At 44.8% G+C, this 144,179-nt stretch overlaps 2 protein-coding genes and 1 long non-coding RNA gene across 3 annotated transcripts; all 3 read right to left on the bottom strand.

Moving 5' to 3' along the window:
* Positions 1-70,774: 70,774 nt before the first annotated feature.
* Positions 70,775-94,345, bottom strand: LOC120752372 (uncharacterized). The gene is made up of 3 exons (XR_005700689.2): positions 93,640-94,345; positions 73,939-74,063; positions 70,775-71,433 (listed from the first exon to the last, which is right to left on the bottom strand). It is a non-coding gene; the product is annotated as an uncharacterized LOC120752372 (long non-coding RNA).
* Positions 94,346-94,869: 524 nt separating this feature from the next.
* KCNA5 (potassium voltage-gated channel subfamily A member 5) lies at positions 94,870-97,101 on the bottom strand. The gene has a single exon (XM_040063324.1). The coding sequence runs from the start codon at positions 97,099-97,101 to the stop codon at positions 95,221-95,223; it is 1,881 nt and encodes a 626-aa protein (XP_039919258.1). The 3' UTR covers positions 94,870-95,220.
* Positions 97,102-98,086: 985 nt separating this feature from the next.
* Positions 98,087-113,392, bottom strand: LOC120752118 (elongation of very long chain fatty acids protein 4-like). Its single transcript, XM_040062790.2, has 9 exons — positions 113,071-113,392; positions 112,499-112,571; positions 111,833-111,898; positions 110,211-110,398; positions 108,961-109,041; positions 108,115-108,171; positions 106,915-107,029; positions 105,858-105,985; positions 98,087-104,560 (listed from the first exon to the last, which is right to left on the bottom strand). Exons 3-9 carry the CDS (start codon positions 111,888-111,890, stop codon positions 104,390-104,392), a joined length of 798 nt encoding a protein of 265 aa, XP_039918724.1. The 5' UTR covers positions 111,891-111,898; positions 112,499-112,571; positions 113,071-113,392; the 3' UTR covers positions 98,087-104,389.
* Between the last annotated feature and the right edge of the window lie 30,787 nt (positions 113,393-144,179).

Below are 144,179 nucleotides of genomic sequence, written 5' to 3'. Positions count from 1 at the left end.
GGTTTATCTGCTCATCACATTCTCCAGCAAGATGGATGCACTAGGAGATCCCAGACTTCTCTTTTCTTTTAAAACAACTTTTAACACCATAGCCAACGCTTACAAGCTTGAACTGAACCTGTGATGAATGAACTCAAGTATGAAACAAACCAAGACTCATTTTTTAGTTTCTGTAAGGAGGGACATGTTAAAGAATCCCTTGGTGAGTTGCTGCTCTCTACTGGGGAAAGGATGTATGAAAGACTACCCACATGGCACATTCCCTGTATTTCATGTTATTCCAGTCCTATCCATGAGCTGATGTACTAATTTAAAGTGATCCTCACAGCAAACTCCTGAGTTAATCTTAAATAATTTCCTGCACGATGTCGCATGCATGTGCACCCCTATCTTAGAATTTCAATAGATTAATAGATACCAACATGCCTCTTCTACTTCCCTCTCCCAAACACATTCATTGTTCTCATTTGCTGCTCCTTCCACCAACGTTCATCAGGCATCAAGTTCAGTTCAAAGTTCCTTGTCCAGCTCTCAGGGATGCGCCTGTCACCAGCTGCCAGCCTCATTTCTTCCATGGTGAAAAGATCTCACACAGCTGTGACACTAATTTGGGTAAATAGAAGATTTGTGGTCACAGAAGATGGACTTTTCCTGGAATAACATGAAGTTACAACCTTGCCAGGAGATAAAAAGAAGGAAGAGTGTTCATAAAAATTTATTCACTGCCAGCTACAAAATTCTTCCCTTTGTATTATTTTTCCTGGTTTTTTTGGCTTGTTTTCTTTTGCTGTCTTCTTCTTCTTCCCTCCAGCCTCCATTTTCTCTCAATAGCTTTCTCAAACATGCCAGTACCCCACAAGAGTATAAATGCTCAAAAATACACTTTTAAAAATTCTTATATTTTTAAAATTCCAGTTTCAAATTTGCTTTCAACAACTGGACTGAAACACTTTTTGCTGTGGGAGATTTTACACCAGGACACGCAAATAAACTTGAGGTGACTCCAACTCCTCTATGACCAGAAATGGAAGCTGAGGCAGACCTGAGCAGAAATGCCTAAGGTAGCTCAGGCATCCAAATAACCTTGGAACTGTTGATAAAACAATCAAGAATTTGTGAGGAATTATCAGAATAAATTTGGGGCAGGAATCTGCTGTAGACCACCTGCTTGGGAAGAGGAAGCAGATGAAAACCTCTTTGAGCAGGTAGGACAAGTCTTGAGGTCACGGGCTCTGAGACTTGCTGTGGACCATCAGAATAGTCCATGTCCATCCAACTCCAAGCCCCTCAGAGGACACCCCAGGAGTCACACTGGTATTATTTCCTCATTGTTGCAGGAAGAAGACAGAGTTAGGAAGCACTTCCGCCAATTGTTCATGGGAATAGTTGGAATGACTGTGACGGTGCCAAGGGAACCCTACAGTGTCACTGTGAGACTCATCTTCAACAGCTCATGGCAACCAGGAAGTGTTCCTTTTGACTGAAAAGGAGCCAATGTCACACACATTTCTGCCTGTCAAGAGAGGGGCAGAGGGAGAACTGCTCCTTGGGCCTGCTTATTTCTCCTTGCTCAGAAAACACCTTGCTTTCACTAAATGCAGGCTTCAGACTCCAGGAAGGGCATGTTTGAGGACTCTTACAGGTATGACTTGAACAATTAGTCCTTGTAAAGCCTCACCTGGAGAGCTGTGTCCAGCTCTGGGCTCCTCAGCACAGGAGGGACAGGGAGCTCCTGGAGCGGGGCCAGCAGAGGCTGCAGAGATGATTCAGGGCCTGGAGCAGCTGTGACAGGGAAAGGCTGAGGGAGCTGGGGCTGTCCATCCTGGAGAGGAGCCCCAGCTGAGAGGGGCCCTCATCCCTGTGTGTCCCTGTGAGCAGGGAGGGCTCAGAGCAGGGCCCAGGCTCTGCTCCGGGGGGCCCAGCAATGGCACCAGAGGAACGGGCAGGAGCTGAGCCCAGGAGGTTCCACCTGGACAGAAGGCAGAACTTCTTCCCTGAACCAGAGAGGGTGTGGAGTCTCCTCACTGGGGATATTGCAGAACCATCTGGACACAATCCTGTGCCCTGTGCTCTGGGATGGCCCTGCTAGAGCAGGGAGGTGGGACCCACTCCTGACTGTGGTCCCTTCCCTCAACCAGTCTTTGCTTCTGTAATCAGACATTTCTCAGAAACCCTGAACAGGTTTCTGTTTTTCTTCTGGACTTGTTGAAAGGAAACATTGATTTCTTATCCTGCTTCTCCCATATGTGGAATGCAGGATGATGGAGAGCTCCAGCCTGAATGCAGCACATATTTGTGAATCTCTGTACATACACAACAGCCTGCTATTGGTATCCTGACACATAAATCAACTGGGCACCAGATGCAGTTTGGCTACAAGAAAGAAGCAAAATCTGGGGGCAATTCTTTTAGGACACTGGAAAAAATCTCTGTGCAGATTGGTTATTAACATAGACTGGAAGTTGGTCTAACTAAAGAAACAATCTTTACATAACCCATTCTCTCCAGAGGTTTATAAAGATCAGACACCACAAATAAAATCTAACACATCCCTAAGTGAGGAATATCAGTTATAAGAGTGATGGTAACTAAGAAGTGCTTTCTAGAAATGCCTTTAAATTCAAATATATATCTAATGTGTATGTTAAGTAACTATAGTGCACACACTTGGCTGGTGAGTGGCTATGTGCATGAATTCCCACCCTTAGAAAGATTAAACCCTGTAAAATATCTCAGTTCAAGCACTTAACAGATAGAAAATGTCAGAAATTAAGTACATCCTAAAGAACTGTATCTCAGTGCTTTTGAGATTGAAATGTGATAAATTCTGGAATTGAGTGATCCTAGTCCTCTTTTATCTTCTCGTCTTAAAGCACTTCTCTCTGTGTGCTCCAAGTGCTCTGGCTGCTCTGTATTTATTCACTGCCATCTTCCCCACTCACTTATCATGCTGTGTGTGGCCTCAGGACACACTTATCAAAATCCTGCTCTGAAGACAGAAGGCTTCATTTCCCCATGGGATTTCCAAATATAAATCACCTCCCTGAGTCCTTCAGTGCCACAGTGAGGGAAGGGAAAGGTGTGCTTGACTGAGCATCTTGTACTCCTTGTACTTCAGCACCGTGTCTGACGGCTTCATGAACAGGAGCATCTATCCCCCAAAAACATTCTTGGGGACAAGAAGATGTTAAAACAAGAATTATTTCTCATGTGACAATTGAGTTTGAAGGCTCCAGCTATTCAGAATTCTCAGGAACATTAGCATGCTCTGTGTAGGGTACCCTTGCAGCCACAAGGACCCAGAGCTCCCACAAATCCAAAGCTGGAATACAAAGCAGCCCACAGCAGTGTCTAGTGCTGGATCAGATTCCAGGCTGTGCCCTGGAAGATATTGGTGTTGTAAAGCTCCTCAGACCCACCCATTGCACTGACAGCAGCCACTGGGAGTCCATCCCAAGTCTCATATTTGGCAGAAGGCAACCTAGCCCGTGTGTGTGTCCTGCCATGTATCGCACACGATGTCTCCTCTAGAATTACCAAGGCAATAAAAGGGACATTTCATCAGAGGGCATTTTCCTGACACTTGTGTGAGTCACCTCAGCCTAATCTCGGTTCCTGGAGCTCAGGGAATGGAGAACAGCTGCAATAGTTTAGCATTTCTAGTGTGCACCATTGTGTTTCGCCAGCAAACCGCAGAGCTCTCTGCTGGCGTGGCTCCTGGGTTCCCTTCCAGTTCCAGCAGGGAGTTTTTTGTTGGCTTTAATTCCTGCAGCTAAACCCAATCCACTTGTTGCCTTTAGGTCTTTTTCTTCTTTTCCATCTACTTACAACTTCATCATTTGCCTGCAGTCTTTTCCTTATTGTGTCTGCTCCATTTCTCCAGCTATATCCTCACTCTTTGTCACACATCTACTCAGTGCTCACCAAACTTACACTACCTCTCCCAATTTCTAATCCACAGATTCCTGAGGAAAGTGGTGAATTCATGTTCTGAACCATGTATTAGAAGTTGTTTCTGTGTTTTTTAGGAAAAGTTCTCCATTAAAAGCCAGCAACTCTCTTAGAAACCACCCAGAACACAGGTAACAGATGTGAGTAATTACTGCACAGGCATAGAGAGGGCAGATAATGCAATTTGTCTGTTCAATTTGCATTCATGGACAAGACTGGCCTTATGCAGTCCTGCATAAGAAGTAACATTTTGCTCCCTCTGGAATTTCTATCAGCTATAGTGAGACAGGGATTTTCCCTGTAGTCTCTACTTTTAAGTAACCAAATGCAGAAAGCTGTAAATTAGGAGCTTTTAAATGCCAGACTCTTAAGAATTTATCAAACTGTGCCTTTTGTCTTCTGGACTGGTTTCAATATTTGAGGTTCACACCTTGAGTTGAGTATATATTCACGTTGAGTATATATTCCTCTTCTATGCTGTGTACACATTCCCAGTAAATTTTATTCATTTGGGCAAAATTGCTTTGATGCAAAGGCACTGCTTGTTGCAACTTGGGATACATGGTGCCAATATCAGGTATTGAGACAGACCCAGTGATTAACAAGTTAAATAATGAAAGCCTTCAAATCATACCAGCTTCCAGGTTCAGGTTTATATGCCTATTCCAAGAGTTAGCTATAATAAAATTTTGACGCTGGAAAAATAAATTGCAGGTGTCTGATAGCTGAGACCTGATCCTGTACTAACACATATAGACTTAAAGCAAAGGAGTTCACTGAAACCAAAGGAGTGACACCAGAAGGAGACCAAGATCCAGTGATGATCCTGCCCTGGTTTTGTACTTCAGGATGGATTGAAATAAGGTGCCAGCCACTGCAGTTGTCCAATTTTTTTTTCTTTATTTCCCTGTTGTTCCCATGCTGAAGCCATTAAATGCCAGAACCACTGCTTGATGTCGGACCGCAGAATAGTTCCCAGAACAACCAGCACATTGACCAAAGACATCAGCAAATCAACACCTACCCAGAAAGGAAAAAATGGACCGCTGGAAATATTTTTCTTCTGTTTTGTGGTTTGACTCGGGTTTCAGATAAGTGCTCCTTCCAGACAAACCCCAAAATCCTTTTCCAAAAGGAAAGCAACTAACCCTGTTTCTCCCCAGGAGTACACATAAAACTTAAAACAAGGTTGTCCCAGGGAAAGGAGGGGTCCTTTTGACAGCATTGATGGCTGTTTACAGGGGCAGCTTGTTCCAAAAGCTATTTTACCACCCCTTGTGCTAAGCACAGTGATAGAATCTTGTTCAGGATTTAATTTCTACAATTTGAGCCCTGCCCTCCAGGCACCCTAGAGTGTCACTCTGCATTTACCTGCAGTCAGATGTGGAAGCCAGCTCCCCAAAATTGTCTTACTCAGATGTACACACAAACAAGCACATATTTCATTGCATTCCCAACACATACTTTGTCTAACCTTACAATGCCCCAAATCTCCACTGGGCTTCCAAAACTTGTTGTTTTCTCCAGTCTATCTCTGTATCTACTGACAATCTTTCATCACCCTCTTCATCTACTCAAAGCAGAACTTAAAGTGAAGTTTATCTGTTTCCAAGACACTTTTCCTTCTGCCTCCTCAGGGTTCTGACAACAAACAGCTCATTGTTTGTTGTTATTACCTTGGCAGAGACTCTGCAGAGAGAGCTGCTGCTTTCAAAAATCTACTCAGTAGCAGGGTCTCCCAGGGATGCACGTTGTCATATTTGCCAAGAAAGCATACAGAAATAATCCAACATTTATCACAAAGAGAGTTTGCTTTGGTTTTGTTGTTGTTGTTGGTTTTTGGGTTTTTTTTAGAAGTTCTCTCAGTTAATAGCCTGAAGTGGATTGGAAACCTGAGAAGCTGAAGTCCTGAAGACCTTTCTCCTGCTTCTGGGTAGAAAGAGGACACGTACATGTGTGCTGCAAAGAGCCTTATTTGCATAGCAAAGTCCACCGTGGTGAAGCCTGTAGAAGTGGTTGGGATAGTGCTATCCTTGCCACAAAAGACAGACAGACAAAATCTCTAGAATTCTATCTATGTAAACTGATCCAGGCTTGACCCTCCTTTACACAAACTCTCAATTTGGCGACTGAAAGAACTTAAAAATAAGCACGAGAGTTTCACTGCCAGGACGGTAAGACTGGGCAAAGAAGGTCTCAGCTTGAATGTGACCCAAGCCCTGAGTGGATGGAGGTGGTTTTTTCACAACTCTGCAAATATGTGTTTACACATCTCTCTTCAGGCAGCTGAGGGGTTTGCCAAAAGCTGGACAAGTCCCCACAGGGCTTTAGCAGGGATTTGGTCAGATTTCTCACCTTTGCTCCAGTCTGAGACTCAGCAGCTCTGCTGTGTTTGAGTTTTCATCACCCTTAACTAAAGAAAAAGGTCTTACTTTTAAAAGAACTTTCTGAAAACATTTTAGCCTTCCTGGAGTCTTCTTAGTTGTTGTTGTTGTTATTTTTTTTTTTTTTTTCCCCTAAGTGGTCATGACAAAGGGCAGGGTTCTCATGGTGATAGTCAGCCACCAGGTCCCAGTGGGAATCCCCACATTTAACTTACAACCACGCCCTGCTACCCATAAACTGCCCCATGCCAACCATACACGGCATTTCTGGGGGCTGCCACGCCCTGGTGTGCAAGGGTCACTCAACCCCCTGAAAAGCACAGGAATGGTCCATGCCTTCTGATTTGGAAAGTGTGAGTAACTCCCTCCCTCTTGCTTCCGCAGCTGGGCTCCCCTGAGCTGCTCCACAGGACAGCTCGGACACTCCAGCCCTCTCCCTGCTGCTAAATCAAACCATGATGCCGTATCAGCGAATGCATTCATTACCTTACTCTGCAGTGTGTGTGGGATGGCAGATTCCATACCGTGTGGTCACCACACCTCTGCTCAGCCCTGATTTAGAAAGTTGTCAAGCACAGCCTGCTCAGATGCCTTCTCGGTTGTCCTCTCCCACCGGCCAGCAGCAGAGCAGCAACTTTTTTTCTGGGTTGGCTCAGAGCACAATCCCAATGCCTGAGCGTGCCCTGGTGAGCTCACACTGCTGAATTCACCACCAAGGCACTGGGTGGTCCAAGTCTGGTGATTCTGGGGTTTTCCAAGGGCTTGCACAAGCCTTGTCAGAGCAGGATCTGCAGGGCCTCCAAGGAAAGGAGCAGGGCTGAGCTCTAAAAGGAACATGGCAACAAGATTTCAGGGATCAGGTTTCTTCCAGACTGACCTCAAAGGACTTTGTTCACTCTGGTTTGGCTTAAGTAGTATTAAGAATTGCCCAACAGCCTAATCAGATAATGACAAATAGCTCCTACATCACCTACACAGGCTCCCAAACAATACCGGGGGCCCATTGGCATCCACCATGTCCATAAATCACAGAATTATAGAATCACAGACACATTTGGGTTGGAAGGAACCTTAAAAACAATTTCATTTCAACCCCCCTGCCATAGGCAAGAACACCTTCCACTATCCCAGGTTGCTCAGAGCTCTATCCAACCTGGCCTGGAAAGCTTCCAGGTTTGGAGCAGCCACAGCTTCTCTGGGCTCACCAGGGCCTCACCACCCTCACAGGGAAGAATTTCTTCCCATATCCATTCTAACCCTCCTCTCTGTCAGTCTGAAGCCATTCCCCTTGTTCTGTCACTCCAGGCCCTTGTAAAAAAAATCCCTCTCTGTCTTCCTTGTAGGCTCCCTTCCTACAACCCTTCCCCAACATTTCTTAAATCAAAAAAGGAGAAGAGATATCCATGAGGAAGATTTGGGCATTTGTCTCTGGGTTGTGGTTATGATTTGTGTTCCATAACTCTCTGGAAAAGATTAAAAACAGTCCCATCTCCTGTTCTTTCCCCTAACACCTGGACTTTTGTAAATTGATGTTTCTGTGTGCAAGAAGTCCTGATTTGTATGAAGGCAAGAACAGTATCTTTTACAAAATGCCCATTAAAAAGAAAATCTTACTCAAAAACCTATATTAAAAGAAGTTCTTTTCAAAACAGTTCTGACTCATTTGGAAAACACACAGCACTTTGAAAATGTTTGATAAAATTGAGTCAAACACCTTTTATAATACGGATCTTTCTGCAGAAAATTCTGTATGTATCTGAAATGAAGTTACTTTTCATTTTTTGTTGATTCCAAATTAACTAAAGTATTTACTCTTTGACTTCAGGTGAACTAAATCTCTTCTACTGTGTCAGTTTAAAATAACTCCAAGTATCATGCTCACAAATGTGGGAACACTTTAAAGTGTTCCCTTGCTCTGCATACCCTTTTACAGGTATCTCTTGGGTCAAAACCCCTTTAATTTTCAGTTCATTTTCTAAGCAGGCTGAAAAATTGCATAGTTCTTGAATTGATGAAGAACAAAATCTCCTTTAGAAAATTCCACAGCACCAAGAAACTGCCTTTTTTTTTTTTTTTCTTCTGTATTCACAGGCATCTATATATACAGAGAGAGTGATACACTCTACATTTTACTTATAGCTAATTTCAGGCAGTGAAAATATTATTGTTTTCTAAAACCTCTCCACATTTTCAGGCCAAGGTCATTCCTGAAGATGATCCACCAAAACACAACGAGGAAATCAATTTTATATGAGAGATATGAGTGTCCCATTGCGCAACACTGATGATATGGCTGTGCTAACTCTTCAGACCTAATATTCAGGGTCACGGGCATGGAAACAAAAGCCAGTTATAGCACAAGTTTCTTTGGCTGGTGTTAAAAGCAACCAGTAAAAAACTACAACTTGAAAAGCTTTTAAACCTTGCTCAAATAAAGTGGCTATAAACTGACTCATTTTTGTAAGTGCACCCCAGTTCATGCCAGATGCAACAAGGCGAACAGCTGGTCCTGCAGTTCTGAAGTCTGGGCTGGAAACACTTCTTTATTCCTAGTCAAAATCATGAAGTTAAAAGAGAAAATGGAAATAACCCATTAACAAAAGCAACCAGCAAGATAAAAGCCAGAATGGACTAAAGGGTTCTGAATATGAGTGAGTTTAGATTAAAGGCCGGTGAAATATGGAACCCAGCCCCATATAGATTTACCTGGCTCAGCTTGTGAAATGTCAGTGTAATAGCCTGCTGCTGGAAAGATAAGCAAGGCTATGGTCTGAAGAGGAGCTCTTAACAATGGGAACCTTGTTAGAAAAGTTTTTTATTGTACATGTATATTATCTGCTATTGTCTTCCTTTATTAAGAAAACCTTGTCTTGGATTTTGAGATCGCAAAAACCCTATCAGTAAATTCTGTTCTACATTTTGAACAAAAAGAAATATATCTTGTGTTTTAACTGGAAAATTCTTCATAAAAGGTCCCAACTAATTCTTGCTGCTAGATATAATGAGGCATAGAAAATGAATGCAGCAGGCATTTCCAGATGGTGAACCAGTTTTTTAGTGATAGGCATCAGTGAAATCCCCATCGTACTTCAAAGGTTGCGTGGAAAGCACTGGGTGTTTGTGTCAGGGAGAAGAGATATTAGATCTGCTTACTCCTAACCAAGCCACTGGAGAAACACAAAAGTGCACTTGGAGGCAGCCCTGAACAAAGGCAGAAAATCTCTTCTTACAACAACAAATTTGTATTCAGTCTATGCAGTAGGGTATCAAGTGAGCTGGGCAAACCAGTGTGTCTGTTCCCCAAAAACAAGGTTTTCTGTTCCACTTTTGTTAAGGAATTGCCTGCAGGAGGCCCATGTATTCCCATTTACTGTGGCTCTGAGAACAAAGCATCATTCTGCACGATGATGAATCCAGACTAGGAGTTGCTTGGCTTTCCATTTAAAGCAAATAAAAATAGGGAAGATATTTACTATGACATCCACTGTAAAGTGTTACAATAAAGAAGCTTTAGGTGACAGAGCCTTTATCAGGTACTGATAAAATGTTTAGTTACATCACCATTCATAGCTGGAAGCAGATGAATATTACTCAGGCATATAACTTTGATCAGCATGGAACTTAGTGTTCATTTTAACAAGCCAAACCACTTGAGATAGTATAATGAACATTTCCAGCTGTGTTGCCTCTTCAGTAATGATCTCTCTATATAATATATGGATAATATATGTATTAACATACATAAAATGTATGATTCATACAAAATCTCAACACAGTAGCAATGTATGGGCTGTCACTGCATGCTGCTGCACAATATTTTTTAATTACAAAACTGGAGTCGGGTTTATTTATATCAAGATACTTTAAACCAGTGACTTCATTCGATAAACTAAATCATATTTATGTAAATTACTGGTTAGATTTTATTTTATTTTTTAACACGGCCTTTATGAAGCGTGCCAGTCTTGGTAAAAAAATCCGTTCACATTTCAATGTTCATATTTTCCAAGTGTGAAGACTTTAAATGTGAAATCTTCAGAGTCTTGAAAGCTGGTTAACAACACTAAAAAGCATTTAAAGGTAATGAGTACTCCACTGCTTTTGAAATTAGAATACTTTGAAATGTCAAGAAAACAACAAGAGCCTTGCAAAAAGCTAGCAACTAATTAGCATTTTTGGCCTCTCTTAGTTAGGTATGGAATTTTTTTTATTTAATTATTTAATTGTCTATTTATTATTTGACAATGCAGTACTCCCTGAACATCACCATGCAACATCTGCCTTTCCTTTGACACTTCTGTATTTATCCAGTCCCATGATTTATCATGTTCTTTGAAGTACCAGGGGTCAGAAAACTTGTGCCCAACTCCAATCTCTACTTCCAGAGCAAATGTGCCAAATCTCCTTTCTTGGCCAGAAAAAAGTACTTGAAAGTACTTAGTAGGAGAAAAAGAGCTTTTCAGGAGCAGCCCTTTTGTCACTCTGGCTGTTCTTACCAGCAAGTGGTTGTCTGGTCAGGGATAACATGACAGGAATAATCTGCAAAGAGGACACATCTTATTAAAGTTGTGGCCACCCACTTTGCTCCCTTATTTCATCTGTCTTCCCACACATCCTGCCTGCCAATCCTTTATTGTGCTAACAGGAATAAATAAGAAGCAAACATGAAATGGCAGGCATAGAATTTCCCTCTTGTCATAGGAGCCATAAAAATTGAATTTTCTGAAGTGGAACAAAGAGAAGGTCCCTATTATTAAGTTTGCAATTGGTTTTTACAGGGACTGCAATGGGAAGCTGAAATTCACCTTCCCCTTAAAAGACTCAGATTTGTACTGAGCACTGATCATCATTTGTGTTTTTTCCTCATGAGCTGGAAAAACACATTTTTCCACTGCTTTTGGTTTCCCTGGTTACTGGAGCAAGTTACTTCTTGAAGTTTTTATGGTTTGTGGCATCACATTACACAAACATGAGTTATTATTGATGCACCACAGCTTTGAGCCTCTGAGGAAGATAAGTATAAAGAAAATCCCCTTTTGATGTAGCAGTTGCTGAAAATTCCTTCTGAGGTCACTCCTCTGAAGAACAGCTCTCTGTTCACAGCAAGGACAGACTTGTCAAGGGGCGTTTTTAATGCCTTGGATAGTTTCTATATAGATATTAATTGGTGGATCCTACACAAGTGAATGCACCACTAAGTTTCCACTATGCTAATAGTGAGCAATCCAATGAGTCAGCACCAGTTGCAGAGACTTCTAGAGACTGGAAACACTGGATTTCAGCACCATTTCCCCCCACCTCACAGCAATATTGCAAACTTCCAACAATTTTCACAACAAAGCTGTGAAAAGTAGACCTTGTATCAGGTATCCACACCTGGATTTTCTCAAAGTAATTGCACGTAGATGGACCAGGGCAGAGGATTTAACTACAAAGCAACACCCCAAGTTTCGGAGGTGAGAGCGAACACTCAGCTTTTGTCCTTGAAACAATAATCATCAGCAGTCTCTGTACCTCCAGCTGGAGATTGAAAAGTAGGGATTTAAGGGGTATGCCCAGTTTCCTGTACAACAGCATGATGCGTATGTGTGCATAAATATCCACATAAAAAGGCTGTGAGAATTGGGATTGTTCAGGCTTTGGGGTGACCTCAGTGTGGCCTTGAAGGGCCTGAAGGGAGCCCACAGGAAAGATGGAGAGAGACCCTTGAGCAATCTGGGCTAGCGGAAGGTGTCTCTGACTGTGACAGGGGATTGGAAGTAGATGGTTTTTAAGGTTCCTTCTAACCCAAACCATTCTGTGATTCTATGATTTTTACAAAAACATCCTCACACATCTCAAAATCTGCATGAGCAGCCAGCCCAACAAAAGTGACATTCCACTCTTGAAGGAGTGCAGAAAAGAAATGCACTGTGCTAGCTGTGAAACTCCAAAAATATGAATTCCAGGGATATTGCAGATATTGGATAGACCCTGTCAGACTGACCTTGCCCATCGAGGTGGGAGGCAGGGGACAAATGACCTCCAGGATGAGGTGGAACCTCTCCTTTGTTTGTGCCCCTAAGGGCTGAGAGGTGTAGGACCGTGGGTGGCTTCAGAGCACACAGTCCCATGGCAACGGCAGCAAGAGGAGCTTTAATGAGAGAAGTATTAAGTGCCTTTGACACCTATTAGTGAAATGATGATAAAAATAGTGTTAGGTCATGTGGAACTGCACAGAACAATATTGTTTATACTCAGGCAGTTGAAGCAACCAATGAACTGTGTGGTTTCAGCTGCTCGGTTTGTTCCAAGTGTGATGACCCTTAAAATAGACAAAAATATATTTGTTGATACTGAGCATTAGACATCCTTCCAAGCCACAAATGCACCCCTCTATTTCTAACCTTCCCAAAGGGACAGAACTGAGGTTACAGATTTAGGTGCCTGCCATTTTAGATGGCCAGTTTTGGGAATGATAGAAAATGCACAGGGTCACACGAGTGATTTTTGGTGGAGCTCAGATTAGACTCAGGATGATTTTATATCTTATAGCACCTCAGTTCAGCGAGGGTTTCACTGGCAACGTGATGTAAAAACCCATTTGTTTTGGGGTTTGTTTTTTCTGTTTTTGCTTTATTTGTTGTGGGGATTTTTGTCTGTTGCAATAATGTGGAGCTACCTTGCTTTCTATCAGGAGAAATTGCTTCTACTTAAAAATTGCTCATGTGAAAGAAATCTATCTTTAAGAAGTCAAAAAGGATTTGCTCAAACAGATTTCACATTACACAAGATAAATTGGCTAATAGTTTTATTCTGAACCTGGATTATCCTTCTAACTTGTTTTCCTGAGTGTTCACCAGAATGCTAAATCATGGTATATAAATGTGCACATCAGATCTGAATAATATATTCATTTCAAAAGCAGAAATAAACTTTTTCTTTCTTGAACCACTTAATGCATTTTTCCTAAATAAAAAAAAAATCCTCTTAATATGCTGTTAGACTAACATGTTTGGGATTCATTTTTTGTTTTGTTTGTTTTTTCTAAATTTTATTTTGAAGGCTACTAATGCATGCCTGACCTCAAAAGGATGTTTTCTTTAATTAGAAAATGCTCCTAGCTAGACATGTCAAACCCTAGTTTCAAATAAGGAATGCCTAGTTAAACAAGCCAAAGAGGAAAATCTCTTAATCTGTAACTTTAATCATAACAGATATTTTACATAACCAAAATTTTACTTAAATCAAATTGCTGTCTAATTGAAGGAATAGGGAATAATTATTTACTTGAAGTGAGCCTGTAAAGGATAGTTTGACTGCTGTGTTTTAGTCCAAGGAGTCCTTACTCTGAAGAAAAGCAACACATACATACAGGAGAAAAAAAAAAAAAAAAAAAAAAAAAAAAAAAAAAAAAAAAAAAAAAAAAAAAAAAAAGAAGAAGAGGAAGAAGAAGTTTAAAAGGTTTTAGAGTCTTCCAGTAAATCCTTTTTTTTTTTTTTTAAATGGTGAACTGGGAATTAATGAGATAACAGACACACGCAATTCAATGTCCTGTTACAGCCAACACAAAGGGATCTAAATTTCTGACTAGCTTGGGCTGTCCAAGCTCGGTGTGGTTTATTTGCTGGTAAGAGATGCTACTCCCTGGCTGTAAAGAGAACAAGCAACTTCAGCTGAGAATCACTGGGTCAATAACAAAGAACATTCTGTGCTGCAAGGCTTTTACAGCCAAAGGAGGGCTCTGGTTTAGGGGCAGAAACATTGCACAGGCAGTCTTCTGCTACCCCATAAACCTCGAAATCTTTGGGCAAGATGAGACGATTCCTTCCCAGAATCCCACGAGAGAGTCTGAGACCTGGATGTGAGGGCAGGTCGTGGTAGGTGGCTTTGAAAAAACATTGCTATTATTAATATAGGATAATGAATAGTTTTGTTAGGAAAGGTGTAGGGTTACATGGAAACAGGGAACAGCTGAATAGTATTAAATCAACAAAGCCAGCCTTGTGACTACGCCGGCCCTAATATTTGTGAACTTGTGTATCCTGGAGAAAACCTGGCGTTCTCTCCCCTTGCCTCTCCTGGATTTGGAACCCAAGCACCACCCCCATGCCTACCCCTTCACTTCCACCCCCTCAGTACAAGGTTAGAGTGGCAAAAATGTGTTTGATGGGCAGGCAGGCCAAGGATCATGTTCCTTTTCACCCTCGGACTGCACCATGACCTCCAAGAGCTTATTTAGATCTGTCCTTGGCTGTTCTCAGCCCCAAGAGGAGTTTCCCTGGCCTTCTGTGGACCTTCAACCCTGCTTTTCACATAAAAATTATAGCATACAGCCTGCTCTAGAAATAGCTAAGAGACTACAGAAAAATAAATGGCAAATATCTGCTTGAGAAAAAACAAGAATGACCAAACCCAGTGTTTTTCCTTTAAGGTGCAAAATGGAATTTTAAGGAGTAGATACTTTCAATATCTCTGCAAGTGCAACAAGGCTTCAAATATGCTCTCCCTGACAAGTTAATTCCAATTTGTTAATTACATCTATATCTTAATTGGCACTCACAGAAGTGAGTATAATTGACTGTGTCTGCAGTTAGGCTTCTTAAAATTGTGTCATCACTGGGACTTCCATGGTCCTTGGGGCTACACAGACCTGAGCCCTCCTCAGAGCATTTCCTGAGGTCTCGTGGGAAGATCCTTCTACCCCCTCCAACTCCAGTGAGGAAGGGAGAGTGATTTACCCCTGTCCTTGCAAAGCACTGAGTTCTTTACATCCAGCAATAGCGTTTTTGGGCTTCTAACAGAGCCACAGTCCCATGAGGCATTTAAATGCATGATCAGCACCTGGGTTAAAGAAAAATCTGTGTCCTTTCCCTGCCTCTAGCATTTTGTTGGATATGGGCCCCCTTGGTTAAGGCTCAGTATGTTACAAGCCTTTAGTGATGCCTCTACAATAAAGCATTACACCTTGAATTAAAAGGATGGAAAACAAAAAATACAGACTATGAATAGTTAGCCACTTTGATGCCCCTTCAACCTGGAGCATTGGAAAAGTAATTCTTATTTCTCACAGGGGTACTAAAAGTCCTTTTAGAACACAGGGAAAACACAATCGGTTTTCCTACAGACTTTCCAAAGCACAAAGTGAATCTTGGCATCAGTGAAATGCCTCACCAGAGGAGTGAGCATGCCAGATGACATTATTTCACCTTAACCACCCAGAAAGGATTTCAGAGTTTACTTTCTTATATACATGGGAAAAAGGTTTCTTTGTTTGGAGTTTGGGGCAGGGGGAGATTGTGCTCTTTTTTTGCCCCTTTATATATCTAAAATTTCTTTGACTGTAATTCAAACACACAGCATCTGAAAAAAAGGCACAGAGTTTATCAGTGAGACGCTGTCACCCCCCTGCTTTCGCCATATTTATTTGGATTTACGAGTGAGGCATTGTCTAGCCAGGAAACTACAGATACCAATTCAATCAGTTTAAAAACTGATACAGCAAAATCCTGGACTCACATTTGAGTAGGAAGCAGCTGCTCTGTGTCAAGATGTCACTGACCTTTGTTATTTGTTAGCAGTGTCCTGGCCAAGTCCCTGTTTTCACAGCAGTGTCTGGGGAATGGCATGTGGGAGCATTTCTCACATGCTTCAGGGCAACTTCCAGTGCTTCCACTTGCCTACAAGATGCACACAAAGAGATAGAATTTCCCTGGAGTGCCTGAGAAGAGCAAGTGCATGCTGACCAATGCATGTAGTGGGGAAATCCTTCACAAAAAGGGCAACATCCTCATAAAACACTGCTACTGACTGAAATATCAATAGAGAAGCCTCAGAAAAATCAAAAAAAAAACCCAAACCAACAAAAAAACCCAACCAAACAAAGCTTTATTTCAGCCCTTTGAAGGTGTGACCTTAGATAAATCATTGTTAACTTGAGATAAAATAAAACAAATGCCATTAAACTGGGACAACGTGAGATTAGCATTCATTTAATCACATCAACGTTGAGCTTGTTTCACCCGTCCAGTTTAAATCAGCATCATACAGACTAAGTCTAAAGTGCTGTAAAATTTACATAGAGAAAAAGAAGTGCCCATTTGTCATAAAGAGCATATTGTTGGGCTTCATCTGCACATAATCCTGCACCAGGTGAACTGAAAGGGTATTTTTAGATTAATTTATTTAGCTATGGTATATTAATTTTGTTAGCTGTGGTATTGTATCCATAAATCTATGACCTGCATCTCATTTATTCTAATGTGGGTTGTGGGTTGTTTTTTTTTTTTTTTACACTACTTGGCAATAAAAAGCAGTCCTGAAACAGGAAACAAGCACAGTTGAGGTCAGTGGGATACCTCATGTGCTTACAGCACTTTCAGCACCTCTGAGAGCTGGATAAAAGTGCAAAGTGACACAGAGCAGAGCACCACTGTGCTACACCCCATGTCCACACATGTGGGCCTGGCCTGCCGGGACTCAAAGAAGAAACAGAGGATGGGTACAGCTGAAAGGGGGAGAACCAGGAAATTGTTCTCTCAGCTAAGTAACAACTCCAGGAAACGGAGGAAAAGAGAAAGGAGACAAAGCGTTAACATATGGCATGCAACTCCTACCTTTGAAAGGCAGGCCAGTGATAGGATGTGTTCATCTTTTGCACTGAATCCCACATCTCAAGCATCTTTATGTAGGCTTGAACAACTTTCTGTGGAGCTCAGAAACAAATGACCCATGAAGCTCCAGCTCAGCAGTCCTTGCACTCTCTGTAGGAAAACTTGATTTGTACAGTCCTAACTTTGCAGATGAGCTGTGAGCACCTGGGATTCAACTTGTGTCCATGCTGTTGTAAAATGTTAAGAGCAAAAATATGTTATTAGCAGGAACAGTTTGTGGTCATTCAATGGTAAAATGTTTTCAGCCAGGGCTACCAGTGTACCTGCACTCCCATGCTCATGATAATGGGCAGACTGTTAAAAGGTTAGATCTTTGAAATTAAAAAAAACCCAGGTTGTTACGAGACAGAGCTTGAAAAGATCGTGCTAAACTCTGTGATCAAGCAACACACCAGGATGTTTACATCTCCTTGGAGCAGACCGAAAAAGGAAACATAATTTTCACCAGCATTTCTGTCCGATCTATTTTTTCCCACCGCCCCCTGTGTACTGTAACAATGCATTTGGGAAAGTAGATGTTCATCCCATACCTCCTGATCAAATTTTGTTTACTGCCTTCTTTCCCAGACTTGAGATGAGTAATGGAGATGCCAAGTGGGGGTGGTGACGGGGGCACCAGGGAAAGGACACGCAGGGCTGGCAGCCGTGCCCTCCAGGCCAGCAGCACATCCCACCCAGGCCTTTACCTTTCATGGAGCTCAGAGCCCCATCTCCACCTTAGGAAGGAAATGGATCAGAGCAGGGATGGCCCAATCCCGCTGGGACACATCCAGGGCAGCAGCTGCTAAATCAGTTCTGAAGAGGAGCCAGTCAAAGGTGGGGGGGGAGGGAAAGAAGAACATCTTGGATCCTGGGGAAAAGGGAGTAGAGTGTGCCCTCTACGGCTCAGCCACCCCTGCCAGCCACAGGGGACAATTCAAGGTTTCAAATTCAGTGCAGAGCCCAGCCTGCCTTCACCATGAAGCTGCAGAATGGCAGAGGCCAATTCCATCTGCCTGCAGCATGCAGGGGTTTCATGGCCTTCATCAGTGCGTTAGACAGGATGGCTGAACCCTTTCCTTGAGCATCTCCCTCTTTGCAGTTCCCCTTTCACACCTCAATCCCATTTCTATCCAGGCTGCTGGATCTGGATCAGCAGGTGAAACGCCCTTTACTCTGGAAACATCAACATCATGTAAAATCTGCTGTTCTGACTGATAAGGTGATTTTAGTCACATGAAACCAGCTCAGTAATTTCAGAGAAAAAGTTCGAAACAACCACAACAGTGGGGCCTTGGCATGGTACTTTGTAGCATCAGAAGCCTCAGGGAAGGGTCTTTAGAGAGTGAAAAGTTATTGGAGATGTCTGAAAAGGAAATGCTTCTATCTTCCTGTGATTGATGATCCCAGCAGCACTGAACCATGACATTGCTAGAAATGGAAGGAATTATTTTGTACCAGATAAAGCAAATTGATGACTTATTTTTAATGTGAGAAAAGCTCAAGAACTTAAGAGGGTTTTGCATTCAGCTGTTAACAAAAGCAATGCTGGTAAAATAACTTACTGTAGGGAGAACTAATTTGCATTCTAAATAGGGATAAAATTGTGGGGACTGAAGTGATAAATATTACGGAACATCCTTCTGGATTGACTAGCAGTTCAGAAAAGAAAATTTCAGCCAGTCTAAAAAGCCATAACATTTCAAAGGTCAGTCCTGTATGTCCTGCATCAAAAAATCCACAGAAAACTTTTGGTTTCCTATACTGATTCATCCTTGAAGCATTTAATTTCACACACTGGTTTGTTACAGTCAGACTTTATTCTGAATACAGTAATGTTTTAAATAATGTTTTAGAATTTGTTCTCTGCTTATGCAAAAAAAAAATCAGTAACCGAGGTGCATTTACTTAACATTCCATCAAACTCACAATTTGCAGAAGAGTCAGACTATGTGTTCACATATGTTTTACTCTCCTTTACCTTGTGGGAACTTGATGTAGCTAGGAACCTAAATTAGCACTTTGTTTCTTGGCTAGCAAATTGATAGGAGAGACTCTATATTCCTGTACTGCTGAAAGCTGCAAGTGATTAATCCTCTGATTCATTGCCTGGTAAAACAGGGGTTGTGACAGTTCCCAAAGCACATCTGTGTCTATTTTAGGAATAAGAAGAGCATATATGAAAAATGTATGGAGATGTAGAAGCATGGATAAAGAGCAGAAACCACTGACTGGACCAGCAGCCACAACCCAGAACGTGTCAAGACCCTTAAATTTGAGAATGTGGGTGAAGGAAAATGTGCTGGTGTCGGGTGGTGCCCAGAGCTGGGGGCTGAGGCAGCTTCCGTAAATTCACCTCCTGTTTATCCCACTCCTTGCTTATTTTCAGAGCCTGCTTTGCTTGTGGTTGTGAGAGGGGATGGTAAAAGGAGCTGCCAGGCTCAGTGAGGTTTTCCCAGCTGGCCCATGAGGAGGACAAGCAGGAGAACAAGGGCATAGGGGAGAGCTGTAGGGATCTGCACCTCCTGGTTCGCTGGGCACTGCTTGGGCTGAGGAGCTGCAGAGCAGGAAAAGTCACAATCACTGCCTTGAAGGCTTAGCTGAAGGCAGAAGATTATACTCTTCTTTTCCAGGCCACTGTGCCACCAGCAAAGACGGATTCCTGCTTTTTGAGCTTGGAAAGAGAAGATGAAGCACTGACTCAACCAGCCTGGGCACTCCAAATAATGCCATCAGCACAAGGTGAGTCATGAAGAGGTCATGTCTGATGACAGCCTGCCCCCAAAACATATAAAGACTGCAAATCAAGGAATGAATCTTTCCTCTGATTTTAAGGAACCATTTGTACCTTTTTTCCTGTTTTCCTACAGGTTGGACTGTCCCCTGTTACCGTTCTCTCTGACATTTTTGAAGTTCTAAGCATGTGCCTGAGCACACACAGATGAGCTCTTATGAAAAAGACATCTGTCACCCTTTTCTAAACTTATAAGCTATGCAATTCCTGCTTGCAAAATTGCCAGGCATCTGGCAGGGAAAAGATCTGGCAAAGGCCATGCTGTACTCTGCAGGAGGAAGTGAAATCACCTAAATACTACAGGATCAAAAAGCAAGTAAATTGAGAGAGGTCACATCAACCGTATCATATTTGATGCATAGAGACCCAGGAGTCTAAATTTGCTTCAAGTACTCTTGGGTAAACAAGTTTGGGTTTGATGTTAGAAATGTTTAATTAATTCAATCAATCATTTTGCTGAAAACGTCCTGGTCAAAGGTTTACCATTAAATGGAAAAGTGTCTTCTCTAGAGATTAGTGTTTTACAGATCTGACTTCATGCTTTGTTGCTTTCATTACATGATTATTGACACGATTATATTAATTTGATGTCTTAGCTAAGGGAAAGATCTCCCCAATTTCCCACTTAATTCATGGATTTTCAGGAAATCGTAATTGTGACTGTTACTTGCTAAAATTAATGATTAGAATATCTGAACTTTGTGATACATTTGTATGATTTTCAATGATTTTATAGATTAAGATGTAATTGGGGAAAAAAAAAAAAAAAAGGGTTATTTTCAGAGATGTTTTTCACCATTTTGAATTGTCTTAGGCTTCTAGGGTGAGATCAGCAGAACAAGAGAGGCTGGGTCCAAAGCTTTTGCACCTCCCAGGAGCAGTCTCAAGTACCTGCGGAGCTGTTCTGAGCTCCCATCACCCATCAGCCTTGCTGAGCCTTGTCACCTATAGAGCTCAAAGCAGCTTTTCTGAGAATTTCCAGGGAACTTCAGCACAAGTTCTCTTCATTTTGCCAGAACAAGTGAAGTGTAGAAAATATTAAGTAGGCTTGTTTCACCCTCTTAATAAGATTACGAGAAGGAGAAAGTTCATTTGAGAAGTAAACAGGACTACAAGACACGAAAAGTTCATTATTTGCAAGGGGTGTTTCTTTTTTTAATGCAAATGTGGCTGTGTTTGAGACCTTTGGCTGAACTAACTATCCTTTAAAATCATTCCAGATCGCAAAGCTACAGACAAAGAACTCTTTTTGTACCAGATAAAGCTGTGCCACCTTTCTCAGTTCTGTGAGCCAATCCGCTAACAAACCTGGAGCCAAGTACCAAGGATGAATGTGTGTGATCGTGACACGCAAAGCAATCACACGAGATGAAAGATTTTCGCAGGACAGAGACTTCTCCGATCCAGCTCAAGCTGAGTCAGGGTGGAGAGAGAGCCTCCTTGTTTATTTCTTACTTTTTATACATTTGTGGGTCTGGCCGAAGATTGGCTTCTGGGGTTTTTCACCCCTCAGCCAAGTGGCTAAACTAACTGTCAGTTACAATTGTTTTCAAGTTAGAAATATGCAAACAAAGGACAGAGAATGCAAAACAAAGGATTTGTTTATGTTACATCTGTGAGAAAAAGGTAGAAACTGCTCCTAATACTGTGCAGTAGCTAAAAGGTCTGACTCCATTTTATGAAAATTCAAAAGGCTTTAAAAAACTCAGAAAAACCAGGGTAACAAATGTGAAACTGGGAAATACGCAGGAAGACCTGCAAGACTGTAGCCAAAGAATGGAAGAGCACCTGGGAAGGCATGAAGAAAAGCTGGGTATATCCTGAGGGTCTGAATTATTTTAATGGGTAGAGACAGGCACCTCTTGAAAGTGACAATTCTCCACATTGTCACATATGCTACCGAACAAAAGAGATCTCTGGGGAGGGAGATCAGTTCGAGGAGCTGGAAGTCTGATATATCAAATCACACTGAGAAAAACAAAAGGAAACCCCACAGCTACCAAACCAAGCACAGACAGCTCCTCTCAGGCCACAACACAGACACTTCACTTTAACAAAACACTCCATCCTGTGAGTAAGGGTTGGCACTGCACAGGGCTTGTACAGAGAAGTCGTTGCTACAGATTGTTCAAAATTAATTGTTTTCCTTCCATCAGTGCTCTATGAGAATGCGGTTTTTTTGCTCCATGCACCTAAATTTTGCTAGGAAAGGTTAGGTTGTACCAAGTAAACACAATAAAATTCTGATAATTTTGGGAAAGTTTTACACTGCATCTGTGATTTAAAGAACTTTGTTTCTTTGTTAAGAATGCAAAATGTTTTGGTTTAAAATACTGTTACTGACAACATACAGGACTTGTGAGGCCTTGATGGAAATCTTGGTTGTTCCATGTGCCTATATCCTCATAGGAGAATGGGGATACCTGGCTGAACTTTGTAGTCCATAAATTGTGCACATACCCCCACAACCTGTTCCTCTACACAGCCAAAGCCTGGGGACTGAAGTCCTTACTCTTCCCCTTAAAATGAAAAATGAGGGACAACAAACATTTCTAATCACAAAAATTATGGGGTTTGTTCAACTGTTCCAACAAACTTGTAATACAATGCAACCGTGTAAGTGAGGAAAAGTTGCTTCTTTTTTCCACCTAGACCAAAGCCTGATTTTTCTTTTTTCCACCTAGACCAAAGCCTGATTTCAGATGTGCTCTTGATGTGTCAAGGTCCCTTGTCCCTTTTCCTGTCCTGGTTTAACCCCACCCAGCAGCTGCTCACTCACCCCTTCACCAGAGGAATCGAGGAGAAATACCAAAATTCTGAGGTCTCCTCACAATCAGCTTGTTACCCAAGTGGGGGCAGCACTCAACATCTGCAAGACATCAATGTAAAACTGATTTGTAAAGAAGCTTTGAAATCTCCACATTCCCTACATTTCTCCAGGGGAAAAAAAAAAAAAAAAAAAAAAAAAAATACAGATAACTAATCTAAATGGAGGACAAAAAAAAATCACATCATACATGTGATCAGTGTGTCCTTCTCCCACTCCTGCTTTTTCCTCTTGTGTGTCCAAGCAATAATTTCTCTTAATTAGAGGTCTCTTAGTAGACCACAATATTTCTGAAGAACTCCAAGATGCCTAAATAATTACATCTCCTTTGGGTAAGATGAAACTCAAAAATGCAGCTTTTTCAAGTGTGTAGTCACCATCCTTTTCATTCAAGCAGAAGCTACTGATTGCAACCCCTTGTGTGTAACACCTGTGTTATACAGTACCTAGGAGCCCTGGGTGAAGCTTGTTAAAAAACACACAAACATTTAAAAGGGACACCAGAGGATTGGAAACCAAGCCCCAGTGCTTGTACAGAGAACTGAAACCCCTCAGCACACTGCTCTCTGGGTTTGCCATCCTTAAGTCACAACCAAGATGGCTCTTTGGATTCCTGAGATTGGAACCCGGCAAAAAGGCAGCTGAGGGGTTTGTTTTGTTTTGTTTTGTTTTGGGTTTTTTGCTGCAGGAGGTGTAACCTCTCCTGCCTGTCTCCCAAGCAAACCTCATAAATGAACCATGCCCAGCCACATGTAGAAAAAGGCAGCATTTTGAGGGTGACAATCTCTGAAGTGAGCTGGTAATTGTGTCCCATTGCCAGTGGCAGACATCACACGAGCATTCTGTGTGCTCCTGCATTCTTGGTTCTGAGCCAAACAACTGCTGGGAAAAGCCAGATTAACAACCACGGCCTCCTGGAGGCTGAGGTGGGGTCTGGTACAAGTGCCTGGCAGCCTGGACATGTTAAATGGGAAAAGAAGCCATCACTAAGCTCCAAAGTGAGAAAACAATTCCCATAAGGCCTAATAAAAGATGAAGAAATTAAAGGTCTACCAGAACAAATTAATTAGATAATGAAACTCTGGAACTAGATCAAAACTAGGAGGGGGAGGAGGGAGAAAAGAGCAGAACTGAGATCAAATAACAGCTGTGGGATGAAAATCAGACAGAATATCCTCAAGTCAGGCAAAGAATGAGGCAGCATCTGGCAGAAGGAGGGAGAAGGGCAGTGGGAAACCAGAAGGAAAGGAATGCAGAGTTTGGGAAAGCTGGCTCGATGACGTTGCATAGCAGAGTACATTGCACAGACAGAGTCAGGCTCCAATGCCCCCAGCACATTTGGGAAACAGAAATCCAAACTTCCACCAGAGGAGGAAGACAAGGAAGAGAAAGGCAAGGAACTAGTGAGATGTGAATCAACAAGACCACACCAGGAAACAAGGCTGGATATGCTGTTAATATTCTGTGGGATAATATTTACACCCAGAAGGATCAAAGTTTTATGGCGCATTACTGCAAAGATGGCACACTAAATAAATAGAGACTGATTTGCCTCAGAGTGTCACATTTGTTGTTGTAGTCTTTAAGCCTGATTTTTTTCCCATTGGCCAGTTTTGGGTCATTTCCTTTATCCAGTTTTCCATTACCATTTCCCAGTTTTGTGGGAAAGCATCCAGGATCTGTTGTGCCCAGAAGATATGTCCCTGATGATGGGAAGAGTCACAGGTCACATGTTTAGGAATTATTTATCAAACAGAGATGAGGTCCCAGTTTCTTAAAGATACTCAGACACCTCTTCAGGTGCATCACAGAACCTCTTTCACAGACTAGGCTTTCTAAATCCCATGGACATTTTAGGGAAATTGAGGGTGGGAGTGGTTAAGTATTTTTAACCAGGGTTAACAAGCTATCTAAACTCCATTTAAAATTCTAATACAAGAGTTTACTGAGATGTTCTGACTTTTTCACACTCATAGGATAGATTGAACCCTTACACTTCTGCAAGGAGTTACCTGTGTGTCCAGGATGAGCTAGAATAATCTTTAAACAGGATTTCTTGAGTCAATGAAGTTAACACAGTCACAGCATAACAGCTGGCATCATCCTTTCCTTTTCTCTCTAATTTCTCTCTGCTTATTTTTGTCCAAAGTCATCAGAAGAATAGAAGAAGCTACCAGGAGAAAGAGAGGCATTCTGTCCTATTGCAGAAGAAATGAGATGATTGGCTCGAGATAAGAAATGAGAAACTGTTGTAGTGAAACTTTTAAAAAAGTAAAATTCGGGGTTTGTAGCAAATACAAGTTTATTTTGTTCCATTGATCCCAGTAATATTTATCTGAAGTATCATATTGTTTCTATTCCTTGTTTCAAATATAGTTATTTATTTGAATCAAATAAGCACTACTCAGAAATTAAGGCGGAAATTGATTTTATGTTTAATGCTAGAATTTTGCTCTTCCATAGACTGAAAATTGAAAGTTCCAAGTAAGGTGATCAAGAGAGAAGAGAAAAATTAAGCAGCTGATGAAAGAGGACAAAGTCTCTGCCTCAAGGGGTAAAAGCTGTGGCCTTCAGGAGACAAAATGAGCATTTAAATGAGATTTTAAAGCCGCAGCACACTGAGCGCTAAAGCACTTTACTTTCAAAGGTATCATATCAAACAAACCATACACGTTACAGAATAAGATGTTTTGCAAAATTAACAGTTGGGCAATGGGCATAGGTGGCACTGGTTAATCAAGTGTATCTGAACTTTGCTTGCCGTTTGTGATCAGCCTGTATAAATGCTGAAGGTCAACAACCTGCATCACAGGCTGGGGAAACACAAAAAAAAAAAAAAAAAAATTAATATAAAAATGGATATAATGAAGGGCATGATGTGTATGCTGAGTAAATGGGATCTCAACAGTGAGGTCTGAGGCCCCACAATTTTCCCATGCATTCATTGTCATTTCATCAACAGACTGTTGCACTTTCCTCCTACATTTGACACATCACAGCCTGGATATATGAGTATATATGAGCTAGAATCCCATTTATATCTCTTACATATGGAAAGAGAATATCCAAATGTCAGGGGATATATATATATAAACCCTTAGTTGTTCTTTTTATGGTAGCAGCTCATGTCTCTCACCATCACCTTTTTTGTGGCATGAGACAGTGCATATTCTCATTGAATTTGTGCTGGAGAGAAGACTTGTGCAATCTTCACTTCTTCATCCGCCACTGTCTCCTTGCAGGATCTTAAGTCACATATTCCCATTGGAGCTTCAGCTTGTCCATCCAAAGAAATCAGTGGGACAAGAAAATGTGCAAGAAACACAACAGAGGAATTTCAGAGGTAAGGAGAGAAGGTTTACTCATGAGCTGGGGCAGTCCAGCATTAAATAGAAAGTTTTGCAACAGAATATCTTGCTCACAGAACAGGGGTGTAAAAGAGAGGTGCAGTAAATAAATATGTGAGGTGGAACACCTGATTAGGAAGGATACCTGGTAAATAAATATATGTGTGGTGGAAAACTTGATAAGGAAGGATGCTTGGTAATTTACTAAGGGACTTGGCTAATATGTCCTCCCTCATCAAGAAGAAATTCTACTACCACATCAAAGTCCTTAAGCACTGTCCTGAATGAAGAACTTTTCCTTCATGTGGAAATTTGCCTTCCTTCCACCCTTATAGCTTCCTGAGGGCTGTGAACTTGAGTCAGAGCAAAAACTGTCGCAAAGAGCACAGCCTTTCCAGCAGAATAACATCAGCACATTTTGTGCAATCACATATCCTAAAGGACATACTAAATTTGCTGTTAAAGCTCTGAAAAACATGTCTCTGTCTGAAAGAAGAGAACCACATTTTCCACGCTAAAATTGCAGAAGTACAGTGATAAATATTAACTCTCTCTCTCTCTCTCTCTTTTTTTTTTTTTTTTTTTTTTTTTTTTTTTTTTTTTTTTTTTTTAATCAAGTCCTAGTGAAGATTTAAAGTGTAACAGCATCACAAAAAACGAGAGAGAAAGTCGGGGGTAGGAGGAGGAGGAGAAAAGGCAGGTGTGGCTTGAGAAGTGATGAGGAAAGAGGCTTTCAGGACACAGAGACTCTGGACAGCAAGGCTGACACCGTATCCCTGAGAAACAGAGGGAAATCCCACGCCAGGCAGGGAACAGCATTGCTGAGCCACCGGAGCGCACAGGAGCGAGCAGCAGGCACGCTGGCATTTCAGAACAGGCAGGCTGAAGTCATGAGAATGTGAAACACCATCTGAGAGCAGGCATTCTACACCAAATGCAAGGAAATCTCCATGGAATCAGCTTGGAGGCATGTCAGGAGCATGACCAGCAGGGCTGGCCGGAGTTCAAAAGGCTCAGCCCAGCATCACAAAAAGCCTCCAAGTGTTGTCTCAGTGTCCATTAGGGTTCCCTGATTCCCACCCACCCCTTTAATCCTGAAGAGGTGGCCTTCCCTAGCACCCACCAAGGTCACAAGAGCCCTGCATCCATGACATCCTTGTGAAGGGCCAGCCTGACAGACAAAACCAAAGGCTGTTTGCTGAAGGTGGTGCCACAAATCAGGGCTGGACCCTGCAGGTTCACAGAGTGACCCTTTAACTGCTAACTCAGAGCTCTCTCTCTCTCTTGTACAGAAAGGAGCGTTCTTATTTCTTTCCTGTTACCTGAATGCTGTGACTGGAGAGCCTTCACAAAACAGTTGAAGTAAATTAACTGAACCAAAAAAATGAGCCCAGGCAGCATCAGGACCACAGCAAGTCACTAAGTACTTTACAGCCCCCATTTGAAAAGAAGGGTGATTAAAACATTATATAAATGAGAGGAAAGCAAGTCCTTGCAGACAGCTCAACAGCAAACAAGGCTTTCTGAGCAGATGGCATGGTATCTGATAAGACAAGGGAACAAGTAAGTCAATATGTAAGGCTAGATCTCCATAATCCATCCTAAGAGTGCTACAATATCCTTCCCAAGGGCTGGATCCCCATCCCTTCTTCATAGCAAATTCTTGCATTGCTAACACTTTTAGAATAAGCTTCATCGCATAGCATGTTTCTCCTAAAATGCTGGGCACTAATATAAAAATGCCACGTCCCAAATTCATGTTCTCCTGAATAAACAGTAACTTGACATAGGTGAGCCCCACAATTTCAAAGAAATGCTTCACACAAGAGCTGGCTGAAAATTCAAAGCAATTCCTTCTTAGGAGAAATAACTAAATAAACCTTCAAATACTCTTTTCATTCTCAGGCTGCAGGAAACTTTGAAAAGCAAGAAAGTAGAATTCACCTCCAGCAAAAGCAACCACTGGTGGATTCCAGGAATTTCTATTTAACTAACTTTTGCACCTGGAGCTGCAAAAAGCTTTCAGAGTATGAAGCCATAACCAGAGACTAAAAAATGACATCTTCCACTCAACACTAATGCCCAAGACTTTATCTAGACTAATACAATCTTTGATTTTCAAAAGTGCTTTTGGACAAATGAGTCCTGCTAACTCATTGGGAGAGTATGACACATACCACATTCATTTCCTTGGATGTCCAACCCTCATCACTCTGCCAAAGTTGCTCTGGTGCAAGAACCTGGGCTTTCACCCTTCCTAGTGATTCCTGTCTCAAAGAAGAATGTTTTTTTGGGTACAGTGCTCTTAATTTCTGCTAATCAAAGGGATTTTTTAAAATCACTTTGAAGAAATAAAAAAACAACACGAACAAACAAACAAAAAAAAGAAATAAAACTGGATTTGAATATGGAAAAGATAGGATAAATTACATACAGAGCCTGAAGTAGTTACCCTACAAATTGTTGCTTCATGAACTGGTACTGCTGCTGATGTTTTGCTTCTGACAGAAAGAGCATTGAAAAAATGGAGTGGTGTCAGTAGAACAGTTCAGCCAGGATTTTAAAGACAAATACAGCCCCATGGTCTGCTTCAGGCACAACTGGATATGTTTTTGATTTTTTGGAGATGGGCCAGGGTACCAGGACTCTGGTTAATATTTCCAGAGGGATAAAACTCAGTAATTGAATTGAAATATCAAGCAAACCACTATGTTTCTCAGATGTCTTATTGCTCATCCACAAGCTCCAGGCTCACTGCTGAGTAACAGTACAAGTTACAAAGAAAGTCAGAGCAGGTGTCTGAAGATTCATCCCTTTCCTGCTAAACGACACCAATTCTCTCACCCCCCACAATGACAGCACAGTTATAACAATTGCCCTTTTTTTCTATATAAAAATATTTTCCTTTTCTTTTCCTCAGCCATGCTGGAGGCTGCCTTTTGCATGATTCACCTGTTCTCAGCTCATCCTAGCTCCAGGAGTACTGTTTTTTTTCCTGAGATTGGGAGTGGAGAGGGATATGTCTGTGCATAACTATCAGCAGACACGGTCTGTCAGCTAGAAAAGAGCTATAGAACCCAAAATGTCTTGTTCTTCTCCAGCTGAAGGGAGAAAAAAAACAGAAAAACCATCTATTTATGGCTTCCAACTGAAAAGGTCAATGAAAATAATCCCATTTGCTTTCATGGATTTTGGAGGAGATCCACAGATCTTTATTTTTGGGTATGAAAGGATCTATTGGTAGCTGCTTAAAATACACCATGACTGACTCCTCATCCATGGGACAAAGCTCCTCCCTTGCCTTTGTTACTCTTTGACAATCAAAGATCCTTTTAAAGTTTTTTTCACAACACTCTTGTTTTCCCCACCACGCACTAAATACTTTGTTTAGAGAAGTTTTCTGGAACAACATTTCTTCCCCTGCTCTGAGGAAAAAGGCTTCAGTGTCCCTTCCAAGAGCCCTCCTTGTGTGGCTGAGCAATTGAGCCTTTATCCTGTCCTCTGGTCACATTTCTGAGCAACAGACTATCACAGAAACATAGAATCTTCAAGGCTGGAAAAGACCTCCAAGATCATCAAGTCCAATCTATCACAGCCGTGTACAGCAGCTGCAATGCACTCTGCAAACCACAATGTCTAAAAAAGTTTGCTCTCTTGCTCAGATTGCTGCCACTGGCAGGAATTGCCTTGGATTTCTGGGCTGGATCAAACCTCCAGGTCAATTGCACTCCTAACAAATGAGAGCTTGTTTTCTTTTCATTAACTATTCTGGGAATTTGTTTTGTGCTGCAATCAACACAGAGAACAAACTTTATCCAAAAGTGTCTTCCCATATAGAAGAATGTACTTTTCCATTCCAGTGTAAATAAGGTGCTGCTGTGGGAAGTCACTCGAGGCTTTAAATCTAATCCATATTCTGCCCACTGTGGCTATCTGGCCAAACGGAAATTAGACACCCTGGGACATGAGCCTCCAGGGCAACTCAGTAACAACTGCAAGGATTTAAAAATTTGTCATAATTGTGGTGGACAATAAATATTTGAGCAGAGTGGCAGATTTCTGTGGGATAGGGAGTGACCCCATTGGGATCTGCCCATGATTATGAGCCCTATTCTTCCCCTTTTCAGTCTGAGCTCTTGCACCAGGGTCTTATGACTGGAATAAAAATATCTTCAAGCATCCTTCCAACTGAATTGTGCTGTTTGTGCTGTTAGCAGAGACAAGGGTTTAGTTTCTATGCTACTCATGATCTGTGGATCAGCCTCATTTTCAACAGCGACTATCATTCTTAAGGAAATCTTTCTTTCTTTTACTGCCAAGCTGAAGTCAAACCAGCCTTCCAGCACTCCACTATGTAAAAAATGTGTATTTATTCTCCCATACACTTTCTGTTGGACTGCATTCCTACAGCCTGAGAAAACTGCACAATCTAAATCAAATATAACCCAAAGAATACTTTCATAATGAACTCTTAAAAATCTTTTACACTGGTGACTGGACTGAAGAATTCCCTTGCAATGAGAGTATCAACTCCTTTTCTTAGTAAAGAAGCTCTGAGCTCTAACCTGGAGTTTTGAGTCGTGTTTTACTCCTGATGGGAGGATCAGAGATGTAATTATGAGTGAGCAATTCTTGACAGCTTTCAGGGATCTCAGCTGTAAGTCAAGGGAGATAATTGAGTCTGCTCTGAAAGGTGATAGGACAGCTGGATGTTACACAGGAAAAAAAAAAAGGGATCTGTTCTGATTAAATGAGGACATCTGGTCAGCTTCCTGTTAGAAATTATTCTAATTTTAATACCAATGAAAGCAATCCAATATATCTAGAAGGCCAACACTGTAAAGAGCCAGACACTGAGTATTGAAGGCTGGGGGTCATCTCAAAAGGAGATCAGTAGCAAAAGTTGCTGTCAATGTCAGGGAGCAAGACAAGAGCCCAGCAGCCTCCTGCCCGCTGGTTTGACTTTTTAATGATGTCCAGATCTATCTAATTTTACATGTACTGCACTTACAAAATTGAGAGGCTGCCGAAGTCCCACTACTGGTGGACACTTGATGAAAAAACACCAATTCCTTATGGACTCGTACTGCAACATTTCCTTTCAAGAAGGTGGTATTGATGGTGTCGCTTCTTTATGACATGGATGGCCCTGTCTTCCTTCTTCCAGCTCCCACTGGGTAGTCCTCAGTTGGCCTTGGAACTTCATCCATAAATAGATTACACCGTAATTATATTATTTATGCCAGAGCCCCTTAGAATGAAGGGAGCATAAGAGAAGATTAGCTGTAACTGCCTACTATTTGCATTGTTAATTATTATTGAGTGGCTGAAGTCCACAAAAAGAAGAGTCATGTGAAAACAAGAAAAAAAAAATCAACAGGAAAGTTAGTCAAGAGGAAGAGATGTTCTTTCTAGCACACAGACACGACAACAAGGGACAATATGAACTGGGGCCATCTCAGACTGCCTGTGGGTGCCCTGCCAGCGCTCAGAGCAAAAATAACACCAACATCTGACTTGCAAGACTCAAGGCTGCAAAGACTCCTGCTGGCAGCTGCAAAAAAAGAATCAGAAATAAAAATAAATATTAGCTAAAACAGAGGGGAAAACAAAGGAGAGTCTCAAGGACATTGAAATACTCCTGATGTTTGGGGGAAAAACTACTTATCTTGAAGAGGAACTTTCTGGATTGTTGCAGAGCTGCAGAATTATCACCACTTACCACCACTCACCAGCACCAGAGGTACTCAGACAGAAGAGAGAGGTGATCCCTCCTTCAAAAACAGAAGCATGGGTACATGCAGATGAACAGATGGGAAAGGATTGTTGGGGCCTGCTTCATCTGCAGACATCCTGTGTCTGCCGCCAGGATCAATCCAGCTAAATATCTTTACAAAGCAAAATAAAATTAAACACTACCACCACCACCATATAAAACAAAACACTGCTACCACCATAAACAAACAAATAAAACCCAAACAAATAAGCTCCTTCCTGGAGCTACGCTTTTATCTCAGGTTGTAGGAAAACAAATGTCACACTGTGGTGGCCATCAGGGACACTGGATCTTCTCCACTCAGAAACATGAAAATTCTCAGAAGCATGGAGCCACTGATTGAAAAATCAAAACCATAAAGGGAATGGAAACAGGAAAATCTCCACAGAGCCCCTTACATAAATAAAGCAGCACAACAGGACTCTTGATTAATTTTATGCCCCAGGTATCCCATGCCCATTGCCCAACTCTTCAGCACCCTCCAAATCCCAAGTGTCCTGCTCAGGAACACAGGTCAGATCCTATCCCTGCTGGGCCAGTCCAAGGGACCCACAGAGGGCAGGACCTCCAGACAACAAGGAGAGGGCCTTTGAACATCTGTGGGGTAGAAAAATGAGGAAATAAATTTTCTAAAGGTAATAATTCCCTAGGGAATCTTTTGAATTTGTGTTCCTCCCAGAGAGCTTTGAAGGCAAATGATCCCAAACCATATCCTCTGTTCAGCTACCACCTTGTTAGGTAAATAATTTTCCCTCAAAATGCCTTAGCACAAATTTATCGCTGGTGATGGGAAGGATGAGACCTTGCATTCACTGAGCTGGAGTTGGAATCTTTGGTTTCTATCAGGTGGTGACATTCATCTGCATAAAACAAAATATCTTAACATTGTGCATTGGGATTAGAGGACTGCCATCACGATTTAAAGGCAGAGCTGGGTAATTTTATATTTCATGTCCTTCCCAGGGGCCCTCAGAGATTCTGGAGATGGAAAACCAATATAGCAGATACTTTGTGACTAACAAAGAGAAGAGACAAACCAAATTCCCCAGAGCACATTGAATTCCTGATAAGAGGCAATAAATGGAGAAGGAACTTGGGGGCCAGCAGGGACTTTGAAGAGAGAGGCTACAAAAGAAACGTCTCCAATAAAAAGGGTATCAAACTCAAAGTGATTGTGAGAAGCAGGAAAGGTTGAAAAATTTACTGAATCTCATTTGTAATGTGATCTTAAGGACGAGTTGCCAAGTCCTGTCAATGTGCTTAGGAAATATGGCCCTGCTTTTTATTCGCATTCCTCTCATCCTTTTACAGGTGAAAAGGGAACAGAAGGTATGACACCAACACCTGAGGAACATAAATAGGCTGAACAACAAACCTCTCCAACAACCCTGATCTGAAAGGACAGTGAAAAATTAGGGCTCATATTTGTAACCCATGTACTCAGAATATGTCACCACAGATGGACTTGAAAAGACAGCAAATACTCCTGATACCGACCCTTCTTCACCTACAGAGATTAAGATGCTTTCTGATGCCTTCACCTCCTTTTCCCTTCATGACACCTGTCAGGAAAAATTAATTCCTCTCATTTCATTGTCCCACAGACTTCTGCAAGCCTGTCAGATAGTGCTTCAGGTGATTCAGGCTGGAACAGGAATAAAAATCACCTGCTGGAAACCTCAGACATCTTTTTGGGAGGCTGCTGTCCTGGAACAACAGGCAACCAAGTCATATTTCTCCTCCAGATATGGCAAAATCCTGACTTGATCCAGAATTTTTAGTATAAAGACTTGCAGCCGTAATGCAAAATTCTGGACCAACAGACTCAGGTGCCCATGGCTCCAGCTGGGAGATGGTTTCCTTCTATACTCACTATTTGGCATGGTGGTTTTTACTGTTTTCTTTTCTGAACTAGGATAAAACCCCAAAGATTTCAAACTAAAGGTGTATTTTATAATTAATTAGGGTAAAGTGGTTTCAAGCAGGGAAAAAAAGAAAAAAACACAATGAAAAATGCTCAGAACCGTTAAATCATAGTACAGACCATCTTAAAACTTTTAACTGACAACATAGTTGAGTTTTTTCCAAGTTAAACTTTTCTGTAAATAATTGAGATTTTTAAATCAGCTTTTTCAGAAATAAAGACAGAGATCAGCAAATGTTTTCTGAAGTGTAGAGCTGCCATGCTAAACATAGAAGAAATATAAAATGCTTATATTTAAGGATCATCATGACAGGTGCAGATGAAATGTTTCAGAACAGAGTGAGAATGAGAAAGAATCAGAAATTTACGTATTTATTTGTCAAAGACTAGTAAAACATTGTTATTCCTATTGCATCCTATGCAACTGTGGTGCTTTGGGGTTTTTTTTGTTTTGTTTTGTTTTGTTTTTTGTTTTTTGGGGTGGTTTTTGTTGTTGTTGTTTGTTTGTTTGGTTTGGTTTTTTGGTTTGTTTTTTTTTTTCTGACTGGAAATTTACTTTGAAAGCTGCTTTTTAAAGGTCCCACCAAGAAGAAAGTCTACAAAGAGGATTTTTCTATATTGTTTTAGACTCAAAATCATTTTAATTTGAAGTCATTGCCCGCTCAACTTCACCATACTCATGTGTCTCCTTCCCTGGAGTCCTGGAAGCCATCTCCCATTTGAGAAAGTGTGGAGTGGGAAGGAAGAAAAATCACTACACACTGAACATCTTGAAGGACTCAGCAGCTCTAGTTACTTCTGTATAATATGTTCTACTTAAAAGTATGGTCTCACAAAGATTTCACCTTTTTATTATTATTATTATTATTAAAATCATATTAAATGAAAAGACAGACTTGACAAAGGTAGTGGAGAGTGCTGCTTTGCCTAACAGGCTGTGGCAAACATTCAAATTCTAGTCAGAACTGCAGCAATCCCTTATGCTGTCAAGAAGTACAACCCCACTCTGACAGAATGTACTGCAAATTTTATGAGAGAAAACCAAAGCCAACTCTTGTAACAACCATTAGAGTACCTCTAAGTCTGAGTGAGATGTGGAAGAGTGCAAGTTTTACAACTATTTCTCCATGCTGGTAAATATCAGTTTACTACTGTTTCCACCTTTAAAACCGGAGAAATCATATGTGCCACCTTTAAATCATTAACCTCTGCAAAACTTTTCTGCTCCAGCATTTAGCAGAGAGAACCACCAAAAATATATGTCTGACAGTGTAATGAGAACTCAGTTGATGCTACACCTAAAAACACACAGTGAAACGTTGATGCAGAGCTCTTTGTACCTTGCATAGAAAAGTGTGCAAGGAATACTGACCTTTACAATATTCTGCATTCATAAACGTCCCAGAATTAGGGTGTCTGCAAATCAAAGGCAGAGGTGGAGCTCAAAGTTGCAGTAGAGATGGTATGATGACCAGGAGCTGGAATGATCTGAGAAGTGAAACGCTTCCGTGAAAAGAAAGGGATTCTCTTATGCTCTCCTAAGCAGATTATGGGGCTGAACTCCAGGTCAGTTTGAAATAAACAAAAGCTGTAATACTCCTGTATTTGAGGGCTCCTAGAAGCTCCCAGTTTAGGAAGCCTTGGTGAGGCCTCACCTGGAGAGCTGTGTCCAGCTCTGGGCTCCTCAGCACAGCAGGGACAGGGAGCTCCTGGAGCGGGGCCAGCAGAGGCTGCAGAGATGATTCAGGGCCTGGAGCAGCTGTGACAGGGAAAGGCTGAGGGAGCTGGGGCTGTCCATCCTGGAGAGGAGCCCCAGCTGAGAGGGGCCCTCGTCCCTGTGTGACCCTGTGAGCAGGGAGGGCTCAGAACAGGGCCCAGGCTCTGCTCTGGGGGGCCAGCAATGGCACCAGAGGAACGGGCAGGAGCTGAGCCCAGGAGGTTCCACCTGGACAGGAGGCAGAACTTCTTCCCTGAACAGAGACCAGAGAGGGTGTGGAGTCTCCTCACTGGGGATATTGCAGAACCATCTGGACACAATCCTGTGCCCTGTGCTCTGGGATGGCCCTGCTGGAGCAGGGAGGTGGGACCCACAGACCCTCTTTGATCCCTTTCAGCCTGACCCATTCTGGGATTCTGTGAAACTGCCCAAACGGAGTATCTACAGATACATCCTTGTTTTACATGGAAAACCAAAAGCTTTTTTGTTTGCTTGTTTGTTTGTTTGTTTTTTGTTTTACTCCTCAATCTCTATTGAAAAAACAAAACACAGAACCAGGTTAACATAGGGCAGATGGAGGAGGAAGAACACCTAGCAATGCTGAGCACCTTCACATGGATGTTTTTGCACCTGGGAAAAAAAAAAAAAAAAATTAAAAAAAAAAAAAAAAAAAAAAAAAAAAAAAAAAAAAAAAAAAAGAAAACACCTCGATTATTTTTGGGGCAAGTTTCTCAAACTAAAGGTGCTGCCTGCTTTCCCTGTCCTGAGGCAGAGACCTCGTGTAGAAGCCCAGAAGAGGACTAATGTATGTGTGTTTAGAAGATGGATAACGGGATAGCTGTGGAGCCAAGCAAGGACGGTGGGTACTGTGCTGTGAGACAGAACTTGATGCTATCTCCCTGCCTCCCTCCTTCCTTCCTTCCCTGCCTCCCTGCTTCCTTTCCTTTCTTCCCTGCCTCTTTACCTGTCTGCCTCTCCTCTTCTCTCCTCTCCTCTCCTCTCCTCTCCTCTCCTCTCCTCTCCTCTCCTCTCCTCTCCTCTCCTCTCCTCTCCTCTCCTCTCCTCTCCTCTCCTCTCCTCTCCTCTCCTCTCCTCTCCTCTCCTCTCCTCTCCTCTCCTCTCCTCTCCTCTCCTCTCTCCCTCCTTTCCCTCCCTCCCTCTCTCTTCTCTCCGTGTCTCCGTCTCTCCTTCCCTTCCTCCTTCCCTTTTTTCCCCTGCTCCTTCCTCTCTCTCTGCCTTCTCCTCCCTCTCTCTTCCCTTCCTCTCTCTTCCCTCCCTCTCTCATTCCCTCCCTCCTTCCCTCTCTCCCGTCACCGGGAGATGGCGCCGGCTGCCCGCAGTACCGGGCGCGTCCCGCTGCTGCCGGAGAGTCCCGGCCCGCGGTAGCCCCGAGCCCAGGGCCGGGCCGGGAGCAGCACTGTTGGCATCAGCGCAGCCCCGGCACAGCCCCGGCACAGCCCCGGCACAGCCCGCGGGATCCCGGCACAGCCCCAGCACAGCCCCGGCACAGCCCGCGGGATCCCGGCACAGCCCCGGCACAGCCCGCGGGATCCCGGCACAGCCCCGGCACAGCCCGCGGGATCCCGGCACAGCCCCGGCACAGCCCGCGGGATCCCGGCACAGCCCCGGCACAGCCCGCGGGATCCCGGCACAGCCCCGGCACAGCCCGCGGGATCCCGGCACAGCCCCGGCACAGCCCCGGCACAGCCCGCGGGATCCCGGCACAGCCCCGGCACAGCCCCGGCACAGCCCGCGGGATCCCGGCACAGCCCCGGCACAGCCCGCGGGATCCCGGCACAGACCCGGCACAGCCCGCGGGATCCCGGCACACCCCGGCACAGCCCCATCTCCCCCCGGGGTGTCGGGACCCGCCAGGCGAGGCATCGGGAGCACCGGGGGCTGTGGTCCAAGACGTGCGCAAGGAAACGCCTCGCGTTTCTGCAGAAATCCTCACATGCCGACCTGGAGCCCCCTGCGTGTTCCCAAGGCAGAATTTCCCCACACCGGCTCTTTCTCCTTGAGCCAAAGCCCTAAATCGGGGATATGAGTATTTCCACGCTTAAAACCCATCTGCCACCTTCCTCCCTTCTCCGCAGAGGGTCTGAACCCGCTCCTCCTCCCCACCCACGCCTCCTCCCCGCACCCCAGCCATGCGCGACCCCCGAGCCTGCGGTGTAAGCTGCGGTGTTTACGCCTGGCCAGCCACGCTCCGAGCCCTCAGGCCACCTTGTGCATCTGTCACCCGCTCCTAATCCTGCCCAAGCCGCCCAGCTTGGCTCCAGGCAGCCACAGCTCCGGCATCTGCCTCTCGGCACAGGGATGCCCCGCATCCTCAGGGCAGAGATGGGGCCAAACCCACCCGCTGCCTCTCGGCCCTTTTAGGGGAACGCACACTGCGCATCAGCCTGATCCTCTGGACATGGTGGTGCGTGGATCACGGCACAGGAGAGGGCCCCAGACCGAGGTCAACACAGCTGGGTGGCCTGCAGGTGCCGTGCCCAGGGTGCTGCATCAAGTAACTCCCCACCTTTTTTCCCATTATCTGACCCCCTTTTATAGTTTTGTCTTTGCTGCCTGTGGTGGCAGAAAGACAAGGAGGGGGCTGCAAAACACAAACCCCAGCAGGTTTGTTTCAAGCTGTGAGGAAAATTAAATGCTTGGACTTCGCTACTGCTGAAATCGGGGGGTAATTTTCAGTCATCTCAGAATCATGGAGTGCTTTGGGTGGGAAGGGACCTTAAGGATCATCTCATTCCAGCCTCCCAGGCATGGGCAGATCCGGTTGCAATCCCCTTTAAATCCATTTCCATGCATGACATCTGTGCTGGGTTGAGGAAAGGAGGAAAAATTGTGGGTTTAATACCCGGGAATCATGGAATGGTTTCGGTTGGAAGGGACCTTAAAGGTCATCTCATTCCACCCTCCTGCCATGGGCAGGGACACCTTCCACTAGCCCAGGTTGCTCAGAGCCCCATCCAGCCTGGCCTGGAACACTGCCAGGGATGGGGCAGCCACAGCTTCCCTGGGAAACCTGTGCCAGGGCCTCCCCACCCTCATAGAGAAAAATATCTTCCCAATATCCAATTTAAACCTGCTCTCTGTCAGTGTGAAGCCATTGCCCCTTGTCCTGTCACTCCAGGCCCTTGTCAAGAGTCTCTCTCCATCTTTCCTTGTGGAAGTGGGCTCCCTTCAGGCACTGCAAGGCCACAATGAGGACACCCCAAAGCCTTCCCCTCTCCAGGCTGAACCATCCCAATTCCCTCAGCCTTTCCTCCCAGCAGAGCTGCTCCATCCCTGTGCTGCCCTTGGTGTCCCTGCTCTGGCCTGGCTCCAGCAGCTCCCTGTGCTCCCTGTGCTGGGATCCCAGAGCTACAGACAGCTCTGCAAGTGGGGCTGAGCAGAGAAGAGTGAGAGCAGGGGAACAGAATATATTTTAGTGTACAATAAGATACAATAATAACTTAAAAACAGGCTTAAGACATCCTTCTCTTTTTATATAGCATTAAATATGATTTTTTTCCCAAGTCATTCCAGCTGCACTACTGCTTTTTGATACTAATAATGAATGAATTTTAATTTTTTACAGTCATCAGAATGTGCCCAGCTGAGAGGAGATGACGCAGCCAGGCTGCATCCCTGAACCAGAGCAAATCCAAGGTCAGAGCCGCGAAGGTGCCACAGGTCTGGAACAAGAAAGCTGGCTGGGGTTTCCACACAGCACAGATTGTGCATCTGGGAGCAAACCAAGCCATAAACTCAGAGAGGTCATATATGCCCCATGGCCAATGCTCAGCTGAGGCAGGCTTTGAAAATCAACCCCCAAAACAAGCACATGCTCACCACTCACACCTTGGCATGGTGTAAAGCCACAACAGGGTGGCTCGAGCCATAGTGATTGAGGGCTGAGTATTTAAAGAATGCAATAAAGATAAAATGTCTCTTCATTCTAATGTGGAGGTCTTAGATTTCATGGCAAGATATGCATAGTGGTCCCCAGGGGTTTCCTTCCTTTACACAAGCATTGTCAGGCAATCAGTACTGTCTGACAGGGATAAATAAATAACCCCAAATTAGTTTCCTGTTTGTGCCTCAGCACAACAAACCATACACTTGTAGCAAAAGAGGTTCAATAGGTTCAGGAAGAATATTTTAAAAAGGTAGTGTTTAAAGATATGAAGGCAAAACAAATCTGTTCATTCTCATTCTTAATTTACAGATACTTGGGGTCTCATCATTCCTCTCTCTGTTTTTAATTCAAATCAAGCAGCATGTATCACTCCATTAAAAAAAATGAAGTGATATTTGTATCAATTTAACCTACTTTTCAGATATTTTGACAGAGGCTCTGGGCTTAATGCAGACTGCTGCAGAAGGATTTTTTGTTTGCACAGAAACAAATCTGCTTATGATAGGTTAAAACAAAGGAGATAGGTCAGACTAGTCTGACCAACTGCCCCTTTAATCAAATATAAGCTCAGTTTAGGGGATTTTTTTTAAATGAGTTTATCCTGATCCCCAAGACAACTTGGCCCAAGAAATAGCCTGAAATATCCTTTCTATAACACTCAACACTCTTTGTCCTTAACTGAAATTTTAAATAACAACCTAGGTTACTAATATTACTGCCCATGTTAAACTCGTTCAAGATTTTTCTATCTCCTATTAAAAAAAAAAAAAACCCAAAACAAAACATGTTCTCTTCTGTCTGTTTTCTTTCTAACACCATTGGCCTTCTCCTAGCTTCATGCCTTGTTTTGTTCTCCAAGCTGAAGTTCCTTGCAAATAGGAATGTCCAGTTTCTGCTCTGAGAACCATTCCTGCATTTTTCCCTGCACTCATTTCCAGTGAGGAAATATGGATCACAGACTTTTTCAACAACTGGGAGCTGGAGGAGACAGGAGCGGGAGGGTGGCTGAAACTGGAGAGGGAAGAAGATTATTGCAGATAAAATGCTGGAAAAACAAAAAAGAAAGAATTTGGCTGAACTGCAGATTCATGATCAATGTTAGGACTCAATGAACTTGTGGGTCTTTTCTGACCTTAGTGATTCTCTGAAAGACTGAAAATCATGATAAAGAGGCAGAGAACAACCTGGAGGAAGAGGAAGGCAGGCTTTTTTAGCCTTTCACAGAATCACAGAAGTTTATTTCTGGTCAGTACTCAAGCTCTTAGTTAAAAGCTCTTCCATCTACTGGTGTAGCCAAGCTGTAAATGAGGACGTCCAAAAGAAAAGATGGGGATTGTTTCTGGGAGAGAAAGAGAATAGTTGCTGTTGGATTTGGTACCAAGAAAATTCATGGCACACCATTCAATCCTTCAGTTAAAACAGACACATCACACCAAATCTGGAGAAGCTGTTTAATTTTGAGTATTGTGAATAAAAAAAAAAAAAAGAAAAAAGGGCCTATGTGAGCACTCATCTCTGTTCCAGTATTGTCTGGGATCTTGATAAAACTTGCCTGAAGTTGGAGTGCACAGGTACAGTTTGAATCCCTGGGACCAGCCAGAGCTCCAAGCTCTCAGGGTTTCAGCACTCACCACCCTCACCTAGACAGTTTTTGAGTGAGAGTTCGACTATATTAGATATATAGAAAAACATGAGTGCAGAAGTTATCACAGAAAAGGCTGGTGGAGAAAAACAATATCAACGTCCAGAAACATGGACCTGCCCCTAAACATGTCACTTTCCCTGAGGAAAAATAAAAAGCTTGAGGAAAAATAAAAAGCTTGAGGAAAACAGGTACTTCCCATAAAGTTTTTTGTGCCACTCAATGAAGCTGCAGGTCCCTACCTTACACTGACAATGGCTTTCTCATTGTTCTCTCACAACCATTTTATGTTTAGCTATACTCACATTCTAATTTGTTGCTAAAAATAATAGTGATTAAGTAAATAAACAGATCTATCTGTCACGTGAGTTTCACTGACATCATGATCAAACTGACAGTGGGTTTAGATTGGATATCAGGAAGGAATTGTTCCCTGTGAGGGTGCTGAGGCCCTGGCACAGGTATCCCAGAGCAGCTGTGGCTGCCCCATCCCTGCAAGTGTTCCGGGAGTGGTTGGATGGGGCTCTGAGCAACCTGAGCTAGTGGAAAGAGTCTCTGCCCATGGCAGAGAGGTAGAACTAGGTAATTTTTAAGGTTTGTTCCAACCCAGGCCATTCTATGGTTCATTACATCTCCTTTGCATGGTTTTTCTTCCTCAGGACACAAGTCCTGATGATCTCCATACACTTCTACAGGATCAGGACAGAAAAAGACAAAGCCTTCACCTGAAGTCACAAGATTGAATAAATCTAACTTTATTGTTTTGAAAACTGCACGTGCTGGCTCAGCCTCAAGATTTGCATGTGCGTTATTTATCTTGGTTGAGATTCAACTCCTCCCAGAATAAAAATACTAAAAAATTGGCCAAACATGGATGTAAGCATATCAGCTTTGATACCGGGCACTGTATTTTCCTAGAAATTAATCCTCCATTAAAGCAACAGATGGCCCCGTGTTGTTCCAGGGGCTCAGGGCACACATGAGGGGCTGGGTGACTGATGGACTTATGAATGACTGGGTCTGCATAAACCTTAAGTTGGATTAGTATAAGCTCATGCATGTCAGAAATGGTTTGCAGTATTGACATTTCATGTCAGCTTTGTGAATCCAGACTCGTTTCAGCCCCACACAAGGCTGTGTCACGTGGAGGGGACAGCGTAGGAATATGTAGGAATAGACACATCCTGGCAGCTTTACTGACTGCTTGGATGCTCTCAGCCAGCAGCAAATGAGGTTCCTGCTGATTCATCCTTTAAATCAGTGACAGCTACTTAATTAACAGGACCACAGCCAAGCTGCTTAGGACTAGGGCTGACCCTTCTTAAGGAAAGGAAAGTTGTGCAGCACATTTTGAAGGGCACCTCCCAGCAAGCCCATGGCTCAGATTTTGGGTGAGCCAGGTGAGGAATGGTAGCAGAGAGAACCACAAGGCTGTGCCTGCACTCACAGAGCTGGGCAGGACCATCTGAGCATGGGGAGCTCACGGCCCTCTCCTACCTGACTCCACGAGGCACACATACTCCTTGGATAATGCCATGACCTTCCCTGGACTCCCACAACCAAAGTGTTGGCTTTTACCCAAATGCCTTCACAGCCCGAAGAGCATTTACAGGAATTACGAAGGGTCTGTTACATGTCCTCCGGAGGCAATGGCAGCCTCTGCTATAGACAATTAAACCCTCTTCCTTTGCATGCCTTTCACCTAAATGGTTCTTAAATGACAGGTGCAAATTCTGCCAGCTGCATTAAATCCTGAATAAGGTACAAGTTATCCATGCTCCAAAGACACCAAATTGAGGGGCTGAAAAGCCATCCTGTCCTGGGGCAGCATCACAGGAGGGGCAGGGAGCTGCTGGAGCCAGGCCAGAGCAGGGACACCAAGGGCAGCACAGGGATGGAGCAACTCTGCTGGGAGGAAAGGCTGAGGGAATTGGGATTGTTCAGCCTGGAGAGGAGAAGGCTTTGGGGTGACCTCATTGTGGCGCTCTCTGAAGGGAGCCTCCAAAAAAGATGGAGAGAGACTCTTGACAAGGGCCTGGAGTGACAGAACAAGGGGCAATGGCTTCACACTGACAGAGAGCAGGTTTAAATTGGGCATTGGAAAGAAATTGTTCCCTGTGAGGGTGCTGAGGCCCTGGCACAGGTTTCCCAGAGAAGCTGTGGCTGCCCCATCCCTGGCAGTGTTCCAGGCCAGGCTGGCTGGGGCTCTGAGCAACCTGGGACAGTGGAATGTGTCTCTGCCCATGGCAGGGAGGCACTGCAATGATCTTTAAGGGGCCTTTGCAACCCAGGCCATTCTGTGATTCTAAACCTCACCTCATCTTAGAGGCCTAAAAGGCCCCTGTGTTCATGTGAAAGGTGTATACAGGGCAATAAAGCGCACAAAAATTCCCCACCACATGCAAAACTCCTCCCAGTCCTTTTCAGAAGCAGCTGTTCCAGGATGGAGGGGGTCAGTAAACACAGGGAAGAGGCCAGAGTGGCACAGTGATGTTTGCCAACAATGTGATTCTGCATTCAGCCAAACACTTGTCAAGATCACTAAAGGGGGCAAGAGGAGTCCTTGTCTTGTTAAATTTACAACTGTGGGTAGAACGAAAATAATTTGCTTCCAGATATTTTGATTCAGTCTTTTTAAAAAGCCTAATGTTTAAATACTCATGCTTAGTATGGCTTTGAGAGAAGTCCTGATGATGGGAATAATAAAAAGAAAGAAACAGTAATAATTTTTAATGCACCAGTGTTTGGCTGTTCCTGTACTTCATGAAGAAAAGCACAGAGTTAACCTCAGCTTTTACTTCCACAAGCACAAATATCCCCTGCCTTACTCCCTACCTTCTTGTTCTCCCTGTGCTTATAGGACAAACAGGGGGAGGTGAGGGAGAAGAGCACCTTGTCCCACTAAATTCTTTGCCATAAAATGCAGACTCATCCTCTCTTCCACAGCTGGAAAAGCAAAAGACTTCCCTGTACCACCTGCAAACTCCCACAACTCTACATCATATTCCTTCCCAAGAGCAGGAGCCGGATTTGTTCCTTTTCCCCATAATCTATGTGCACACAGAGCATTCCAGCACTGCCAGCCTCGCTCAGAGCTTCTTGGCACCACGTGAGGCTACAGGAGCTCCTGCTGTGGGTAACTTGCAATGAGCTTTTCACCTCCCTAGAATCTGGGGGGAAAGAACACAGAGGACAGGATTTTTGCCATTAAAAATGAGGGAAGTATAAGCTGCCAGTTTATTTGAAACAAAGGAAACAACCAAGTTGATCCCATCTAGACTATCATAGAAGACTAATGCTGAAGGACACACAAGCACCATCAGAAGGCTAAAGCTAGCCATGCCAGAGGCCTGAAAAAAGCCTGGAAATCGAGGCAAAAGCTAATTCATTTGATGAACTGGCAGCAGAGTTTATCTGCACTGCAAAGAAACAGTGGCTGAACACACACTGTCCTCCTGGCCAATGGCAACATCATTTGGCATGGAAATAAGCTGTAGTTACCAAAGCAACAAAGGATCTCCAGAGCTGAACTCTGGCATCGCACCGGTCCCATTGCTACAGGAACAGGGGACTGGGGGACTTGTCCATGCTCTGTGACAGCTGACCCCTGACTTGCACAGGCCAAGACGCTGATTCCCTCACCCTGGATATCGTCCTAGATTAACTTTTGAGCTGTTTGTAGCTGAATATTATAGCACACAGATAGTTGCTACAGGCTGTGCTAGCTGGATAACAAAACATACATATATTTTTTTAAAGTTAATGAAAGAGGAGGTTGAGGAGGATTTCAATCACCCCATAGAGATAAAAAGAATACAATTTAAAAAAAAAAATGGTTTAGAGACACTTTGCTCTTTATTAATGGAAGTCTCATGTACTTCATATTTCAGGATAACAAAACCTCGCCAGAATGTTCAGCAGCGACTTTCTGCTGTTGTATTTAACCTCCTTCACTCAAGTAATTAAGCCAAGAAAATGGCATGCAATTTAGGAGGAAGAGCAAAGCAAAGGAACTTAACAGTCCACAAATAGTCCAGAGGCTGGAAATTATTTGGCTGGAGTATTTGGTGGGTGTACGTGTTACACTGGAAGAAAATGAGACACAGAAAAATTTACTGCGGTCAAAAAGGAGGAAATTCAGATAACAAACCTTTAATTATAGATTTATTTCACAGCAGATACCTATTCTTGTCTTTTCTGACTTGTCTGTTAGATTTCCTCCATGCTCAACCTTCCATTTTTTTTTATTCTACTTCCTATGGGGAAAGCTCCTGGTCATAATGTATAAATAGCATTCCATGTCTTTCTTGGTATATCTCTTTAAAACTTGTTCCCTGCTCACTGCTTTCTAGACGAAGGACAGACAGCTGGTGTTCCATAGCTGCTGCTCATTATACTAATCTTAATCAGTTCACAGCTCCTGTGCAGCCCTCCTGGCAGCTCATCTCTCCCCAGACATGCAGAGAGCTCTGGGGCAAACAATATTTATTATCATATCGAAGCACCGAGCCTCGCGCCATGGAGCTCGAATATCTAGCCTATTTAGATGCTGTCAGATAAACAAGGAAATCATTTGATACAGCTTTTTTCACTGCCATTAAATCATCTGAAAGGGTTTGGGTTTGAAGAGCTCAGCGGCGCAGTTCTGCCATTGTCCTCCTCTACTTTTGTTTGCACAAAGCGCTCTGCATTGCTACATCAGAGGCACAGAGGTTGCACCGCTGCTTTCGGTGGAGTCAGCCTCCACACACCCAAGAGCAGGAATTGGCAAATTTGAGTTTTATTCATTTGTTTGTAGGCTGGGATCTCATATGGAAGCTTAAAAATATATGCACACTGCAGAAGAAAAAGGGGCAGCCAGGGTTACGAAGGCCAGACTTGGAGCTAGGACTAGGAAACGAAAGCCTGGTGGAAAGTAAAATGTTTGTAAGTCTTGGTTTAAAAGGCTTCCCTTAAAGCCACCTTTGCAGCATCCTGATTTTGTGGCATGCAGCTTCAGCCTGACCTTTTCCCTTGCTTGGCTCAGAGTCGTGTTTGCCAAGGGAGCGTTTGCCCTACAGCCATTCCTGTTCATTATGAGCCACTCATCAGCTCCTGAGCAGTGGCTGCCATCAGCTGATTGTCTGGCTAGGGCACAGTTTGCTCAGAGACAGGGGCATCCACTTGCCTTAACATTTCTCAAGAGCTCTGTCCAAGTTTCCCACAAAGTAGTGCTCCGAAGGAGACCGAGGCTTGGAGGCTCTCATCAGCCAGTTGTCTTTTTGCCTGCTGGCACCAGTGGCCAATTCACTGCTGAACAAGGGAGCAGCTCCCCAGCTGTTCTGTACGTGTTCTGAGGGAGCAGCAGATGCTTCCACTCTACTGGGAACTGAAGGCACCATCCACCAAAAAAGCTTTACAGATGTGACTCAGCCTGTCTCCAGGAAAATCCAAAGCTGTCTGGTCACACTTGGAGAAGATTCACAGCAAATTTCAGTGAAGTCAGACCTCATTTTTCACAATGACCCAGGATTATTCTCTAGTCAAAATTCAAACTGAATCTCAGAAATTATCCCCTCTCTGTATCTGTGGGTAACTAAGGGGTTAAAGGAAAAGGGCTGCCAATATCCAATCCATAACGCTGATGTTATACTTTGAGCACCTTTGAATGAGTGCAGGGCCTTCAAAGCAGCTGCCATTTAGAAATGCACAGTCATCATTCAGTACAGTGTTAAAACCCAGGCCCTTTAACCATTAGGTGCCTGTTGAGAAATGGAAAGTTTTGGCTCTGTTCACATTTTGTTCTTAAGAACCACTTTGCAGACTAATGAAACCCCTCCCAACGTGCTATTGCCAAGGCTTTAAAAAACACCACCAGGGCTACTTATTTTTTATATTAAACAACTTGTGTAACCTTACTGTGGACAAACTGAACCTTACACCGATTCTGCAGAGGATGACTTCATCTCCCAGTAAAAAGCCAAACAAGTACAAACAAGAGGGCAGGAATATCCTTCTCACAACTAGGGATTCAGAACACAGGGTTGATGTGGCAGGAGATGCTGAAGCAGCCACAGTATCACTGATTGGGAGTTCCCAGTAAGATTTTTTTTTTTTAATTCAAAACCCAGAATTAAGCAAGGAAGGCTTTCTGAGAGAAAAGAGGACATGAGTGGTAACTCCTCTGGCCTGAGGGACATGTGTCATTTGGCTTGGGATGAACTTTGCAGAAAGAGGACTCAGCCTTAGGGACACTGCTCACACACAACGCTAGAAACAGAAAATTTTCTCATTTATCATGTTTGTGGTTGAACTTGCTCAATCCTGTGCTGATTGATGACTTCCAACTCTTGTGGTGGATTCTCTTAGCAATGTTTTTCAGCTCCATTCAACACCTTCCCTTTCTAGATTATTTTACCAATTTGTTCTCCTTATCCCTTCCTCTTAGATTTCCTTTTCACCCTCTTGAAAGCAGCACATTTATTATGACGCTCATGTGATTTTTGCTGCCAGTGTGCTCTACTCCCTCTGTGTTGATGCTATTCAGACCATCTGGTTTGGGGGCCCAACCTTCCCAGCCTCTGCAGGGACAAGGGGAATAAAGGCACCCCACAAACATAATTCAAACACTCTGAGAACAGAACTGCCCCTGTGTGTGCGTGTCCCTCAGTGACTGAAGAGGGGTCTAAAGGCACCAGACCTTCACCAGGGAGCAACAGGAACAGAGCTGCTCTGTGAAGGACAATGAGAAACCCAGGGCGACCACAAGATGGGCAGATGCAGCACCCACCTGGCCAGAGCACTATCCTCCAAGGCCTGGGCAGAACAAGCAGAGATGGGTGATGGCAACATACTCATTTGATGGTGCAAACAAATCAAGACCAAGGTCAGTCCTGAAAATCCACTCAGCAGGACGGGGCTGGGTTCTGGAATACCTCTAACACAGCCAAAGCCACAGGAAGGTGCTCAGGCTTGGGCTCACAGAGGTCCTGGGGCAATGAGCAGATGGTGCATGTGGGGAGACTGCAAGTCAGGGCAGTGAAAGCCTGCATGGTGCTCAGGGCCACAGTAACCAAACACCACAGTCAGGGGCCCAGAGGTAGGTCCTGTGAGTATCAGCCAGCCTCACTTGCTGTCCTGTGTGCTGCAGCAAAGCTTCCTGGGTGAATGGCACCTGTGCTGCACAGCAAACAAGTGCCAGGGCCCAGGAGCGTCACCCTGCAGCTGGGGTTCATCTGTGTGCAGCTGTGTGTGTGGTGGCTGTGCCTCTGCCCTGCCTCCTGTCCCCCCAGTCCTCAGACACTGCCTGCACCTGCTGCTTTCATCTCAGCCCTGCCTCGGTGCTACAAACCTGGGGCGGGGCGGGTCACTAAGGCTGGAAAAGACCTCAAGGATCAGTGAGTCCAACCTGTGACCGAACACCACCGTGTCACCCAGCCCAGGGCATTGAGTGCCACATCCAGTCATCTCTTGGACACCTCCAGGGATGGGGACTCCACCCCCTCCCTGGGCAGCCCCTTCCAATGCCTGCCCACCCTTTCCATGAAGAAATTCCTCCTGATGTCCAACATGAACCTCCCCTGGCACAGCTTGAGGCTGTTTCCTCTCATCCTGTTCCTTGTATCCTGGGAGCAGAGCCCGACCCCCCCGGCTGTCTGCTCCTGTCAGGGAGTTGTGCAGAGCCAGAATTTCCCCCCTGAGCCTCCTTTTATCCAAGCTGAGCCCCCACAGCTCCCTCAGCCCCTCCTGGTGCTCCAAACCCTTCCCCAGCTCCATTCCCTTCCCTGGACACGCTCCAGCCCCTCAGTGTCTTTCCTGTCCTGAGGTTCCCAGAAGTGCCCCAGGATCTGAGGTGTGGCCCCAGCAGTGCCCAGCACAGGGGACAGTCACTGCCCTGGCCCTGCTGCCACACCGTTCCAAGCTGGATGCCACTGGCCTCTTGGCTATCTGGGCACGGCTGGCTCATGTTCAGCTGGCTGTCAGCTAGTGCCCAAAATCACTGGATTCTTGCCTGACCCAAGAACCTTGGTTGTCATCCCAGGTCCTCTCTGATGTTGTCTGGATCTGTGGGACTGTGCACTCGATGAGTGCTATTCCCATCTGCCTTGCCCTTGCTGCTCCCTGACACAGGGCAGAAAAGAAAATTATTTCTGGAATTCTGAAAATACCAAGCAAAGGTAATTGTGCTGGGGTTTTGTCACCTTGTCCCTGATTTTGACATCCACCTGTCCACGTGGACACACACAGAGCTGCCACATCATCAACACATTTCCACAACGCTGCACACAGTAATGTCAAACAGGTGAGTGTGAAGGTAGGAGCCAGCATCCTGTTTTTTGGGAAACAGGAATTCTGGAGGAGCCACCGAACTCCTGTGTGGGAGAGGTTCTCCTGCTGCTTCACAAGGAGAATCACAGCCTAATGATAAAACTCTTTTATCTGCTCTTTCTTTTCAGAATTATGTTTTGCTCGCAAACCAAAGAACTATTTAATGGAGGATAATAACATTTCTCTATCTATATATATTTTTTTTTCAGTGCCCAGATACTTAAATTATGCAATCTTAAATCACTTCATACCCAGATAGAGTGGGTATTAGAAATGAAAGGACTGGGATTCCAGTAAAGCCTTCATTACTTTTGACCCATCTCAGTTTCCCTCTGAAATGGATAGCAAAAATTAAGGAAGCTAAAAGAGCCCAGGTGATGGATTATAAAGACAGCCCTTGGCGCAGATCATAAAACAACTGAAAATGTTCCTTTCAAACCACTGTGATGTGACTGCCAAGGGATAAAAATCAGAACATTGGTCACCCTTTTATGACATTTTAAATTGGCCACTTGCATCACTTTCATTGACTTTCTTTTCAGGTGCCATCGCCCGCATTGATTCACAAAGTCTCATTCATCCAGGGAATGAGGTTTGGCTGCAAAAAGAACCACCTCAGAGGCAGATTAGTCATGAGAATTTGCAGGAAATAACCACAGGAAGGAACAACCCAAAAAAATGTGAAGGAAAACTACCCCTTGCACACTGATTGTGAGTGTACAAAACTATGCAAGTTTAATGGTGTTGCTGTTGGCCACATGGGAGCCTGAGACTATCAACTTTTGCATGCACATTTTAGAAGGGAAGACTTATTTTTAAAGAGTTTCAATCACTGACATTTGATCCACTCTTATGATGAGAATGAGGAAGAACAGTGGAAGTGTCCTAATATAGATGTTTTTCTATTAAAAGTTGTTCCTCAAGATCTTCCATCTTGCCAACTGCTACTTTTCTAGTAATTAGTCATAATGATTTTCCTAGCAGTAAAGGAAATCACTCCAAAATGTGTACATACAAAAGCATATGTAGTTAAAGCATTTATAAGCAATGTATTGTAGTAATTATTGCATGTAATAAATATATACCAGTAATATAACAAGTATAAAAAATATGATATGCAAAATCACCAGAGGGAAAGGATAGAATTCTTTTCCTTGTTTTCCAATTCCTAGATTTCACATTTCATAATACAGATATTAGATAATTATGATAAAGAGTATTAAAGCATCTGGTAAAATTCCAACAAATTTCCCTTTCATTTCTTTGGGAAATATTAAAAATCACAACTAGGACAGCAAGCAAAGAAACTTGGCATAAAGTGATGCATTTTAGAACTTAAAACTAAGATCAACTTTTCAATAGAACCCAGAAATTAAAATCTTGTCATATAAATTATTAAAAGCAAATAAATTTGAAAAAGGCGAAAGAAAAATATGGTTTTCTTCCTTTCAGCCCAGTAAGACCAGCCATGGGGTGTTCCAGAACTACACAAGGGGAAGATGAACCCATGTCTTTGCTTTTTTTTGAGCAAAATTCAAGAGAAAGTTACCTTCTCTCTGCAGAGTGATTTTCCCAGTCTGTGTTCCTCCACAGACTCTGAAACTCCCAACATCTGGCTGCAAATTCAGAAGAAAATTACACAAACTTTCTTGGAAAGATCGCCAGACTCTGGGACTTGCTAAGGGTGGACACTAGAGTCCCTAAAACAAAGCCCTCTGCGGCCAGAAAAGAAAAAAAAAAAAAAAAAAAGAGAGAGAAGGAAGAAAGAGGGGGAAACAGCAGCATAGTAAGAGAAATAAAATCAGATTCCTTCCAATTTTATTAAACCACCTGCCTTAAGGTCTCTCCTCAGGGCCAGCCTGACAGGGAGGTGTTGGCGAATCACAATCCATGTCCTTCTCCCTCAAAGTGATTTCATTTCCCTGGGACTGCCACCATCTGATGGTTGGCCACCATCAGAGGCAGAAGTCTGGGCTTGAGAAAGGTCACGTCTGAATGAGTGTGGTGGATCTTGCACTCAGCCAAGTCCCTTACACACAGGCAGGAGGGGAAATAGCCCCATTTTGCGTTATTTTCCCCTTCCCTGTTCATTGTAGCAACAGCAGTGCAGCATCATTCGAACCGACAGGATGAGGTAAAACACTTCCATTGATAAAACCTCCCAATCCCCACCAGCACTAGGGTAGGAAATGAAGCCTCTTTGTCATGCTGTTCCATGGAATGTCCTGCCAAGCCATTCCAGCTTAATGCTGGTTAACTCTAAGGAAATATGAGGATTACTGAGCAACAATGACAAGTGGCATTCACAGGGCAGTGCCTCCTACTCCAGACACTGCCCCTTTCTAACCCACAAACACCTTGACCTTCACAAGTCCACTGGAGTTGTCCTGGTCTACAGCAGCTAAGTCGTCTTAGGTGCTATTTAAATAGCAACAAAATCCCTCTCTTCACATTTTACATTTAGCCTAAGGAAAGAAATCACAGCTGATTAAAAAACAACAACAACAAAACAAACAACAAAACAACAAAAACCACATGGAAATATGCTAGGAGTTTCCTCATCCTCAAAACTTGACAATAAGCACATTTGAAACACTTGTGCTGTAGCTGGGAAGGAAAGAGTGGTTTAGCCAATATTTAAAGAAATGTTTCCAATCTGAACAGGATAAAGAGGGTTTGTAGCCATGGTAACTTCCACAATCATTTATTAAAACACTATAATATCCCTGAAGATTTGTGACACGATGCAGCAACCATGTCACACTGTGTAGGCTGATGTTATGTCTTGAAAGCCTGGATGACTTGATGCAACCTGGCAGGAGGCTATGGATATTTAAATTTTTTCAAGGGAAATTCCGGTTCTGGTGGCAGGTAGAAAGAAACAAATTTTCACATGGGGTTGGGAAAGGACACAAACAAATGACAATTGTAAATAATTCCTTAAAATTTGTGAACTTGCACAGTAATTTCACAACATGGAAGGTGAAAGAAAACAGAACATTGTGGCTGCACAAGAAAAAGTTCTTATCCAATATGTGGCATCTCCATTGGGACTACACAGCTCCTGGAGTAAGTAGGCAGTGTTTTATTTCTGGTAAACATAAAGACACCATTACTATAAAAATGTATTACAAATTCATATTTGACCACTGGAAAGAGATTATATTTTGGAATATTTTTCACTGTTTAGACAGCCACATTCAGAACTTCAGAGTGCTCATTTGAAATGAGAGCATAAAATCTTTGTTATTTGACATATTTTCTCCTATTTTGAATAAAAACTAAAATCTGAAAATAATTTTTTGAGCATGTGGTCTTGACAAATATATCCTTTCTGCCATCATTAGAGCTTTAGACAGTGGATCAGACTGCTCTTTTAATGTTCAGACCAGGCAGAGTATGTGAGATCAGGCGATTGCCAGTTGAAAAAGTGGATAAAATTCAGGACTGATCTGACTCCAGTAGGAGATAGAGAGGATTCCATTGGTTATTATACCCATGCATTGCAATGAGGCATCTCCAACAGAGATGTAGTATTCCCAAAAGAGCATTTGTCACCACAGCAGAGCAGGCATTGGCTTGGTGTAGAAAATTCCCTCATAACTTAGTATTTTGTAAGTTGCTTTAGAAGTACCAAGGAATGTGAACAAACATTTTAAGTCAGTGTACATATTAGTGAAATAGTGGTGAAAACTAAAAACATTGCTGCAGCACTCTGAGAAACAGCTTTCTCCTGCAAAAGAGAGGTACATTAGTTTTAAGAGGACTGTTTCGTATGGGAGCTCCAAGAAACCCCCCTTGAAACCTGTCGTTCTAAGGGGAGATGTAGAAATTTCTTTCGTAGCTAAAGTTTGACAAAATGCATTTAGAAAAGCATTCTGAATGGAAGAGTCTTGCACTGGCTCCAAAAGGATATTGATGATTTATTCCTTGGAGGGGTATGACTTTGAGAGTGTGGATCTATCAATTAATGGTTGGGAAAGATCATCCACTGCAGTCCCATTGGACTCAGTCCCAAATTATCTCCATCTGAGTTATCCATCATGTGCAGAGACATTATTCTTTCTGACCCAGAGATGAGCTCCGTGCCTGTGCAAATGTCTTCTCTTCATTGCAAACAACAGGTTGCAGAGCCAGAGCAGCAGGAAGTCACAATAAACTTTATTTCTCTTATCTGGACAAGTTGCCTTGTCCCAGGTACTTGTCACCAGTCACTTATGAATGTTCAATGTAGCTCAACCCATATTTGGGCTCTGCACCACCACAGGCTTGTGCACGACTGGTTGGAGAATGGTGAATGAACTAAGAAGACTTCTCTTCTTTCACAAACCTCAGTCAGAGTGATTTCTCTCAGGATCTGCCAGAAAATGTTTAGATCACCCACTGGCAATAGGCTCTGCCTTAGCTGTCTAAGCGCATGACTATTCCGTAAACTAAAGGCAGATTTCCACTCAATAGGCTTTAATAGCTAATATTTGCTTGGAGACCTTTTGTCTGCCCTCCACACGCAGGACCTGCTTCCTTTTGGAGATAAATCATAAAGAGATGAGCCATAACCGAGACGGAATCTGTCCATTTAAATTTCTTCTCTTCGTCATGTGGAACTGTCTAGGATGCACCACATGCTCACAGACACTGACAGACAGAGATCTATCTGAAAACCAGAAAGATGAGGAGATACGATTGGTCTGGCTTGGAAGGACCTTAAAAGTCATCTTGTCCCAACTCCTGCCATGGGCAGGGACACCTTTTGCAACCTGGCCTGGAACACTTCCAGGGATGAGGCAGCCACAGCTTCTCTGAGCAACTTGTGCCAGGGCCTCACCACCCTCACAGGGAACAATTTCTTCCTCATATCCAATCTAACCCTGCTCTCTGTCAGTGTGAAGCCATTGCCCCCTGTCCTGTCACTCCAGGCCCTTGTCAAGAGTCTCTCTCCATCTTTCCTGTGGGCTCCCTTCAGGCTCTGCAAGGCCACAGTGAGGTCACCCCAAAGCCTTCTCCTCTCCAGGCTGAACCATCCCAATTCCCTCAGCCTTTCCTCCCAGCAGAGCTGCTCCATCCCAGTGCTGCCTTTGGTGTCCCAGGCTCCAGCAGCTCCCTGTGCTCCCTGTGCTGGAGGCCGCTCTGCAGGTGGGGCTGAGCAGAGTGGGGCAGAGGGGCAGAATCCCCTCCCTCGATCTACTCAATCCTCACCTACTGTGTGCTGAATCAACTCACTCATCTGACTGCAGTGCTGTTCCACTATTTTAAAACCAATAAATGTTTATTCTACTGTATTTTGTTTGATCTGGTTTGCAACAAACAAAACACGCTTTATGATATGCCCTTTGAGATGTTGTTTTTCTTTGGAATCTAAATTTAAACTAAATCAGTCGCTGGTCCCACCAAGGACAAATATTTTCAAAGTGCTGCCAGCCATGCCTTTTAGCCTGCTGTTTCCCCTTCATAATTATTGATGTTGGCATTATACCAAGAACTCTTTTCTTGGTGTATCAATAGAGCTGGTTTTAATTTGACGTTTTACTTGCTGAATAAAAAACTGGTCTCAGTCACGACATCTGTTTCAGTGGGTGCTTTCAAGCAACAGAGTCCACCATTTCTGTGTTTTAACGGCATTTTATTTCCCTGATATAATTTAGAAAATCATTCAATAATTCTCCACTCAATGATATCCAGGAGGCAAGAGGTTATTTGCAATAGACCACATCTCACTGAAAGGCCATGCCAGGCGCATGAAGGAAATCTCCTGGCACACCCTTATCACTGGGCTCATGAGAAGCTCCCTGTGCAAGGGAGTGCTGTCTATGCAGGAAACTGCACCCTCCTGACCTTCAAATCATTTTGGCCTCATAGCCCTGCTGTCTTCCTTAGGGCCTGCTCCACACCAGGCTGGTTCCAGATGCTGTGAGTTACTGAACACAAGGAGATGTGGGCTTTCAGTCTTGTTCTTATCTGAATGCACACCTTAAAGTGTGAATGGGATGGGATAAATGTCTAGTTTTGTCTCATGTCTGGTAATCCAGCCTTTCTGCCACAGCCACCTCCAGGACATGAATTATTCACTAGAAATAATGAGAAGACTGGCACTCAATAAAAACTTGTCAGGTTTCCTGGTCCCATTCAGATGCTAACATTAGCTTTCATCTTTCGAACAATACATATTCAAATTAATTTGCTAGCCTATTATTCAGCAAAGGAACTACAGGTCACATGAAATTTAATTCATGAAATCACTTAAGTGAAACCCTACACCTGCCTTTACCTTTCACCTCTGCAGAACATTAGCAGGTTGTATCACATATCATTGCAAATGTTTTTCATTAGAGTCATACACAAAGGTGGCTAAAGTGAAGCACAACAGCTGGATTTAGGAAAAGCAAATCTTGGTCAACTTAATTGCAAAGGCCCTTGAAACTGGGCTTTGCCATCTCTAATTCCTGAGTCTTGGTGGGTGAATCTGCGTGTTAGAACCCTGCTTTGAAGGCATTACAATGGTTCATCATATCATATATTGAAGAAACATGATCAGCTTGTGCTGCAGCATGGCACTACCACTGGACTAACCAATTCCTCCTGTCACCTGTCTGTATTAAAATCAGGAGGCTGGAAATGTGGAAAGTGTTTCTTTAAAATAATATAACCACAACTTTCCTGAAGTTTACATGATCACGTTCAGTCAGCGTGTAAGGAAATATAAACAGGCTCCTGTGACCCTAGAGACCTGCATACTCTCATTATTCCTACACACTTAGTGAAAAATCAGAAATGCCTTCAGAAAAGAAGGCTGTCAAAATACAGAAGAAAATTTACTCTGGTTTTCTTCAGCATAGCTTTAATATTTCCATTAAGTGGGTAGACAAGCAAGTACTGTCAATTTTCAAGTATTTGTAACTTCCCCACCTGTTTCTAAATTTGCTGAGGGAAATTTGTCATTTTCCCCCTTTTAAGAATTTTATCTCCAGCTTTGGAAAGCTTCAAGTATAGAAATAGGATTTTCCCCCCTTCATTCAAGGGAGTTCCACATATATATGGGCTTTCATGCTTCTCCTTGGGTGGTGGACAGCTACTATTCATGAAAGAGGTTGGGAGCATTTCTATGGTATTGAATATGGCGTATTTATCAGCAAAGTTACCTGCACACTCCTCTTCTTCCTGATGTCCAACCTGAACCTTCTCTGGCACAGCTTGAGGCCATTTCCTCTCATCCTGTTTCCTCTCATCCTCTCATCCTGTCCCTCTCATCTGTTCCCTGGGAGCAGAGGAACCCCGACCCCCCCGGCTGTCCCCTCCTGTCAGGGAGTTGTGCAGAGCCAGAAGTTTCCCCCTGAGCCTCCTTTTCTCCAGGCTGAGCCCCTACAGCTCCCTCAGCCCCTCCTGTTGCTCCAAACCTTTCCTCAGCTCCGTTCCCTTCCCTGGACACGCTCCAGCCCCTCAGTGCCTTTCCTGTCCTGAGGTTCCCAGAAGTGCCCCAGGATCTGAGGTGTGGCCCCAGCAGTGCCCAGCACAGGGGACAGTCACTGCCCTGGCCCTGCTGCCACACCATGGCCGGCACAGCCCAGGTGCCACTGGCCTCTTGCCCACCTGGGCTCCTGTCCAGCCGCTGTCCCAGCACCCCCAGGGCCTTTCCCAGCTTTCCAGCCCCTCTGCCCAGCCTGGAGCTGCAGGGGGTTGGTGTCACCCAAGGGCAGCACCCAGGACCTGGCCGTGTTGGCCCTCAGACCTCTGTCCTGGGCCCATGGATCCAGCCTGTAAATCTCACAATAAATTTACACCTGATGATGACATTGCTGGTACTGACCAGAAGCCCAACATACCGAGCTTTTCAGAAGCAGAAAGGTCACCACTAACCTGTCCCATATTTGAAATATCTCTGAGTTACCTTTTGGCCTCCACACTGTGACTCAGTCTTCCATGGCACAATAACACGAAATAACCTGTGGTACTTTGTGCTGCCTCACCCTAAAGAGTTCCGGGGACAAATACATGACTGAGAAAGACTCATGTTTCCTCTCAGATCCACTGCCACAGGCTCAGTGTCACCTACCTACCCTGCTCACTAATTCTGAACAGAGAATAGAAAAAAAATTTGGGAGGTAAAATTCCTCCTTTGGCGCTTCCTTAGCAAGTACAGGCTGCTTGCTGTTCACAAAGCAAATTCAGCCCTGAGGTACCCTAATTTCAGGCCAGTTTTCTATTTCTTGATGCAATGTTGAGTTTACTCTCCAGTTTTAAAAGTTTGCCAAGCCTGGAATGGGCTGCACAGAGGGAGTCCCCATCCCTGGAAATGTTCAGGAAATGACTGGATGGGGCACTCAGTGCTCTGGTTTAGTTGACAAGATCAGAGGTTGGCCTTGATATCTTGGAGGTCTTTTACAACATTAATGATTCCATGATTCTGTAGTTCTGTGGAGGGGACTTCAGGGACAGTTCTTTAAAAAAGTCGCATTTCAAAATGTTGAACCAACCCAGTAACAACCAAATTACCAAATAAAAACCCCACCACTAACCCAAAACTCAGGAAACAGAGGAAAGTCTCACTTAGCAAAGTCTCCTTGTAGGGTCACTGGAAGTCTGATACTGTACTTGTCTATGATTAGATCAAACATTACATGATAATAAATATATTAGATACAAGGTAATCCATATTTGACTGAGTCATAATTGATTGATTTCTTCATATACACATTTTCTCTGAAATTTTCTCCAAAATTCACATTCAGTTCTGAAAGTCTTTGCTCTCAAGTGCCCAAAAGAAGCAGAATGAGACTAAATCCCAGATGAAAATCTGCCTCAGGTGAAGAACATTTTGGTAGCGAACCACAGTAGAACTTGCAGCAGAGAGAACTTTGGTTTGTCACAGTGCAGCCCAGATGAAATTGGGAAGAGAGGAGATGGCTACAAAGAAGTTGCACAACAGAGAACTGTTAAAACAAGTTGTTAATATCCTGGAAAAGCAATAGGCAGTCTGCTGGCACAGTACTTATCCATAAAAAGAGATACGATTTTCAGCGAATCTACTTGAAGTGATTTTTGTTGAATATTCTTTCCCAGGAGAAGAATTCACCCCGCCTCAACTCCACTCCCCAGACCTTAATTTTCTGAAACATACAGGAAGATTAGTGCATAAAGGAGAGACCATCTGTTTCCTTTGATCACTAAACTAGAGATGGTTTCCTCTGTGCAGAAGATTGCAGCCCTTAAGATCTTGAGACTGTAAGCATTTGTTTTTAAATGCAAGCAAGGCAGGAATCTAACAGGTCATTGTTTCCTTTTAAAATGAGGGAGGGAAGTCGCATCATCAATCCTTATCTCACATGATTTCAATCTTATTTCATTTCTGGCTTTAACAGGCAACCTCAGGCACATGGCCAGCAGTATTCAGTTTCAACCAAGATTTTGTTTTGTTTTCCTCCTGAAATACCTGGGTGACCCCAGGTATTGAGACACATTTTTAACAGACACAGGCAGGAACCACTGGAAAAATCCTGTTGGAAGCAAATGTGTGTCTGGTACATATTATTAACACTATTTTATATGGTTGTAGATGAGATCTTTCCTCTTCATGGGATTGGCACTGTTAGAAAAGATAATTAACACAAACTCAGGAGCAAGTCTTCTTCTTGGGACTTGATGTTCCCAGCTACTACTTAATTCCACTACATAGTTCCCACACTACTTAATTCCATCTAGAGGAAAATAATGGGGTTTTGCCTTCTTGGATTGTTCCATTTTTATGGCCAGCATGTTTTCTAGAGACAGGAAAGGCTTTTAAACATGTGCAAGCAGAAGCTGGAGCTGTCCTTCTCATAGATTGATTTCTGCAGCTGAGGATTTGAAGGTGCTCAATGCCTAAAGATTGTGATTGAACCCATGTATCCAAGGTCCATTGAAATTTAAGATGCCATTATCTGGAATTCACTGCTTCAGCTCAGGAAATAATGTTCCCCTTCTTATCCATAGCTATCCTGGAACCACCAAAACTGTTCTACATGTTGAAACACTGCAAATTTGAAAAGCTACACCTGAGGCTTACATGTGATATATTTTTGTCTTCAAAATCCATCCAGATCAGGGGACTGCAGGAAGAGGGAACGAGTCCACATGGGCCAGGAAGGTCCACTTACAGTGATCTGATGCTAGGCTAAATTCTCAGAGGAAAATAAGCAGAACCATCTTACATTCCAGCTATTGCTATTGGGTACCCATTTTACAAAGTGCATTTGGCAAATATTTATAATAAAAAACCCTCAAAAATACCCCAAAACCAGAATATCAGAGAGATATCATCCCAGCTGTATTCTTAGCCTGACTGCGGGTTCCCTCCTCTACACCCAGCTGGACACTCTGAGAATGATGAGAACCTCTATGATTACGACTCTTCTGTGTGTTTTACACCTATTGCACTAAAGAATAAAAATGATACAGGTCTGTAATTCTAGATTTCCTATCATGATGTTATCTGACTCTTCCCAATCATTTTTCATATCCTGTACCCATGCAGATCTTCCTTTCAGTGGCATCCCTGGAATCCCACAGAGCAGAGGACAATGTCCCTCATCCTCTTCTTTTTGTCTGCCTTTCTCATTGTATCCCCACAATTTGCACCCTTACCTATTTTTCTCCTGTACCCATTAGGTCTGTATTCCCCCCTTCCACTTTCAGATTAGTAATATTTTGACTATTTATCTCCCGTGATTATACAGCACCTTCCTTCTCCAGCCCACGGCTGCCCTCATGGTGGGAATTTCACCCTCACAGAGGAAATCGAATAAAAAAAGCAGGCGTGTTGCCTTTCCCAAGAGCCACTTCTGCAGAGACCATTTGGAGGGCCTTGCTGTCCCACAGAACTTAAATTTGGACCTTTCAGCAGCTCGTGATTTTACTTGAAAGAGAAGGGGGAAAAAAAAAAACAGCAACAAAAACCCAGAGTTTTTGAGAGAAGTTTCCCAAGTGAAACTCAAATCTCAGAAGGCAAGGAAAGGAGGTTCTTTTTTAAAACATAACCTGCAATAAACTATAGCACCATAAATTGCTGCTCTGGAATTGGGATAAATTTAGTATGGATTCATCACTGAGAATCAACTTCTCCTGGAATGTGAGCTATCTGTGAGCTTCTGAAGCTGTCTTCACTGGACTCTACAGAGGGGTAAACAGGCTGGCAAATCTCACTGTATACATGCTCTTGCATGGGAAAATCCAATTTAATCCCTGGAATTTCAGCTTTCCCTGTTCTGTTCTTAGCCAGCCAGCTGCTTTTAGGAAAATCTTTAATCTTCAAACAATCCAAGGAGCAAACAACATGGACTGCATATGACTAGAAGTAAAATTTCTACTGCAAACACCATCTGCTTTGAGCTGTTTCAAACAGCTGATTTCTGCGAAAAAGTGTTGTAGGAGAAAAGGACAGTGGACAAGACAGAAAGGAATCAGAAATTAGAGGGCTAATTAGTAATCTAATAATACCTTTTTTTTTTTTTTTTTTTTTTTTTCCTTGGTCACAAATTCGTCTAGAAGTTATTTCATGGTTTTAAATTTCGAAGACCTCATGGAAGAAAAAACACATCTCCTTATGGAGATCAGCTCAGTGAGCCAAGAACTTTACATTTGCAATATTTGTTTTCCATCTTTCAGTGCTCTGCTGGCTGTCAAAGCAATGTACATTTCATGGAGCATGAAGAGAATCACTGGAGAGAAAGGGGAAAGAGCCACTGAGGTCACTGATCCTGCAGCTGATGTGAGGGCAGATTTTGGGGTTGTCAGGTCAAGTTTTCTTCATGTGGTGAGTGGTTCAGTCTCTCTGGCCTGGAATCTTCTCCCACTCACCTGATGTGAACTGAGTGGATTTATCTGAAGATCAGCACTTAAACTTCTCTTAAGTATGACAAAATAATAAAAAGGTCCTTATTTTTGCATTTTAATTGAACGAAGGTTTGTGGTCATTCACACTCATCTTGCACTTGCATATCATCATATAAATGTTCGGGTGGAGAACAGTCTAAATTTGAGTCATTGAAAACTGATACAGTCACGGACAAAGACCCTCTAACTAATTAAAGTTAGAAAGTGGTATGTTTATTCACCGGCGGGCGGCAAGGGAGTCATCTCTGAAAGGCGTGGCCGCCCCGAACAAGGCTCTTTGCTCTCTATTTATTTTCCAAGATCTTACATAGAATACATACACATAACCCCAGCACCTCCCATCCCCACTCTGTATTAAAATGAGACTATCAGTCCTTCACGCGTGCGCAATTCTTCTCTTGAATTGGGTCGGTGGTCTCGAATTGGGTCAGTGGTCTCAAAGGATGAAGTCAGGAGAGTCTTCATCAGGTCTCTGTGACCCTCTGGCACTGTCCAAGGTTCCCTGCTTCGTGATTGATTGATACCAAGTCCAGGTGCTGGCCATTGTTCTTAGTGGTTTCAATCTGTTCTTATGACGGTTCACTTACTCCACTTTTTCTATAAACAAGCTCATAATACAACAGTTAGCTCTAGCTTGGGCATCTAATAATCATTAACCTACCATTTACTAATCTAACTTACATCTTGGTCAATATAAATTGCTTCTAACCCTTAGCTAAAATCTTAACTCTTTAAAGTCATGTCTCAAATTGAAATCCTGTGTGGGGGAAAAAAAAAATTGTTGGGCCACCTTAAGAACCAGACATTAGTAGGGAATAAAGATCATTCAATCTAAGTTTCACAGCCAGAGATGGAAAGATTAATTTCCTAAACTTCTGAGAAAATAAAGATCAATCCACAGAGACGGAGAAACTTTGTGGGATACCATAATCTGGCAAAGTATTCAATCAGATGAAAAACAAAACAAACAAACAAACAAACAAAAACAAACAAACAAAAAAACCACACCAAACAAATAAAAACCCCAAACCTCTTTTTCTTATATTTTAAGAAGAAAGGATAAGTAGTTACAACCAAGAGGAAAGAAGCATATTTTGAAGGACATTAAGAAGAGTGAGGGCAGAACATCTTACCTCTTACCAAATTTACCAAAGCTCAAAGACTAGGGTTTCGGGAAAGCTGGAATATGCTTCGGAATATGGGAGAGCCTGTGTAAGAAACACTCACTATCTGAGCTCTGCTCTAGTGCCAGGGGGTTTTAACCTTAAACTACCTAAAGGAATGAGATGCAATCATACCATTTTATCTTAATTTATGTATAACAAAGGCATTTCTGTGCCCCATTTTGTGACCAAGATAACTCTTCTGACTTGTTACAGCTCCAAATAACATGAGGTCTATGCTACTGAAAGAAAATTGTATTATTTCCCTGAGTTATGTTCTGTGGTATTTGAGATAACAAAATAAAATTTCAGGTACTGACAGAAACCTTAACCTCCATTCAGCTTTTCTGGCAACAGAGGGACAAACCCAAGGCCTGTAGCACCAGGCTGAAGCACAACAGAGCTGTTACTGCAGCAGGGCTGGTACTTTTTTACTCCCTATGCATTATTCCTAACTCTCTCACAAGTATCAGCTGCTCCATACTTTTCTTCCTTGTATGGTTGAATTGACAAGCACACTTTGATGTATGGGCTCTAATTTCAGGTATATCTAGAAAGGAATGATGTCATTCCCAGAAAGAGGATCAGAAATATACTACTACTATCCTCACAGATTATTCTTCATATTTCCACATCACTCTTCCATCACAGGGATGTGTTTAGTGCAGGACCTGTTTTTCCACAGCTTCCAATGGATTGCTGGAGGTGTTTTGGGAGTACAAGTACAGAGAAAATTCACAAACAGGCTGATGGGGATCCTGGATGGGAGCCACAGAAAGCTGAGCACACACATCAGACCAGATCATCCTCCACACTAGGATAAATCCACACTTTATTTACTCTCAGCTTCTGTCTTGATCACTAATGTGGTTTTCTCAACCTTTAATTCCTTGGAAAATGGGAAATGTCTAATTGATTTTGAGTAAAAATTCAGCCAGTGGAAAAAATTAGAACAATGTTCTGCTGGATAACACGGTTTGCTGGAAACATCTCGCCCAGAGCAACAAACCCTTGTTTCACCTTATCTGTTTTCTATGACCCTTACTACAAATAATATTATTCAGGAGTAACCATAATTTCCTTTGTGTTCTATTCATGACACTCTGTGTCATTTCACCTAGGACAAATATTTCTGACTCATAAAGCATTTCAGTTTGAGTTTTCAAAATTTTCAGTTATTTTCATTAAGTACTTTTACTTCTAAGATTGGGACAAAACATAAAGGGGGGAGGGGAAATAGAAAAAATAGAAACTCTTCCTTCTCAATTTTTATAAGTGTCGGAACAAGTGACCACCGACAAACTACTCTTATGCATCAAACTGCATCAGGAGAAAGCCAAAAGTCTTTCTGAAAACAGTTTGTGTTTTAAGTCCCACACACTGTGGTGTGCCTCCCAATCATAAATTTAAGTTAGAACAGAGCTGAGATCTTTACACTATTTCTAGACTCTTTTAAAAAGTGGTTACACTGCTAATGTGGCCCTTGAGTGAAGCTGATTTATGGACATTTCTTTTGGAAATGTCACAAAACCTGCTCTTGATGCCATGGCTACCTGAGACAAAAGATGGATGGAAATTTCCCGTACATCCTGCAGCTTTTTCACTTGAGATACTACCATCAGAATCCCATTTAGAGATGTTACCATCACTTTAGTCAGGCCTTTCACTGAAAGGAAAAGGCTGATGAAATCAATTCACCCCATGAAAGAAAGATAACACTGTGCTGGCACCAGCCAGTTAAAATTCACTGGGATCAGTGGCCATGGAATCAATTGGCCATGGAATCCTCATCGGTGCAAATATTCCTTCCTCCTTTCTTCTTCTCTTGCATGCTGGTGTTCTGTGACTAACAGAGGAACACTTCCAGCACAAAGCAGGCAGGATAACATTGAAGAAGCAGAAATGGGGGTCATTTTCACTTCACCCCATCCTCATATCTTGGGAGGTTCAAGGTGGTCACCAAGGGGTGTTTCCACTGGCAGGACTTGAGTACTCTCTTTGGGAGGCTCATGACACTCAATTTTTGGAGCTTCAGGGTTTGTCATTTTTCCAAAGTAATTCCCTATTACTTTCTTCCCCACTGTACAACTTTCTTTCCCCAGGCCTTTCATACCTTCCTTTTAAGGCTGTTAGCAGCCTCAGGAAATCCTTTAGGAATCTGGTATATTTATTTTCTAAGATGGATCTTTGGGGCTCACTCTTACACAGAGAAAGGGGGGTTGTGTAGCCTGGAAACAACTTCCATTTAATCAAAGCACCTTCCTCAGAATGGACTCCCTGTGTCCAAGAGGAGAAGGAGAGAATATTCTTACCTCATTTCCACATGATTCACCTGCTTATCAGTAATCCCATCTTCTTGGCCTCGAGCCACGGCAAAAGGATTTATTATTATTCCATGTCCCATCCTTTCCCTTGCACGCATTTCTGCTTTTCCTTGGACAACATCTCTCCAGAGGGTGACTTTCCCTCGTGCCTATCTTCAAATTATGGGTACCATAAAAAAAAAAAAAAGAACATTTTTTCTCCACACAAACAGCCTTTCTATATGTAAAGGCTGTTCTAGGCCTGAGTTTCATTTGTTTGGAGGGTGGGTCAGGAGATACTTAGATTTTGTTCTTAGAACCTTCTTATATCGTGAATAAAGTAAGTTGCGAGGAGAAATTTTTATTCTGATTTATACAAGTGCAAACACTGAGAATGGCAAAGCTCACCATGGAGTTCCTAAGTGTTCATCTCAGGGGAAGGGAAGTTTTACCAGCAATTCATATGGACAGAGCCAGGGAAGTCAGAGTTTTAGCTGTCACATTTACTCAGCTGCACTAGTCTGTATGGCCAGACTATCACTATAAACTACCATTAACTGTTGCCTGTCCTTTGCTTTTTCCCATCAACACTTGCTCATACTCCTCACAGAAAATCTGTTAGATGATTAAAGGTAAGTGATAAAAGCTGCCTTTCTGCAGCACATTCTGGTGCATCAAAGTGCTTTAAATAGAAGTGCTTTTTCTTATTAAGAATATATATATATATATATATATATATATATATATATATACACACACATTTTATATTAGAGTTTTTTTCTTCCAGAATTCACTCTGTGCCCAGCAAAACCCCAATTTAAATGAAGAAAAGTTGGGACAGCAATGAACTCTTGGACTCATTCTCTTCATAGTTATTTATACTTTGAAGGTTTTCAGTATGGGCTTTATTTGTGGCAATTTCCAAATGAGGCTGAGCAGGGAGTGACAGTTTGGCAAAAGAGGGTGGAAAAAGCTACTGAGAAAAACATGTCCCTCACATTTAAAGATCTTTACTCTTCAATCTGTGTGTGTCTAACAAATATGTGCTGGGAGCAGCCTGGTTTTCTGTCACACTAATGAAGCACAAAACGAATGGAAAAATCAAGGAAAGCCAAAGCAACCCAGAAATTCCCCTGGGCATTGTGCTGAGCCTGGGAATTCTCCACCTGCGTGGCCAGGCAGTGCAAGTGGGGCCCAGGGATGCAGGACAGAGGATGGAGAATGGCATTGGGAAGGCTCTGAAAGGAGAATTTTGTTCTCTAGTGCATCATTCTTACAGTGTAAGAACAAAGTGTACCTGAGCAAAGGTAGCAATTTCCGTAACCAGATAGGAAAGGGTTTGCTCTTACACCTTATTTGTCTGTCAGCCTGAGCTGTGCAGGATCGATGAGAGAAAGAGTTGAAAGAAACTTGCCCAGAGATGTTTCCATGGCTGCCCCATCCCTGGAAATGTCCAAGGCCAGGTTAGATGGGGCTCTGAGCAATCTAAAGGTAAGTGTCCCGCATGGCAGGGGGTTGGAACTGGATGGGCTTTGAGGTCCCTTCCAACCAAAGCCATTCCATGATTCTGTGAGACTCCTGGAATACCAGGGTACGGTATTCTAGCATTCAGCTGGTTTTGTGAGAATTCTGCACTGACGGATGGGATTTATTTCCCCCTCAGTCTTGTTTGTGACTTTCTGCTGAGGTGCTTACATGGATATCGTGGCTCCACATGGGAGTTGCAGGGAGTTGTCCTGTTTAAGCCAATCCAATAAGGTTATCCCCCACCGAGGTTTGTAACCTCCACACAGCTGAGGGATGAAAGCTGTCCTCCATTAATAAAATACTCCTTAGCCAACACACAAACTGCACTGAGGCTGCTGCCACCCTTCAGTCCCCAAAGGCTGCTCTGCACATTCCTCACTCTCTGACACTTCTCCTTACTGGAGCGTTAGAATCCCTGTTCAGGTGTCCTGCAGGATGGCCTGTGGCCGAGAAAGGAGCACTCTGCTGTGCTTCTTAAGCAAGAAGGGAAGCAATCACTCACACCTCATTAGCTACTGGAGCTCACATCTGTTCCCAGCTTCCACGCTGACATCCATCTCACTGATGGGCAGGAATGGGGCAGACCCTGAAGTGAGCAGAAGAAAATTAATTTGTGCCTTCTAGCCCATCTTCTTCCCACAGGCTGCTTTGAGCTTTGCTCTTTAAGGACATAAACTAAGGGCTCTTGACTCAGCCAGCACTCAGCATGGCTCAATAAGGTCACAGAACCACAGAATGGTTTGGGTTGGAAGGGACTTTAAAGACCACCCCATTCCAATCCCCTGGCCTGAGTACGGACACCTTCCACCAGAGCAGGGTGCCCAAGATACTTATTCCTGCCATCCCCTAGCTGACAGAGAGGGGAGTAAGGGGACACTCTCCCTAGATGACCCCTCAGCAGCAGCACTGATCCTGGCACTGCCAAAGAAAAAAACATTTTGGCCAGCCACGTGCAGAAAAGCTCCCATGCAGCCACATTCCCCCCAGCACATTAACTTAGCCTGGCTCCAAACACCAGGTTCAACTCTGCCCTGAAAGACACTTTTGAACCCAGAAGCACACGAGCATGGAGCTCCTCTGCCCTGGCTTTGTGGGTGAGGCAGGTTCAGGACCTGGGTGAAAGACTTGACTCCACGTGAAATTGAGGCAGGATGCTCACTGCAGCACCAGATCTGTTAATCTCTGCTACTAGGAAGATCACCCTGACCCTGTCTAGCATCAATTCAACATTTTCTTCATTTGCCTTCTGCAAATTACATAAGTGGGGAGCCCCTTGGAGGCAGAAAAGAGGGGTTGTGGTGGCAGCTGCTGCTCCCTAGGAGGGAGGGAAAAGGGAGCAGTGAGTGGAAAGGGACAATCACAACCAGAGTGGCTTTGCTGCAAGTAAAAACTCTCCAGCTGGGGCTGCGTGGGAGGGAGCAGAGATTCTGCCAGCAAGCAGAAAGGTGGAGGATTTGTCGTGATGTGGTTATGTTGTTAATTTTTAAAACATGAGATAATTTTATTTCTCCTGTGGCCCCTTCCTCATGTAGAGCTCTCAAAGGTGAGAGTTCACAGCTCTTGAGACAGACTGGGCAGACAGGGCTTGTATCAATAGCCTCCAGCATTTTAAACCAGCAACGAAGAATCCAACCAAAAGTATCGCCTCTCTATCACCAACATTTTTGGTCATTATCAGATTTGTCATCTTACAAGAGCTCACACATCCTATCCTTGTGTCCCACAGAGCCAAGTGTGCGTGGGTCCATGCATGAGAGACAGCAAAATGACAGCTGAGATCCTTTGAAAGTTGTCAAAATCCAACATGATTTCAAAATGAAGTTTTTTGGGGAAAAGAATAATAAAAATACCCCCCAAAAATTGAACTCTCTGTGCTTCTTTCCCACCCTCAGTTTGTCTGCACTGTGAACAGGATGAGAGCAGCTCTCTCAGAGCACATCATTAATATTTTCTGCCTACATCTGCTGTGCCCAGGCAAAAACTGCTCGCAGCCCTTCCCCAGCCTCACATCCCCCAGTGCAGTTAATGTGCTGAGAGGCACTGTTTTGCCCTAGTAATCTTGTTTACACGTTTCCCCTGCATTTTATTTTCTGCATGCCTGTGCTGTAATCTCATTTGCCAGCCCGAAAGGTAAGAACAAAATAGAACGAGCTACCAAGAACAAAAAAGAAAAGGCTGGCTGGAATGCCCCTGCTCATCTCACGTAGGCAGGAATGTGCTTTTCCACCGCTGCCACGTGAGGAATGGCACTCCTGTGCTCAGTGTTCCCCGGGTCCTGCCTGAATTCCCGAGTGGGAGGCACAGAGCGCAGGGATTTGCGGGCAGTTAATTCAGATAATTGTATTTTCCTGCTGCCCGCGTAATGGAAACGCCGGAGCTCCGGGGGCAGAGGATTCCACGTGCGCTCGCCTGCCGTATGTAGTGCACCGTATGCCTGCAGCTGCCCTCCTCAGTCCCATCTGTTGGAAATTGATGTTGATTTTGCTCATCTTGCCTCCTGAAAGCCCAGCAATAGTAATGAATGAACTCGGCGTTCAGCAGAGTGTTGGCAGCCGAATTGGGCTGATGGCAGGCACACGCTCCGCGAGGTTCCTCTGCTGCAAACACGCTCATGGGGGTATGGGACCGCATCCTGGGATTAGGAATCCTGTCCTAGACAGGTCTTTGCACCACCTTCACCTCGGAGGGTTTCAGTCCATCTCTCCTCTTATCATCAGGAGGCTTCTGTTGTGTTTCCTGACTACCCTGGACCTTTTTTTCCTGTAACCACAGGCACAAAGCTCAAGCACAGAGCTAGGTGCTGGTTAAGGGCAGCATTTTTCTAAGCAAAATCCCCTTTTCAGGTTGAAAATATTTTCATCTAAATTTAACCTCATATTGCAAATTAAAATCTGATAAATAGAATCAAAATTATTTGATTATCCTAGTCTGAAACTCAAGCTTATTAAACCATGAACTTGCTTCCTGTGCTGTAATAGTGACAAGGAGAAGCTGGAAAGGAATTAATGAATGTGCTTTTGGCAAAACAGCAGCAGCAGCTCACCTAAATGAAAGAAGATGTCCTATTAATAGAAACCCTAATTATAAGCCAGCCCCAGCTGTTTGTTTACAGGAACATTTCTTGTTTCTGTTTAGAGACGTGTACACTATGCCTCCAAGATGTAAGAGGAATCAAGAGCTGTCATTTTGGGGTACACGAGAGAATAGAGCTCCACTCAGTTCAGCCATGGAGGTGTCGGTATGTCAGACAAGTCACCTGTCTCCATCACCACTGCCAGCACCCACAACCCTCAGGCTTTTCCCTGGAGGTCCTATTGCCCATTCCCTGTGGTAAATATCCCACAGCTAGAGTTGGTTCGGCCTTCAATCTATTTAAATGGGGCATTTTGCAATTTGTGCGATTTAAAATCCTCAGCAGAGGCTTGGCATACAGCATTAAACCAGACAAGGATGAGAAATGTCCTTTTCTCTTTGCTTTGTAAACAGCTGTATTTGATGGAGTCTTACTTGAAGCAAGGACATGTTCCCAACACACTGAAAGTGATAGAAAATTTCCCACTGACTTCACTAAACCTTTGAGACCCAAAGGAATATTACAGCAGTAAAAAGCCAGCATTGTACAATGGCCTCGAGTTTCTCCTGGCAGTGAATTTCTTTTCCAAAGAAAAAGCCAAAAAAATCTGAATCTCCCCAAAGCAGGAGAGACATTGAATGGTTTCATGCCCTTGCTCTGAGGGACTTTAATGTCCATGAATGCTCAGAGCGCTCAGAATTTTGATAAGTTCACTTTAAGATCAAAGCCTGTTTCCAGAGACTCAGAAATCTCCTCATTAAAGCCTCAGTCCTGCATTCATTTGTGCATCTGTTCACGTCAGTCAGGACTATGCCTCAGCACAGAACTGAGCACCTCACTGGATCTATCCAGCAAAAGAAGACTGAGGGAGCTGGAAGGAATGGGAAGATCCATGTGACAAGGATGAAGTTCTCCAGTTAAAGGCCTAAGGCTTGCATCAGCCCATAGATCTCTCAGGTCACAGTACTCTTCTCCTTGATAGAGAGAATTAAAAAACTAAAAAACAAAACAAACAAACAAACAAACAAAAATAAAAACAAAGCAAAACAAAAAAAACAAAAAACAACCAAATTCCTTTAAAAAGTTTGTGATTCACAGAAACAAGTTTCATTTAAATGCAGGTAAACTCTGAGGTGTTCAGTGAGCAAAAACCAGAAGAGCAGCACTAATGTCAAGGAAATGAGGCTGGTTCATGCCAGCTGAGACTCTGCCTGAAGGACTCTCACAAGGCAGGGCCAGGTCCTGCAGCATCCAGTTCCAAGAGCTGCTCAGGAAGGTACTGTCCCCACACAAACTTCTAGTAAAATGGATTGACACTCCACTGATTCATGCAATATCAGTTCCAAATTTAGCCATGGATGAGAACTGAAATAAAGAACATAAACCTTTATGGAGCAGGAAAATCTACCTTTCAAGTCGAAACAGACTTATGAAGAATTATTCCTGAGCTGAACTTACCACTCACTGGTAATTTTTCATCATCTCAAATCCCACATCAGAAGAATTTCAGACTGTGACAGACAGATATAGATACAGATATAGAAACAGATATAAATATAGATTAACACATTTAAAATTATCAGTCATTGTTATTCAGAAACTGTTATCACTGTCACGCACACGTGATATGGTTCTGAAGAACGGGGACATTATTTTATTGAGTTATAGATGGGGAAAAGGCATAAAGAATACAGGTAATGCACATATTTGAAATAGCAATATAAACATAAACAGAAAAAAAAGTTCAAGTCAAAGTCACATGAAAAATTAGACTAACCTTCAGATGCATTCTAGACTCGTATGTACAGCATTTTTATGCTAAAAGTAGAAATACAAACTCCAGAGATGCAGCATATCTCAAGATACAAAATAAATTAACAAAGATGAGTGCCAATAAAAGAAAGAGAACAAACACTTGAATCTCCTTCCAGAATGATGAGAAAGTTTGATATGTAAGAACCAAGGGAGAAGATACCCAATCTATGACAAGAACTCAATTTATTTCCAAACAAAAGCTCAAATAATAAAATCTTGTGCCTGGGAATGACTCCCAAAGCATTTAAACTTTTCTCATTCTTGTTGTGGAGCTGAGCAATTCCTCTCTGAGAAGAACCTCGGAGCAGACCAGTGTTTCAGCAATCCCAGTGAAGAAATCCAGTCCTGGGGATGACAGGGACATCACAGTTATTAATCCAGAACGAAGGTTTTCAGCAGCTTTCAACCCAAGATGGCTTGAGAACAAGGAATAGGCTGGTTTGGTTCCAGACTCTGCAGCACTGTCTTCCCAATGGACAATGTCTGCAGGAGGAAGGCAATCAGGAGAGAGTCATGCAAAAAGCTGCAGTAATTAAGGAGGAAAAACCATTAGGCTCCACACTGGGCACAAAATTATGGCTTAGGACAAAGTGGAAAGTGTCCTTTCCCATGGCAGGGGGTTGGAACTAGAGGATCTTTAAGGCCCTTTCAAACCCAGGCCATTCTAAGATTCTCCGATTCTCTACAAGATTCACCATTATTTCACTTTCCTTTCAAGAGTGTTACAATTAATTGAGTGACACTGAGCACCATCAGCAGTTTTCCTGCTGGAATTTTCTCCCTCATCAATTTGTTTGCATAACCAAATAACCTAGAGAAAAAAACAGCCCCATTTCCACTCCCACAATCCTTGCAAATCAGATTTTTATGGTAGATTTTTCCTCTCCAGAAAAATAGGTCAGTTCCCCTGCAGTAATGCACACAGTCCGAGGCCCACGTTTCTGCCTGGAATGGGCACACATGGAATGCAAGTGCCCCTTGGAGTTGGGCATCTGCACATACCACCCTCTACTTCAACTGGTCAAGGGACTATTTGCAGATTTCCCCTGCCCTCAGAGCTGAAGTGAGGCCTAAGTACTTAAGCCTTTTTCTACTTCCAATCTCCCTCTCTGAAAATATGGACCATAAATATCCTCTCCCAGGAGATTAGTCCTGGAACCTTACTGGGCTTAAAGTTACGTTCAAACAATGTCCTAATAAAAATAAATAGTAAATAAAGTGTGTTCCAAGGACATCAAATCATGATTACAATGACTTCCATTTTTGTAGAACTTCCAAAATAACTCTTTCTTTCTTTACGCATTGGAAAATAAAAAAGACTTGGTATATGGGAATAAGTCAAATTGATGGAAATACAAGAGTAAAAAATAACAGGAGATTGCTTAAGAAGAGTATTTTAAACAGAAAAGTTATTCCCAAGTAGCTTCCCAGGCAGCTTCTCTAAGACAAAATAGAGAAGAAAGAAGAAAAAAAAGGGATTTTCCAGCTTATTGGGATTTAAAAAGTTGGTTTCAATAGTGTCTGAAAGGGAGCAAGGAGTACTCTGACCATGACTGCACACCTGAACCACATGATTTTACACACAGACACACCCCCCTTGAATCCATCACAACTGAACTGTGCCTTCTTTCAGCAGGTGTGCAAATCCTCCACTTCACAAAGCAGCCCAGAAAGGGCAAAGAGGAGGGAGAGCCCTACAGATGTTGGACATCCACCCTGTGAGTCCTGCAGCGTGGGGACCATACAGCCACCTCCCTGCCTGTCTCAGAAGGCTGTCCCCCAGTTTTGGTAAAGTTTTGAAGTCTTGAAGATGAACTTAAGCCCAAAGGTGATTTACATGAAAGAAAAAGAAAAAAAAAAAAAAAGAAAAACAAAACAAAACAAAAAACACACACACACAAAAAAAAAAAAAAAAAAACACACAAAAAAACAACAACACCCCAATAACAAAAAAAAAGAACAAAAGTGAAATCCTTTGGCAAGGTTTTGAACTGAATCTGTGTGAAACGAAATAAACAGTTCTCCCCACTCCAAAATACCAAAGGCAGTTTCTGTCAGAAGAGCTCCCCATGTGATAATCTGCAGTGAAGCCTTAGTGCCAGAGCCGGCATCCTTTGAAGTTAAAGGAAAAGCTCCTGCTGTCTTTATGGTGCCCAGATTCCTGACTGGATTGAAAAATACCAGAGTAAGAGGCTTCCTAAGCTCCCAAGAGCTCTCTGAAGACCACTGCCCAGTAATTAGAGGAGATGTCAAGGGGACTGGGTTAGAAACCTCACACTGGCTGAGCTGGAAATGCTCCCTAGAAGAGATCCTGATTTTGTTGTGAGTGATCTCAGAATGAAGCTCAGCAAATCTGATGGCAGATTTGAGAAAAAAAAGAGAGATTCACATCTCAAAATAAAATACTTGGCTTTTATTTTCATTTTATTGTACCAATTCCACTTTTCCTACATTTTTTATCTCTAATGATTTATGTTAGCTAGAATTAAACTTGAATTTTATGTGGGTTTTTCATAGTATTTTCATACTCTTCTCCTTTCTTTTCTCCTTTTGAAGGAAGAATGAGAGAGAGGGGAAAAAAAAAAGATGGTTGGAAAATGAAAGGGACTTTACTCATTTGAATTTTGAATAAATGATTTTTTTTCCAGCTGATGCCAAATTAACCGAAATCGACATTTTCATGTAGAACACGAAAAATATGAATGTAGCACTTTGGCGCTCTTTGATTGCGTATTTTCTACAGCGGGGGTTTCTTGATTAAGAATTTTCGGCCAACTTAAAGGCAGGAACATTAGGAGTCCCCTGCAATCTGGCACCCTGAGCCATAATCTTAGCGAGTAGCACGGAGGGATCTGTTTTGAGCAGCAGAGCATCCACGCTACGCAGAGTGGTGCCTGTAATACAAGCGAGGATAACACAGGGCAAGAGATTAATACTCTGCATCGCACTGGGCTCTGTTATTTTTATCCTGCTGTTTCCTTCACTCACCATCTCATGACTCACACCCTCCCCACACTGGAATTTCTGCCTGGGTCTCGCGGCTCACTGGTGTGTCAGGGAAGACGTGGAGAGCCGCCTGGAGAACGCCGCTCCTGCTGGAGCTCCAGGTCGCTCTGGAAAACACAGAGAGGCAACAGAATTTACTGGTTTGTCACATACCTGCTCCGGCTGTTGCAGCCTCCTCAGCAAACTGCCTGCAGCACTTGTGAGGGCTGCAGTTCTTCCTTGTTTTTCCAGCCTTAGTGACGTGTCTGGATGCAAGTCCCAGCTCCAGATAATCTCATGGAAAGCTGGCACTGCACCAGCCTTTAGTGAAAGCACAGGGCCCAGCCTGTGAGGTGAGAAAGGGCTCTTGAGAGACAGGTGAACGTCGTTCAAGATGAGTGAAAGAGCTGCTCCGTACACATTTCTTGATTATCACCTCAAGGATAAGGTCCTCGATGCCACACTAGGCAGATCATCCAGGGTTGATGTTTCCTAAGGCCAAACCACAGTTCCCTGGTGTGGGATGGGAATGCCCAGTCACAGGAGGAATTAGATGCTGAAATCCTTGCTAATTGCACATATAGCTACTGTGATCCAAAATGCAGAACATCTAAACCCCAGTACAATCAGCTGCTGTAGAATCCTGAAGAATCCAGTGGATTCAGTTCCCCAAGTGCCTGGACTCTGTCTGCTCTTTAAATCCAGAAGTAACATGGAGTTTCTTAGTTAGGAACCTCAATTCTACCTCCTCCCAGAAATGAGACTGATCAGGGAAAGCATAATTATTTTCTCTTACCTCCTCATTGAGTGGTAACAGCCCCTGCTCAAGAATCACAATTCCCTCCTTTCCCTGTATCTGAACTTCCATCTCCATCTTCCTAACCAAGCAAAGAGCACAGAAAGTGCTCTTTATACGAACAAGCTCTTTATATGAACAAGCAAATATTCTCTAGGATAGAGGGAGTACTTTTAGCAGCAACTGTACACCATATTCCCCTGCAAAAAATATATTCATACCTGAAAATAACAGATAAATCTTACTCTAGATGCTTCCTCCTCTTTTGCCCTGCCACTTTCAGAAATGAACTTCATTGAAAGGTGTCAAAGAACCCTTGTCCACGGTATATTTGCATCTTGCCAAAAAAAAAGGCATTTATCTGGGGAAAGGGGAATAAAATCCTAACTCAGGTGTGAGAATTCCACTGAGTAGCAAGATTCCCCTCACTCAGGTACTGAAGCAATGGGCTCTCCAGGACCTTAGAGTGTATCTAGCTAAAGTAATCCCCTTTTTTTGCTGAGAAGGTAGGTAGGAGTCAGTTTGGTTCTAGAGTCAGTTTAGCAGATGGATGACTTGCAATCCATTGTGTCATTCCAGCATCCATGGGAAACCTTAGCAAAGGATATCAAATAGCCCTTTCTCACAAGCTTTTAGGTCCTCTGCCCTCCTGCTTTTTCTTTTTGCTCCCATCTGGCTCTTCAGGTAACACTGGAAAACATAAAGCATGTTTTATTTCTGGGGATGTTTTGTTCTCCAGATTTATCCTTCCTACTCTGTCACATCCACTCAAGTCCTTCACATGGAATGCTGACGATGACTCAGAACAGTCAATGAGCCTTTTGTTGGTGAAACAGCCTCATCCAGCAGAGGCTTTGTTGCTCAGAACCCAAACACCAGCTCAAGCCAAGTCACACGCTCTGCCCTCTCCTCCTGTCCCTCCCCAACACAACTGGCTGCCTGGAGGGGGGCAGATGTGCGTGATGGAGCAGGAGGGCTGACGGCTTGCACATCCACACCACATCCAAATGTCAGGTCTCCCCCGCATCCAAAGGGCAGAAGCTTCCCTCAGTCCACCCTCAGTCTAGAAATGTGACCTCAACACAAGAGTCATGCCCTTCCTCTCAGACAATTCCTCCAGCTGGAGGATGACCAGTCCGAGAGCCCCAGGGGAGGCTGAGGAGGATGTGATTGCTGACCTGAAATTAAGCCTGTGCACACTGCAGGAGGGGCTTCCACTAAAATCTCTTCCACTGGAGTCAGCACCTCAGCACAACAAATGCTGCTGCAGTTTGAAAGATGATTACCGAAAAAAAAATTAAAAAAAAAAAAGCTAAAGGGAATTGGAACAGCCAGAGAAAATCTTGTTAATGCAGCAGTGTCCTGCTGTGAGCTTTCTGTTTAACAGAGAGGCTCCTCAGTACCACTGAGTTAAACAAGTTTTTGCTGTCAAACACCTGTCAGCAGTCCTTTAGAGTAAGGTTTGTCCTGAGCTGCAATCTCCTGTTCTGAACCTGTCTCTGTCTGCAGCTGTTCTAAGCGGACTCTATGAATCAAGAGGAACCCTTTCCAGACCTTACTTCTCAGCTCTGTCTTATCACCTGAGGTGCACAAAAAAGTCAGGAAAGGACATAAAAATATCTCAAAGAGGGTGTCAAGAGGATGGTGCCAGGCTCTCTTCAGTGCTGATCAGTGACAGGACGAGGAGCACCGCCCATAAACTAAACACAAGAAGTTCCACCTCAGCATGAGGAAAACCTTCTTTCCACTGAGGGTGGCAGAGGACTGGAACAGCTGCCCAGGGAGGGCCTGGCGTTCCCTCTCTGGAGACATTCTGAGCCTACCTGGATGTGTTCCTGTGTCACCAGCTCTGGGTGACCCTGCCTGGGCAGGGAGGTTGGACTGGATGAGCTCCAGAGGTCCCTTCCAACCTTTCACAGAGGATTCTGTGAAAGCAACCACTCAGAACAGTCAGGAAATAACTTGCAAAGTGCAGCTTTCCATTCACATGGAGGTGGTCTCTGCGCTTCCTCCCACTCTTCTCCAAACACAAGGAAAGGAGGATGCCGGGACATTTTTGTCAACTGGAACATGGGATAGAGCAAAGTGAGGGAGTTCCTCCATGAACTACCTTTTTCTGGTGGATGTTAGGCGCTCGGAAGATGTGTTTTTCATGGAAACATTCCTGATTCAATCCAGAGTTCTCTGGCTAAGTTTTCCTCAGTCATATGGGAGATGAGCTCTTTGCCACCTCTCACAGACAGTAACTTGCAGTTCCTAAAAGCTGGAGCAGGGTGATTCAATTTAAACAAGATATCTAATATTCCAGAAAAAATAAACTAGTGTGATTTTCTTCTAGTGATTCAGAAGGAGTTGCCATCCAGAGGGTAAACTAAATACTAAAATGTATATAATCACTATAATTTCCAGAGAACAATGATCAAAATTGCCTCACATCTGTACATCTGCATTCCTGGAACTCAATCTTCATGGCAAATGGATGCCTACCATTGGATAAAAATGTCATCTGGCACTGAAACAAGAAGGATGATAGGTCCTTGCTCAGAGCATCACTGAAAAGCACTTAAAATTATTGATGTAAGATTAAAGCCTTAGAAATAAGACCACATCATTAAAGAGCAGGAATTTTGCCTTGAACGCAAAGTGCCACCGGTTTCAAGACAAGTTTATAGTTCTGTATTTGGAACAAGAATTAATGGGAAAGGAATCTGAAAAAGCCAAACATCTCTACTCGATATCTTGTCATGAGAAGTGTATGAGATATTTCTCCATCTCACAAAGAGTTTGTCTCCTAAGAGGAAAGGTCCACAGTTTGCTTTTTTAAGAAACTACAAGTTTTGTACTTTCTAGTATTAACTGATTTGTGCAAATTTTATACTTATCCTGTCCATGAATTAACGAGTTGCCAATCTTGCTGTATTTTAAGTCAGATCAGCACCAGATGGAGAGCAGACTTGCTTAATAAGGGGTTTTTATCAAAGGAGTAATTAAGCAAATGTACATCTGAAATCCAGTGTCAATACTGCCAAGTCTAACAAACTTTCCTAAGGAACTAGCTGATTCTGTGGTGGCTGGATTCAGTTTTAAGTTCTTGGCAGAGATCAGTATCCTCTATTTGAACCGTGCTGTCAAAAATGTCTAAACTGAGCCCTGAGCTCAGTTCTGACCCCTGTGAGTCAGTGGCACCACACCAAGTGTCTTCCACTGTATCAGGACTGTGACTTACTGTCTTTAAATCAGACACTGGCAATTACCTAAAGTGCACCCTTTGGCTGCCATGGCAAGGCCTAGATTAACTCTTTCACCTCCAGCTTAATTAGGCCAGCCTTGGTACTCTCAGCAGTATTAGAGCAATCTGTCTGTGGCATTGCCTTTCCTCTGTTCCTGCTCCTACACAGGCTCTGTGAGCACAGACTTTTTCTCTGTGAACTAGGAATGCAGACCAGGAGCACCTCCCCATCAGAAAAAACACAGGCTCTACTGAAACAACAGCAACTCCCCTCATAAAATGCAGCATCAGGTCAGGTTTGCCTATGACAAAGGCAAATTTAGGCTGGCACAAGGCAGTGTTGAGTCTGGCAGTGTGTGACTTCCACAGGTGCTGCTAGAGCTTGTGGGAGGTGTTGCTGTGACTCATGGAGGCTGGCAGAACTAACAGGGCAGCTTGGTGAGACAGTCCTGATAATGACTCTGGTGGTTGAACGAGGAACCAGGACATTCACAAACTGAAAAAGAACAAAAGATGTTTCAGCAGAGGGCATGGGAGCAGCCACAGCTTCTCTGGGCAGCCTGTGCCAGGGCCTCACCACTCCCACAGGGAAGAATTTCTTCCCTACATCCAATTTAAACCTGCTCTCTGTCAGTGTGAAGCCATTACCCCTTGTCCTGTCACAATATTTGTAAAAATTCCCCTCTATCTTTGTCCCTTCAGGTCCTGGAAGGGATTTGTTCCTGTGAAGGCTGCACTTGCTTAAAGAAGGGCTGAACGTCCCCTCTCAGTGAGTGACACACCTGATGTAATGATGGAAGAAGACCAGGCAAGGCTCCCTGGTGCTTGTGTTCCACTGAATATTTAAATTTTCTTTGGAAAGATAGAAATGAGACAGAATAGCCTGCAAATGCTCAATTCATTTACAGCAGCTGGGACAAAAGGAATTCTTCAGAGAAAGAGGAAAAAGCTGGGTGAACACACAGCAAAATGGTCAGTAAAACCTGCAGCTGCATAACGTGTAAGAAAAACCCCTCACGTGTATCACAGAGATCTGAACTTTTGTCTGTGTTTTGAAAAACATGTCCTGGGTATTTACAGTGATGATGGTTAAAAAAGAAGCCAGCCCAAATTTAAATCTGAATCAGCCTGACACTTAACCAGCAGTGAACATTCATAAGACCTGGCTGCCACCCCTTAGAATTTGGAGTCAGTGCTCTAAATTCTACCTGTGAGAGACCACCAGTGAGGAGTTTCACTACCTGCAAAGTGAAGGCTTGAGTTCACTACACAGGGTGCGGTCACAGCTGTAACAGTGACAGGGTGCATGAGAAAAACGGCTTGAAAGTGAAAATATCATCTTTACAGAAATACGTGGGACGGCCCATTTTAGGATCCACCTTTAGGTGCTGGGAGCGTAAAACTGAATAAGAAGCCTTACAGGAGATGTGTGGATGATCCACTGCAGAAAATATAAGAGTGGGAAAAAGAGTTACTTTTTAACAAAAGATGTAATGAGGCTGTGGAACTCAGCGACTCGGGTAATCAGAGAAGCCAAAAATTTAATTAGATTCCAAAGGGCCAGGACACTGAAGGGAATATCCAAGTTATGAACTACAGAAAGTAAACACATGTAATAGATTGCTATTTCAGCTATTTTAGTAAATACTAATCTGGCATCCCGTGATGTTATACAAGGTCTTTACACATGAGTTTGGCACTTGGAATTGCCCAGGTGAGTTTTCTTAAGGAAAAAGTCGCATTTGCCTAGAATTGTTCCCATCTTCTCCAGCTCCATTTTCCCCAGCTTAAGCATTATGGACTGACAGTGATACCCAGCCTTATTTAAGAGACCACAGAAACAGATTGATTCATGGTTTAGGCTCCAAGCTGACAGTGAGGAATAACTGCCTCATCCTGATCCTTTTTCCAAAGTGATTTTTGCCACAAGTTCAAAACAGGGCTCAGACCAACCCCTGCTCCATCCAACTAGCAGCTGGAAAGTTTACCAAAACCAGCAGCAGTGCTATTTCGTCCTCTCTCTGTCTGCTGAAGCCAGTTGCAAAACATCCATTCACTTCTACAGCAGAACAGATCTTCAGAGTCCAAACACAATTTGAATCAGGTAAAGGTGGGGTGAGTATCTCTCTAGTCCGAATTCCAGACCCAGAATCACAGAATGGTTTGGATTGGGAGGAACCTTAAAGCCCATCTCATTCCAGCCCCCTGCCATGGCCAGGGGCACCTTCCACTACCCCAGGTTGCTCCCAGCCCCATCCAACCTGGCTTTGGAACACGGCCAGGGATGGGGCAGCCACAGCTGCTCTGGAGAACCTGTGCCAGGGCCTCAGCACCTCACAGGGAACAATTTCTTCCCAATATCCAATCTAACCCTGCTCTCTGTCAGTGTGAAGCCATTGCCCCTTGTCCTGTCACTCCAGGCCCTTGTCAAGAGTCTCTCTCCATCTTTCCTGTGGGCTCCCTTCAGGCACTGCAAGGCCACAATGAGGGCACCCCAAAGCCTTCTCCTCTCCAGGCTGAACAACCCCAATTCCCTCAGTCTCTTTAGTATGGATATTTATCATCCCCATCCTGGATTGATCCCAGGGGTTAGTGCACAGCAGCTAAGAATGGTAAAGACTTTTTCATCCCTTATAGGATTAAGTTACTCTTCATTCAATGCCTATGAAACTTGATAACAGCTATGACATAACTGGTATTGAGGAGCATGGGTCACCCTCAATGCCACCTCTACTTCACCATGGGTGATACCGATGGCCCCCAACACCCACAGGTGATGAAAGGAATGCAGCACATCAAAAAAATGTTGCTCAGCACCTTGCTGAAGTGTTCCCTTTGTGGACAGTAAATTATGGAGATGGAATCTCTGTTTGCAATGACTTCAGTGTCCTCCCTGACTTCTGAGATGACTTTTAAAAATGGGGACTGTCTACCTAGGAAAAAGCCTTGTTTGTCCTGGTTAGTCCCTGCACAACCATTCTAATAATATAATAATTCTAATAAAATAATAAATATTAAATTTGTTTTAGTATTCCAAAGTGGACTAAGTTAAGTCCACTAAGTTAAGTCAGCCCTACCCTTATCCCAGATGTGATTATCCACAAAGCAGTGTGCAACATTTTGAGTCATTGTAATTAAGAACTATTGTTTTCCAATTCCCATTCAGATTACACTTCCCAAGTGTTCCCATGTAGGTGAAGCCTTACACATTTAGGAAAAAAACACTCCAATCTCTGGTCACTCTCTAGAGAAGAAAAATTTCTGTAAATTCTTGCCTGTAAAATCTGAAGTGTCACAGTAATCTCCCTTTTACATGCCTTGCATCTTCCCCAAACAAATGTAGAAAGGGCAAAATAGATCAAAATTCTTCAACAGGAACTACAAGATGACTTTCACAATGCACATGTGTTGTGGCAAAGCCCCAGATACACTTCTGTTCTCAAACACCTTTTGATTTATCATCTAGGGTATAACGAAAGGTAAGACTCAGTTATTGCAGATTTTGCATTTTCTTTTTTCTATTTTCCTTTTTTTTTTTTTTCTTTTTTCCCCTGGAAAATATGCTTTTGTAAAATATTTCTTGCTTTTAGCCTGTGTGCTTATAGCATTATTTTGAAAAGCCACTGGGCAGATGGTCCCCAAATGTGAGTTAATAACTTGTAGGTAGCTTTTGGGGAAGCTTTTTGAAATCCCTTCATGCAAAATGATTTCACAAACTGCCTGCATGCCATTCTTTGGCTGTTTGAACAGACTATTTCAAAACGGTCAAGAGAAAAAATGGCACATTATCTTCCATTTGTTTTGCAGCAGGCTGCTACGCTTATTTTACCATGGTAAAAGAACATAAATGGAAAATAAAGCAGACACACAGCTTGCACTGAAGATTTTTCTAGACCTGGAAGGCTTCAAGGTGAGGATATTTGGGCCTCTGCCTCTCTTCTGCAGCAGCTCATACCTTTCAAAATCAGCTTGCTCTTTGAGAGTAGCACAGGCTGAGTGTTCAACAATCATGAGTCAGACTTCACAGCATCACAAGATTAATGTAAAAATCGGATTTCAAACAGGAGGTTCCGCCTGTTCAGCACAGGTTTGGTAGAGATCCCGTGTGCTTTGCATGGTATAAAGTTAAAAGTGTTAAAAGTCTCTGGCCTGGTGTGCATTTCATCACTGGTTTTGAACAGATCTCACCAGAAATCCACTACTGACAAAATTCTGCAGCCTTTCTTAACAACGGCAGCACATCAAATGCCTTCTGATCCTCACCCAGATTTGCCTCTCTGTGAACCAATCAAGCAGGACTGCCCTCTCTCCAAGGTGATTCACAGCTTTAGAAAACAGAACAAAAACATAGAGTATTTTCAGTTGGAAAGGCCTGTCTGAGTATTCCTCTCCTAGTGCATATTGTGCCCAGCATTCCTCTGTTCCAGGTGCAGAATCCAGCATTTGTTGTTAAATTTCACCCCATGGCTCACAGCTCCATGCTCCAACCTCTCAAGTCCTCCTGGCCCTGCAGAAAGTCAACAGCACCTCCCAGTTTGGTGCCACCAGCAAATTTTCATGATGTGTTCGACTCCTGCATCCAGGTCATTGATAAATAATTGAACAGAACTGGCCCTAGACTTGAAGAAACAAGGCCCAAGGTATAAAAACCCATCAGCTCAGAGCTGATACTCACACCAGTTGATATTTTTTTCAAGCCAATACTTACAACGCTTATTTTTTTTCCTCAAGCACAGCAAACTCTCTCACCATAAGGTACCAGGAAATGACACTTCCTTCAGGGGCCAAAGTTTTGAGGACAAAGGACAGCTCTGAGATGCACTTTCCTTTCAGAAATCACACACTGCTAATAGATATGCACCTATATTTTCTTGTTAAAACACCATTGCTGCTTCACTGCTCACAGAGAGCCAACACATGAGGACTACGAGCCACATTTTATATGGCATCACTGGAAGGGTCTCATCCAGAGAATCCATGATGAGTACAGCCTAAGAATGTACACAAAGATCCATTCTTCTTGTAAACTCTTCCCTGGTAAAGCCTTCCCTCTCTTCCTCCTGCCCCTTCAAGCTCAACACTGCAGTGCAGCAGAAAAGGATATGAGCTTTAAGCTCCAGGTTTTCTTTCCTCCACCTTTAAAGGAAGGAGAAAGAGAGGAAGGGAGGAAGGGAGGGAGGGAGGGAGGGAGGGAGGGAGGGAGGGAGGAAGGAAGGAAGGAAGGAAGGAAGGAAGGAAGGAAGGAAGGAAGGAAGGAAGGAAGGAAGGAAGGAAGGAAGGAAGGAAGGAAGGAAGGAAGGAAGGAAGGAAGGAAGGAAGGAAGGAAGGAAGGAAGGAAGGAAGGAAGGAAGGAAGGAAGGAAGGAAGGAAGGAAGGAAGGAAGGAAGGAAGGAAGGAAGGAAGGAAGGAAGGAAGGAAGGAAGGAAGGAAGGAAGGAAGGAAGGAAGGAAGGAAGGAAGGAAGGAAGGAAGGAAGGAAGGAAGGAAGGAAGGAAGGAAGGAAGGAAGGAAGGAAGGAAGGAAGGAAGGAAGGAAGGAAGGAAGGAAGGAAGGAAGGAAGGAAGGAAGGAAGGAAGGAAGGAAGGAACTCAAGATACACGGCACTGTTTGCCTTATTTCTAAGCACAATTCTGCTTCTTGCTGTTACCCTGTAAATCCCATCTAATTAGCACTTGCAGCACTTCAGAGAAATCTGTGGACATACCAGTCTCCCCTCCTGTGTTGATAGAGCAACAGTTTAGGATGGGTAATGCCACAGCTTTTGCCTAAGAAAAGCAGCTTTAATTCCAGTCTTTCTAGTCCCCCAAGCAGCCTGCTACCTTTCCAAAAGCTGTAAAAAGAAGTTATCTTCTTCAAGGTCAGTGTCCTTTTGCCAAAGCTGGTTGGAAATGGCTAATGAGTTCAAAGGCTTCTGATGAACAGAAGAGTGACTAAAAACCCACTAAACCCTTCTCCAGACAGAACCAAACTCAGTCCATCGCTGTCTGCAGAGCTGATATAAACCCATTTCTGCAGTGCTCCACAAAGCCTGTTGTCCTGTGTGAAAACAGCTGCACCTAAACTTCCTGCTGAGGCCACCACTAAGCCACAGTGTTCCTGCGTGGGGAATCATCCCCAGCATGAGCCAACCCTGGGAGCAGTGCCGGGGCCAGAACAGGTACCCCATGGCACGAGTTGGCATCTTCAGCAACCCCACTGAGGCTGCATTCAACTCCTGCATCCAGCTGCTTGATAAATATGTAGAGGATGATGGTTCACCAAGGAGCACCAGGCACAGCCCCATCTGCTCAGCCTGGAGTGTGGAAATCAGCAGGGAGATGATGATGAGGCAGAGCCTGCAGGAGAGAGAGAGGGATGGGAGAAGGATGGTGCACACAAAAGTACCCTGCCACTGTCCTGGGATGGCTGATGTGCCCACCAAAGCTGGAGGAGAGCCATGCTGCCTCTCCGGAGCACCGAGCCAGGGGCAGCTCAGCGCATCCTGATGCTCCTGGGCAGCAGGGCAGGCTCGGCACGGAGCTCTGCCGGAGCTGCAGGGCTCCACCACTCCCTGAGCCCAGCCTGGTCCCAGCGGAGAGCTCCAGGCTCCCAGCGCGATCCAGAGCCAGCAGCTCAGCTGAAGCTGCAGCCTCCGAGCCCGTCCTGCACTGCCTTAACCCCAGTGCCACCCCTGCTCGCCCGGTGTGAGCCTACAACCTGCCAACAAGGCATTTGCTCTGACCAGGCAGCAAACACGAGCCCCTCCAAAGCCTGTAAAAATTGCTGACATGCACAGCACACTGAATCAGCTGCACTCGTCCTCCAAATTCCACCAGCTCGCCGGGATTTGGAAAGCTGCGGGTTTGGCTCGCTGCAAACCAGCTCAGCCCTAAGATGCCTTGTCCCAGTCATGTCAGCACCAAACTGGAAGGAACAGCCACAGGCCGGGCAGATTTGTCTGCACCACTTCACAGTTAAACCTTGGAAAATCCATTTTTTGCCAGGAACTTGTCCTGTGGCTGTACCTCCCTTTGGGAAAGATGCTAATTGGCTGTTTGTCATCGGATCAGAAAGGGGACTTGAACATTGCCCGGCTGAGTCACAGCCTGCTGAAATCCACTCCTGCCCTCTCTTTAAATTGAGAAGACATGTCTGGCACACACCTGAGCAAGACACTTTATGAGTAAGGCTTCTTTTCAGTACAGGTACCTGGCTCATGGTTCCTATCCAACAGAGACTAAAACTTCACAAAATCAGCCATTGGCAGCAGTCCCAGGATATTTTTCCATTTGCACATATTTCTAAAAATGTCAATGCCCGTCTAACCATTCTCATCTGGGGAGCCTGACATCAGATGTACATTAGCCCGGGGAAAAAAAAAAATAAAAAATACCCAAAATGCAAGCCCCTTCTAAAAAGGAAAACAAATTCCAAGTATGCTACACTGGCTCCTGCCTCCGGGCTGTCTGCTAACGAGAGGAGGAAATTATACAGCGCGATTTTACAGCGTGATTTTACAGCCATGACAATTCAATTAGATAATCAGACAAGGGAATGGGGATGGGTTTTACAGGGATGAGAAGGGGACGATATGTGATGTTCTGTTCAGGTCTGACAAACTTCGTGCTTGTTTGGGTTTGCTACCCAACAGCAGACAAAAAAAAAAAAAAAAATGTCCCAAGCAGGACCTTAAGAGCCACGTGGAGCCCTGGAATGAAATCCAGACAGCTAAACAACACTGCATCTGGCTGTGGGAGAGCTTCCCTAGGGAGAAAGCATTTTGGCTTGAGCATTTTGTTCCAGTCATCAGTCTCTGATTATTTTCTCTTCCAAATTCAGACCCTTCACACCCCTCCCCAGCATCACCTGCCTTGCCTGAGAGACAAGTGCAGCCAGGACGTGCCAGGTTGCCATTAGGCCACTCAGTCCAGGCAAGAAAATTATTGTTTCCACACCGTGCCCATAGCACATGCCATCAGCATTCCCTCACTTTAAAGAGAGACGTCCGTTTAATTTGGGCTGTCAGGAGTCAAGGAAAACAAAGGATGTGACTGCAGAGCTCAAGTCTATCTGAGCAGGATTCCTGGAATGGAATCCAGTTGATTTCAGTAGGACTAATCTGCAGCTACAGAGGGAACAGAGTTCAGAGCACGCTTCTGAGATTTTTAAAATATATATTTCCATGAATGCTGCAAAAATTACTTTACAACTGCTCTCTCTCTGGGAAATAATTAGAAAGCCCTCTCCTCCTTATACTGGGATGATGATTGCACCTGCTTACCTGTAGGATTTGTTTGGCACCTGAATTACACTTTTGCTTTCTTGCAAATCTTCATGTTTTCTACAGGTGCATTTTCACTATGTGTCTTGTCTCTAAATATTAACTCAAAATAAACAGAATTTTCAGCCTTACTTGCTCGTGAAGCAGACCTCAAGGAGTGATACCCTGACACAAAAAGTTCCATCACTTTTTCCCAGGTGGTGCACCTCAGCATTCCTACCTCCACATTCTGGTGGCCTTTTCTTTATGACACCCACACTAAAACGTGCTGAAGGAAAAATCCCGTCAACCTGTCCTTAGTTGTCCCTTTAGAGGGATTTACTTCTCACCCCCTTCTTGGGGTGGTTGACAGCATTAACATCTTAGACTATTGTAGTTCGAGCTATCAAGACCCATGGATTACAGAAACGATTTTAAGTGGAAGTTTAGTTCTAGACATGCACCCTTTCTTCTCCCTCTGACTGAATTTAACTCATGTTCCACTACCTGGGGACCACTGGCATGTAGGCTCACCTTGAAGCCACAGAAGAATTACAGTGCTGGTCCACTTTCTGCCTGTGCTGGGTGCTCCGTGGTTTCTTCAGCACTAGAATGCAGTGTGTCCTCTCCCCTTCCTTATTTTTTTTATTGCTTTGTTTTGTTTTGTTTTAATTTACAGTAATTTCCTGGTGCATCCTGCTGGACAGCAAGACCCGGGGATATGCTCGGCCACCAGGGCCTCAAATGGAATTCCAAGCAGAGTTAGAAGATGCAGAGACTGAAACACAAAGTACAGCCTACACTAGGGCCAGGCAAACAGGAAAATCAGCCAAAATCCAAAGCAATAGTATCCGCCTTCCACTGTCAGATCCACTTGTGCTCCTCTGTGTGCAGCTGGAAGAGTGCGTGATTTTTAGCTAGAGTTGCATATAGATGAGCGCAGGTGGAAGCAGAATTAGATGAGAACAGATTTTGGCAGGAATAACTGCTCTCAGTGAATAGAGACTGATTTTTGTTTAAGAATGTGCCAACAGGGAGAAATGTGTAAAGCTCTTAAGATACCCCAAAAATTGTGTGAGGGCAAGAGGCATCAAAGCAGGGCTGTTATCTCCACTTGCCACCTCAAGAGTTTGAGGGAATGTTCCCAGGCAATTAATCACAATCAACAACACCCAAAGGCTCTCGGTCACGCTGGTATGTCTGTACCCAAGCACTCTCTCCCGAAATACTTCCTAGGCACCATGTGGGAATGAGCAGAGGCCAGGAAGGGAGCCCAGTAGGCTGAGTGCCGAACACCTTGTTTCAGAGCTCAGAGCGAGCCTCTGGCAGCAGGAGCACAGCCTGTGTCCTGCCAGCTGGCCTCAGTGCCAGGGAATGGTCCTGGGCACATGGCATTTTCTAATATAGATGCAGTCAGGATGTCTATGAGAATTTGTATCTCCCCCTCAGTGAATATCCAGCTTCCTTTTTAAGAACAGAGCTACCCCGTTCTCCACTAGCAAGAAGCAGTGCAAACACTGTTTTGAAGTGCACAGTGTTTCCATGCCCTCCAGAGAGATTTCTCTCTCCTGCTCCAGAATTCTGCACTCCTCAGCCTCTGCTCCATTGTAAGTATGTATCCCTGACATGGAGATACTCTGGGAGACAAGTGGGAAAGGGGAATCTGACCAAAATTTTGTTGGTTACAGAAATTTGCTCCGCCTGCCTTAGATCCACACTTCGGCATATTTTTCTAAAGGTACCTGTATCCTTTCAAGGCGCTGAGCAGACTGTTAAAACATGATCCTGAGAGATGCTGTGCAGGTATTTTGCCCAGGGCTGAAATCCAGAGACGACTGTGGGAGCCACCATCCCTTTCTCAGTCAAATGCTCTGATATCTCAGCTGTGGATTCCTGCTCTTCCCTTTGTTTCCTCTTTGGCTACAGGAACACTGTCTCCTTCAAAGCACAGAGGCTAAGCTTAAGCTAGAGGGCATTCCTTCCCAGAACAAGCTTTGTCACCCTCCAGATTCCCTGCTTCTTTGCACCATTCTCTTGCTTAATAAACCACCATGTATTTTCACAAAAATTTTCCTTTAAACAGCCCCCTTGTGCAGCACTACCTTGAAAATTACTGTGTTTGCTGAACTGAGAAGCTCGTACAATTTGCTCTGCAAAATTCATGTTAAATGAATCGCATTCAATCACATCCCATTAGATTTTCAGATAATTTTAAACAAGACAAAAAAAAAAAATTATAAGGCTACATTGCTTAAATAATTTAAATAATTTTCCACCTTTCCAATCACAGGGATTTCTACCTACAATTAAGCAGCGAGGAGGGAGAGGTTTTAAATGTGTTGAACTAACTTGAGAGAACTAAGTATGGCATAATGTAACTAATCTCTACTAACTGAAGGGTGCAAAGCAAGCCTTGGTATGGATTTTGTGATATTTTCTGGGGGAAATACTATGTGCTAGGACACCACCACTGGAGTGAAATCATGCAAAGGAAAAAATTTTACCTGCTCCTTTTACACACCAGACACTTAGACCAATGTAGTCCATTTAAATCACATCTTTTCCTCCAGCATCTTCACGGAAACATCAACCCTGACATGAGTATTTATTATGCAACTGTATCGCCATGAGTAGAGCTGCAAGGTTTCACTGCACTCCTCACCCACAGGAGTGAGGAAACCACCATTCCTGGCCAGGGTTGGACATGGGATATGAGAGGAGAGACGTTATATTTCAACATTTATGTCCAAACTGGCTTTGTCAGAAAACTAGAGAAGGTGAGAGTAACCACTGTCTTGAGAGGGAAATTATTACCCATATCCACCCAAGGTGGCTTCTCCAGCAACATTCCTTCCAATGTCAATTTCAACACCACCAAAGCTGTTTTCCACAAAACTGCAAATGACAATCTCCATGGCACACCACAGCTGAAGCACAGAAATAAGATATATCTTTATTTTCTTCTCTTCTACCTGTCAATCAAGTGCTAAAACCTACTTAACGGATTTATTTGGAAACATCCCCCTGATGACTGTGAATTATTTATACAGAAGACAACTTGCAGATGACTTTTGGTAAATTCTAAATTCTATCTGGAAAATTATTAATTCTTCAGTAACCATAAAGACTGTGTGCTCAGTAAGCCCAAGCTCTAATGAAAAATTGTTGCCATCTAGGAAGGATATTCATTTTACTATTAGATCAGGTCATTTCTGGGGCATCCACAGCTTTTCTGGCAACCTGTGCCAGGGCCTCACCACTCTCACAGGGAAAAAATTCTGCCTAATATCCAATCTAAACCTACTTTCTGTCAGTTTGGAGCCTTCTTTTTCTTTAAACAAGTTGGTATTTCTCTTCAAAACTCCTAATTCCAATTAATTCCTTAGTCATATAATTATCAGCTTTTTTTTTTTTTTTTCATATTCCAATTAACATAAAAGCTATTATTTCGTATCATTTCAGTGGCTACTATAACCACATTTTTCACAATATTTCAACATAACAAATATTAGGTATGTTCTGGTCAATAGGCCCACAGAGTTACTGGAGAATTCCCGTGTTGATTCCTCCTATGAGCTGACACACTGACGTCAAGTGGCATGACCCATGTCCACTGAAGAGTATCAGCACCCTGAGGTCCCAGATTTAGGCCAGAGAAACAGCACTTAAACAAGCTGACCAGGAGAACTGGGGACCAGTTAATGCATTCAGAAAGAAAGTAAAAAAGAAAGAACAAAAAACCAACCAACCAACCAATCAACTAACCCAAAAAAACAAAACAAACAAAAAAACCCCCAAACCAACACACCCCAAAAAACTACAAACAAACCAACCAAAACCCAAACCTTTCAAAACTTACAAAAAGACTAAATGGCACAATCTAAAGAAGTATTTAGTGGTGCTGTATATAGCAAAAGTCACAGCAGAATGATGGAACAATGGAACAATCATGTTGGAACAATGATTTTAATCGGTCATAGGCTATATTATTATAAAGACCTTTTCTATTTCATTTTTTGGACATTTGTAGCTATGGAGTGAGGCTGGTGGTCACAAAGTGACATGGCTAAAGATGAACCAAAGCCAGGCAGATGCTGCCAGAGCTTCATCTCCTGGGTTCCTTGCCGCCCCTGTGTCCTGCAGGGGATCAAACTCGTTATTCCTGAGGCTTCCCCCACACCCTGCCTGCCACACAACATTTCCATCCCACCGCTGGCCTAGGGGCAAGGCCAAAGTCTCGATGAGGTGCTTAAAGCCCTCCTTCTGTTCTTCCATAAATATGGCAGCCACCACCCTGAGGCTCCTGCCAAATTCCACTCCTGCTCATGGCATCTCGCTAAATGGCTGGATCAGATGTCAGCGAGGAAGCTCGTCCTCCAGCATGGCTCAGTGGCACTGTCACATGCCACTGAACGCTCTCCTCGTTTGGCCTCAGCACCAGCTTCACTGGCACTGATCAGCAAGAAGAATTTCTTCACAGAGAAGGTTGTCAGGTATTGGAGTGAGCTGCCTGGGAGGTGGTGGAGTCACCGTCATCAAAGGTGTTCAAGAAACAATGGGACGTGGCACTCAGGGCTCTGGTTCAGTTCACAAAGTGGTCACAGGTTGGACTTACTGACCTTCAAGGTCTTTTCCAACCTCAGAGATTCTGTGATGGGTTTCAGAAGAGCCAGACTTTTGTGCACACACGCATCTCCCACTGAGAGTGCTCTGGCGTGTGCTTTGTCCCCTATGGGAGGGGAAGGGCAGTGCCTGGAGAATGGTGCTCGAGAGCCCTGCCAGCACCACCTCCACCACACCAGCAGTGTCTGCAGCTGGGGAGGCCAGGGAATGGCCAGCAGGAGGGCCACGTTCTCCTTACAGAGCCCAAACGAGACGAGCACACAGAAGAGGGATTTATTTGTGGTGTTCAGAGCAGCATTAAGTCCCCTCTGTGCGCAGTGACCCCACACCAGATGCACCAGGTGCACAGCTGCTGGCATCCAGTCCTTGCCTGCAGAGCCACACAGAGCCACGCAAGAGACCACGGGGGAATCTCTCTCACCCCTGAGATACACATTTTAGAGCTCCCAGTCCAGCCAGACCCATTCCTATTTGTGCCTCTCCCAGCCTTCACCCCCTTTGAAAGGCTTGGTCTTCCTTTCCACAGCCTTTTCTTTACCCTGCCTGCACACAGAGCATGGTACATTGTTCAAAGAGCTCCGGGAGATGAATGGTGTTACATAACTGCTTGTTACTGTTTTCTCGTTTTTTTAGGATGATGGAAAAATAAAAGGGAAATGTGGGCTCCCCTTGGGGCCAACCTAAACTTACATTACTGGTGACCCAAAGGGACACTCACTTCAGCACCCCCAAGAAAGCATTTTAGTGCACAGTGTCCCACGTTGAGAGGACAAGCCATTAATAGCTACAGCATGTGTGGGGCGAGGGAGCTTCTCTGTCGCAGCTCCTAGCCTAAAGAGTTTACAAAAAAAAAGTGTTGGTTTGTTGTTTGGCTGGGTTTGTTTGGTGTTTTTTATGTCAGCAATGATTTGCTGTTCTTTAAGCTCTGATATCTTGATGCTTTTGATATGGCAAAGAGGTCTGATTCAGCCTGCTGTTCATTCCAGGTCAGCTAACATAAAATGAAGAGTGGTTAGGAGGCATTTCCTTCTTGTGATGGGCCTGGAAGAGAAAACTCTTCCTGTCTCACATTTCCAGGAGCCTTCTTGGAGGAATTCAGTTCTCTTTTACTCTCACACTCTTCTGCATAGGCACATTACGTGACTGTACCAAGTACCCAGATATTTGCCCCAAAATCCAAGGGGAACCAATGGTTCCAAGGATTCAGCCCAGTTTATAACTCATATTTAAATAACCATCAGTGAAACAAAGAATACCCCAAGCTGGAAGAGACCCACAAGGAACATCCAAGTCTAACTCATGGTTTCAAACCTCGAAATCATAAAGATCAGTGCATCTAAAACACCTGCTGAAAACTGTGTTGGTTTAAGCATGTGTCCATACTAACTGCTCTGTTGAACTGGGCTCTGACCATGTTCCTGGTCACATCACTCAGTGTTTGGCAGCAGTACCTCTCATTAGAAAGCAAATTCTTGGTTGTCCTATAAGCCAATAGAAATTATGTATTTGTAAAGGTGTCAAAATTGAATTTTCCTGACTTGTGCTTAACAACTGGTTATAAACCCAAGCCAAGCAAATATTTTTAACCATACCTTGAGAATGATTTTTTTTCTTCCTAATGGAAAATTCTGTTGTTTTCTTATGGAAAAACACAGCATATTCAAACAGAAGGCTGAATTTAATTTCTTGTCAGATAAGTGAGCTCAGGCAGCTCCAGGAAGAGAAGGCAGCACTTGAACTTGTACTTCCAGGAGGAGAGAACCAGTTCAGTGAAAGCAACAAAAGGACACATGGTGGGAAGAAGTAAAAAAGGAGAGAGGAAGACCAGGCCTTCCCTTTGTGTCACCAAGATCAGCTTGACCCATGCCCCATAGCCCTGATCTGTTTTCACCTACATCAGCTTGCTGCAATTACTACAGAGATGTAATCCAGATCCCTAAAATCCTTACATGGGATTCCAAACAAGGGGCTGTGTGGACACAGTGCCCCTGCTCTGAGGAGCCGACAGCCCAATCCAACACAACACACAGTTGGAAGATCAAAGTCTGGTGGTCAGGAAGGTGGGGGTAGTAGTTTGGGAAAGTCCATCCCAAAACTTTACCCTGAAAGACTCACTGCACTTGTTAGGTGCTTATTCAGGCGAGTCAGACGGATGTGATCACCGAGAGCAAATCAAAGCACTTGTCTGAGCAAAAAGCCCTACCCTAAGTCCATCAGTGATGTAGATCTCAGAACATGCAGCGGAGTTACACCACTTCTTTGTTTCATCTGAGATTCAGCCTCACCAAAGAGCTGATTCTTCACTTCCCCCTGATGCAAAAACTCCCACCAAAGCAAACTGGAGATCTCCCCGAGTCTGGAGTGCAGCTGCACTGGGCACTTTTCCTGTCAGTCTTGTTTCAGACAGCTCCTCAGAACATTACAGCCTCATTCCCCATCTCCATAAACAAGTAAACCAACCAAGAAACCAACCATCTAAAATTCTAAAATTAATGTGAAAGATGCTGTTCTCCATTATGAGATTCAAATTTCTTCCCATTAGCCCTGGGTTTTGGGCTGAGCACCCTGTTCATGAAAAATATGACTTGCTTGGCCCTTATTTTACTGACTAGGAAGGAAGAAATCATCATGCATTTGGGCATAATTATTAAAGAGCACAGTCATGGACAGAAAAACAGCATTTGTGTCTGGGGGAGAGATCAGAGCACTGCTCTGCAAAGCTGATCTCAATTTATCTCAGGACATAGATGAGGTACTTGAATAAATTATAATCCCAACTGAGCACTTATTTATATTAGAAAATTTGTCAGAAACAAACCTTGAGCAACGTTGACAATCAAGCCTTCTTTTCTCTGCTACTTTTGCTGTGTCACAGGATGTGGGAAAGGCATGGAACATCCTTCAGCAATAAAACAGAAGCTGGAGGGGGAAACAGAGACATCTTTTCAAGAGGAGTGGTAAGAAATCTCTTTGAGCTAAAGGAGCAACTTTGCGTTGGTCTTCAGAGGAAGCTGTGATCTTGATGAAAGTAATGGGTCTCTCGTCTCTCAACAGCACCTCAACTGTAAAATCCACAGCGCTGAGAAGGTTTTGTTTGGAAATAAAAGAAACCAGGGTTGTGTTTTTATGAAAAGATGGTGCTTTCCATCGGTGTCAAAGAGAAAAGCCATGCCATGGTTGTTTAAGCAGCACAGGCATGCCATGTTCGACTCCTGAGTGCCATCCACTCCCGGTCTAAGATAACCAAAACCAGAGAACTGTGTACACAAATGGTGTGTGCATACATAAAGGTGACTGATACACATGCTCAAGGAATCTGGAGCATACGATGAAAACAGTTTTGCAGACATTGCACCCAATATTCTACTTTCTCATTGTGCCTATCCACTCCCTTGTGTTTTTGATCTGTTGTGCACTTGAAAATCTGTTCAGATCACTTTTGATCTGTCATACACTGGACTGAAGCCAGTAACAGCAGACAGTGTATTTTTTTTTCCTTTCCGTCTCAAAAATATAACAAAGGTATAAAACTGTAAAACTACAAAAAAAAAAGAAAAAAAAAAAAAAAAAAAAAAAAAAAAAAAAAAAAAAAAAAAAAAGCTGCACATACTTTTTTGAGTGGGGCCAGTAAGCACATGACTGAATTACTTAGAAATTCTGAAACAGGAAGATAACTAATAAAATCACTTATAAAGAAGTATATCTACAATATTTAATAATTTAAGGCTCACAAGAAACTAACATATCAATGACAAACAGAAGTTTTCTGCTCTAAGGTTCAAAGCACCAAATTCACTTCACATACAAGAGAACCAGATCTGTACTGATCACTAGTGGAAAACTCAGAAAGTGCTGATCTGCTAATGTTCCTAGTGCTTTAATGATATAATATTTCACAGGAATAAGAAATCTCCTTTCAACCATAAATACAGTCATACAGATACAAAATATATCTGAATAATTTCAATTTGAAACTACAGTACAAAACCCCTCCACCTCCCCCCTCCCATCCCCAATCCATTCATTCTCCACACACGCATCCCCCCAGTCCTTTATACTAAACTCGGAGCAACTGAATTGGTTACAAATTACCCATTTAAAACCAATGACCATTTGCTAAAATAAGTTTCTACAAATTAGATTTTTCACTGTCATAATTTACCCGCTCCTGCATCACGGAGCGTAGCTTATTCTTAGTCTATTTTAAAAATAGGTGACCCTTTGTGTCATGGAAAAAGAACATAAAAACATGTATTCCTGGAGGACTGCTCAGGACAGTGATCAATTTATAAAATACAGCCTGACTTAAAAAACTAATTGGTACTAAAAGAATAATTATAGTAGCAAGTTTCTGACACCAGAAAAATCCTTCTGCCCCTCTGAACTCTGTCTCCTCTCCTCACAGGTCTGTTTCCCTATTGGTGTCCAGACAGAAAGCATAGAGGGACTTTCTGAGATCTACGTTACTTTTCGCTTTGATATTGGCTTTCTCTAAGGAGCTGGTGCCACTGTTGAACTCCTCACTGTTTTCCAAGTGCACAACAGATTTGTTCAGAGAGTTTTTACTGGGTCTTCTCTTATCTTCTTCCCCCGCAGTGCTGCCCTGAGCACTGCTGTGCTCATCCTTGAGGACAGACTGCTCTTCGTGGTCAGTCTCTCGGTGGTAGAAGTAGTTGAAGTTGGAGACGATGACAGGGACGGGCAGGGCAATGGTGAGCACACCCGCGATGGCACACAAGGAGCCCACAATCTTGCCCCCCACAGTGACAGGTCTCATGTCCCCATAGCCCACAGTAGTCATGGTAACCACCGCCCACCAGAAAGCATCAGGGATGCTGGAGAAGTGAGACTCGGGGTCATCGGCCTCAGCAAAGTAGACAGCGCTGGAGAAGAGGATCACCCCGATGAAGAGGAAGAAGATGAGGAGGCCCAGCTCCCTCATGCTGGCTTTCAAAGTCTGTCCCAAGATCTGCAGCCCCTTGGAGTGCCTGGAGAGCTTGAAGATCCTGAAGACTCTGACCAGGCGAATGACTCTGAGAATGGCCAGGGACATGGCTTGCTGCTGGCCCCCGCCCCCATTGCTACTGCCAGACCCGGGCTGCTGCTCGTGGGCCAGCTCGGTGCCCAGGGTGATGAAGTAGGGGATGATGGCCACGATGTCGATGATGTTCATGAGGTTGCGGGAGAACTCGGGCTTGCTGGGGCAGGCGAAGAAGCGCACGAGGAGCTCGAAGGTGAACCAGATCACACAGGTGGTCTCGATGATGAAGAAGGGGTCAGCCAGGCTACTGGGTGGCTGCATGGGCGGGGAGTCGCCGGGCGTGCCATTCAAACCTCCACCTTGTGGGGGCAGGGGTACGGGCATCTCCCTCTCGTCCCTGAACTCGGGCAGGGTCTCCAGGCAGAAGGTGATGATGGAGATGAGGATGACCAGCACGGAGACAATGGCGATGGCCCGGGCCGAGCTGGAGCTCTCGGGGTACTCAAAGATGAGCCAGACCTGGCGCTGGAACTCATTGCGAGGCAGGGGCTTCTCCTCCTCTTTGATGAAGCCCTCGTCCTCCCGGAAGCGTTCCATGGCCTCCTCACCCAGCTGGTAGAAGCGGATCTCGTCGGCGAAGACGTCGATGGAGACATTGACGGGCCGGCGGAGCTTGCCCCCGGACTGATAGAAGTAGAGGATGCCGTCGAAGCTGGGCCGGTTGCGGTCGAAGAAGTACTCGTTGCGGAGCGGGTCGAAGTAGCGAATGCGCTTGTCGGGGTCCCCCAGCAGCGTGTCGGGGAACTGGTTGAGGGTGCCCAGCTGCGTCTCGAAGCGCAGCCCCGAGATGTTGATCAGCACCCGCTGGTGGTGCATGGCGCCCGCGTTGGCCGCCGCCGCCTCCTCCTCCTCGTCGCCCGCCGCCGCCATGGCCATGCCCCGGCGGTGTCCCCCTTCCTCGGGCGGCTCCATGTCCGCGGCGGGGCGCGGGGCGCGGGGCGGCGGCCGCGGCGGCGGCTCGGGCGCTCCGCGGGGCTCCGCCGGCCGCTCGTCGGGGCCGCCCGCGCCGCCGCCTCCTCCGGCGCGGGGCCCCGGCGGGGGCCGCTCCCGCTGCTCGTCCCCCGCGGGCGGCGGCGGGGCCGGCAGGGCGCTCTCCTTGCCGTCGCTCAGCTGCGGCGAGCCGGCCAGGTGCGGCAGGTTGCCCCGCCAGCGCGCCCGGCCGCCGGCGGCCGCGGCATCGTCGCCGCCCGCGATGGCCGTGGTGCCGCCGTTCTCCAGAGTCACCAGCGCGATCTCCATGGGCAGCAGCGGCAGCAGCGGCGGCGGCGGGAGGCAGGCGCGTCTGAGGCGGCGGGCATGCTGCGCTCGCCGCGCCGCTGCCGCCGCCGGCCACCTCCGGGCGGCCGCGCCGCCCTGCCCCGCTCTGCCCCGCTCTGCCCTGCCCTGCCCGACCCGCCTCCCCTCACTGCGCCGCCGAGCGCGGCCGAGCGCGGCCCGGGGGAGCCGCCCGGGGACCCGGATATGAACGAGCGATCATTATATTATGGTCGCTTGACGTCAAAGAGGATCCCTCCTGCTCCGCGCCCCCGCGCAGGCAGCGGCAGCATCCCCCGGGGAGCCGGGATGCCGCAAACCCCCGCGCCCCGCCCCGCCCCGCCCCGCCCGCCGAGGGGCTGCGCCTTCGGACAGCGGGGCCCGGCCGCGGGGATGCGCACAGGTGCCCGGGCGGGGGATGCGCGGCGGGGACACCGCTCCGGAGGTGCGGGAGGCCGGGCACCTAGGGCCGGGCAGGGGGCCGGGGGGCGCGGGGCGCAGAGCTCTCCGCTCCGCAGCCCGCGGCCCCGCCGCGCCGGGGGATTACGGAGCGGCCCCCGCGCGTGGATTTGCTCGCAGCGAGCGCTTCTGGCTGCAAACCCCCGCTCACCTCTAATGAAAATCAGAACTGAAAGCCCTGGGGATTGCTGGCGCCTTTTGGCGTGTGTCACCATCACCCCCCCCCCCCCCCCCCCTCCTTTCCCCAGCGAAATAAGAACAAAGGAAGGGATTGGGTTGGTTTTTTGTTTGGTTTGGTTTGTTTGTTTGGTTTGGTTTGTTGGTTTTTTTTTTTCCACTTTGCCGTTTGCTCTCCCCACTCCTGCTCCCTCGAGTTTCTCGCAGAATTAGTGAGGCTCCACAAGGTGCTTCCCGAGCCAGCAAACGACATTTCTGCCACGCTACTTCCAGCTGACATTTGCAGACGCTTTCCCATTGATGCATTCTTAAATCCACATCCAAGGCTGAAACATTTCAGTAGATGCACATTTTATTAGAGAGAAGCAAGCAGCTTTACAGTGACTTCAATGACAGTTCAGTAATACAGTCGATGCTAAGATCTTACTTTCTATATTCAAGCCATGAACTCATCCCTTCTATTCAAGGTCTGCAGGGAAATACACTAAATGTGTATATACATACTGTAGGATTAGAACCTGTAGTTATATATACACACCATTCCAGTCTTGTGGAGTTTCTGGTTTTCTAACAAAATTGAGTGTGACCATTTTGCCTTCCAGCTGGCATCACACTGACAATTTTTTCCTAAATCCTTATGTTACTACTCATAGCTCCATCAAACACTTCACCTTGATTCACTGTGACTAGTGGCTTTGCCTTAATTTAAAACATTACTTCTGTGAATGAAATATGCCCAAAGATACTAAAAGCAGTGCCAAAATAGAAAACCATAATTGAATTAAATGGTTTCTGTAAGTGGTGGTTTGCATTTTATCTCCGAGCACAGAATTGCCAACCTGTTTTGCCACCATGCCAGTGAAGAACCACTTTACACACACAAGTAATTTCTAGAAGCAAAATTATGTAGAAGATAAGTTCTTTGAAAATAATAGCACTTTGATTTACAGATATTTAATGGAATAACATATTAAACCCGCAAAATGTAGGATAAGAGCCTTTGGGACTAGCAAAACCCACGATAAACACAGACACGCCACAGATACACCTGTGCACCCCAACAAAGAGTGGCTGATCTGCTACCAATGCATATCAGGGATTACAACCAGAGAAGGGCTTGCACACTCAAAAACTGTTCTGGTTTCCCTACTCTGTCAGCTCCTGTAATGCAAGGGATTCTCCCTCCAAACGTTGCCTCAGGATTAGCCATTTATTTCAGGAGAAAGCATCCTCAGACACCTGTGATGGTAGGCACCACTGAGAGCAGGATCAAGTGTACAGAGCAGCAGTAACTTGCTGCCTCTCAGATTGTTGTATCCATTCTGCCATTCCTTCATTGACAGCAGGGAATGCCTGGGAGGGACCATGCTGAATTTAGGTTCTAGTTCAAGTCTCTAGCCTTTCCAAGTATCAAGTTGCAGTGTTCACATCCTGAATTTGAAGGCAGATGGGATTATGCTAAAGTGCAAAGAAAAAGAAAGAGTTGCCCAAATTCACTTGGATGAAAGCCTCGCAGAAACCCCATGAAGAAAATGTACCTTATTAATTGATGGTTCAGACAAATGCAGCTGCTTGCACAGCATTTGAGTAACTTCTAGCTACTTTCTTTGCAGCTTTAAAAAGTTTGAGAATCCATTACAGTGTCTGTATGTGCGGGTACAAAAGAAGAGCAGAGAAAAGGGACAAGAGAAAGTGGGAGGATGATGTTAAAGGGGAAGGAACATCTACTCCAAGCAGGGAATTTTAAAGGACGACTTTTATTTAATAGTCTTCATTTTTTCAGCTCAGTGTAAAAACCCTGAGCACTCTCTTGAAAAGCAGCAGAAAGCCAAGGTACTGGAGAGAAAGGGTAACATGCGGACTAGGGAAAAACAGCGTTGAGACGTGCTACTAATGCTTTAACCAGGCACTCCCTAAAAAGAATTTATTTGTCCACGTGCCTGTGATTTAGCCAGAAGTATTTTCTACCCTGAGCACAGGAAATCAGTCCTTTACACTCCAACACATCCACAACAAAACCTAGCATTCACTGCAGCTCCCACTGTGCCTTTCCATAGCAGTGTGGCTGCTGGGAGCTGTCCCTCAGTATCCCACAGTGAGATGAAAGACCCATCCCATGGAGAGGTCCAACATGATGACAAATGAGCTGTGGGGACGGTCTGCAGGGACTGCATTCACCTACCCACACCCAAACACGCTCATGTACACTGCACTCTCTGGTACCCTGACCAAGGACACCTTGGGGACACCCACTCTCCTCACAAATACTACCTCTTGGGCCACCCCTGTCACTGATAGGGAGCTGCAGCATCACAAAAAGAAAAACGCGATGCTGAGGGGGGAAGAGATGCACACCAAGGTCTCGAGGCTGCCCACAGCCCTCCTCCTCCTCAGTGCTGATGGCATTCCATGTGTGTCCCTCGTCACGTTTTGTGGGTACAGGGACCCCAGGGTGACACGAGTGACTCCTTTTTTTCCTTCTCCATGTGTTGACTACATCACAGCGAGGGTATGGCAGATGGTGAGGCGATCATCTGAAGCTGAGAGGAAACCAAAAGGGTTAAAGGCAAATCCGTGCCTCCGCCGCTCGGTTAATTCCTCGGCAGCCTGATCCCGTGCTGAGATGATTCAGGCCAGAGAGAGGCACTGCCACAGCCCCCAGGGGAGACCCTACAGAAAAAGACTCATATTTCCTGTCCAGGAGGATTAAGTACAAGGCCATTGACAAATCACAGCAAACATCTGGATGCGAGCACTCCATCTATCCAAGACCTAATCCACGAGGCTATTCATTAATGAATTCAGCACATTCACACTGTTCTATATATAGGGCTGGCTGATCTTTTTAAATGTTTGGCTTCTAGGTGGTTTACATCTGTATCAACAGATTTTTTATTTTTTGGGTGAAGCAACCTACTGTATTCTGTTTTTGCTTTTTTAATTGTTTAGAGTAATTCTTTTGCCTTAAAAAACCCCAAACAACACAGCCACATTTTCTGACAGTATATAAAAATCCAATAGCTAAAACCCAACTATGTCCCTGCATTTCATATTGCTTTACAATTTTAAGCCCAAGTTCCTCTGGAAACTTTCCATCACACAGGGATGGAAAAAACATTAAATAGTAATTGATTTTCTTTTCTGTATTTTGTTTTGATTAAAATGAGAATCCCTCTCATTTATCTTCAGACAGAAAGTAAGCACTGAGTAAATGGTCTGGTTAATTCAAAAGTAATTTGATCAGAACATCCATAATTTACATTGACTGGAACAGCAGGAAAGATGCTGAGCACTAGCAGATAGCAAGCTTATTCATTTCAGCAGCCCACTTACACTGTGCTTTTACATCTTGTTCATGTAAACTGCTCTAGGAGCGTCTAATGATCCACGGTTTATAAGGGGGGGACTTACACACCACCGTGCCCTCAAAAGTCATCTGTTAAGATTGAATAACACTCCAGCCTGCTCCCAGCAAACACGGCTGTGGAGCCCAGCGTGTTGTTTTCCACAGAGCTGTGCCAGCCTCCTTCCAGAGGAATCTGCAGCCTCCGTCCCTGATATTGGTAGAACCAGCATTTGACCCAGAAGGTTCTCACAAATCCAGCTGTGACAGGATATTTACAATTCATCCTCAAAACTTCGGACTTTACCAGACAGCATGAGCCATCCAAGCTTGCAATTTATAATTTCCCTTCCCTTTTGACTTCCAGTGCTTGGCTGTGGTGTAATCTTTAATTCCAGGGACTTGATCTTTGAGAGGGAATCCCATTTGGTGCCTTTACTGTCTGTTAAATTCCAGGAGCACATAGCTGTGCTCTCAGGTGCTTTTGTCACAATAGAGTGGCCCAAGTGGACAGTTCCACCTGGGATAACCCAATTCTGAAACAGGAGAACGAAGACAAGCAAGTGCAATCTGAAGGAGCAAGCTGCAGAGCCGCTCAGCTGTACCACTGCAGTTTTTTCTTCACTGCCAGTGCAAATACCCTCACAAGTGAATTTTGCTTGCACCAATGCTTCTGTAACAGCTGTGCTCCATGCCAGTGTCTGTTCCTGTATGGAAAGCGTGGTGTTTCTGAGCAAACTCAATCCCTCCTTATCAGTCAGCTGAAAAGACTTCATTTTCATCCTATGCCATCAAAGTCACACCAACAAAAAGCTCTCACTCATTCAAGATCAGGCCACTCACTCAGGCTGTGAGGAGGAGGGACAGGAATAAATCAAAGGTTTCATGTCTAGAACAAATGGTGACAGTAGCGTCTGATTTAGGTGATCAGTCACTTCAAGCTGTCAGGTGACAGATTTGTACTTTCATGTTTTATTACCACCTGTGTGGCCAGTGACACTCCAGAATCCATTGCTCTGTCACACACAGACACAAATTAAGCTTCATAGGCTGCCTTAAAAAAAGCTACATGTTGTGTTTACAAATTCATATATTTTAAGAGTGGAAAAGCATTGAGTAATCTCATTCAGATTTTGTGCTAATTTCTAATTTTTAAGCCATCAAGAATCAAGGAAAATCAAAATACATAATGCTTATTCTGGTATAAAATGATGAATGAACTTAGTAACTACATTCTGAAAACATTAAAGTGAGAGGATATTGAGGTTGAAACCTGCTCATGTACAGGAAAAAGAGCATTGGATTGCTTTGTGAGCCAACTGCAGGAAATGCTCTACCATGAAACTAGAGGGCCAAATGCACTGATGGCTTAAGCAGGAGAGGGCTGTAAATGAATCATTAAGTGGACAGGAGTAATGAAAGAGCTTAACTTGCACTGAGTCTTCAGCTCTGGAGAGCCCCCCAGGAGAAACATGAGTACGTTAGGTTTTCCTGTCTTTCCAAACAAAGGGAGGAATGGAGGACCCACCCAGGGATTTGCTAGTTAAAATTCTGACAGAAGTAGAACTCCAGTCTGCATAAGTGTCACTATTTATTTATCAATTAGCATGGAAAAATATTTGACAGGGAGAAAACCGACTAGCACAGATGCAGTGATTCTCATACTCACCAGTGACAATCAGAAGAGAGACTGCTCAAATCAAAGGAAGGATGTTTGTGATGTGTCTTTGTGACGGTGTGAACAAGTCCTTTGTGGCTGTGTGTGAAGGGGAGGAGGGTGAGGTATGGCAGAATATTGTTTTATCTTCCACACGTGTGTGGAGGGGCTGAAGGAAAGGTTTGGGGTATGAACACAGAGAAGCGAGGAACAAGTTGAATTAATTTTTTGTAGCCACTCGACTCCAGATTGGTGAAGGGCACACAGATCTTTTGGGGTACATTCATTTACTAGATTCAAAGTAGCTCTAGTCCTCTGGACATTCCCAGTGGAGTTGGAGCTCTTTATATTTGAGATGGATTTGGCTTGGCAGTGGCAATGCACTGTGTCACTACTTCCACCCTCTCCTTCAACATCTTTGTATTTCACAAAATACCACTACTCTGTAATACCTGGTTTAATCAGCTGAGCGGGATTCAATCAATAATTACCACTTTGTAGTTTAATTAGGATTTTCAAAGCACTACCACATCAAAACTTTAACAGTATTTAACAGTCTGCAGATTAATATAAGTGCCAAATTCTAGTTGTAATTGATTTAGGAGCAAAAAAAATAAAAAAAAGAAGCCAATTAGTGATGCCTTAAAATCAATGGAGCGACGCAGCTTTGCACTACCCAATGAATTGATTTTATACATTTTGTATTCATTCTTCTACAATTAGGTAGTGGAGGTGGTTGCTTATGATGTTGTTAAACTCTTTATGCTTGACAAGAAGCAAAATTCAAAAATAACAATATTAAAAATAATAACAGAATGGAGGAAAAAAGTTATGAATATTATTTCTTTTTCAATTATGGCATCTATAAGGAGCAGTACCAAGTATCTTCATGCATTAAAACCCTCTGTTGGTATGAGAGCAACCAAAGGGAAATAAGCATTCCAGAAAATGGGACCTGGTGACTCTTACTGCACTAGCTTCTTACTAGGATGAGAGTGCTAATGATGCCTTCTTTAGCTTCAGGACAGTGAAGACACCTGTCCAGCCGGACAACCTAATGTCCAATTCCCTCGTTGCTTATACTGATGTGAAGTTAAACCGTCAGGACCACTTCAGTCCGAGTAGGAGCCTCCTTGACAGGGTGGGATGCAGTGTACAGCTAGTGCATCCTGCAATCCCTGGGGACTCCTAGCTGCTGCTGCTGCTACCTGGACATTGATTTCCAGGCTGGAGGCACAGGATCCTGCCTGTTCTACAACACCAAGCTGAGACAGTTTTGTGGATGCAAAGAAACCTTCTACAGCCTAAGAAATGAGGCAGGGAGTTGTAGCTGGCTGCTACATCCTGGACACTGAGTTAAAGATGGAAGGGAAAAAGACCTCAAGCTGGCAAATTTCCCAAAGCCTGCTATGCTAGTTACTACTTGGCTTAGCTTGGCCTCAGCTTGAGTGTGCTCCTCAGTTCCTTAACCCCCGAGTTCACATCATTCCTTTCTTCTCCCTAACCTGGGATATTTGAAAGCAAGACGTGAGCCTCACATGCACTCCCCAGATACATTTTCTCCCTGAAACCACGTCACAAGCAGCAGAGAGCATGCACATTCGTCAGACTGTGCTCTCTGTCCTCCTTGATTTCCTTTAAGTCAGCTTCTCCCGCTTTCCCCTGACGTAGGTCCGATAGTAGAAGCGTAGGAAGAGAGCCAGGAGGCTGAGGATGTAGAGGAAGACGGCGGTGTTGAAGCCATCAGGGAATGGGCACTCTGTGAAGAGGTTGTAGGAAGAATGAGCAGCAATGGCCACAAACTGGCACTGGAAGAGGTGGGAAAAAGAAGCAGCCAGGTTAGAGAACCTACATGAGATACACCTCAGCTGTCCACTGAGACCGTCACAACATCCGAGCAGTGCCCTCAACCCAGAGGATCACCTGCTTGCCTCTCCTGACATCCCTGGGAACCTGCCTTTCAAGCCCAGCAGTGTTTTCCCACCAGGAAATACACCCATCAAATCTGGAGGTTTAACCAATTCCGCCTCTCCTGCCCTTGGCCCATTTCTCTGCCACAATGCAGTAACTGAGAGGTTGGAATATGGAAAATGAAGATGGGAGGTTCCTCTTCCCCAGTGGTAAGAAGGTTATTATACCCATAATTATTTTGGTTTGTATTTTACAGTGCAGAGAGGAACTACAGATACTACCTTTATTCATTTAAACATTAAACATTATTGGTTTGGTTTTTTTTTTTTTTTTGTATTTTACTAAGTCACCTGTCTCAATACCCTGAAGCAATGAGTTCTACCTACCAAAAAACTATCAAAACTTTTTTTTTCCTGTGCTATAATTTCCATAACAAATACCTTTTTTATTTCATGCAATGCTTTCCTGTTCTGCTTTGCCATGCAAGCTAAGTGAGAATTCTGGAGCAGCCTTCACTGCACCACTGTTTTACACATATCTTCTTCCCTCATCTATACTTCTGGTTTGCAAAGCCTCTCTTTGAGTGGGAAAAAGTCTCCTACAACCATTGTCCTTGTGTCTGGACCATTGCATTTATGCTGTATCTTTAAAAATAACACAGGGTTTTCCAGATTTCTAACTTTGTCAGAAAAGAGGGAAAGAAAATCCAAAGGGATTTTCTAGAGAAAGAGTAAAATTCACATATTTCTCTTTAGGTCGCCTGTTTGCCTGCAGTTAGAAACACCCTTCCTTTCTGAAGGAACTGAATCAAGACTCCCAGTCTGCTGCCTTTTGAGAATCCAAAATTTCCCTGAATCACTGCCCCCACCTCTCCACATGAAACTCTGTTTTCAGTGCTCCATATACAACATAAAAAGGAGGAATCCAACTGCTATTTTTTCTCTTCCCTTCCCGTTACAGAGCTGTGGGTAATTAGTTTGATGTGGTCACTGCAGGCCTCCAATAGTCTTGTGAAAGCAGCACTGGGAGCAGGTCACCCACGGCTTCACCTCTCAGAGTGGCACATGGGGGCACTTGGGGATGTGCTGCTCCCCATGGGCAGCAAACAGAGATTGAGCCAGTGAGGTGACAGACAGCAGGGGCCATCCCACCTGACCCATGGCAGGGCAGGGAAGAGTCCTTGGAGCTAATTACCATCTGCAGGATGGTCAGGTAACGCTTCCACCACAGGTGCCGCTGCATCCGCGGTCCCAGGCTGGCCAGGGCATAGTAGCCATACATGAAGATGTGGACAAAGGAGTTCAGCATCCCACTAAAGAAGGCTGAGGAGGGAAGAAGCAAGGGTAAACAAGGCACAGGACCCATTCCAGGCTAACACCGTGAAGGGCTCACAGTCACTATGATGATGCTTCTGAAATTCATCACATCCACCCCCGTCCATGAACATTCCACCCGGCTCTGCCGTGGAAGCACGCCAGCTTCTCCCTTCCTTCAGCAGCTGGAATGATTGGATGGGTTGGCTCAGAAGGGACCTTAAAGGCCATTACCTCCAACAGCCAGGGCACATCTCCCACTAGAGTAGCCCAAAGCTCCATCCAATCCAGCCCTGAACTGCCAGGCTTGGGGCATCCACAAAATACCCATCCCATATCAAGTGTTCAGAGACAGAGAAGAGCTTTGAAGCCTGAAGAGAGACTTTGATCGTCTGACCTAAGCATTTCACAGCATTCTGCTGTCAAGGCCATGTAGCCAAAATGACTTCCCACAAGAGAATGCCCCAGCATCTTTTATAGGGCCTACCTAGAGTGGTTTAGTACCCAGATGCTTCTCTTCCAGTTGAGCAAAAAGGGGCAGCATTCTGGATACAGCCCAGAAATAGGCACAGCCAGAGCAGGAAACAGAGCCAGAACACAGGCTGCTGCCCCAGGGCCTCTGAATGGGGAGTGAGGGAGCACTGCTCTGCGAGGAGATACACATAGACCTGCTGCAGGATGTTATTTTTTTCTGTTTGGACCCACCCTGACAGCACACTCTCATTTTGGGTGAGGCAGTGAACATGGCAGCCTAAATAGCCCCAAGAGGCTGAGCAGATGGGATCATCTGAAATGCACACATTTTTCTCACCTTTGGAGGTAGGTGAGCTTCCTACCTGCCAGTCAGCCCATCTGCACTGATAATGCTACCTCCACAGCCCAAAAAAAGCCATGAGAAACACAAGGTTTTCTTGCAGCAGCACTCCTTACAAGCATACCTTGTCCTCCAGGCACGTATTTGACCCCTGACCACCAGTTGAAGATCATAGAGCCATGATGGTACACGTGCAGAAAAGTCACCTGCTCTTGTTTCTTACGCAGGATTAAGAAAACCTGAAAGAAGTCAGGCAAAGGAAAACCTTGAGTCGATGTGCTTAGACCAAAATTTCACAGTAGAAGTTATAAAAATAGCTAATGATTAGTCTGAATCTCCCAAACCCATTTCCTCTGCTGTTGACAAAAACTGGTGAAATGCAATAGAATTTATAGGGTGAACTGGAAGACAGAATTTCTTCCACAAAGGCCCAAATATTTTTATGCCTGGATTCAGGGCCCAAAGTCCAAAGAGGACACACCTGAGACTCTGAGCTTCCATACAACTCACAGCTGCTTGGGTCTGCTCCTTTTCAGGTTGTGTATTTACTGCTATCAGACAATAACCCACAGAAAAACCACTGTGTTGAATGGCCAAACCCTCCTGGAATTTGCATTAGTAAAGAGAATGGTTTTGCCAGATGAATACTTGTCAGGTCACTGCATTTCACCATGCACACGCACACACACAAACACACACACACCAAAAAGTGAATCTGCTCTTCAGACACTCAGAACTGGCAAAAAACTGCTTTTGTTGCTGATGCAAGTAGAGAAGGGATCGGCCAAACCCCTGGCAATAGGCCTAGGAAGGGTCCACACGTTTTATTCACATTTCAGTGGGATGTCAACTGTTCCAGGCTAGGACAAGAGGCCTTGTCCAGTCACTCAGTTCATTTACAGTGCAGAAAGAGAGCTGAGGACAAGCTACAAGGAGGTGGACTTTCAATTCCCCCCAGACACAAATCTTTAGCCCACAGCTCCGGGATAATCCATGGCAGCAGAGATGCCAGGATTTGTCCACTTGCAGCTCCTATTCTGCCCCACTGTTAATCAGCCAGCCAGGCAAGAGCACAACCTGTGTGGCACCAGCAGCTAAAATTTTGGGGGGGCCCACCTGGCAGCAGCCAGCATTAAAGCCTCGCCCCAAGCAGGGTGCCCAGCCTCAGGAAGGGCTCTGGGGAGGGAGTGTGCGCAGCCAAGGGATGGAGACAGCGAATCAATACAGGATCAACCCAGGACATCAGTTCTGGAACGCTGCCCCTTTCTGACGAGGGTGTATCTGTTTCCAGCCCGGTCCCGCTCAGGAGCTGAGCCCTCCTTACCGTATCCAGCAGCTCGATGACTTTGGAGAAGAAGAACCACCAACACACTCTTGCCATCTGCTGGGCAGCACAAGGCACGGCTGTTAGAGCTTTACCCAAAACCTACACATTTTCAACCACGCTGTACCCCTGCCCGCCCGACGTCTGCAGAAAGGGGGGGAAAATTAGGGGAGATATATATATATATATATATATATATATATATAGTTGCTGTTGTTGTTGTTGTTTTGTTTTGGGGTTTTTTGGGGTTTTTTTTTTTTTTTTGGTCCAGAAGGCTAGACTCTGAAAAAGTGGAAAGATAATATGATGCTTGCATCTGTTCAAAGCAAGGCACTGTAACTCCAGACTCAAAGAGAAAAAACTCATGCAGCATTTTTGGAAAGCTGATGCTGGTGGTGAACAACCCCCTGTGATGGCCAAGGAATAATTTTAGCCAAACCCCTCTGCTAAAAGAAGTGCTGAGTAAGATTTCTGTCATGCAAGGCAGAGGATATAAAAATTGGTTTTCTTGTTGGAAGTGATCACCCAGAATCCTTATAATCTGTGTGAAGAATCACTTCTATTTCAGAGGTAATTTGCATTATTGATACTTCAGTTGGGAAGATTATCCTCTGCAGTGATCAAAGAGCAAACTTAAATGGCTGGGTTAACTGAGATGATTAATTTTAGAGAACTAAAGCAAAGTGCACTAACTGTTGAAGCAGACAATTTGGTGGAATGGATTTACAGGCAACAACAAACTGGACTCAAAGCCTTCTTAGCCGTGCAAGTTGCTATTTATGAACAAAAGAATCTGCATAGCCACAGGAGGGCAGGGCCTAAGGCAAGCTTTCTCCAGAACTGTACCCTCATTCCCAGCTCACTCCGGCTGTAATCCACTGGCTGGCACAGGTAGCTGTAGTTGGCCAAGACAGAAGTGACCAGAAACTGAAAGAAACAAAAAAGCAAATAGAAATCAATTTTCTGTTCAATGCCGTCTGTTCCAAAAAAGATGGGTATGTTATTGCTAAGGTAGGAGGGTCTCAGTCTAATAGACACTGACAGAAAATCCATGAACAAATAGTAAAAACCTAAAACAAAGTACTTCACATCCTGGCTGGAATCTTAAAAAACGAGTTTGGCCTGGGAAGATTTGTAACTCTTTGTGGCATCACTGGAGGGCTCAAAACCACTTCAGCAGGAATAGTGAATTTTAGGCTTCTCAGTCTCTCTGAGAGACTCTGTTCTCCTTTGCAAAGATCCCAGGCTGTCCTGTTTTGGTTGGTTGCATTTGCCTGTTCACTGGAAAGCCAAACCTGGACTAAGTAACCAGTATAACTGAACAATCAAGAACAGGAAAGAAATTTTCATGCCTGTCTTCAGATGGAGCAGCATTTGTTCAAAAAAACCACAAGAATTTGTGTTAGTGTTACACTTGTGATACAAATTAAAATGGCACATTTGTTGGCATAAGAATGTTTTTGAAACCTTTTTGGCCATGTCCCCTTGAAGAGTTTTTAGTGGCCTATGTAAACTATGGGGAACAGGCTTGTGGAAAGGCTTATGCATTAAGAACAAGCAGAAAAAAAAAATGTTTTTTACACTCTCAGCAGCAGGAAGACAGTGAGTGCTTGGCACTCCTGGAGAGAACTACCAGCTTTGGAAAATCACAGAATGTTGAGGGGTTGGAAGGGTCCTTAAAGATCATCTGGTCCCCAGACCTCTGCCTTGGGCAGGGACACCTTCCACTAGACCAGTGGTTCTCATCCTCAGAGACAGATCCATCACCAGCCAGACTTGAGGCGAAATGAGGCCGTTCCACATCCTCCACACACTCTGTGCCTAATGGGGAGACCTCAACTTGCAACTCATTCATTCAGGATGAATGAAATCCCGTGTTACATCCATGAATGGCAGGAGGATTGAGAAATGGGAGGAAATCAAGCGCAGCAGGACAACACTGCTCCTCTTGTGGCAAAACACGGACATCTCCAAGCCAGCTCCCACTCCCTTCAGCAGAGCCCGTCAGCAAAAGCTGTTCAAACCCTGGGATCTAGAGGCTCTGGAACTCAAACCCTTCCCAGGTGCTTACCTAGGAGCCAATCCTGCCTCCTCACCTCGTAGAACATGTAGCTGGATAATGCCACCATGGCCAGGTTGTAGAGGAACAGCGGAGCCCGCAGCTCCAGCCGCCGCCGCTGCCGCATGCAGGAGGGTCCCAGCGCCACCATGAAGAGGTAGGAGGTGAAGAGCAGGGTGACAGGAACTGGGGAGTACACCAGTGGCCACGGGTCTGTCCTTGGATCTGGGAAGCAAAACACATAGCCACAGCTGGCACCTCCACACGGCGCAGGGCAGATACATTTAATTGTATTTAACTGCCTCCCTTCAGCGCGCTCGCTGGCAGAAAGAAAATTGGTGTCTCAGTGTCTTTGCAAAGCTGCTCCTCAGTGCTTCTGCTCTGACTCTGCCAGAAGGCTTTAGCACAAAGGTTTTAGCCCAGTTTTTGGGTGTGGACTGGAGTACTGAAAGGCAGATCTTTCCTGGGATGAGCTGGAGTCCTCCCCGGGCAAAAGGAGCAGCCAAAGCACCAGTGGCTCCTCAGGAGTGTAAATCTTTACAGTTAAATAATAAAAGTGTTTCAATCACTGGTATTATTTCCTTACAGTCCTTAGGACATCTGAAATTGTCCACTCCTTAATTTTTATACCTGCTCATAGAGTGGACACTCTTAAAAAGCATCAATTTACTGGGAAATGCCAGAACATTTATCTCTGATGAAGCAGCTCTTCAGTCCTACAGTAAAGGGAAATTCAACAACTTTTCTGTCATGCCACACCCCCCCAATCCTGCTATCACCCAGGATATGTTATATCAGCAAAAACATCCCAGATGCATTCATGCTTTCCTTTCCTGTTCCCCGCGTGATCACTGCTCTGATAAGCACCCTCATTTTTTAATAAATGCCATACCAGTCTGGACAACTCTGTTAATCCCCACCCCTTCTAAACCTCCCAGTTCTTTATGATGGCTATTAAGGGCTGTGTCAGAAACCCTTTGATATCCCATTTCTGGACTTAACAGTTTGTCAGAAGTCCTGAATCCCAGTTTACACTCTCTTGTGAAATTCAAGTCCTGAAACATTTACAGTCTGAGCATTATGCCCCATGTCCTCCTCCTGCCAAAGCCATCATGCAAGCCTGCTGTTCTACCTTCATGGCATTTTGTGGCTTTTCTTTGCATCCAGGGATACAACAGAACCCTTTGGGACCAAACTGAGCCTCTAACTACTGAGATCCGGTGTCTCCTCGCTGCAAAGTGTCAAATCTCAAGCACTGAGGAGTAGTTACTGCCAACATTTCATTTGATAACAGGTTTTACTAGCAACACAAAGAGTTTAAACCCCAAAGTATTCACTCTTTGGTCAACTAATTCCCATAACATGTGAATATGCATTTAAAAAAATCACTTCTTTTAGTACTCAGGCAATCCCAAGCATTTATTGCTCCTGGTCTTAGCAGAGCCCGCTTGGAAATCCCCCATCCTTTCATTCCTTACTGTGATCCAACTGGAGGGTCAATGAGATATGTTTCAAGACGTAAGGGGAGATGGGAGAAGTGGAAATCTGCCTAGTGAAGAAAATGTGGGCTAGTGCAAAGATTATGTTCCTTCTAGGTTTGGTTTTCATGATCATGCTATTCATGCAGAAACTGCCATTTTAGACAGCATTTCTACCTACCTCCACTTTCAAGAACCCACTTGTAGAATTCCTGAATTTTCTGCCAAGTTGATGCCATCTCAAGTTCTGGAAAGAAATTGACTTGACTGAGTATATAATGAGGAGGCTCTTTAGACAAAGGCTCAGGAGTATAGCTAATGAAAGGCCAATAGTTAGCTTTCTAAAAATTTAACTTTTATACCAGGATTAAAGTCCCCTTTAAAAAAGGAAGAAAGAGAAAACCCCTTGCAAGGATTAGCAACTTGACTTCCAGATTTTATTTATTTATAAATTTAGATAACGTATTATTTAATTTCCAGATTGTGATATTTCACGGATATTTCACCACTAAAAAATGCTCTGAGCAGCTGCATGTGATCTGCCAGAGCCAGAAGGGAACGGCCAGCACTGTTGGGAAATCAGTCATGTGGCATTTTTTCCTAAAGGAGTGTGGGCACAACATTCATGTGAGGTCACATGCCAGATATCATAGCTGCACCCTTCTGCAGGTATTACTGGGTATTCCCGGTGCTGGAAGGCAGTTGGGGATTCATTCAGCACTGCTGCAGCTCCAGAGGTGTTAACAGAGCTGGTTATTTGGGTTTCTGAGGCCCCAGTTTATACATTAATTTTTGTTTTATCTTGTATAGATTCTGTAATATAGTATATAAAGTGGAATACTCATACATATTATGATGATCTTCCTCTTCCCTTCTTTCCTTTAGCAGGCAGATGTTTTCAAAGGCACTTGGAAGTTCTCCTAGAAAACACTTTTCTGCAGTTAGTTTCAACATCTTGAGCTACCTGATCCACTTCCCTCCCTTAGAAAATACACGGCTTCCTCCCAGTTTCATCTCCTGCTGGCATTGAGACAAGCACATTTCCTCCTTTGACTCCTCCTCACAGGCTGTGACATCCATGCCTGTCATCGTGTCGGTGACAGACCTCCCCCCAGTTTCTCTCCTGCAGTTAATCTTTGCAGTCAGCCCCTTTTTGGAGTGTTCCTCTGACCCAAAGCCCGACACCCCTGGGAGGTGTCACACCCATCCTGACACGGAGCCACATGCCCTTGTAATCCGGGTGCCCTCTGCCAGCGCCCAGATTAGTCGGCGATTATCAACCGGCTCAGAGTCCAATACCGCAGGGATTCCACACGGTTACATGCCCCCAAACAATCCACAGGCATTCCAGCTCTCCCCCCTTCCCTTCCTTCCCCCCCAAAACCGCCGGGAAAAGCCAGGAGGGAGGAGCAGACTCACCGCATCAGAGCAGCTGGCTCCGAGCATCCCTTTCTCCAGGAGGGTCCCCAGCCGAGCGCGGCGCAAGTAGAGCCGGCACAAGGAGCGGCAGGCTGCGCTCAGCTTTCCTCTCCGCGAGGGAGGTGAGTACATCACCTGCCAGGTCTCCCACAGCCGTGGTGGGGCTCCATGCCTTCTTCTTCAGCCTCCCAGCGGCGGCCACCAAAACCCCACCGCGAGCCGCAGGCACCGTGGGGTTGCCGCGCAGCTTGGCCGGAGTTAGAGGTTACATCACATACTCCTCCCCCGCCCTCTCCTGCCTCTCCCCACGCGGTTTATCAGATTAGGGGACTGGAAAGAGGAGGGACAAGAATGCAGAAGAGGTCTGGGATTCCTCAGGAGTGAACCGCTGACCTTTAGTGGCACGCACGGGAGCCCGGCCGAGTGGGAACTGGGCCAGCATTTCTTCCGCAAGTTTCTTCAGGACACGCCACGACAGCTTCGCAGAGAGGGAAAGACGAGGGATCACGGCTGGAAACCAGTCTGTTTGGAGCGCTCCTTCAGACCAGCACAAGGGGCTGTCAGCAAGCCTTTTGTGTGCTCAAAATAGGCCCAGAGCACCAAATGAAGGGGCAGAGAACAGTGGGGACACTCTCACCCACTCACTCACTCACTCACTCACTCAAGAGAGGGAAAACTCATCTGGAGTCACCCTCTCACAACCAGCCTGTGTCCCTGGGGGAGTCACATTTACCGTTTTTAATGAGATGGGAAAATATTTGGAGGGGTGTGACAGTGATACCAAGTGATCTCCAGCAACTGCATCCAGGGAAAATGCCGAGAGCCACAGTGGTTCAGTCCCATGTGGGGGCACCAATGCAGGACGCTGGACGCCCACCCTCCAAGAAACAGCTCCAAGCCAAAGACCCCCAGCTTGGTCACCTGGGGTCACCTGGGGTGTGGATAATTCCTCTTTTTTTTCCCAGTGGGCACAGGTTATTAGCAAATTCCAAATAAAATAGAGGGTATAGCACCACTTCTCATACCATTGTATTATGTCTGTCACCGGATCCATGACAAACCTTTCTGAAGGGCAAAGCACCTAAAGCTTTTCAAAGCAGCTTTAGGAATTAGGCGTATCATGTGCTGGGAGTTTCTCATTGGAACACATCACGTGCTGATGCTACTGCATTTCTGTGATTTAGGGAAACCATGAGAGAATTTTAATAACTTTTTTGGGACAGGTGATTTAGGATGAAGGTTTTGAATTTAGGGTGTCAGGGGGTTAGAAGGGCAATCTGGTTTAGAAGAGGGTTTGGCCAACCTTTGGTATCATATTGGGTATTTTGCTGACCCAGGGTCAGGGAGACAATTATAGTGAACTTTGCAACCATGGTGATCTTTACACACTTTTTGGGGGAGGCTTGGTCTTTTTTGCGGAGCTTCCTATAAAGATCTTTACTTGAAGTTTTCTAATTGCTCGTGAAGCAGCAGGTTTAATTTGTATATTTTTGGTGCCCCAGTCCTAAAAAAGGTTCAATCGAATCATTCAGCAATTCCATCTGTGTGAATCGATGGAAGAGATGAATCAGACCCGTTCTTTTTATCTGTCACATGTAGATGGGTCTATATTTTATTATATCTATCTATTAATTTCGGTAATGTTTGTTGAGCTATTTATATTGACGTATAAGGCTCAGAATTACAGACACAAAACTTTTCCATCAAATGTTTTTTGCCCTCTTGAAAAAAAAAAAAAAATAAAAATTCACCTGCAGCGAATTTTCAAAAATTTCATTTGGGGCCAACTATTTCATTGTTCACATAAACTGGATTCTTTATTTTTTAAATACTATGCAACATATTTTATATTTTTAAAACCTCCCCTGTTCCTGAAGTATTCTCAGTGGTGCTGTTGCAGATGCTCAGTAGCACGGCTGGCAGCTGGAGAGATGTCATCAGTACCGTGGTACTTTTACAGTCCAGGAATGGGTGTCCTTTGATGAGTGTCAGTACAACTGTGAGGGTAGCTCTGCAGGGACCCCACACAAAAGCCTCAGGGCTTTCACTTTCAGCAAGAACTCAGCAGGAAAATAACCCCCAACATTGCTCCTTCACTGAAATAGTGTTAGGGCAGCTCTGAATGCCAGAGTGAATTGAGTTTCTCATACAGTGGCTCGGCAAGAAATAAAGGGATTGCAGGGACATGAATGACAGGCACAGTAATAAGGAACTCAGTTATATAGAGTGCATGACAGCTCAGAAAACTCCATCAGAGATTAAAAAATATTTTAACTAATGAAAAACCTGGCTATCTCCAGCACAGTTTAGAGGTGGTTACCACCACCTCTAAACTGTGCTGGAGATCGCTAACATATCGATCATTATCAATAATGATAATATTGATATCAATAAAATACCAATAGCAAATACACATAGTAAAACATTATCAATAGCATTGATAATGCTATTGAGACCAGTAGTAAAACAATCCTGAGGGCTTCTAGACTATGCAGATTTTGCTCTCTGGTCCTATGCTGGTGCTTCCAACCAGAGCCGTATTAAAAGCACAGATTACCAAAGGAGACCTGTTTTGATGCTTGAGAGAGACAAGGAGCAGGGGCCACTCTCATCTGGACACAGGCCACGTCATGGTGCTGCTCTGAATGCCACAGCAGAGACTTGGCAGATTACAGAATCACTGAATGGTTTGGGGTGGAAGGAACCTTAAAGATCATCCAGTCCCAACCCCCTGCCATGGGCAGGGACATCTTCCATTAGCCTCCCACTATCTGGTTGCTCAGAGCCACATCCAACCTGACCTTGAGCACTTCCAGGGATGGGGCAGTCACAGCCTCTCTGGTAAACCTGTGCCAGGGCCTCAGCACCCTCACAGGGAAAGATTTCTTCCTGATATCCAATCTAAACCTGCTCTCTGTCAGTCTGAAGCCATTCTCCCTTGTCCTGTAGCTCCAGGCCCTTGTCAAGAGTCTCTCTCCATCTTTCCTGTGGGCTCCCTTCAGGTCCTGGAAGGCCACAATGCAGTCACCCCAAAGCTACCTCTTCCCCAGGGAGAAGAACAAAATGATCTTCAAGGTCCCTTCCAACCCAATCTGTGATTCTCTGATCCCTTCTGGAGCAGAACACACCTTCAAGAGATATCACCAATCTGCCCAAATCAACAAAACACCAAATAATAGCAGCAGGAATTCCAAGCTGGGTCAAAGACTGTCTAACCATTTAAGGCATCACAGCCTTAGCTATGAACACACAGAGATTTGATGTGGCCAGATACCCTCTCAAACTTGCACACACCTGGCCCTTGGAACTCCTGAATGGCACCAAATTCACTTCCTATGCAATTAGAGTGGACCAAACTGCTCAAGCGTTTGATGTATGTAGATATTCAGGTGTAGTCTTTTATATGCAGATAATAAAAAATTACTGGTAATTTATGTATGGAACTGGCTTCATTGAGAGGTAAATACCAGAGCTGAGGATGTCACAGAACAGGAAGGAAGGTGACAAACCCACAAATCTCTTGCTCAGCTCATATCTACATCTGCACTCTTGCTACACAACCTGCTTATGGGATAACGCGTTTAAGAGTCAGGAGAAGTTCAAAGATCGCATTGTCAACACTTCCAGCGGATGAGGCACTACCTTGGCAAGAGTGTGCTCCAGAGCAAGCTCTGAACTCCTGAAATGATATCTTTGTGAACATGTTGCCAAGGGAGGTTCATGTCATCTCCCCTAATTCTCGCTTTTTAACAGCCACCTCAGCTCTCAATTGCTTGCGACAGAAATAGATGACAGCTGGTTTTATGAGTACTCTCTCAACAATGGGGAACAAAATAATAGATGTTTTTACAGCAATAAAATTTCCCACAGAATAATAATTGAATGGCTGAGTTAGATTTGCAAATATGCAATTACCAGCTCATATATGTTTCTGGAGAAATACAGTGGTGTCAGGTGACAATCAGCCGTCACTAAAACACTCTGAAGGCCTCACCAAACTTTTCAGCATATTTGGGTCTAGTCCACAAAGCTCTTGTGCATGAGAAAAATCCAAACTCTCATCTATTTAGAGCAAAAAGGAGCTCTAAAGAGGCACAGTGAAGCAGCTGAACATGCTTCTGGCACAGGGATTCTGTTTCTTGATTGCTTTGCTTATGCACCATGCAACCAATTGCACAGACCTTGAAAGGTTTAGAAGAGATTACAGGAAGGGATTTTTGGCAGAGGTACTGAGCAGCCTGTCTCTGTGCATAGGGCTGGGAGATTGCATCAACTCTCATGTAAATTATGGTCTTAAACCCCAGTATTTTAATTTTACCAGCATAGATTTTTCTGTTTAATTAATTCATGGGGGTTCCGAGAAGTCACCCAGCCTCTCCGTGCCTCAGTTTTTAGAGGTGTAAAGGAGAAGGAAACCTTGTCTCTCCCATGGGAGTGTGGTGAAGGTGACCTGCAGTAAGTGGAGAGCCAAATCTGCCATGTGCCACCCATCTAGGTGCCAGCTAGGGTTCTTCTGGCTCTGGGGCTGCTGTCTTTGTGACCTTGGGCCAGTAATTTCAATTGTGAATCATCTAACAAAAGCCCTAAATTTAAATGCCTGCACCTAATGAACTTCTGCAAGGCTTAAGGGAGTTCTAAGGGCTGATCCAGCTGTCCACATGGAGGAATGTGCTGACATTCAGGGTGCCCCGAGGTATCTCACCTGAGCTCCCACTGTTCCTGCAGGGAAAGGATTCCTGCAGGTTCTGCGCCATATCTGGGACATCCACATGGGTATCAGAGCTATCTTAAGGCATTTCCTGTGGCACAGGAAACCTGCCTATGTACATGCATCTGGACTGAGTCCTCTTTGCTTCTAGACCCACCTTTTGTCAGCCTTGCCCACTTACTTGGTCAGTTCTTTGAGACAAGAACCTTCTTTCCTGATGTGCCTTTGTGACCAAGCATCAGTCTTGGTGGTGGGAGCCTGAAATAGCCCTGCCTCCAAAAATGCATTCCCAAATAACTACTAGGCCTAGAGAACTCAGAAGCCTTTGACTTTCATCTCAATCTGCTGTCTTTTCAGCATGTCTTGAAACTGTGTTTTTTTAAAGTTGCACCGTGACTAGCAAGGAGAAGGGGCTTAGTGCTGATCCCAAGCATCATCCAAAAACCTCCCAGAAATGAGCTTAAAAATATGTATTGATCAATTGGGTAATAGCAACCTCTTACAAAAAAAAAAAAAAAAAACAATCAACAACAAACCAAAAACCAAACAAACCCAAAACCAAACCTTAGGCATCATGGTAGCAAAAAGGTTTTTATGCCAAGATCTTGGAATAAGTGAGAAAAGGAGAAGCCAAAAGAGAAGGTGATGAGCCTTCATTTAGACATCCAAGGGGTGCCAGGAATATTGTTCTAATCCTAGAGCTCTACAAAGAACATAGAATGAACTTGATTGTCAAGGGCTCCTACAGAAGCAGCCTGTGGATCTCCAAACCCAGACCTCATGGCATTTCCAATGTGCTGGAGCCACGGGTAGAGCACAGATTTAATTCCTGCTACAATTAGTGCAGTACCCATGTGATGAGAGTACAGTACAGCTGATAACTGCTGTCTCTTGTTTTCCCATCGAAAATCAAGGAAATACAGAATCTCCATGCACCTCTCTCAGTAATACTTGAATGTTCCGTGCTTCTGAGAACTTTCCTCTTCCATTTCACTCACACAAAAACCCACCAACAGCACTGAGCTGAGAAATTAATTCTGACCAACTGTTCCTGTTGAAGGAAGAGTGCATAGTAGAACTTGCCACTGAACATCCACTGCCATTGGAGAAGGGATTATTTTTCCCCTTTTTATTTCTCCTCTAGTTTCTGATATTCCTCCACTATGTGCGCTCAGCTGATCAAACATGCCAGTCATACCAGATGCTGCTTCAGAAGCTGAAGAGAGACACCAAATGATGTACAAACGTTGTGCAGGCCACCTCCAAATGTCTGGGGTTCACACTATAGGAAAGAGGATGCTCTTGTCATTGAAATGCTGCTATTGAAAGAAAATAATGTGCGTTTTTAAAATCAGATGAATTTCCACACCAACATCTGTCAGCCTCATGGGGATTCTGGAAGTCTAAGACAGCTCTTATTTGTTTGTTTGTTTGTTTGTTTGCCTGGCCAACACCCATATCATTCTCCCTCTGCAGAGATGTGTCCACCAAATTAAACTTAGCTGGATCCCTCTGTGATGGTACCGTGCTTTCATCCCCTTCTGTTCCTGCCCTACACCTGGACAAACCCCCCCCACAGAAATTAGTATGGCTCCTTTTCATCATCAAATTTTTCACCCCAATTATGCCTGCAAATCGCTGACATGTGGTGGCCAACCAGAGATGTGTCCCCAACTCTTTCCACTTCACCTTTTATTCCCATTTTTCCTGCTCCTGCCGTTCTCCTGCTCATGCCTGCAGAGCACTGGATGGTGTCTAACATGCAGATTGCAGGCTCTGCAGACTCTGATTCCCTGCGCAGTGACTACCAAAGTATTTATGGCAGCAATAAAAATTGAGGATGCAAAATCCTCTTTCCTCCTCTAATGATCTGGTACATCTGCTCCCAGTGATCTGGAAGCCAAATAGAGCAGATATTTATAGGAGCCAGAAAATGAGCAGTTCGACTTTCCAACTTCCAATGGTGGGTTTTGGAGCCAATAGGCAGCACAGATTGTTCTGATCTCTGTCCTCTAAAGCAGGCACCTTCCTGAAGTGGAGACACTGAAGACACCTTCTCCTGTGTGGAGAACAGCAGACACCTTCCTGAAACTGCCTTATATTTACAATAGCGAAAAAGACTCAGTTTTGTTGTGGTCTATCCCAAATCTCTATCTATGTGTGAAATAGAAGATTTTGCCTTTGGTTGCAGCAACTCATGACAAAAGACAGTGACATGAATTCCTTACTGAGGCAACAAACTCCTCCATGCAGACAAAAAAGGCAACATCTCTACTCGGCAGGACTTGGCTGGATTTTATGTATTGCTCTCAAAGTGATGAACACTCTCTCCAAGTCCTCAAGGCCAGGTTTTGCTCAGGGGCTCTCAGCAACCTAGTCTAGATGAAGATGTCCCTGCCCAAGGCAAGGGGTTGGAACTGGATGATCTTTAAGGTCTCTTCCAACCCAAACCACTTCGAGATTCTCTGAAAACAGTGTGGGTGATTCACTGGAGAAAAACTGCCCTCCATTTATTCCCCCTCTGTTTATTGCAGAAAAAGAATGTGGTTGGGACTCCTCCAGTTCAGATTCCTGGGCATGTGGTGAATCAGTCAATAATAGCAGGGCCATACACAGTCAAACAGCTGCAGAGCTGCATCATAAGAGTGACGTGACTCCTTGGCAACTCCCTGAGGCGTTACGAGGTTCAATTACTGTTTTATTCTTAGGGATCTTTACAGAAGGGCAATCTGTTCATGGCACGAACTGTTAATATCATTGCTGCTGCTGGCAAGTGCAGTCCTGGTAAAGGTGGCAATAAATGAGCCAGTGTAACGTGCAGAAGTTCCCTCTCCTCCTGTTTTCCATTTCCCTGCAAATGCATTTCGTACTAGGGAAAGTTAACCTGGCCTACAGGCACAGGTCTTGCCATAATTCCAGGTTACAGGCCAAATCCTGAGGGATGATGTGGGCTAGCTCACTGTACTTCAATAGACTTCATCCTTCCTTTTTATCTTGACCACTGTGATAAGTTTGGAACTTATCCATTTGGGATTGTACACACTCCTTGAGTTTGTGGGCTCGTCCTTGTTGCCCTGCAGTGCTGTGAGACACAATCTTCTACACAGCAGTGTGGGGAAAACACAATGATAGAGTGTTCTGCTAGCTTGAAGGCAGCAAATCACCCTTCTGCGAGGAAAGCACTGATGTCTGCCATGGGAGACACGATGGCACTGACCTTGGAAAGAAACCTTGGTTCTGAGCATGCAGGTCACATACCCCTGTCTCATCTGTTGGTTAAAAAAAAGGGAAAGTGTAAAATTTGTCTTCATCTGTCTCATGGCAGATGAAGGAAGCCTTTTAATGACTTTCTGTCAGGAGGAGATTTAGACAATTAAAATATGATAAAGTGACTCTGTAGCTAGCAAGGCCCAAACTAATGACATAAAGAAAGCAGACAGAAGAAAAAGGGGCCTCCTTTTGGAAAAAAAAAAAAAAAAAAAAGATTTTACACGGCTCATGGGTTTCCTTAAGACTACAGAGATTGTGAACTGAAATTAGGATATTATGCTGCGCCTCAGGCTGATAGTTCCATCATCTCTGTGCTAAGTAGGTAAGGAAGAAGATTTAAAGAAACATTTGGATGTTTCCTGCTGCCCCTTGCAAAAGCATCTCCAAAGACTCCATTTAGGGCTCTGCTGAGTGCAGTCACTGGGCTGGTTTGTGCAGTGCCAGAATTGCCCTCCTCACAATTCACCAACGGTTCCCTCCCATCTGCTTACAAAAGTGTTCACTTCAGGATCTCACGGCCTCACTTGCCCAGCCCCTTCCCCAGGAGCAATGTCTCAGCCAAAAAACAGCTGCCAGCAGTAAGAGGTGATGGGAGAAGGGCCACATGTCACATCTGAGAGCTGGCAGGGGTATCCTGGGGAGCTGGTGACAATGGTGACACTCCCCAAGCACGGTGGGAGGGGTGCAGCAAGGTTTCCACCCCATGAATGGCAGCCATTTCCCAAAAAGAGGAAAGACCAGCTGTGGCCCTAAATTAATAGAATAACCCACCCCCCAGCACAACCAGGAAATAATTTCTGTTGGAGCCCTTAGACCTCAGTTAAGTGGATTATCAGAGATATCCTGTAGATCCCAGACAAATATTCATTTTCTCTGAGCTACCTGGAAATCTGCCATAGATGCCAGGGCTCAGCTGTGGACTAGGGACTTATGCCAGTTCTTTTATTACCTGATTTTGGTTTTTTTGCCATGTAGCTGTGAGTCTTTAGCCATGTCTCAGGCATCAGAGTCCCTTCTTCTATACTTGGGAACATTTAACAGCTGCATCTGTTAAAAAATGTTGATTTAGCAATAGACTCATGGACTCTCTTGGATTCTAGGATCATTGAGTCCAGCCCCTGGCTCTACACAGACACCCCAACAATCCCACCCTTTTTTCCTGAGAGCGTTGTCCAAACTCTGCTGGAGCTTTGGCAGCCTTGAGGACTGTGACCATTCCTTGGGAACCTGTTCAGTGCCCCAGCACCCTCTGGGGTAAGAACATTTTCTGATATCCACCCTGACCCTCCCCTGACACAGCTCTGGCTGTGCCTGGGTCCTGTCCCTGGGCACACAGAGCAGAGCTCAGTGCCTGACCCTCCTCTTCCTCTCCTGAGGAAGCTGCAGAGCTGCTGTGGGGTCTCACTCAGGATACCCTGCAACTGCACTATTGTGCTGAATGATTTTTTTTTTTTTTTTCCACTGTGGTTCATGAGAGGGAATGTTTGAGAAATGTTGGCACTGTTTGTACCAAAATACATCCCCTGGACAGGACTGACCAGTGTGAATCCTAGAATGGCCTGGGTTGGAAGTGAGCTTAAAGATCACCCCGTTCCAACAGCCCTGGCACAGGCAGGGACACCTTCTCTAGACCAGGTCCCTTCCATAGATCCAAGAGAGGGACCAAAGATGCTTAAACCCAAGATGATGCATCTTAAAGGAATGCATTCACTTCCAAATATGATGTTCTGATTTGAATGCCACCCTCAACAGAATTTTACCCTCTTCTGCCATCACTTCTTCCATGGTCTTTGTTCACATAGAGATTCTGACGGTCTTAAGCTTTCCTCCACAGCTCTTTAGTGCCCAGACATACAGCATTTCTGTCGTTTGAGCTCTTCTGAAGCCTTTCAAATATGCCTGCTTCTCCACCAAAATGCGGTGACCAGTGACCAAACCCTGTTTTCCAATTAAAAAACAAAACAAAACAAAACACCTAAGAGGGAAAAAAAACCTTTAATCACTTCTGATACTTCTCCTTTTTTTTTTTTTTTTCCTGTTTTACGTAATATAGGACTCCTCTCCACAGCATTAATTCCCTTAAAAATGTAGTAAAATGCTGAGATATTTGAGAAGTATATGTTTGCATCATATTTATCTCAGAAATGAAGCATTTGAGAGCATTATTAGTTATCTTGGTGAAAAACTGTAATTAAAAAAAGAAACAAAAAAAGACCCAGAAAACCAAAACCAAATCACCAAACAACCCTGTGGGAATTGCTTAGTCACTGCCTTTGTGCAAAAGAAATAAATTTGTGCTGAGTAGATCAAATGTTAAATGCTGCAAGATCAGCCCTGGCAGGAGGATATGCTCCTTTTGCAAGGGCTGAAAGGAGGATGCTCCTGGACAATTCCCTCCCAAATCTGTCAGGGAGGTGACAGCAACCAGGCTTTGAGATGGACTGGCAGAGTCCTGTGCCCACACAGACCTGGCAGTAAAAGGGGTTGGTGAGGCTGGAGCCTAAGCAGGTACGGTGTGACATGGTTGTAACCAGCCAGACTCACAGCATTCCACCTTTTGTGGCTACTGCAATTAATTAATTAATTGAGCGAGACTAGGGCTATGCACCTTGTGCTTTTCTCTTTTATTTCAAACCTGGTTTACTTTCTCCCTCTTTTTTTTTTTTTTTTTTTTTTTTTTAGATTAACAGAGAATTGTCACTGACATCTCTGACCTCTGCTGAATTTCCATTTCCCTCTGAGCAAACTACAAGGTCAAATCTATAAACAGAAAGCATTATGTAATTTATTAAGATTGGAATTCAGTACCATCAGGAACTGTAACTGTTAGGATGGATCCTAAGCTAGTTGTTTTTTTTGTTGGTTTTTTTTTTTTTAATTTCTACCACTAGAGGCCTGTAATGTGCTGCACATTTGGAAAAACCCACATTATGTCAGTGGCACGAGAGCATCATGTGTACAGATCTGCACCATGATTGTAAAGAACTTTCTACATATTTAATTTCAGCTCCTGACGGCATCTTTCTGCCAATGGCAGAATGAGTTCAAATAAGCAACTTTTCAGCAGTTTAATATAAGAAAACACTTAATAAGCAAATAATTTAATATTTATGAACATAAGCAACTTTCCTCAGCTCTCTTTAAAACCCGTGGACTGATCTCTCGTGACATTGCTTAGATAGGGATTTACTGAACAGACACCCAGCCAGCTGGTTTCAAGTTAGGAACAAATAGAAATTTAGAAATAAATATTGATATCTAGCATGTTTGTGCATTTGTTTTGATAGTATAGCACATCTGACATCTTCACTGGTGTTAGCGGTCTGGAAAAAGTACCTCACCTACACATGAAGGCTTCGTGTTTTTAAAGAAATACTTTTTTATTCTAAAGTAGCCATAAGAGATGGGTATTTCCAAAACAATAGTGCTGTTTCTATCATGTTAGGGGGCTTGTTTTCGTTTGATTATCTTTATTGTTGATTTGGCCACCTGATCTCTCTGCTTTGCTCTGATAGGCAAATTTTCTGCACATATAGAGAAAATTTTCTGTGGATTTCAGAGTAACCCCTGAGATCTGTCTGTAAGTGAGTTTCTGTGGGTAAAAGCAAGTTGAGCACTCAGACTGGTGGTTTTCTGCTCCTGACATCCCCCCAGTCCAGGTCTAGTAGTTACTCTCTTACTAGCTGGCCATAGGTCCATGGGCAGAGCCACTGACATTTCACAATATTCATTTCAGAGCTGCTGCTTCATCCTGAAGAGCACATTTCTTCACAAGTCACCACACAGCTCTCACTGGAGGTGTTTGCAGAGGAAGGCAAGAGGTGGCAGCAGAAATTGCGATAAGATTCATCTCACCTAAGTTTACCCACCTGAAAGTTAGATGTCTTCTGCAAACCCACAGACCCTGGAGACAAACCGGTGTTATTGGGAGGTGAGTCACCGTGCCTGTCAGCTCTACCATGAATCACCAGTTAGCACTGCCTTGGTTTTGTACCGACAGAATAAAGAGCCCAGAAGAGCCCAGACAATTAACTGAGACTTTATGTCTGAGTGTCATCATTCAAACAAGGGGAAATATCCCTTTTGCTGCCCCCAGTGCCGGGTATCGATGGCAGAACTGGAAATTTGCAGCTGTGAAGCTCTTGGCTCTGTGAGGCAATTTCTGTGTGTGGGACATGAAGCAAGCAAAGTCGAGTGCGAAGCACTGGAGATGCTTTGATTTGCTGGTGCTGCCTCCCCCAGCGCTGGGAGTGCTAGGTGACTACATAAAACATGAGGGAGTCGGACTCAGCCAGAGCCCCGTGGCCAGTCCTCTGACAGCCACTGATGGCCCAGGGCTGTGACATCCCCACGGGACGTGCTGTGCTTTCCTGCCCTGCCCTTCCCACGCTGGGGCACTGCCACTCTCCTTCTCTGAGCCCAGAACTGGGAGTCACTGCAGAGCCTGAGCGCAGCGAGGCGGCGAAAAGCAAGGGGAGGAGGCGTTTTGGAGGTGGAAGCGCTTCCCTTGCCACCCAAGCCAAAGCCTGAAGGTGACTCATCCTCCTCTGCACTCTCTATTGCACAGCTCCTCCATGCGCTGTTCTTCCCTTCCTTCCCCATCCTCTCCCTCCCTGCAGAGGTGATCCAAAAAAGTCCTTCTTTCCCCAGAAACTGATCTTTTTTTTTTTTTCCCTTGGTCACTGGTGTATCCAGCCCTGTTTTTATGCCTTGCTTCAGGCACTGCACGGGTCTTTAGGCATTTGTTGCAGAGCAGGGCAGCAGATCTGACACGCATGGTGGAATAAGCGTTCCAAGTCCGGGGCTCAGCAGATATAAACTGATGTGGCTCCTGAGAAAATAGGACCCTCAGTCCTCCCTTTGTCTCATGGGACAGGAAATGCAAAATGCCCCTGGTGAAGACTTCGAAAGCAGCCTGGTATAAACTGGGCACAGCTTTGCTGATTTTTAAAACTGTGCTGCTCCTAATTCACACCATCACGGGAATGTTCGATAACAGCCTTATTGTGCACTTCAGCGCCCAGCTGAACCCATCTTCCCACACACAGAAAGGAGGTGTCTGCTAAAATTGAACGTCATCCTCGCCGGCATCGTAACACGCTGAATTTTCGTGCTGAAATTGCGGCATGTGGAAGAGCTGATAAACAAATCGGCCGGGATGAGGCTTCCAACAGGGGAAGGCAATAAAGCAGAATTATGCTGCCTCTCCTCAGCTGTAGAATTGGGGCTGTAACTCTCTGCAACAGAGGCCATCTGAGCCTCAGTGTCCCTGGCACATTCATCCTAACAAAGCAGAAGCGCCAGAGGACTCGGTGACCCTGGGAAGCTGATCAGGTTCTCCCTCCAGGAAACCCCTACCACGGGAGGCCAGCATTCCCTTTCTGGGGTTGTTAGAGGAGACAGACACCCCTGGAGTCATCAGGGAAGGGCTTCCCCCCTCTCTTTCTCAAGGCTACATCAGTAAGCTGATGCAAGCATTTAAAAAACTACATGGGAAGTACAGGAGCATCCATCTCATCCTAAAACAAGTCCTTCAGCCTGGCTGAGGCTGCCCTTTAGGCAAACAGCTTAGCTTTGCACACAGGAGACAGGCTGCCTCAGCTGGCCTGAGCAGGTGTGCAGGTCTGATGTCAGGGAACACCAGCTGAGCTCAGCTCACGCCCTTCTCCTGGGCCCTCACGTTTCACAGGACACCAAGGCCATGCTGTGGCCCTTGAAACAGTCACTCAACCCCTGTAATTAATAAAAAGCGGAAATAAGCCTTCTGGCAATGGAGGAGGAACACCTCAGCGTGACTCCGTTGCAAATTGTTCTCCTCCCTCAAAAAACATGGGGAACCATCAGAAAAAAGGGGAGGTGATAACAATCCAGTAACCAGGGCCGGAGATGAGATCCACCTCCCAAATTTCATATTCAACACCAACGCTCCAATGAGCAGCTTGCTTTAGCCCTTCTGGAAACTCCTTACCTTCTCATGCAAGATGGATAATCACACCAATATCCTTTAGGCAAGCTCAAACCACCACAGAAATATACACAGTATCCCCTTCTCTGATCCTGTTACACCTTCTTTGGCAGGGAAGGTGTTCCTCCTGTCCCTCTGGAGACTGCAAGCTAAAGCATTCGTGCTCTGGAGAATTCCCCTCATTCTTCAATCTCTCTACAAGACACCAAGAATTTAACGCTGAGTTTGAGTGGCTTCTAAATGAGGATTTTAACACAGATGATGAAAACACCTGCACTCACAGAATCCCAGAATGGGTCAGGCTGGAAGAGGCCACCAGTGGCCCATCTGGTCCCACCTCCTACTCCAGAGCACAGGGCACAGGATTGTGTCCAGCTGGTTCTGGAATATCCCCAGTGAGGAGACTCCACACCCTCTCTGGTCTCTGTTCAGGGCTCGCTCACTGCCCAGGGAAGAAGTTCTGCCTCCTGTTCAGGTGGAACCTCCTGGGCTCAGCTCCTGCCCGTTCCTCTGGTGCCATTGCTGGGCCCCCGGAGCAGAGCCTGGGCCCTGCTCTGAGCCCTCCCTGCTCACAGGGACACACAGGGATGAGGTGTGGGTTGGAAAGGGCCTTTAAGATCATCCCGTTCTAACCCCCTGCCATTGGCAGGAACACCTTCCACTTTCCCAGGTTGCTCAGAGCCTCATCCAGCCTGGCCTTGGACACTGCCAGGGATGGGGCAGCCACAGCTGCTCTGGAGAACCTGTGCCAGGGCCTCACCACCCTCACAGGGAACAATTCCTTCCCAATATCCAATTTAACCCTGCTCCCTGTCAGTGTGAAGCCATTGCCCCTTGTCCTGTCACTCCAGGCCCTTGTCAAGAGTCTCTCTCCATCTTTCCTGTGGGCTCCCTTCAGGCTCTGCAAGGCCACAATGAGGTCACCCCAAAGCCTTCTCCTCTCCAGGCTGAACCATCCCAATTCCCTCAGCCTTTCCTCCCAGCAGAGCTGCTCCTTCCCTGTGCTGCCCTTGGTGTCCCTGTTTTGGCTCCAGCAGCTCCCTGTGCTCCCTGTGCTGGCGGCAGCTCTGCAGGTGGGGCTGAGCAGAGAGGGGCAGAATCCCCTCCTTGTGACCTGCTGGAATCCATGCAATAAAACATATGGACACTAGAAAAAATGCCAAGCTTCATTCCCCCCCCCCTCATTTCAATTTCTTAGATTATGGATATAACTAAGGGACAATTCTCCTTAAGCTGATGGAAGTTCTGCTACCACCAGCATTCTGTTCAGCACAGACCCTCAGATGGGGTACAGCCACTGAGCACATAAAAGAGATGCCCTGCATGCAAACACGGCTTGTGTGTTTTCTGGAAGCGGAAGCCTGTGCAGGGAAGTGATGGCACTCCCACCACAGTGGCACCCTTCCTGTTCCCATCCAGGAGCAGGGTGGGAAGCAGAGATTGAGCATCCTGCTCCCAGCCCACACAGCAAAGTCACTGAGGCAAAAGGCTAGGATGCAGGAGAAGGGGAATGTGGGGAGAAAGGGGAGTTCCTCCTGGCTTTCAAATCTAAACACCAGATTTAGAACTCGTTAGCAGTTTATATGTTTGGTTTGAGCCAGGCTCGGGGCAGGCAGGTGCTGGGCCAGCAGCCAATGCAGTGCTGTCAATGCCTTTCACTCCTGACCTGCAGTTCTTCAACACCTTGGCATGTGGGAACTGCTCTGGCATCCACCTCACTAGAAATCTGCTGCCCACATCCCCAGGGAACAGCCATGTCCTTTGGGACCCTCATTCCCCCTTTTCCCCCTATTCACAGAGAAGACAATGACTGCAAGACTAGAATGGAATAGAACAGAACAGAAGAGAACAGAACATTTCAGTTGGAAGGGACCTACAATGATCACCCAGACCAACAGCACTTCAGGGCTGACCAAAGGTCAAGGACATTGTCCAAACGCCTCCCAAACGACGACAGACCTGGGGCATTGACCGCCCTCCAGGAAGCCTGGTCCAGTGTCTCACCACTCTCTTGGTAAAGAAGTGCTTCCCAATGTCCAGTCTAAAAATCACACAGGGCAGGGGAATATGCTGCATTTTTCTGCTACTGCAGAGACAGAGAACTGGGAAAAGGAAGGATAAATGTCCCCAGAAACCTTTCACTGAAAAACAGACATGGATATTTAAGTTACAGTTGCTGTTGTGCCATTGTTCATGCTGGTATTTGTTGTTGTGATGCACTATCAAATTCAGGTAAGGAAACTCTCATGTAAAGGCTGAATGAAGACTAGTAGTTTCTCATCTTTCTTTTCTTTTTTTTTTTTTCATATGTGCATATTTGAGGGGAAGATGGCATAGAAATGACTGCTTTCTTTCCTCTCAACCCCTTTACCAGTCTGGGATTTCTGAGGCTTGGCCAACTGGACTTAGAACCTTTTTCTGTAATAAACAGGATTTAGCTGAAGCTGCTCTAGTGAGCTAGGCATGAGGATCTAGAAATGAAAGACTGGTTGTTATTGTGAAAGCTGTTATTACTTCAGTATCTGACCCTGACTGTGCTGGCCTTCAATTTCTAGTAAGAAATGACAGTAAATAACATCCAGTCCTCATGGATTTCTGACTATCTGTGTCTGGGAAGAGACCTGCTGCACTTACAAACTAAAATTAAGTCTGTCCCTCTCCCAAAATAATGAACCCCCCAAAATACTAGACACCAAGACCTTTTGGGACTTCCATGAATTTGCAGAGGATGTGCGTATGCTGAGAGGGAATCCTGCCTGTTGCTGCCATCTCAAATGCACAGGAAACATTCCTTTTGAGGATATGAACCCTTCTGTTGCAATTCTCCACGCATAGGAGGTGGCAGGATTTCCTCTAAGAAGAAATTAAAGGTCTTGCATGCCCCCACACTGATCTATCCTTCAGGATTCCCATAAGGACTCGGAGCAGCTTATTTGTCATTTGTTATTCAAACTCAAGGGGATTTTTAATGGGAAAAAAGTGCTTTGAATGAGACAGTCAAGGGTTGCTCTAAGATGCAGACTGTCAGCATAGCTGATATTTGGTCACAGAACTTTCACCCAAAGACTGACAATTTTTTATAGCATTTTTTGAAATTCTATGAAAATTCTATGAAAATTCAATTTTTTTTGAATTCTATTAAAAGCGGGGGGGGGGGGGGGGGGGGGTGGGGTGGGGGGTGGAAACTTGCTCTTTTAAAATGTTCTGCATGCTGCCACAGTGTTCAGAGTGAGAGACTCACCAATATTTATGACTCCAGGGTCAGCACTGCTAATTGAGTTAATTGAGGCTGTTCTGATTTGCACCGTCAGAGAACATGACCTCGAAACATTGCATTTAAATTCATTTTCCCCATGCTCCCAGAGTTCTAGTGAGAGACAAACTGCCTCCCCCTCAAGAGTCGTAGGGTAGGGGGGGTATATAAAACAAGAGAAGAGCTGACTCTCCCTGTACTATCAGGGGCAGGGAATGAGGAGAAAATATAGATGGAGTGAGTGTGTTTGTCAAGGATGAGCAGGAAGGGGATGGAGATCTGCTGATGCTGGCAGTATTTCCATGATCTCCATATCTCCCCTGCAACATCCCACTAATCCCACCCCTACCAAGGCGCCCTTTTCTCCAAATAGAGCATTTGGGACCTTGCTGTGGTTTCTGTGCTGGAGCAGATGTCACACACCGGTCCTGCTGTAGCAAGCAGGGATCCTCTTTGCTGTGCATCTCTCCAGGACCCAACCCAGCAACTCTGACAGTTTGTCCCTAGCAAATGACCACCTCCTGCCCTGCTTCAGACACAGAACCTTCTGGCCATCGCCCTTCAACAGGGGCTTGCTGGCTGTCCATCCCTCCAGCTGCTCGGCATCAAACCCAGTTACTGCCACGCACCCAGCCCTGTAAGCCAGGTGAACTCTGGTTCACCCTGCTACTGCTATCTGCTTACACCTCAGTGCATCCTCCAAATGATGGCTGCTACCTGGTAATTTAAGCCTGGTCTCCCTTCACGTGATTATATCATTCCTAGAAACTGCAGCTGGGTTTGTAATGGAGCAGGTCCTCTGTGCAGGTCCAAGGGCTCTTTCTAGGATGCTGTGGTGATCCTCACAAATTCCCCTGTTCTCCAGGTGCCATCTGAGGCATCACCAAATGTCACCTGGCTTGGACACAGAGTGCTGTGCACGCCATGGATTTTCTGAGTTCCCACACCAATAAACCACTTGCTCGTTCCTCTTGCTGGCTGTTGTTCATGAGAAGCATGAAAACTGCAAGCCACAATTATAAGCAATGATGAACTCCCATCCTTATGTGATTCTCATGAAAAGAGCATGGGAGAACTTCTAGTGGGAGGTGTCCCTGCTCATGGCAGGGGGGCTGGGACAAAATGAGCTTTAAGGTCCAGCCCAAACCATTTCATGAGCTTTGTGATCTTTGGGACAAAACCTTATGGGCACAGAAAAGAGCCGTCTCCTTCCCTGAAGAAACTGAGGTGCAGGATACCTTCCCCTTTTCAAGAGGAGATGGAAGTTTGTGGAGCTGGAGGTGTGTAATGGACAAGTGATTTTCCACCCCTCAGTCCCTGGAATGAGCTCTGCTGAGAGAGGCCAACTTGAACTGCTGCCTGAATGCTGCAGAAACAAACTGGCCAAGCTGGCAGCTGCTGAACCATCGGTAGTCACACTCCCAGAATGGCCATCAGCTGTCACTTTGACAGGAATCCAGCATTGTTTGGTGGCATTTACCTTAGGGGACAGATATTTCCCTGCAGCAGGGAGAGCAATTGAAGCTTTCAGAACTGTGTCTGTATGTTTATCGCTTATTTTTTTGCATTCAAGAATTATTCCTGTCACAGCTCAGACTCTGACTCAACTTAATTAGCATTGGAAAGGTCATCTCACAGAAACTTAGGTAGATGAAGGACAGGAAGTCTTACACCATTTCCTTCCCTTCCTTGCTCCAGAAGGGAAAGTCTAAACGTTTCTAAGCTTGTGCCTAGCTCTGGTCTTGTGCAAGGCCAGGAGTTGGACTTGATGGTCCTTGTGAGTCCCTTCTAATTCATGATATTCCCAGATTCTGTGAGACGACATTATATTAACCATGACTGTTCAATTTTACCTTTATCTGTAGCCAGCAGAGAAACCTTCCATTACAGTGCTTATGCTCTTTTTCTGTGGCTATGAAATATTTTTGAAAAAGAGTGGAAACCACTGAATTAGCTGGGAATGCTGGTGCTCAGGCAGTGTGCTCCTGGACATCAAATTTAGTAATGTGTATTGAATAGTATGTCGTTAAGATGATGTTGAGTTGGTTTCACCCCCATAAATCACACATCTCACTGCATGACCCAACTGGATTGTTCCAATTTTGTTTCAATAGTATTTCATGGACTAGGCCAAGTTAACAGTCTAATTTTCATGCAGTTCATGCCTACAAGTACAGCTTTGCCTGATATTTCTTTGTCTCATCCAGCAGCTCCCGGATTCTTTTCAAGATGGCAAAAGTGAGACAACTATAATCCATTGTTATCTGTGTTTCTGCTAACAACAAATTCATCACGGATTTGCTGTCTACAGAGCGCCTGACCATGCTTCCTGGAGCAAAGGCCCTGTAGAAGTGTTCCACCTCATTATTCAAGGATTTAGTGCAGCATTAAAAACTAACTTCTAGCTGGGAAAACTCGCTCTTAATATCCAGCCTAACCCTCCTCTCTGTCAGTGTGAAGCCATTCTCCCTTGTCCTGTCACTCCAGGCCCTTTTCAATAGTCTCTTCATCTTTCCTGTGGGCTCCCTTCAGGTGCTGGAAAGCTGCGAGTTGTGTGGATGTTGAGGGCTGCAAAAGGACTGTGGGAGAGAACCAAACATGCAATTTCACAGGCACAGCCTCAAGCCGCTGGTTTCCACTCCATGACATGATAGCTAGTGAATGCAACTAGTCCTCCAGCATCCTGGCTCTGGAAAACTGGAGTTGACCCTGCTTTGGTCCAGCATGCCAAGGCTCACACAGCCCCGTTTTTCACTCCCCCCTTCCCCTAGAAACCAGGGTTTCCTAATGGCCTGAGCAACACATTGCACAGTTTCTGCCCTTTGTTCCCTGCAGGGACTGGTGTTAATCTGGTGGTTCTCGTAGTCTCTGCTAGAGCCTGTCCTCTTCCTTAAGGATAAACTTGATGCACATTTCAAGAATTGCTCATGCAATACGAGTTATTCCAGCAGATTCTAACACGAGAGAGGAACCACTGGGAACAGCACGAAGCTGGCGGGAGGTGTTGCTTGGAGAAAGTCCAGGGCCAGAGCAGGAGAGCCAGGAAGGAGAAAGCTGCAGAGAGCCCAGAGAGCAGGGCCAGAGGCAGTCTGTGTGTGGCAGCATCGTGCATCTCCACAGGAACCGTGTGATGGGGTCAGTGACTGACATCTGAGGCACGGCAGAGCAGTGCTCTGAAGGACAGGGTTTCTCTCCTCTGTGCTGGCTTTCCTTCACTGCCTCATCTCATGATCATTGTTACACCCAGAAGCTACCAGCAACATTTTCCCCCAAAACCACCATTTTTGCACCTGTTTCCACCAGCACTCCCCTGGATTTCAGCAAGACTGCTGAAAGGAGAGAGAAAACCACTGGAAATGATTGTCCTTGGTGGTCTGGGTGTGCAGCTTATCCTGTGTGTAAGCACAGCCAGCTTGTACTCACAGCAATCCACAGTTCCCCTGGGGCTAAACCCCCTCTCAGTGTCTGCTGAGCTGGTGCTCACCTATAGCTCAGGATCAGATGGAGGTGTAGGGGTGGTGACACACGCTTGGAGGCACTTCCAGTGACAAACATCCAGAAGAAAACACACAGAGGAGCCACCTGAAGCAGAGCAGTCACTGCAAATGCGTCCTCCCTGCCATCATGGAGCGTGTTCAAAGCGTGGGGGTTTCCACAGGTCAGGGACACAGCAGCAAAAACAAGGCAAAGATAATCTGCTGGGTATTAGTGGAAGGATATGTGTAATGAAAGGTCAGCTAGTTCAGGAGAAGCCCCTTTGATGTTTCAGATCTGCCTGACATCTGAGAAGTCTGCTGCCTTCCAGAGCTGCCAGCAGGAGCTACTGTTTTTCTCAGACTCTTTCTCTGTGCCTGTGGCAAGCAAAGCAAGGACATTTTCAACACTGCCTGGCTTTGAAATGGTCTTTTTTGGGATGAGGAAACACCAGGTCCTTACAAGATTAGTGCTAGGGAGACATGTTTTAAACAGAAAAGGCCCAGAGTTCATTTCCATTCCTGTTACCATGTTGCCCAACCACTATGTCCTCTTCCTTAGGTTTGACCTAGAGCTGGTATCCAAGGACACAGTTTCAAAACAGGCTTTTACTGCCCTGCCTCCCTAGTTCTTCTTCCACCCCACATCAACTATTACATCCCCAGCCTTGCTACGGGGGCTGAAATGCCAGAGGGCTTTTGCTGGAGGCTTCATGTGGCTTCAAACTGGAAGAGTGTAGGTTTAGATTGGATATCAGGAAGAAATTCCCCCCTGTGAGGGTGGGGAGGCCCTGGCACAGATTTCCCAGAGAAGCTGTTGCTGCCCCATAACAGGGTGTGTCCCAGGCCAGGTTGGATGGAGCTCTGAGTAACCTGGGCACGTGGAAGGTGTCCCTGCCCATGGGCTGGAATGAGATGATCTTTAAGGTCCCTTCCAACTCAGGCCATTCTAGGATTCCATGATGATCCTCTGTGGATCATAACTGAGAAACCAAGGGTGCCAGACAGGTCAGGAGCTGTGTCCTTCACATGGGAGGTCAGGAGCAAAACTTTTCCAGTCCTGCTTTTTGGACCTGTAGTGCAGCTTTACTGTTGCTAAGCAAGTCAAAACTCCAGCTTCAAGAAGTCAGGGCCACAGCTAAGCCAGCAGCCTGAAACCTGACCTGGATTTATTCCATGAGCATGTTTTCCTACGCTCAGGGTATGTCTGTGCTTGGATGTGGGGATGGCACAAGGAGCACAGATCTGGTTGCACAGTTAATCCTTCATTAAAAAGGTACTTGCTGGCTTCTCAGCTGGTAGGAGGGAGGGAGACAGGCAGATGAAGCCCTGACATTTTGTCTGCACAGAACTAGAGACCTGGACTTCCCCAGAGAGGAAATGCTGCTGGATACTGCCAAAAAAGGGCTTTGCTGTGCTCAGGTTTCCCTGACTTAGGTCTGTTTGTGGATACAGAGATGGAGCTGCTGCTACAAAATGTCTCCTACCCACAGAGCTCTTGACAACATTTTCTTCATGGTTCCCAAGCTCCTCTGTCTCCACAGAGAACAAAAGAACATTCCCACTGCCTTTGCGAGACGAATGCATCCTCACCTCAGCCAGCTGCATCAATCCTGGACTTTTTGTAAAGCAAATCCTCCTTGAGGAACTCCTCTTGGAGCTCCACTGCCTCGTTCCCGCAGGCTGAGCTCTCCAGAGCTGGGACTGCATCGTGGCTCAGCTCAGCTCAGCGCAGCGCCAGCATCTGCAAAGTCATCGCGCCTTGGCTGCGGAGCGCTGTGCCGAGCTGGAGCGCAGCTCCGCGGGCACTGCGCGTTCCTGCCAGCGGGAACGGGCACCGGCAGCACGGACAGCCTCGCCGTGACCTTACCAAACCCGGCAGAGGAGCGAGCGGGAGGGGAGCCCAGGCTGTCTGGGAGTGGGGCACAGCCTGTCACAGCATCCATTTTAAATTCCCCACTCGCTCTGCCCCCTCTTCCTTATGGTCCCTGGTGGAGGACAGGAGAGGTTACTGGATCACCTGCTCGTGTCCAGCTGCCGTCATGACCCTGATGACTGCGGGTTAATTATGAGAAGTGGACTTGGCCCAGCTCCAGAAGCCAAGGACTCAGGGCTGGTATCCAAACGTATCTCTTCCCAACAAACTCAGGAACACTAAGCCTCTGCATCTCCAAACAGCTCTAGGTTGCTCAGACTACTGGACGTGCTCTTTAGAGATGACTGTTCTTGGTTTTTAAGAAATAACATCACCTTCTAGGACATATCAGGTAGAAACTTCTGAGCAGGGCCACTCACTATAAAATAATGAGCACACAATCCTGAAAAAAATGAGCTGCAGTGATGTTTTATACAATCAAAAAGGAAGGGAGGAGAAGAAGAAAACACTGATCACATCTGGATGTACCCACAGCGTCACTGTTGCACTGGTAATTACGCCAAGCCTGTACATTTTTTTCAAAAGCAAAAAGAGGATAGGTTCTTCAATCCCACACCTCTTCTAATTCAAACCAGGCTGAAAGGGATGTCTGTTTGGCTATGTGAAGCCATTTCACACACCTGTAACCCACATCTCTTGTGTCTGTGATGCTCTCATGCTTACATAACAGAGAGGGATGAAGTGACAGCTGCAAGAGAAGAGATTACTTTTGCCCCTTATTCCAATTTCCTATTTCCCTGTAGAATCTGCTAAACTGGGGACAGCTTCCACTTGAGCAATGCTGCTCTTACAGGTGCCGGTCAGGTCAGGGCTGATTCCTTGCTCTGGGGAGACAGAAGGCTCCACGTCAATGAGCTGCACACTCCCCACAGCTGGCAAAGGAACAAGGAGCTCAGGGGGCCCATGACAGCCTTTGACTAAAGAGCTGGAGAAAGCCATCCCTGCTGTGAGCACAGACTCCATTCCTGCTGCAGGAAGTGGAACACTAGGGCAGGCTTTCTAGGGATGCAAGGAATTAGCTGGGACAGATAAAAATGGCAGTAACAGAAAATGGAATACAAGGCATTCCTTGCAAATTTAATTCTCCCCTTAGTGATGTATGTCCTTCTCATTTGCCAGGCTGGCACTGTCACCAAGGTCAATGCAAATGTGCTGTCAGCTGCGGGAAATTGGTGGGAAACTGAGCATTTCTGAATGTCCCCAGCATTTCTGATGGCCTCTGCAAAATTGCACTGGGCTTCATTCTCTTGTCACAAGTCCCACTTGTACAGCTAAATCAATTTTTTTTTCCATTTAGGGAAAAGAAGACATCTCCATTAATCTGATCTGCCCTGACTCCCAACCAACAGAAGCTCTCCCATACTGTGCTAAGACAGAGGGTTTGCTGGAATTTTAGGAGGGATAAGAACATCACTTCACTAGTTCTACTCTCTTGAAAGCACCTCAGCAGCTCAGATTACTTCTTCACTACAGTCCAACTCTCACTCTAAATGGCAGAGCTGGTCCAGACAGAGCAGTACCCATTCTCCATCAATGCTGCGCCAAAAACTGTGCAAGCAGCTGTGGAACAAAAAAAAGGTTCCAGAAGAGAACACTGATAAAATATCACTTCTGAGACCAGTCAGTTCTGTGAAATGTAAGAACATTGCTATTGCATCGTCTGCCAGCAGCACAGCACTGCAGAAATCCTCCTCTCTGTAGAGAATGGGTGGGCTCCACCATCTGTCTCCCGAGCACTGCAGAGAGCACAACAACTCCCTCTGCACATGCTCTGGCACGCAGCAGCAGCCAGTGATGTCCCCAGCTCGGGCTCCGAGTGGGCAGATGCGAGCAAATAGGATTTATCAGTTCATCACTGTGTTGCCTTGAGCTTTGCCTTGGTACAACTGCACTGAATTCCAGCGAACTAAGCTGGAGTAATTCCTCAGGGAACCTGCTGCTCCTTCCCCCTCCCACACTCACACACCCCACTCCAACCACAGCTTTCACCTCATGGACAGCTGGGTTTGGGGAGCAAACTCTTTTAAGAATGAAGCAGTGGCAGAGCAGACAGCTTGAGGAAAAAGTCTCTTTCTGAGCGAAGACACCTCTGAAATGGGCTGGGCAATCAGAGCATCAAAGAGCAGTGATAACACTCAGTACCTAGAGAATGGTTTTTACTCCCAGAACTCATTTCATCTCCTAGGAGAGGGCAGGAAGTGTTACTTGTAGTTATTGAATGGGGCAAGGATGGCAAACAACACGAGCCATGTTCCCCATCTCCCAGACAGGCTGTTCCATTGCCCTATAGACACTGTTATTATTTCTGAAAAGCAGCATTCAGCCGGGTCAAAGGAGATGAGAGCTGGCCACCAGGTCGTCTTCTCTCCATCAAACCCGTCCCAATGTAATGTGAGTGGAGGATGTCAAAGGTGTCACATCTGCCAAAACTGCTGACTTTTCTCTGAGCAACCCTGCCAGTTGCTAAGGAAACAACACCTTGCTGTCACTGTGGTGACACAGGGGACCAAAGCCACACGCCACGCAACACCCACCTGCCAGGGAAGGGGAGAAACGCTTACCCTGGCTCTCCCCATCACTTCACAGGTGAGGAAAGCTTCCACTCAAGCCACGGAAATTCCAGCAGGGTAAATCAGGAGCGGGGTTCCTGCCACCTCTGGTCTGGAATGGGTTTTGGCCGCCTGTCCAGGTCACCAGCAGGTTTGGCATTGCACTGCTTCCTGCCAGCACCCAGAGGGTGTTGGTGGGGAGTGACAGGAATCATAAGGGAGGGTCTCAAAGTGGCAGAGATTTGTCAAGTGATCCAGAAACACCATCACCAAAACCCACCGAGCAGAAAAGGGAAGAAAAGCACAATTTTTGTTTCACTGGGTGACGCCACCACCTATTCTACAAGGAGCAAGGACAGGGAAAGGACAAGACTTTTTTTTTTTTTTTTTTTCTTTTTTTGCTGTTTACTTGGTACAGTTCAAATCTCAAACACTGCCACATAAAGCAGCAGGTCTGTGTGAGTACCAACTCCTTTAAGGGATCCAGTCAAGCTATGGAAGATGGTGAGGGCTACGGTGAAGGGCGTGGAGGGGAAGACACAAAAGGAGTGGCTGATGTCACTTGGTCTGTTCAGCTGGAGAAGAGGAGGCTGAGGCCAGAGCTCACAGCAGTTTTGCAGCTTCCTCACATGGAGGAGGAGCAGACCCTGAGCTCTGCTCTGTGTGACCAGGGAGAGGACCCAGGGAACGGCCGGAACTGTGTCAGGGAAGGGTCAGGGTGGATATCAGGGAAAGGTTCTTCCCCCAGAGGGAAGAACTGAACAGGCACTGAACAGGTTCCCCACGGAATGTGCATGGCCCCAAGGCTGCCAGAGCTCCAGGAGCATTTGGACAGTGCTCTCAAGGATGCACAGGGTGGGATTGTTGGGGTGACTGTACAGGGATCAGAGCTGGACTCAATAATCCTTGTGGATCCCTTACAATTCAATGGATTCTATGATTCTATGACTGCAAGAACCAGGGCCCCACAGAAGCAGAGACAGACACTCAGCCTGCAAGAGAATCACACGGGGGATTGTCTGCCCAGCCCAGGAGCTGCAGTTTTCCACTGTGCCACCACCTCAGCACAGAAAACAGGATTCCAGCCCATTGCCAAGAATGGGAAAGGGGTTTCCTGCACCTCTTCCAGCCTGTTCCTGACCCCTGACTCTGCAAACCTACGGCCTTATACAGAACAGGTAGAGGATTCCAGCTCTGACTTTGCCAATGTGTTAACTCTGCCTTTTCCTGCCTCAGGAGATGCCAAGTGTCAGCCCAGATGGAGCCTTCTGGAAGAACAAACTACCTTTGTCAGCTAAATGGGAGCCTTGACACCAACACAGATTTCTGTCCCCTCTTAATAGAAGCTGGGTTTCCTTTCCTTGCTACAGAGGAAGAAAAAAGGCCTTGGATTTTTATCTCCTGGCCTAAAATTGGTTGAGCGTACCTCGCACTCCAAAGACAAAGTAGGTGGAATTGAGGATGGATGGGAAGACTGACATACTCCCTCTTCCTCATCCCCAGCCTGTGTGGAGATAAGCCAAGAGGAGCAGGCTGTTCCAGCTGAAGGGCTGGTGCAAAGCCCTCCCCTCCTGCAGAGGGAACAGCAGGGAATACTCTGCTCCCGCTCCACGCAAAACAGCCCAGCTCCTCACCACATCCCACCCAGAGGGCGAGAGCAGAAGATACCAAAGCCTTTCAGAGCTGCCACTTTGCCACACATTGTAGCCAAGAGGATTAGTTCAGTAAGGGCAGATACTAAGCTCTGATCATCTTGTTCCAAGGGTACAGATTACTGCAATATGAGCCATGGAAAAACAAAACAAAACAAAACAACAAAAACCCTTGAAAACCAGCTGACAACAAATCAAGCCAAAACGTTTTTTTGTCAGAATGGGCAATGATAGGGGAAAAAAAAAAAAAAAAAGATATTATCACTTTTCTTTTTTTTTTTTTCACCAGTTCAGAAGCTGATTAGAAACATTTTGCACCAGACTCCTAACAGAAAATACAGGCAAAAGATTTTCTGAAAGATGTAAACACAAAAGAGGCATTTGATCTCTTGGTGTCATTCCTTTGTGTTCCAGAGACTCCAATTTCATCCATTCGCTTCTTCGTTACACACAATGAGTGATATTGAGCTAAAGCTTCTACTTTCTGAAAGCCGTCCAGTTTTGAGAACATCAAGAGGTGGTGATGCTTCTCTTGATCATGTCCTCCAGGGAATAACCCCTGGATTCACAACAGGCCCTCGTTTTCTGCTCTCTTACACACCAGTGACAAACTCTAGATCACCTGGAGGGCACAGACATGCACCCATGCCATCCAGCACGTTCTACCAAAATTATTAGCACGCTTCAGAGACAACCATCACTGGAGCCATTTATTATTTATCCAGCTCTGGAAGGTTATCAGCTCCCAGCTGAGATCATCAGAGACATTCTTCCTCCATCCTATCTGATTGAAGAGCAATGGAAATCCTGTCTGGGCTTTCTGACTCTGGGAGTCGTGCCAGTTTGACCTCCCTTGGTGCTTCCAACAGCCCTGTTTATGTAACCACAGAGCCATCCCCTGCCCTGGGGCAGTTGGCCAGAAGGCTGATGGTTATTCTGGAATTACAGTAAATTTAGATATGAGGTATGGCTTCTGTTAGGAACTGGGAGTGCCTTCTTACAGCTGACATAAGCAGGCCTGCATGTGAGGTTTACAAAGCACGACACTGCAGGTCATCAGGGGAATCAAAGGCTGGGACTTTGAGGAGAGACTAGGAAAAAAGATCCAGCTTAAAGTCAATGAGCAAGAATTTGCTGCTTCTCCTTGGTGGGTCTCAACCCAAAGAGACAAACCCGAAATTTAGCTGGAAGCTTCGAATCCCAACCAGGGAGCAGTGGAACTGGCATTTATATGATGATTTGAGCTCCTTCTGATACTTAAGGCAGGCTCAGTAAGGGGGAAAAAAAAAACCTCTTAGTGAGAAAAATTCTTGAACAGATTCCCTGTGATTCACTGTGTTCCTTGCTCCATCTGTTTCCCTTAATATCCAATGTAGCTACACATTAACCTTGCATTTTAAGAATGAATGATGAAGGCTGTAGCCAGCATTATAGTCTGCAGAGAAAAGGCTCCATAAGGCTAAGCTGAAAGAAGTTAACACTTCTAAGTGGTGTCTTTCAGTGTAAACCTGTCAAACCCTCCCAGCAGTACAAGCCTGGAACACTAACCTGCTTTAATATGCAATAAGCTGTGGGAACTGCTTCTGATGGGTTGCCATTTTTTTTTGTTTTTTCCTTTATTTTCCCCAACCCTTATTTCCTATTTTTGAGCAGAATCTCAAGCCAGGGTCTCTCAGTCTCTGGGAGGTTCTGTGAAAGCAGTGGTCATCCTTTTCTGGTTTGAGTTGGGCAGTGCAAGCCAGGCTTGACACAAACTGCAGGGAAGGAGCTGCTGAGGTGCTTTGCAGCACAGCACAGCCCTCAGAAGAGGTTTTAGCAAGGGCAGAAATTTGCAGGAGACATTTTTACTGCCCACTCTGCTATGTGAGAGGAAAATGCTTCCAGCAGAGCCTGCCCACCCTGTCTCCTCCAGCCTGCTTCTTTACCTCGCACAAGTCCAGAAGCCACCTGAACTTCCAGCTAGGATGGGAGGGAGTTTTGTGATATTCAGGAGTTTTGTCCAAAAAAAACCCAAACAAAACCAAAAATAAAACCAAAAAAACCCAAACAAACAAAAAACCCCCACATTTTTAGGTGGTTAAATCAAGAATAGGGCTCAGCCTTAATTTTCACAGGAAATACCCTGCCCACAATACTGTGTGTTTCTCACCAACCCAGGGCAATGGAGCACGATGGAAAATCATATAGAGAAATCACATTGGGATCTTCATGGGTTGGCAGTGAAAGGTAACAGATAGCCTACAAGAAGGATGGACAAGGACTTTTTACATGGGCCTGGAGTGACAGGACAAGAGGAAATGGCATCCCATTGACACAGAGCAGGTTTAGATTGGACATTGAGAAAGAATTGATCTTTGTGAGGGTGGGGAGGCCCTGGCACTGGCTTCCCAGAGAAGCTGTGGCTGCCTCATCCCTGGCAATGTCCAAGGCCAGGCTGGATGAGGCTCTGAGCAACCTGGGATAGTGGAAGGTGTCCCTGACCATGGCAGAGTGGTTGGAATGAGATGATCTCAAATGTCCATTCTATGGCCAAATTGTGCTTTTCCTTTTCTATCTCCAAGTTATATTTGGAATAAGCTGAATTTTACAAGATAAAGTTCCAGCTTTATTCTTAAGCAGAACATCATCGTGCCATTGGATCTGCCGCACAAACAGACTCCCTCCAAGCAAGTTCTTATTCTCATCGACATCTCTGATGTGGTTGATCACAGTGAGGTTCATCTCTCTGAACTTCAGGCATTTGATGTGCCTATCCTAGCTTCCAGAAGCGATGAACAGAACCAGAGACTTGCAGGATGCACCACACCTCCATCAGAATGTGGACAGCTCCCTACACCAGACAACTCCTGATCCTTGTTTCTGGATGTCATTGAGAGAGTTGAGATATCTTGCTCAGAATTATGTCTAGGTATTTGCTGTTGATGTCTACACATAAATGAAGTAAATCCTGTTTCAGCTGCCCCTAAGATTGTAAAGGAACAGTCCAATCAGCTTTGTATCCATGAAGTTATAATTAAATGGTTAACGTAATATAGGCTGATATCCCTGGCTCTTTGGAGATTTTGGAATTTAGGGTTCTACTCAGGGCATTTCATATCTTCCCTGCCTAATGCCCATGTCAAGAAAAAACCCAAATTGCCAGGATCAACCACTTCATAAAGATTTGTGTAGGAGAAAGGATTTCTGCATATTCAGTTTATATTAATGTCACTATTAGGCTGCTATTCCTTCATCCCAACTCTTGTCACACAATGCAATTATTGTTTTGGCAGTATCTTCCCTGAAACTTGAACCAATGAAGTACCCAGAACCTGGAACAGGGCCTCTGCTTGCCATCTTGTCACAGCTGCTGGATATTGATTATCAGGTAATTACCCAATTGACATCCTCCCAGTTTTATTGTCTTGTTAAGGAGTTTATCATAAGATCTCTCAGACAGTCCAAAAAGGCTTCATTAGCATAGCACCAATAACTGAAGACCTCAGATGACTAATAAAATACAAGACATAAATTTCTTATCACTCCTTCTTCCTACTTCCCTCCTGGCATGACAAAGCACAGTAAAGGATGATGATGCCTTGCACATCTGTTTCCCTTCTCCACCCCAGAGACTCTATCTGATTGTACCTAATTTTGATAAGGAAAAAATTGCTCAAAATAAGGGTGGAAATCAGAAGAGACAATCCTTGTTTACTGGTACTCTGAAAGTCAATCCAAACCAGTCTTTCTGCTGTCTTGGAATGTATCAACCAGAAAGATTACCCTCTTTGCAGGGCTATTGTGCAGGTACAGGTGCTTTGTCTCCTCCTCATCCCCAGCAAGGGATGGCATCACAAAAATCCTATTCAGCATTTTCAAATTAAGTTTGAACCCTTCAGGTTTGGGGATCATCACCTTCCAGAGCTCCATAGGAGCATTCCACTTGTTGGAGTCAGTGTTCCATACAAGCAACACTCTGGTTCAGCTTTGTGGAATAACCTCAGCCAGACGTGATTCAGTTCAATTTATAAAGTAAAAAACTCCAATCTACCCACTCAGAGCACAATGGGGCACAAACTTTTGATGAGAGTCACCAAGAAATCTTCACAAAGTTTTCCCTTTGATTTCTTTGAATGGAACAAAATAAAATCAGCAATGTACTTGGAGCAACCTTGAGCTAGAAGGGAGGAAAAGATTTCCAGAGCTCTCAGGGTACAAATGAAGCACCAGCAAGCTCAGATTCTCTAAAGCAAGAAAAAAATCACATGACAAGATGCTCTACACAGTGAGAAAAAGGCACAAAGACTTATCACAGAAAAGGTGA

The sequence above is a fragment of the Hirundo rustica genome, chromosome 4 (assembly GCF_015227805.2).
Source record: "Hirundo rustica isolate bHirRus1 chromosome 4, bHirRus1.pri.v3, whole genome shotgun sequence".
In the NCBI taxonomy this organism is placed as follows: Eukaryota; Metazoa; Chordata; class Aves; order Passeriformes; family Hirundinidae; genus Hirundo; species Hirundo rustica.
The sequence above is the reverse complement of the archived record's forward strand: the minus strand, read 5'-3'. Positions and strand labels throughout refer to the sequence as shown.

Coding starts and splice junctions, on each gene's coding strand:
- KCNA5 (XM_040063324.1), bottom strand. CDS start 97,101: ATGGAGATCGCGCTGGTGACTCTGGAGAACGGCGGCACCACGGCCATC.
- LOC120752118 (XM_040062790.2), bottom strand. CDS start 111,890: ATGGCATCAACTTGGCAGAAAATTCAGGAATTCTACAAGTGGGTTCTT. Junction 109,042..110,210: donor CCAGCTACATGTTCTACGAG/GTGAGGAGGCAG, acceptor TGTTTCTTTCAG/TTTCTGGTCACTTCTGTCTT. Junction 104,561..105,857: donor ACCTGACCATCCTGCAGATG/GTAATTAGCTCC, acceptor CACCTCTTCCAG/TGCCAGTTTGTGGCCATTGC.